The 144,179-nt window shown below is 35.9% G+C and overlaps 2 protein-coding genes and 2 non-coding genes across 5 annotated transcripts; 1 reads left to right on the plus strand and 3 right to left on the minus strand.

Moving 5' to 3' along the window:
- Positions 1-30,500: 30,500 nt before the first annotated feature.
- On the minus strand, positions 30,501-33,430 carry CER1 (cerberus 1, DAN family BMP antagonist). The gene is made up of 2 exons (XM_049769386.1): positions 32,927-33,430; positions 30,501-30,809 (listed from the first exon to the last, which is right to left on the minus strand). The coding sequence occupies exons 1-2, from the start codon at positions 33,428-33,430 to the stop codon at positions 30,501-30,503; spliced, it is 813 nt and encodes a 270-aa protein (XP_049625343.1).
- A 17,980-nt stretch (positions 33,431-51,410) lies between these two features.
- FREM1 (FRAS1 related extracellular matrix 1) lies at positions 51,411-96,182 on the minus strand. 2 transcript variants are annotated; one of them, XM_049769341.1, is made up of 13 exons: positions 95,718-96,182; positions 89,499-89,700; positions 88,420-88,564; positions 76,311-76,440; positions 72,945-73,017; positions 66,069-66,218; positions 64,374-64,612; positions 62,503-62,550; positions 62,096-62,260; positions 61,781-61,909; positions 61,127-61,242; positions 54,181-54,266; positions 51,411-51,610 (listed from the first exon to the last, which is right to left on the minus strand). In XM_049769341.1, exons 1-13 carry the CDS (start codon positions 96,180-96,182, stop codon positions 51,411-51,413), a joined length of 2,148 nt encoding a protein of 715 aa, XP_049625298.1. The 2 variants fall into 2 exon arrangements, with proteins under 2 accessions (XP_049625298.1, XP_049625302.1); XM_049769345.1 differs by lacking the exons at positions 61,127-61,242; positions 66,069-66,218 and having other exon boundaries at positions 51,507-51,610.
- LOC126025410 (U6 spliceosomal RNA) lies at positions 90,952-91,058 on the minus strand. Its single transcript, XR_007501421.1, has one exon. It is a non-coding gene; the product is annotated as a U6 spliceosomal RNA (small nuclear RNA).
- A 40,336-nt stretch (positions 96,183-136,518) lies between the features above and the next one.
- Positions 136,519-136,623, plus strand: LOC126026335 (U6 spliceosomal RNA). The gene has a single exon (XR_007501634.1). It is a non-coding gene; the product is annotated as a U6 spliceosomal RNA (small nuclear RNA).
- Positions 136,624-144,179: the final 7,556 nt, after the last annotated feature.

Consider the following 144,179-nt stretch of genomic DNA (forward strand, 5'->3'; position numbering starts at 1 on the left):
TCTGCCCGACCTGCACCCCGGCTCTTTGTGACAAGCTTCAGACCATAGACTGTTACTCCAGTTCCTCTTCTCTATTGTTTTTTGATATTAATACCACGCTAATTTTTATCTTCCACAAATGAGTGCGAACATTCTATGTCTATCCCTCTCCCTCTGACTCATGTGGAGGTGTACTAAAAGTAACATAAAGACAGTGGTAGAGGTCACTTTGGCACAGTAAATATACATCAAAGACCATAAAGGTTAAGACTACTATAAGCTTAACTACAATTTTTTAAAGGTCAATATCAAAGAAAGTCAAAAGATTGTCTATACATAATAGATAAGGAGCATGTAAAGGAAATACAGGCAATTCACATATTAAAAAAAAGAATCTGGGGCCGGAGAGATAGCATGGAGGTAAGGCGTTTGCCTCTCATGCAGGAGGTCATCGGTTCGAATCCCGGCGTCCCATATATGGTCCTCCCGTGCCTGCCAGGAGCAATTTCTGAGCCTGGAGCCAGGAATAACCCCTGAGCACTGCCGGGTGTGACCCAAAAACCACAAAAAAAAAAAAAAAAAAAAAAAAAAAAGAATCTAATGGCTTTCCATTTTTTATTGAGAATGTGAAATAATCACGTACATTCTTTATGCTCTGTATGGTGAATATTTTAGAAAGCTACATGATACCCTATGTTGATGAGATATAGAGAAAAGAACGCTTTATTACTTCACTGAGGTATATGTAAACTGACAGTAAATGCAAAACATCTTGACCCAAGGTTTATTTCTAGTAATAGATACAAAAGGATTCATAAGTGAACAGGTATGGTCTACAGAATACTTCTCACAAAAAAAAAACACACCTAATTATTTATATAAAAGGAGTGGAATGAGCAATAAGCTTCAATATATCTATAATATGGACTGTTTCCACACTACTACAATTTAAAAAAAAAAAAGGGTGGGGAGAATGGAGGCAGAGCGATTGCACAGCAGTAGGGCATTTGCCTTGCATGCGACTGCCCAGGACGAACCTAGGTTCGGTCCCCAATGTCCCATATGATCCCCCTAGCCAGCAGTGATTTCTGGGCATAGAGCCAGGAGTGAACCCTGTGCATCACTGGGTGTGGCCCAAAAACCAAAAAGAAAAAAAAAGAAAAGAAAAAAAGTATATCCAATCTACATGGCTACCATAACACACAAGGTGGGTGAATAAATCAAGCTAGAAAAGATTTATATGGGAAGGATGGAGGAAATGTATCAGTGGTCTCCTGTTGGTAAGAGAAAAGATATATAGACCAGAAAAGGGTATAAAGAACTTCACTATGATGCCGATAAAAAAATCTCAACCTTGACATGACTTTGAGATTGCCAGGTGAATAAAATTGTTAAAGCTCAACAAACATATATTAAGACTGGTGAATTCCATGACGTGTAAATATATGTTTAAAAGAAAACAGTAAATGAATATTGAACTCTACTTAATGATATGTATTCTGAATTTTATAGAGATGAGAAGGAAGTGTACTGATGTCTGCAACGTATACTTTGAAATGAATCTAAAAATATCAATAAAGTGAGTTGATGGACAGAGAGATGGATGATTATATGATATTTAAATATTAGCTGTAGAATCTAGGTGATGAGCAATTGTGTTACACTGAAATTTTTTACTCCAGTTTGAAATATTTCACAATTAAATGTGGAAAGAAAAAGGAAATCAGAGAAAGTCTGCATAACATGTTTCTGTCTCATTTAGAAGAAAGTACCTATGGGGGCAGGATGGATAGCACAGAGGTAAATTTGCCTTGCATAGATGGACCAACCCAGGTTCCAGCTCCAGCATCCTATCTAGACCCCTGAGCTTGCCAGGAGTAACTTCTGAGTGCAGAGCCAGGAGTAGCCCGTGAGCACTGCTGGGTGTGCCCCCAAAAACACAAAAAGAAAAAAAGAAGAAAGTACCTATGGACCAGTAATTTCTGTATATATTTCTACAGTAATAAAGGAAGAAAATACATCAAACTCCTGACACTGGCCATTAATAGAAAGAAATAGGAATGAATAAACAGGGCTTTTATATTATAGGTAAATTTTCGTGTGTTCTTACAAGTTTATTAATTTAGATTAAGTATTCTAAAAAATTTAACAGCTAAGATATATGCTCAGTGATCAAAATAAAGTCACAAGGTATTTTATTGGGGCCGGAGAGATAGCATGGAGGTAAGGCATTTGCCTTTCATGCAAAAGGTCATTGGCTCGAATCCCGGCATCCCATATGCTCCCCCAAGCCTGCCAGGAGCGATTTCTGAGTGTGGAGCCAGGAATAACCCCTGAGTGCTGCTGGGTGTGACTCAAAACAACAGAAAAAAAAGTATTTTATTCTGGTTTATCTATCACTGTTATAAACTTTAAATTTGTTTAAAATAAGTATTTTTAAATATGCAGCAAAGAAGTATCAGTTGTAAGATATTTAAATTCTATAATTCAGAAAAAAATGTTTCTGAAATTCATAACATAATTTTTCTCTGAAAATGTTCACATTTTATTATGAGCAATTTCAAGTAAGCATGAAGCAACTATAATGATTAAATGCATCTAAATGTAATATTCCAAGAATCTAAGGCATATAATTTAGAAATATATTCCCATATAAAATTAAACATACACTTACCACTTGAAAGTTCACTGAGATGTGTTGCAATCTTTCTGGTACTTGCATTTAAAGGTCTGACTTTGATTCATTCTTTTTTTTATTACTTCCCAAAAATATATATATTTCCTTAATAAAAGTTCTTCATGAGATCTATTAATAAATAAAAGAGTATCTCATACTCATACCATTGTAAATAATTACTTTAGCTCTAATGAATTTAAAACATTAAAATGGGTTTATAGAGATAATATAGCAGGAAAGGTGCTTGCCTTGCATATGGTCCATAAGGTTTCATTCCCAGCAATATATATGGCCCCTTGACCACCATCAGGGTAACCCCTAAGCACAGAATAAGGAGAAAGTCCTGAGCTCTGCCAAGGTTGGCCCAAAAACAAAAACAGTAAAAATAAGTTTAAAATATACTTAGACCCCAAAATTAAATAAACAAAGGATCTTTCATAATGATAAAATAACTTAAGGAACTAAGTATCCTAAATGTAAAATGTCAATCAGAATTTTTTTTAATTCATGCAGTGATCCTCAAACTATGGCCTGCAGGCCACATATTGTATTTGTATCTGTTTTGTTTCTTCATTGCAAAATAAGATATATGCAGTGTGCATAAGAATTCGTTCATACGTTTTGTTTTTACTATAGTCAGACCTTCCAATGGTCTGAGGGACAGTGAACTGGCCCCCTGTTTAAAAAGTTTGAGGACCCCTAGGATGGCCCAATTCCACCAGATACTATGCTTTTTTGTTGTTTGTTGTTTGTTTTGTTTAGGGCCCATTCCTGGCAATACTCAGGAATCAGTCCGGGTGGCATAAAGGAACTATAAGAGAAGCCGAGGACCAAACCCAGGTTGACTCCATGCAAGGCAAGCAGCTTATACACTGTACTATCTATGTCTCTGGCATCTGATTCTCTGCTTTCATAGCCTACCATTTCTCCAAAACATGCATTTGGTTGCCATTATACATGAACATTCTCTCTTAAAACCACCAGTTCTCATAAGCTGTTCAAATTAAATTTGAATTAAACATTTACATTTGTGATTCATCAAACTCCCTTGACCATACTTATGAAATGACAATATATTTTGATATCACTAAATGCAATATAATATTTATTAAGGCATGAAGCTCTACAACTATTTCATAACAATTAAGAACTTAAAGAAGAAACAATTTTTAAAAAAGAATATTTTACTTTAAAATGTCTCAAGAAAGAGGTTATCCTTTTATAATAAAAAATGAAGGTAATCAACCCAAAAATTTCCTACAATTTAATCATAAAAGCAATAAGATAAAAATCCAAGAAGATAGCACAAATGACTAGAAAACATGCTGTACATGTGGGAGCCCTAGATTCAATCTCCATAATCTGATAATCTCCCAACCACATCAGATGGGCCCCCAAATAACAACATTTTCAATATGGTAAAGAATTAAAGTATATATTTTCAGCATTTTAACATTTCCAATATGTCATTCACTTTATTCACATCTATCAACTATATACTATATTGTGGCACTGAACAGCAGAACAAAATATAGGCTTATTTATGCAGACAAACAATAAACAGACAAATACCAGATAAAATAAAAGAAAAGGTGGCATGGATGCAAGAATGTATCTTGTTTTGTCAAAGTGCCATTAATGAAACTTTTTAAGTAATGGTAAAACTTATGTGTATTAATTATCATTGCAAAATGTATTCATCACAGAAAAATGTCAACAGGAAAAGTCTTCTGGGAGAATAAAGTTGGAGTTAGTAAGATAATGTAATAGCATTTCTGAACAAGGAAACAGACTAAGACAAGATACAAAAGCAGGCAGAGAAAGCAATAATGGAAGAAACAGTCAGGAACAGTATTAATGCATATGGAAGAATAAGGTGAGAAGTGCCTACCCTTTTCACCACAATCAACTTTTAGAAATTTCAGAATGTTACCAACACAAATATTTCAAGACCATATAAAACTGGAAAAATTAATGCAATATTTATCCTTACTATATGTGTTGCTCTCTGATAGCTATTCAACTTGTATTGTAATATAACTATATCATGCTGATCACAGCCTCTTAACTGATAACATGAACAAGCAACATGATTATCAGAATGAGAAATATTGCTAAGCTATGCCATTCAGTCTTAACGTCACCTCATATGCAGTGTGGAAACCGTTCAAGTATTTTAAGCAGAAGAATGATATGTTCAAATCTACATTCAATGAAGAACAGCAACACTCCAAAGAACAGTCTTGGCAGTATAATGCTGAGACTGACTACACAACGAACGTAATGAATGAAATGAATATAGCTTACTGAAAAGGCAACATAGGAGGGAACAAGATAAGCATAAGTATGCCAAAAGTGACATTCCAAGGAGTGGGATGGGAATGACACTTGAGGAACACTTAATACAGGAGACGTGCTAGAAAAGTGAAGATTAATAACGGAATGAGTAACTTTATGATAATTTTCAGTAGGAAGTAAAGAGCAGATCCCAGGATGATTTCCAGTTTATGGCTTAGGAGCTAGATGTAGTGGTTTTCTCCAAGACTGGAATAAAAGGAAGACTCTATTTGCTGAGCATATTTCTTACCATAGCAACATAAACTATTACATAATGAGTATGTGAAAAATGCTTTAAAATCATAATCACTGTATTTCCATTCTCTTTTAGGATTATTTTAGACATCTATTTCCTAGCAGGGTCAAATTTTTTCTATGGTCTGTAATTGTAATACAGTCAGTTATAATTTGCTTCTACTAATTTTCTAATCATACTTAAAGTATTTTATCTGGCTGCACCTTTACATCTTGATACCAAACACGGAACGATCAAACAAAAAGGGTATCTATTCCAGTAGCAAATTGATGAATTCACCTTCAAGAAAAATAACTGAAGCATAATTAAATATACATAAATAAGTTTTTAAAATATGGCCAAGTGATATTGCTGAAAGCCTAACTTTACAATGACTTCTTAATGTTTCATCAAGACAATAATCTCTGTCAGTAACATTATTAGGCAATAGCCTAGGTCATCCGGTTATCCATGAGTCAAACTCCCATCAGTTGTTGGCTTAAATTCAAGGGGGGAAAAATCCTACTTTATTCATTGATGTTAAAGCTACAATACAACCACAGAATCCAAATGGCAATAGAAAAATTGGGATTAAAAGTAAGATAGACTAAGGCCAGAAATACAATAAAAATGTTAAAACTGCATACAATTGTCCTGGGTTCAATCCCAGCAACACATATAGTTCCCCTGAGCAACATCAGGAGGAATCCTTGAGCACTGATCCAAAAGAAATCCCTGGTACTACCAGGTATGGCCCAAAAAATAAAATAATAATAAAATAAAAGTAGAGTATATAGAAGGCAAAAGATAGATAACCTTTGTGTAGAAGAAATGGCATGAGGGAAAATCTATACATTGAGTAAAAAATACAAAGTAAAGAGCGTCTGGTACTTCTTGAATCAGACATGTTCTTCCAAGAGGGAAGAGAAGCAAGTTACTTATTTCTACTTCTGACTATACAAAGTCAGGCTGGAAAAAAATAGTCTTCCTTCATACCAGGCATTACCAAAGTGGGCATGATTTAAAAACACTAACTCTGAATGTAAAAAAATCCACCCAAAATCTACTGAGGCTGAAATGCAGAATGAAGTTTTTTTTTAATAGTCTCTCAGTAATTATAAATCAAAATACTTAAAAAATCATAGGTCTTGCTAAAATCACACTTGAGTTTGTAAACTCAGTGTTAAAATAAAATTAGTGAAGATTAAGATACTAATCTTTACCAAGCCTGGCCTTTTATGGAAGTCATAACAGTCTCTTAAATGGGGGAGTGAAGGTTGCGACAAGGAAAAAGAAGGCTTGAAAGATAAAAGACAGACAAAATATTAATGATCAAGAAAAACATTATCATCATACTAAGGAATTTCTCTTTAGCAAGCTACTGAGAAAGCAATTTCACCCTGCATTTATAAAAATGTGCTTTTTTAAGATAGACTGACTCAGTTTACCATACCAAGGATTGTTGAATCTTCAAATCACAATTCTGACAATAGGGATGGTTGTTGTTTTTCTCATTTATGTTTTATCTAAATATTTTTACTGAATCAATATAGTTCAAATAATATTTTGGCACTAGCTGTTCTACAGGATATTTAATTGCTACTTGTATCAATCATTTGTAAAGTTGAATCCGGGGCCTAATGGTTTACAAAAGTAACATAAAATACAATTGAGATTTGGAAACAACTTACAAGTTTCCTGGGCCACCCCTTTAAATGTGGTAGTTTTGAAACCACATTATAGTCTACTGCATAGAAAGAGATGTCACAGAAAAAAAGGGCCATGGCGACCTCCCTAGAGTTCTTGATTCCCTTCTTCACTAAACAATGGCACTATTTTATGTAGGTGGTTTAAACTAATTCTCAATCAGTTCCCATGAAGTACAGAGATCAGACAATGGTTTATGGTTTTGGTTTGGGGACCATACCTGGCAGTGCTCAAGGGCTAGTCCCAGATTTTTGCTCAGAGGTTCTGTGAATTGTGCAGTGCAGCGGGTGGGAAGAAAAGAATAGAACCCCATCACCTGGAATTGTGGTTAGCCCACTGAGCTCTCCCCACCTGATTGATGCTTGGGGTGTTTGGGGGATATTTTGGGTTGTTGTGGGTTTTTTGTTGTTGTTGTTGTTGTTGTTCATGTAGAGTGCACACCTAGCTTTGTGCTCAGAAGTTATTTCTGGTGGTACACAGGGGATAATTATATGGTGATTGGGGATAGAACTAAGTTCTGGCAGCTATGCACACATTTTGAATGATCAAAATTTTAATAAATAAAATGTTCTAGAATACAATGTGACACAGGCATCATCATTTTGTTTAAGATATATTAAGAAATATTTCAGGGGCTGGATAGCACAGCGGTAAGGTGTTTGACTTACACATGGCTGACCTGAGAAGGACCGGGTTCAATCCCTGGCATCTCATATGGTCCCCTGAGCCAGCCAGGAGCGACTTCTAAGAGCAGAGCCAGGAGTAACCCCTGAGAGCCACTGGGTGTGGCCCAAAAACCAACAAAAAAAAATCTGAAAATATTTAATCTGAATTCCTAATTGTAATGGGAGGAAAGCTTGACTTTCTTAATCCTCCACAAGTGCTTCACATCTAGTTTTTCTTTCTATGGTTTAAAACTTGTTTGGCTCTTTCTGAAATAAATTCTAATCTCTCTCTTTCTTTTTTACCTTTTTACCAATCAGAAAGCACAACGAACATTAATAACATCTCTCTGAATTTCATCTTTAAAATAAACTGCAGAGTTGGGGAGACTTAAAAATTATTCCAAAGTCTTTTACAGATATCAAAAGGGATAGCACAGATTAAGCAGTGGTGAGACAACTGCCATTATCATCACTACTACCAGTAGCTCTTTTTCCATACACGCTTCAGCCTAGGCCAAGAAACTGTCTGCTACACCTTTTAGCATTTAATCATCCTTAACCAAAATTATTTTTTAACCAAAATTCTAATTTTATGCAATGATTTATGACCAGCCCACAATGAGCCATAAAAAAATAAAAAAAATAAAAACTTTCCTCTGATACTTTTATGGATTGCTATATGACAGTATTTTCGTTGTATTAACTAAGCAACAGGGTCCACTTAGATACATGTCTAAGAGTCTGGGGCTACAGATATAACTCCCCTGACTCATGGTGGGGGATTTAAAAAATGGGACCCAAATATAACCTGAGAAAGATCCTAAGTTTCAATCCCTCTCCAGTTCAAATCCAGCGAGCTAGGGTAGCACATTGTAGCAAATGTCACTTCCACAAGTTCTTCACTCTAGGGGCTGGGGGTGAAAAGAAGATGAGGAGGACACACAGGGGGTCGGATCTACTACAATCAAGGTTAATCAGGGGAGCCACCCCTGAGCGCTGTGCCAGTCAGTTTTCCGCAGCCTCACACCAAGGAGCTGTAAATGAATGAGAGACCAGGAAAAACCCGGGTTCCTTGCAACCAACCCATCTCGAGGCAGTACGAGTGCAACTAGGAACATTGCAGCTCGTGGCCCAGGAAGACAGCCGGGGCGGGCGCCAGGAACAGCTTTGGCACCCCCAAATCCTGCAGATGGGGAGAACCCACCCGCCCCAGTGATGGGAGGGGCGGAGGGTGAGCAGCAAATCCAGCTCGAGATGCTGAGGAAGGCCTGAGCCCGGGCCAGCAGGCAGGAAGAGCGGGGTGCAGGAAGCAGGTGCCGAGGACGGGACGGGAGCGCGGGGCCTGCTTGCCTGCGGCCCGGGGAGGCCCCGGAGAAGCCTGGGCGGGAGGCCGAGAGGGCCGGGGCGGCCGCAGAGCCCCCGCGCCCACGCTCACTCACCGGCGCCGGCGGGCTGGCTGGCTTCTCGCCGCGGCTGCTTGCTGTCGCCGCCGCCACCGGTGGCTCTTCCCCTCCGCCTCCTCCGCCGCCTCCTGCCCTCCTCCGCGGCCGCCGCCAAGCCCCAGCCCGGGCCGCGCTCCCTTCCGCTTCCGGAGCCCGAAGGCCGTGGGGCGCGAGGTGGGTGCCCGGGTGCCAGTGGCGCGCCGGCGCCTGGTGCGAGTGTCGCCGCTTCGCGCCCCGCGGCTGCGATGGCAGCCGCCGAGGGCCGAAAGAGCCGGAAATCGCGCGGGGTTCCCCTACTTTAGCCTAGCGGCGTGGGGCACCAGACCACCCACCCACCCCGCCCCGACCCCCGATTACCTTGACTCGCTCCCGAGGGCCCCCCCCCCTATTCAGGCTGCTACACACACACACACACACACACACACACACACACACGCACACACACCACTAGACCTTCACATACACACACACACACACACACACACACACACACACACACACACACACACACACACACACACACACACACACACACACACCACCACCACCACCACCACCACCACCACCACCACCACCACCACCACCACCACCACCACTCTAGACCCTCACTTGCCTCACCTTGTTGCAAACAGGGTCAGGGGCCTTCATTTAAAATTTGAAATTTGCCTGGCTCTTTCTGCCTCCAGGAGAGATGGCCAACAAGCTTTCTGGAGGCCTATGGTGCCTAGTATCCAAGAGCACCAGAAAAAAGCAAAAACAAAACAAAACAAAAAAATACACACACACACACACACACACACACACACACACACACACACACACATTCTGTGACTAAGACCCAACTAGAACATTTCTGTAAATAAATAAATTATTATTAAAAATATAAAGTATCTTGTTTTTCTGGGGTGTTTTTTTTTGGGGGGGGGGCACACCTGGTGATGCTCAGGAGTTACTCCTGCCTCATAAATCGCTCATAAATCACTCCTGGCTTGGGAGACCATATGGGACGCTGAGGATCGAACCCAGGTCCATCCTGGGTCAGCTGCATGCATGGCAAATGCCCGGCTGCTGCGTTATTGCTTCAGCCCCCCAAAATATAAAGTATCTTAAGACGTATGAAAGATAGTAAAATGTATCAGCACCAGTTGGAAACTTGTAATAAATGCACCGATGTGACCTGCGGAGTCTGTTCTCTGCATTTTAAGAAAAGATCTGGTGATTCTTCCAAATGAACGTAGAGTTATGAAATGCACTATACTGGAATGCAACTGCTTTCCTGTTTTAGAGCCCTCATTCGGGCATAATCCAATTGCCCTGGCTATACAAGATTTTTTTCTCTCCCTGTCAACAACCTAAATGCATACCCAAACAGTTTTCAGGAGACATCAGAGTTACTGCTAATTCTCTGTAACCCAGAGAATAGATAGATAGATAGATAGATAGATAGATAGATAGATAGATAGATAGATAGATAGATAGATAGATAGATATAGATATATATAGATATATTGATATATTGATATATATATTGATATATTGATATATATAGACATATATATATTGATATATTGATATATATAGACATATATATATAGACATATATATATCAACTCACCTCAAGGTGTATGGTCTACCACCTATCCCCATGAACTGTATTTAGGGAAGGTTAGAACGGAACGATTGCAATAATGTGAAGCAAAAGATGTATTCCTGAACATCATGAGAGAAGATAATATGAGGATGAAGGAAACATCTTTGGTTAAATAAAATTGGAGCTCCTTATAGAGTAGTACTGAAAGTTCTCTAGTCACTGCTCCCTCTCTAGCTGTCAGCTTTAGCTAACTTTGACCCTTTTCCTGTCTCTCCTAGAAGCCCTTTGTCTTCAGTTATTTTAATTTTATCCAGCCTGGAAGCTAGTTCAAATGTTTCCACCAGAGTTCTTTCACCTTATGCACACAACTTATAACTTTGTGGGGTGGGGGGTCCTAATGTGACTTTGAATGAATATTTTTAAATGGTTTAGCATTCTGAATTAATTCCAAATATCTTCAGTGGTTATCAAAATAAGGTCCCTATACCAGAGGCATCAACGTCACCTGGGAATTGGCCAGAAATACTTATTATCTACCCCAAACATACCGTATTATAAACTTGGAGGGGAAAAAATATGTTTTGGCTAGCCCTCCAGATAATTCTAATGCATGGTTAAGTTTTTTAATTACTTGTCCAAAAATATTGTCTCTTTCCCACGAAGCAATTTGGTGGTTGGGATTTAACTATATTCAGGTTTTATTGCCTTTTTCATATCAAGAAATAAATTCCTCCATTCATGCATAACTAGGTCAGAAAGCTGTGTTAATTGTTTTTGGAAGAATTATCTTTGCTTTTCATAGTGCATTTGAAGTAGTACGATTTTTATGGATTGGTTTGTTTTGAACAAAGTGATTCAGAAAACTAACCAACTTGGAGGGAAAAAAATATATGTGGAGTCTTTCCTGCCCACACCTCTGCCAACACAAACATTTAGGTACATAAGTTGCAGCATATTTTGCAGTAAGTATTAATATACTCCTTTGGAGTTGGAATCATCTGTGGGAACTAATTTCCACAAACACCAAATTAGATTTGGTAGATGAGTACATGAATATAATGGGATAAATGAAAGTATCTGTATATTTTTTCATGCTTTTCCCTCCTTTTTTTTTTTTTTTTAGCAAATCTGTTTCATCAGGCAAATCAATTCCACAGAGAATTTTCTAAGGTAGGCATAGGAGGAAAGCTGTGGCAGAGAAAAGATTCTTTGAAAATAATGATTCTTTTTATTATAAGCAGGTAAGCATGATCAAAGGCCTATCAACCTTTCACTGAAGGCCAAGTCATTGATGTTAAACATTGGTGATATGGTGTTGCAACACGTGTATTTAGACAACTATCTCATAATGAGAGGTTAAGGAGATGTGGCACCATGTAATCATTTTAAGGAACTTTTTTTCCTTACTGTCAGAATAAAAAATAAATATGTCATGATTTTTTCATGAATTTTTTCCAGAATTCTTCATTGTAGCTGAGTAAAATGTAATTATTAATCAGTCTAATATTTATTTGGGAATAGAAATTAGTAGGCATAGACAAGCAGAATTGCTGGCCTTGCCAACTTAGCTCCTCAATAAAGCATAGTCAGGGCATTTATGTGGATAAACTCAGCCAAACACTGTGCTTCTATGCTGTGACAGGGGAGAACTGGATTTTACTGCAATTTCCAAAAGTCAATGCAAGTGCAGTCCAGAGTTTAATCAGTACTGGCTAATAGCCCTTGGCAGCATTGGGTAGATAGTGTTCTCCACCTGCCCAGCTGGGTACCATGCCCTAAGCACCCACATTTGATGCACACTCATGATTCTTGGTTGCTTATAGTCATCTCCCCCATCTGTTTGAGTGGCAGAGTGCCCATTCCACAACCATCTAATATTCGAATAGTTGTGCTTAGCCTCCTTTGGGTTTTACAGTTCTTTGAACATCAAATGAAAGTTCAAGACCCTTTTCCAAACCAAACAAAAAATAATATATGTGCATACCTACATGCTCTTACAACCTTATATGTAAACTTGCATAATTTATATATAAAGTTTCATAAGTTACTCACCTTTCCATACATCCAAGACCAGACAGAGGCTATGAATTACATCTTAAAACTATCTATGGGACATGTGGATAAAATATATTTTTTTCAAATAGCACAAACTCTAAAAATATTTATTGTTTACTTAGAGTGCAAAACAAAAATGTTGTTAAACATGGTTGTGAGAAAAATATGGCAAGAATGCTACCAAAGAAGCTAGTAGCTTCAATCCTGTGATTCATGGGTAGCTTTTTGAAAGGTTCATACATTGGCAAGTAAGAATAGGATTTTGATTGGGACAAAAGACTCCTCCAATATAAGGCAAAGTATAAATATAGGCATGGGGACATGAAAATAAAAGAGTTGATCTGATATGGTTCAAGTGTGAAGTAAATGGAAAGAGAGAGAGAGGGAAAGGAAAGATAGAAATCAAATATTGGTGCTCTTCAAATACAATGTTCAGTCCAGTGATGAGTCATTAAATTATCAAGTAGGATAAAGAGGCCTTCTAATCTCGAAAGATTTTATTCATGAAGGCAGTGACATCATAGCAAGACAGATTAGTGGGGCATTTGAAAAGGACTAAATAACCTGAAATTGGAACTCTGATGTATTTAGAATCAAGGATAATAAAAAAAGTTAAATCTGTTCAGAATTAAAAGACTTGTGGACTTAAAAAAGAAAGAGAACTACCATGATAAAATTCAGAGGTCAGCAATGGATCTAGATGTAATAGCAAACACGATTTTTGTCAAAATCATTTAGTAGTTATAAATTATGATAATGACCCCTGATTTCAGCAATTATTGTCCACTGGTGCCCCCCGCTTGTTATTTTAATTTATAGAGATACCTTATTGCTCAGCCCCCTTTACCTCATGGCCACACTCATGTCCTAATCTTAGCTCAAAAGAGCAAGCAGTACAAAACAAGACCTTCCAAGACCTTCCAAGACCTTCTCCAATAGGAGCCTAGTTTAGGAAAGCTGCCTCACTCCTCTTTCTTATCTAGTCTCAATTCTCTGCCTCCTTGTACTATATACATCAGATTGTATCAGGCTGCAGTCTTTTATCCTGGGAGTCTTTGGTGATAAATTGCAACATCTTCTTAAATAAGGAAATCACCTTTTGTCAGTACTCAAGGAGCAAATTTCTTCAGGAAACAGAACTCTCTTTGGATGACAATGTTCTTAGAAATAAGGTTCAACAGTGTCCCAGTTAGGTTTTTCCAAGATTACAGGAAGTGAGCAAGTCACCTGATCCTTGACCCCCTGGAAAAAATGTAAATTAATCTAGAAGGCAACATAAGAAAATGGTGTTTAAAACAAAATTATGGTACCAGAGGTCTCCCAGTGATCTGACCCACATGCCTAAAATTCATAGGGCCCCTTTTGATCCTCTGAAATGCATAACCCAAGTACGCTGTAGGGTGTAGTCCTGGAAACCACCAAACACTCTTGCAGTTTTCCTGGTGGTCCCCAGAACTACTCAGCTCAAGAAGTACTTTATCACTGGTTTCAAGCATTAAAATGTCCCATACCCTGTTTGTTGAGAATTGCCAGGGTGGAGGAAGGGATTGTATTAACAGAATTATAAAACAGAAGAACGAAGGTCTAAAAAAATGGTGAATAAGTTCTGCTCTGGATCAATATTAGCAGAATAATCAAAACAGGACAGTTTTTATGATGCCACTGAGGAGATCGACATTTTTCTTGAGCGATTTCATTATAAAGAAAATAGTGAAATGAATTTGGAAAACCTGGGTTTGGTTCATAAAATGAGACTAAGAAATACAGAGGAGAGAGAAATATGTTAGAATTGAAAATGTAAATACAATGTGATGCACTAAAAAGATCAAATATTCAAAGAGTAGTGTTATCTTTGCTAAGAAAGTCACTAAACTCAAAATCAAAAACAATAAAGAACCACATAGTCACCATATGGGAAATTTTAAATGAGCTGATGAAGGATTTTAAGAATTCAAACTAACTAGAAACAAAACCTAGACTTCTTCTAAGCAATAAGAAAAAGAAAGGAAAGAGAGATGGACACAGCATCAGAAAGGTAACAAAATGCTGAAGGAGATTCAGTTCATGAGAACTAATCTTGCTTTGGGAAGTAAGAAAGTCAGAGAAAACCCAAATAACAGAGGTAATGAAAATAATACTTCGTGAAGCAGAATAGTCTCACTCATCTATGGGTTTTAAGAAAAATAAAAGTCATTTTTGCAACAATCCTCAGAGACAATGAGAGGAGGGCTGGAACTTCCAGCTCACTTCATGAAGCTCACCACAAAGAGTGGTGAGTGCAGTTACAGAAATGGTAGTGCTGAGAACTACCATAATCATGTGAATGAATGAGGGAACTGGCAAACCTGTCTGGAGTACAGGTGGGGGTGGGGTGGGATGGAGGGAGATTTGGGACATTGGTGGTGGGAATGTTGCACTGGTGAAGGGGGGTGTTCTTTACATGACTAAAACCTAATCACAATCATATCTGTAATCAAGATGTTTAAATAAAAAAAAAAGAATACTTTCTTAAACTTTATATGTCCACAACACTGGAATGGGTTCTTATTACTTTCCTAATACTAATACAACAGAATTGCTTGGGCCTTATTATATCCACAACTAGAAGATACAGAAGTTTTGTCTATGTGATACTGTGCCTTTGACACCAGGAGTGGTATGGCAGGCAGCAACAGCATTCACTGGTAAAAAAAAAAAAATGGCATTGCCGTGGGCACAACAACAGTAAAAATGAATGACTGAGAAAATTTCAGAGGCAGTACATGCTCCAAGTATCATGATGGAGATCAGCACAAGGTGAATTAAGTAGAACTAATTATGAAACATGGATGGATAAGCCTGTTAAAATGCACTGGACTCATCAGTTTCACAAAATATATGTACTGCTTTGAATAACAGTACTTGCCAAATTCAAAACAATATACAAACTCAAAACAATACATATGTATTCACACACATACATACACACATAATTTCTGAGGCTATCTTCATTCTTTTCATGCTTTCTCAATAAGGGAGTGACTTTCAACTGAGTTTGTATTGGAATTTTATTTTATTTTATTTATTTAATATCTGTATTTAAACACCATGGTTACAAACATGTTTGTAGTTGGGTTTTAGTTATAAAAAAAAAGCACCCCTCTTTACCAGTGCAACATTTCTACCACCAATGCCCCGAACTCCATCCTCCATTATAGAATTTTTTTAAAAGTCATTTCCAAGAGCCAAAGAACAAGAAATCTCTTTGTTCAAGTCTTCTATTCCATAGTTGGCATTTGGGGGAAAAAAATACCCTACCCATAATTTAGGAGAGAATTGGGCTGATTTTAGGATTAGAAAATCCTGCTTCAGGAATGAGTCCCAAGCCTAAATTTGTAAGAAGCATCATTTTGAGACTGACACAATCTGATCACCACCGTTGTGCTATCTTCCCTAATTGCCACAGGAATCACCAGCTGTCATCATAAAGAAAACCAATTTTTAAAGCACACTGTAAATATTAAAAGAACATTTTAAAATTACACCATGTGCTGTAGCAGCTGATGCTGTTTTATGGAAACAATATTAGAGAGTATGCACAAGTGTCACACTACAACTCCCATGATCCCTATTTCTTACTGCTCTCCTAGAGAGTGATGCTGGGCTACCATTTTAACTCTTTCATCACAGAAGAGAATCATCCAGCTAATTATTTACACTTAAGCAAATCTTATTCCTGAAATTAGATAGGTATTTAGTAATATAGGTGAAATTTTATACATTTCCAAGACTACTTCCTATTGGAAAAATGAAAGCAGACATGTTTCCTTTGAAGACTTCTAGGGAAGTAAATATTTTATTTTCTGGTAGTTAACACCAATGTATAAAAGTGCATCCGGGAAGCTGTAGGACTTGTCTGGCTTCTGAGTTCTTTGTCAAGTGAAATGGACCTTCTGATGTGATGGTACTCTTGACCATTTTAATGTAAAAAATCTACCCAGAGAGATAATGCAAAAGCTGTTTTGTTTATTCATAATCTTGTTTGTGCCCCAACAGTCTCCTTCCCTAACCCAAAATAATGTCTGAAACTATTTCTAATAAAAAAAATAGATCCAGACTGTATCTGTTGAAAATATAAATAATTAGATGGTATTTTGAAAATACTTGTAATTTTCATTAGGTAATAAAATGCTTTATTTATTTATTTATTTATTTATTTATTTATTGCTATTTCGGATAGTTTCCTATTAAGAGTTGCCTGCTGGATACCTTAAATGTGAAGCATTATGATATATAAAATTTTCATTAAAGTGATTCAATAAAACAAATACAGTGATATTTATTTTTATACAAATTTGAGAAATAAAGCAAGTTTGGCAAAATGTTAACTGTTGAATAAAAGTGCAATTCATAGAAGTATTTCTGGTCTTTTTTTATTTTCAACTTTTCTATTTATTTGAAAATATTCATGGTAAATAAATAAAAACGTCAGTTTCTGAGAATGTAAATATAAAAGTTCATTTCCATTGTCACTCAAGGCCAAGCAAACAAGAGACATGTTGATTGATCAAAAGAATGCTTTATTAGAACAGGCCAGCAGTTTGAAAGACAGTAGACTCATGGCCCAATAGAAGATGGGATGGATTTTTATGGAGAAAGAGAACTGAGAAGCACATTTTTAGGAAGGGTGGTTTTTAGGTGGCAAGGTAATGAAAAAATTCACTCAAAGGCTGATCCCTTGAGGCACATTTCCAATTATGTGACTACAAACAAGGATTTCTAATTAAGGTTTTTGCCATCGCATTCTTTAGGAATAGATAAGGGGAACTTTCTCAATATTTTCAACCATCACTAACTAGACAGAATTTTTGGTTTCTAATATCAAATTTAGTCTCTAATTTCTTTGTGCTTTTATTTTTAAACACAGATGTGGAATCAAGCAAACACTGCTCTGAATATCTTTAATTTTAGACACACTGATATCTGGGAATTACTTAACAACGGTGCTAAATAAATACTGCAAAAGGAATAATGATGATAAACATGTGACAAAAGGAAAGGTTAAGGGCCAGAGCAATAGCACATTGGGTAGGACTTTTGCCTTACACTTGTCAGATCCAGGACCAACCCTGGTTCAATCCTCAGTACCCCCAGATGGTCCCCCAAGCCTGCCAGGAGCAATTTCTGAGCACAAACCCAGGAGTAACACCTGAGCGCCACCGGGTGTGGCCCCAAACAAAACTTATTTGGGGGAGAAAAATCAATTTAAACACCTCTATTTTCTAAAAGAAAATTTCTGAAATTTCTGAAAGAAAATAATATAGTTTTGTTAATTAGGCAGACATGGTGTTCCTTGCGCATATAGACATGAAATTTGAAGTTAGAAAATACTTCAGGATAAGAACAGGACAAAGATTAAGAGACTAGGAGAACAACATAAAGTTCTTTTTTTTTTTTTTTTTTTTTTTTTTGGTTTTTGGGTCACACCTGGCAGTGCTCAGGGGTTACTCCTGGCTGTCTGCTCAGAAATAGCTCCTGGTAGGCACAGGGGACCATATGGGACACCGGGATTCGAACCAACCACCTTTGGTCCTGGATTGGCTGCTTGCAAAGCAAACGCCGCTGTGCTATCTCTCTGGGCCCAACATAAAGTACTTACTGTAAAAGAATTCTGAACAATTGTGCACAATTTCTCTGATCACAGTATTCAATGACTCATCTAATTCTTCATTGTCTAGTTTAGTGACAAAATCAACTGTGGGACTTGAAAAATGTGTTTTCTGCTGTCCACTGTCCCAATCCTTACCTCTAAGCACTGAACCAGTATCCATATTTTAAAAGCTTATAATTAACTCCAAACACAACTGAGTTTAAGAAGCAGTCATTTGGGGGCCAGAGATACAGTACAGGGGTAAGATTCATGCCTAGACAGGCTTGGGTTTGATCTCATTTTTTGCATATAGTTCCAACATACACAATCAAGAATTGTTTCTGAGCACTATCAGGTGTGACTCAGATGTGACTACACACACACACACACACACACACACACACACACACACACACACACGCACACACACAGAAACCACTTGTACCTAAACTCTGACTTTCCAATAGCAGGAAGTTAGCCATCTTGAAAATCATAGCCATCTTGAAATCTCATAGACATCTTAAAATCTCAATGGGTAAGCACAATGCCTGACCCTTACAAGATTTTTAAATCAGAGGTTTCTAGACTTATTTACTCTACCTCTACCTTTTCAAAATAAAATAATAATTTAGCCCACACCAGCCACCATTAATTCTATCTTTTTACCACATCTGCCATGCTCAGAGGTTACTCCTGGGTTCTGTACTCAGAAATCACTTCTGTCAGCCTTGGAGACCATATGGGACTTTGAGGACCAACCTCTGCTGGCCATGTGCAAACGAACGTCCTGAGCAAACAAAAAATGCTCCATCCATCACTTATGCCCCTGGTTAGAAACACACATATCCTGGACTACTCCTATTGGCAAAAAATGTTTTAAATAGCTGTTTAAAACACACTGAAAGGTTAGATAGATGGATGGACTTGAATTTGAAGCCCTCTGAAATTACAGATAAATTGAATATCCTGGAAGTAATGTCAGGCAGAATAGGGAACTTGAAGGAGAGGATTATAGGTAGAAAGCAGTAAAAGTGGCCACCAAATTGAACCAGCAGCTTTGCAATGTTTCTGAAGATACCAGGACTCCTAATCTCTTTTGCAGAAAGGAAAACATTATGGGGACATATAGTCACTTGGAGACAATTGCACACTTGGGAGCCTGTTCATTAGGTTCACATTGTATTGTCATAATCCTCAAAATCTCCAATACAGCTATATATCCTTAATTATCATACTTGTGTCATACTTGTGCTGATAATCATGGTTGAAGTTGTCCATTGAATTTTTCACATATTTCTTGCCTAAATTTGGTCAGAGTGGAAGGTTACTTATAGTCTTAGAGCTGAGACTTAAAAAACAAACAAACAAACAAAAAAAAAACAACCAGAATTAAAAAAAAAATCAACTGGAACTACTTGTTCTTTGGACTTTGCACTAAATAGGTGCGTTTCCCTTTTCTGGTAGACAAGGAGGAAGTTGTGATAATTCTTTAAAAAATATTAACCAAATCCCCACCCAGTATGGGTCACCGGTGATTGTTCCTTTTAGATGATGGGAGGAGGAACAACCAGAATAAGAGGGAGGAGTGCAATAAAATAGAAGTCTGAGCTCTCTTCCAGAAATGTGGGTGGATAAGTGGGACCTAGGCTTGGAAAACCCGTCTTACAGGAAAAGCAGTTTCTTTGCTCAGGGTTTTATTACTCACTCATATGACCATTGCAAGCTCTTCCATGTGAACACTAGACTAAACACGGTAAAATGAATGCACGGGTGTGTATTTAAAATTTGTTGCCTGTTTCCAGAATAACGCTAGAAAGCATTTGTGCACATGATATTCAGGGCTCTCTTACTCCTCTGGCTTCCATGAATTCCAATTTATTGCCCTTTCCTCTGCTGTTATGATGGTCAGTTAGCTCATGAAAATGTTTTAAAAGATCAGACTTACTCCCTTGATAAATGTCTTGTGCACATTTTAGGGAGTTCATGAGCCCTACAGAATCTGCTATTTTAAGCCATCTTGCATCCTGATCTGCTTAAAAACTTTCAAAAACTCTCCATCACCTAGGAGATACTCTTTCTTTTTCTTTCTTTTTCTTTCTTTCTTTCTTTCTTTCTTTCTTTCTTTCTTTCTTTCTTTCTTTCTTTCTTTCTTTCTTTCTTTCTTTCTTTCTTTCTTTCTTTCTTTCTTTCTTTCTTTCTTTCTTTCTTTCTCTTTCTTTCTTTCTTTCTTTCTTTTTCTTTCTTCTTTTGTTTTTCTTTTTTTGCTCTTTCTTTCTTTTTTCTTTTTTCTTTCTTTCTTTTTCTTTCTTCTTTTTTCTTTATTTCTCTTTCTTTCTTTCTTCTTTCTTTCTGTTTCTTTCTTTCCTTTTTTCTTTCCTTTTTCTCTTTCTCTTCTTTTTTTTTCTTTCTCCTTTCTTTTTCTCTCTTACTCTCTTACTCTCTTACTCTCTTACTCTCTTTCTCTCTTTCTCTCTTTCTTTCTTTCTTTCTTTCTTTCTTTCTTTTTCTCTTTTTTCTTTTCTTTCTTTCTTTCTTTTTTCTTCTTTCTTCTTTCTTTCTTTCTTTCTTTCTTTCTTTCTTTCTTTTCTTTCTTTCTTTTCTTTCTTTCTTTCTTTCTTTCTTTCTTTCTTTCTTTCTCCGCTCTTGTAATGTCTTTCTTCCTTTCTTTAAGAGCACTGTCTGTTGGACTGAAGGTAGAAGGAAATAATAGATGGCACCAAGGATACACACCTCACTGCTTGAGGTAGGTGGGGGTACTATTGGCAATGGCCTCAGAATTATCTGAGTAATGACAGACATTGTTTAATTATCCTTAGTACTGTTAATTTTATTCAGCTCTTTAAAAGGAAACCAAGAGGGAGAATATCCTTTTTTTATGATGGACAAGTTGTGTAAACAGTGAGGCATGATGTGTGGAATCACAGCAGACATGTACGCTTGGTTTGTAAGGAACATACCGAGAGCCACTGTGCAAAAAGATGAAAGGAAACAAGTCTGCTGAAACATAAAACTTCTGACTCTTCCCACAAGGAAACCTGTTGCTTTTAGTCTTGCTCAAAGCATAAATCCATATTTATAATTTAATACATTATGAGTTGTGTTTTCTGGTATTTAAATCCAGGTTTAAGGATCCTCATTTAAGAATGAGCAAAGAAGGGATAGAAAGATAATATGGAATAAGGTACTTGCTTTACAAACAACCAACCCTGATTAGAACCTCAATATCACAGATGGCCCCCTGAGTACCACCAGGAGTAAGTAATTCCTGGTTTCACTGCTAGGAGAAAACCCTCATAAAGCTGAATGTAGAACAGACACCTCCAAAGAAGGCATGAAGAGATTGGAGAGATAGTTCAAAGGTTAGAGCATGTTTTGCATGCAGGAGCACACACAGGTTTGGCCCCTGCTACTGCATGGACCCAAAGTACCATCAAGAACGGACCCTCATTCTCCCTTAGCATAGCACCAGAAATAAAACCGTAGATTATTGCCTAAGAGGGCTCAATTTAAAAAAATGTGTGGATGATTTTTGGAACTCAGAGGAGGAATATACTAGTTAAAAATGAACTCTGATCACATATTTATATTACATGTATATATGTATAGTATTTACATATGCTTAATTATACACACATGTGTAAATATATATTGATATAGACATACATATCACTGGTATTTCAAGGTCATGTGATGTGATTAGAAAGATATGGAACTTATGGGTCATTAAAATTCTGTTAATCCTTAGCACTGATACTTTAGAAATGTTTAAGTTTATATGTGCCAAGAATCCTCAATTATAAAATGACACAGTATTCCGTGCCTCATAGGAAATAATTTTAAAGTAAAGGGTTCTATAAAATAATAGATATAAAGTTCTTGGCACAGCCCTGATGTAATATGATGTCAAATGATATCTCTTTTTTATGTGGACAAAATTTACTTATTGAATGAAAACATCATGTGCAGAACTGTGTCAGCATCTAGAAATTATAGTGAAAGAAGCCACAATATTTTTCATTTTAAATCATAACTTGTGATTTGATAATTATAGTGTAAACAAAGTTGTAATTACAAATTAAAATGAGTGCTATGAAGTTAAGGCTATAAAATCATCCCAGAGGTCGGAACCTGACCTATTTGAGTTAAGAGAGGCATCACTGGAAAATAGATAGTTAAGCTTGAGGTTGTGGGAATGGTCATGGGGATCATTATTTTCCTGTGTAGAAGCAAATACATTTAATTATTTGTTCTTCTTAAGGTCAGAAATCATATTAAGATAATCAGATATTTATGTATCAATATTATTTTTCATTTTTTAAATTTAGTCACTGTGGAATTACAAAATTATTTGTGATTGGGTTTTAGGCATACAATGTGTCAATACCAATTTCTTCACCAGGGTCTGTCTCCCTCTGTCAATGCCCCCTAACCTTCATTTGCCTCTCACTTGTCTTCTACAAGAGGCATTTAAATATAAATATATATATTTAACTTTTTGCACTGTGGTTTGTTATTGATAGGGTTTCATACATAACACTTAACATCTTTCTGCACTTCATCTCCTCCCTGTTGAATGCTTCTCCCACCATTGTATTGATCCTCCCTGTCTTTCTCCCCAACCCCCCTCAAGTGGTATGTCTCTTACTGATTATAAACTTATAAATATTAAAGTGACTCAATTTATCAGAGGTTAGGCTAATTACAAGCCCTTAAAAATAATTGTGGACAGAATAAATAAACTCCTGAATCTCACTTTCTCAAAACATTGCTATAAAATTTCTACTTGTAGAAGATGAACACACAGTGATGATTAAACCATTAGATATTATTATTACCATTGTTATTGTTTTATAACTTACATATATTTTCTATTGACTTGTATTAGAAGCTCTCTGATACTTGTCTACTTATCTTTAATATCAGCATTTTCAGCAGAATAAAAATGAAAGATTATACATTTTGAGATTATATTGACAAGTTAAACTAAATACATTGAACAAAAGAAGTTACCAAAAGTCATGGGACTGGAGCAATAGTGCAGCAGGTACGGTATACTTACCTTGCATACAGCTGACCTGACATACCAGGCATCCCATATGGTCCCCCAAGCATGAGTATTTCCTGCTCATAGAGCTAGACCATTCCTGAGCATCACTAGGTGTGCTTCTCAAACCAAAAATATATCATGATGATAATAATAATAAGTTATCAAAGTTAACTGCTCTTTTTAGGGAATACTTAAGATCATGTTTCTAGAATATATATATTTATATATATATATATATATATATATATATATATATATATATATATATTTGGTTTTTGGGCCACACCCAGCGGTGCTTAGTGGATACTCCTGACTGTTTGCTCAGAAATAGCTCCTGGCAGGCACGGGAGACCATATGGGACACCGGGATTCGAACCAATCACCTTAGGTCCAAGATAGGCTGCTTGCAAGGCAAACGCTGCTGTGCTATCTCTCCGGGCCCTCTAGAATATATTTTTTAAAATATTTTAACTCTCAGGGCCGGAGAGATAGCATGGAGGTAGGGCGTTTGCCTTGCATGTGGAATCCCAATGTCCCATATGGTCCCCGAGCCTGCCAGGAATGATTTCTGAGTGTAGAGCCAGGAGTAATCCCTGAGCACTGCTGGGTGTGACCCAAAAACAAAAAAATATTTTAATTCTCAAAATATTGCAAAATGAAACCAAAATTTTGTGTGGAAGAAAAAATGGCTATAGAATAATTTACATAGACTATTATACAACAACTCAGATTTAATGCCAGCCTTTCAAGAGTTCCTCAATCTAAAGCAAGTAACCTCTAGCACACTTCCCAATGTTAATTCTTTGTAAACTACTGAAGCCATCTGATAGTTTCAATTTTCAGATGATCGATAAATTGATTACTTTTCAAACTGCCTTTTCCTAACTAGAAGTTAAGGGGGTGTGGATGTTACTGAACATCCTCACTAGATGTGAGTTTTTGCAAAAGCACTATTTTGCTAACAGGTTATGCACAAATAAGTATGTCTTGAATAGCACAAATAATAGTAATAATAATCATTTATAAAATAAATAAAATAAAAACAATATTTTGGTACTGGAATGATAGCACAGCAGGTCAGACACTTGCCTTGCTCATGGCTAACCTGGGTTTGATTCCTGACATCCAAATGGTTCCACAATTATCCCCCTGAAGTAATTTCTGAGTACTGAACCAGGAGTAAACCTTGAGCACCAAAAGATGTGCCCCTCAAAATAATACTATTTATTAGTTATAATATGTATAAAACTTTGAAAACATTTGGAATTATATATAGAAATCCTGGTGAGAGGAATGTTGAGGGATTAAGTCTGGTGGTTAGACTCAGCAAGATATTTAAAAACCATAAATGAAATGGAATGTTTCTTTAAAACAATAGACAAGAATCAGAGAAAGCAAGGTGTTAGCTATGTTGGTGATAACACAGTGTATTTTATATATTGATAAACATGTATATGTGAATGTGTGTGTTTGTGTATGTATTTCTATATGTATTTCACTTCACTCTGTGTTTTAAATTTTTCAAAACAAATTTTAAAAGAATGTACTAATCGAGAAGAGTGAATTAACCCCTTGCATTTTTATAAAAACTAAAGTTCTCTAAAGTGTTGTTACTTACATTTGATCAGCACAATAACTTTATACATAATTACCATCATTTTAATTTTTATATGGGAGGGATATGAGGTCAAGGTGAAGAGTTTGAAAGTTAGAACAATCTTTGGCTGGAGCCCTAACATGTGGCCAATGTCCTTCAAATATGAGAAATGGATAAGAAGTGAACATAAATTAATTTTAAAATATATAGGCAAATGAGCTAGAACTTTACTTGATTAACAGTGAATGAGAAAATATTTTCATACAAATAAAAATAAGTTCCAGGAGTTAGAAAAATAATACAGCAGGAAGGCACTTACCTTGTAAGCAGCTAATTTGGGTCTAATCCCTGCCATTACCTATGGTCCCTCAAATACTTCTAGGAGTAATTTCTGAGTGCAGAGTCAAGAGAAACCCTTGACCATTATGGGTGTAGAAATAAGAAATCAGGAATGTTACTTAACCCATATCCTCTCTCTTGAGAATGTTTTAAAAATCACTCACAATTTTTATATAATATTATTATATAATTATATAATATTATTAATAATATATGATTAACATAATATAATAATATTATAAATGCATAATGTTATGTTTATGTTTTATATATTATTATGGTTATGTATTTTAATAAATTTAGTTAAATAAAATGCATCACATAGTTGACATAACTGATCATAATACATTTGTTTCAAGATTACCAAAAGCAAGTTTATTATTAAAAAAAAATAGAAAGAAAAACTAAAAAAGTATGGAAGAGAAAAAAGAGAAGGAAAAGTTCAGTAGCAAGTATATTTGTAAAGATTATTGTATCACCAATGAACTCATTAAAGCAATAGCAGAAGGTTTAGTAAGCTCTTCTTTTTTTTTTTAAGGATAAGAGTTAAAGAAATACAGTAAAAAAAAAAAAAAGGTGTTAGAGTGGCAATTGTTGCTTTTTGCATAGGCCTAGCAAAATATGGGGGAAATAGAAAAAAAGCCTTGGCCTAAATATAAGGAGACCTTACCCCTGAAGTATTCTGGCATCAGACCCACTCTGGGCTCCAGGTATACTAAGTTGTCCTAGCTCTGAGTCATTCTCTGTGGTCCCAGTAGAATTTTTTTTTTTTTTTTGCACAATTGCTGTTGTTGGTGTCAGGTTTCTGTAGTTAGAGATCCTAGTTTCTGTCATATCTACCTTGAAGTCAGGATGTGGAGCGTCCTCTAGTTTCACCTTGCCATTAAGGGGCAATGCGGAGAACCCTGCCCTGAAAGCAGGTTGTTGCTGTTGCTAAGTCGTCTGGGTGTTAAAACGACCCTCTTTAGAGTAAGTCGATGCCAGGGCAGCGTTAGGGTCTTCCCTGGTAGGGATTTGCTTCCTGATGATTTTATAGACAACTGTGGTTGTTTCTTAGATGGTATCCATAATTCAGGGGTGAATGGACAATGCCAGTTCTGAGGCCAAAGCCATGTCATTATGACATGCTTATGTATTTTTATGATTGATATATCTGACACAAAAAATGTTTGGAATTTGCATTTTCTTTGTTTCTAATGTTCCATGTATTATGTTGCACCATTAGAAATTGCTTTTGGGGGGCTGGTGAGGTGGCGCTAGAGGTAAGGTGTCTGCCTTGCAAGCGCTAGCCAAGGAAGGACCGTGGTTCGCTCCCCCGGTGTCCCATATGGTCCCCCCAAGCCAGGGGGCGATTTCTGAGCACTTAGCTAGGAGTAACCCCTGAATATCAAACGGGTGTGGCCGAAAAACCTCCCAAAAATTGCTTTTTGGGGGCCAAAGAGATAGCATGGAGGTAAGTCATTTGCCTTTCATGAAGAAGGACTGTGGTTCTAACCCGGTATCCCATATGGTCCCCCCGAGCCTGCCAGGAGAGATTTCTGAGCATAGAGACAGGAATAATCCCTGAGCGCTGCTGGGTGTGACCCAAAAACAAACAAAAAATTTGCATAAATAAAAAAAGAACCCATAAATTTTATAATACAGGGGATCCTCCCACCGTGAACATGTGTCATGGGAACTTGACTTAGACTCCAGGTGATCAGACAGCGACTGTCTATCCCTGAACCTCAGATCCCAACCCATACAAGAGACACAGTTCCCTACAATAGCACCAGAAACCAAACTCCCCAGGGGAGTTCCTAATACCTCTCTGTCACCAACTTGAGCCAGGTTTATACAAATCCTGACGACAAGGAAACAGCAACAACTTGACTTAAGAGCAGGTTGCCCTACCTCATTACCTAACAGTAAGATGAAATCAGATGACACTTCATCTTTTGATACGCGCATAAAGCAAGATCACTAATTACAGAAGACTGACTTTGACAACTGTGACTGGGCAGAAGTTTTCCTGGAAGCAATAAGAAAGACCCTAGCCTAGTCTTCAGCCTAGGATTTGAACAAAAACCAGTATCTCTAATTCCAGAGGTCTAACTTTGACAATTACGACTGAGCAAAACTTCTGGAACCATAAAGAAAGATTATATTCTAGGCTTCGTCCTAGGCTTTGTCCTAGGATCTGTGCAAAAACCAAGATCGCTAATTACAGAAGTTTGATTACAACAAACTTGATGGAGCAGAACTTCTACAATCATAAAGAAAGACTATATCCTAGGCTTCATCCTATGATCTGTGCAAATACCAAGATCTCTAATTACAGAGGAATGATTTTTGTCAGCCACAACTGAGCAGAACATTTCCTGGTACCATAGAAAAACCATGGGGTTCGATAATGAGCATGTCTGATGCCTGTAGTTGTTCCCATGACAGTATTCTTTAAAGGTGGAGACATCCTGTATCTCTTAGGCCAAGGGAATTCCCTTTCTAATTTTCCCAATAATAACTATGCCTATGCTAAAATAAATAAATAAATAAATAAATAAATAAATAAATAAATAAATAAATAAATAAAGTACAAAACCTTTCCACACCAGCTCTGCTTCCCTTTTTTTCTTTCATCCCTTTTTTCTTTTTTTTATTGCTATTGTTTAGTAGCTGTTTATTGTGACTGTTGTGTGTTTTGTCATTTTTGTCATTGCTTCTTTTTCCTCCCTTCTTTTAAATTGATATTAATAGCTTCTAGAGGGGATTCCTCCCAGCTTTTGTTTTCTCAACTGAACTACAGAACTTGAATCATCTTGTTGTGCCTCATAAATTGAGAAAGGAAAAAAAAGTGTATGGTAGCAGGAACAAACAGTCACATAAACATTGAGTGGAAATAAATAATGATCAGGCCTAAATATCAAACCCAAAGTCAATGACAACAGAACCAAGATCTACAAATTAAATACAAACAGGACCTGTTACACTAGAATCCAGAGGGCAAAGGGGGGAGTTATGGGCTGCATGCTGGGAACAGGGGCAGAGGGAGGACAATACTGGTGATGGGAATTTACTGTCACTATGTACCTTAAATATAATTGTGAAAAACTTGTAATTCACATGGTCACAATAAAATAAACACAAACACAAAAATAAAGCAATTGTTTTAAATATTTGCTGGTCTCATTGTATGCATATGAAATTGCTTTTTGTAATTGAATATAATTAAATATAGAACTTCCATGAGGTTTCTTATTATTCCATGAGTGTAAGTTTTGATAGCATGGTCAAATAGGGCAACTTGAATTTATATGTGAGTAGAAGGCAGACTATGAGTCTGAATAAAACTAATTGCTTGGGACTTGAGCTTGAGTTGTATATTTGCAAAGCTAGATATAGGGAATTTGAAAGTGCTTAAGGAGGGGTAGGGTAGTCCAATTGGCACATATAGGTTTACATAATCAAGGTTAGGCAATTGAAAACGAGACAGCTGCTCAATCGCTTTTGGCACAAAAAATGTATAGATCAACTGGGATATCACTAATGTTTAACAGTTTTATTCTTTTTTTTTTTTTTTTTGGTTTTTGGGCCACACCCGGGGTTGCTCAGGGGTGACTCCTGGCTGTCTGCTCAGAAATAGCTCCTGGCAGGCACAGGGGACCATATGGGACACCGGGATTCGAACCAACCACCTTTGGTCCTGGATCGGCTGCTTGCAAGGCAAACGCCACAGTGCTATCTCTCTGGGCCAAACAGTTTTATTCTTATGATCATATCTTGGCCAATTACATTATCTTTGACCACCTAGGGATATAATATATTCTGATGTCAATACCACATCTGTGTTGTTGTATACAGGTATATTCTGTTATATTGATGTGCTGTAGAGTTTATAATAAATACACACTAATTTTGCTTTTTAAAAGTCATTAATTGAGGGAACATTATTTGTGTATGTTTACTTAACAAAGAAGGCATCCAAATAATTCAAACAATTTATGATGAAAATTTAAGACATTTATAAATAAATGTGTCAAGGAAAATTATTTTCTGTGTAATATATGCATAAAATATAGAAGAAAACTCTCATCACTAAGAGACAGTGAGTGAAAGAACTTAACAAATTGTAGCAACTTGGGTCTGAGTCAGTAGACATAAAGCATTCCAGAAACACCTCTATTGATGTTATGTCTAGCTAGTGCTTTTAAATTATGGTACTAGGAGCATACAATAAAGCAAATAAGAACAAAATGCCGGGGCCGGAGAGATAGCATGGAGGTAAGGCGTTTGCCTCTCATGCAGGAGGTCATCGGTTCGAATCCCGGCGTCCCATATATGGTCCTCCCGTGCCTGCCAGGAGCAATTTCTGAGCCTGGAGCCAGGAATAACCCCTGAGCACTGCCGGGTGTGACCCAAAAACCACAAAAAAAAAAAAAAAAAAAAAAAAAAAAAAAAAAAGAACAAAATGCCAGACAACTGGCCACTCAAATATTTCCCAGAATGCTTCTTACACTAAAATTAAATATATTTAATAGTAAAAATGTTTTCAGAAATTGCAAGTGTAACACTTTCACAGTGAAATTTATAATATAGTTTTTTTACAGTTGCAAAAAACAGTCACCCAAACCCAGACCTCATACTTGCTATTCCATTTAAAAGGCATGTAGATACTAGATTTCTCCTAAAACTTGTTCCATTTTCAAATTCTTTCAATTTACTTAATTCAAAATTTAATAAATTCCTTCTTATACTCATTAAATTTTTAGATTAAACTTTAGACATATTGGTCATATATTTTCCTTTCACATATCATACATATTTTTGTCTGCTAGCGATTTTTTTCTTCTTCATATGAAAACCATAAGTAGCATCAATCTTTTTTGTCTTCAAAACCAAAGTGAGACAGGGCATTGAGTTTACATGTAGAGTACCATGAAATAGTAAAACATTGGTAAAAATCAGTAAAAATTAGACAGATAAGTTATTCATTTCAGCTATGATTCCTCAATCATCTGGTAGATACTAAATAAAACACTGAAAAGCAAAGATTTCTCTCTCCATTCTAAGGCTAGTGTCACAAAGAGTAGGGACACCAAATTGTTTGTTTTACAATCATTCTTTCTTTAAAAAGCATGTACCCACTTAACAGTTCCAGACTGAATTATCAGAAAATTTACTGCTGTGGTCTTATTTTTCAAAGTAATATTTACATTATATTTTAAGAGAAAAAACCTGGGATAAATGAATCCTGGGCATTAGCCTCTGATTCAGCTTGGAGGAAGTGCCCATGCTCATGTTCCATCTTCACCTTGCATTGGCAGTCCTCCACCACCATGACCACCTTGACCACAGGACCAATGTCAGTGCAATTCAGTTGCAAATTCATTGTAGTAAACTTGGCGGGTGAGCAGTGGAAACAGAAGGCCTGAGGATGCTGTGAAGTTCCAGGGAATTGGACAGACCCACATTTCCCAAAGCAAAGGTTGTTCTGTACAATTACTTTCTCACAGTCTTCATGGGTTATAGTCTAAAAAAAGCAAATACATCTCCACTAATTATGTATTCATTTGGTTAACATACATGATATAAATGCAAGAGACTAAATATAAGGATTATTAAGATAAAAAATTTCAAAGCTTTCTAATTTTGTATATACTTTGCAATATCAAATCTCTAAGAACATAGAGTTTCTCAACTAAATTTATTTTATTGAATACATTAAAAAATTAGCCTTTAGGGAATCTCTAAATTAATATGAAAATACTATGTTATATGGTATAAACCAACTTTGGAAAAATGTTGTCCAATTCAATGTTTCCATATGGGGAAAAATAATTTAACAGCTGGCTTTTATAAAAGTGGCATGCCTAGCTTTCTACTTCTTACTGAATTGTGCAAAATAGATTATCAAGACATCTTTCATTGGATTGTTCATATAACAGAATGCCATGGGTTTATCCTATTTTACAGAAACTATAAAATTCAAAACTTTAAATTTGCATGGAGCCAAGTTGCAACACATATGCCTACAATACATGGCCTTTACCCTCCTCTAATCCCATACACCTGTTTAATAAGCTTTGCAAAATATGAGTTTGTTAAATATCTTATTTTAATTAGGAATTGATGTCAAAATAATTTGATTGCCTTATTCTTAGCAGCAATTTTCTAATTGCACATAAACTAACAAAGTAGTCATTATTATTTAAAAATGGACTTGTCATTACTATATATCCTTACATTTGAAGTAGAGTACTTAATAGCTGTGCACAGTTAATTACTTATAGTACAAACTGCTTAATTGGCAAGCATTACTAGATGTATAATTTTACTCTATATTGCATTGCTTTTGATTTGGTATCTTCAAATTTAAAAATCTGATTTTTCAATTTTAATTTAACATTTGAAGTGTGGGGGTTTTCAGGACAGTCTGGAAGGAATAGATTGTAGAATGTCTTTCTCTTTAACATAATAGTATGGAATTAGTAAAGAATAACCAAAAATCAGCCAACACCTCATAGATTAGGAAGACAGGTGTTTCTAAAAGGAGGAATTGTGATTTCACACCCAGGTTATTTTTCAAAATTCTATAGTAATTTAGAAATGATATGGTAACTTCTGGCTGAAAAACTTAATGTAGTTGACAGATTTTTTGAATTGAGAGGCATAAGATACAGAGAAGCAGATAGCATAAATGAAAAAAAAGTGATTTCAGCTATATTGAAATCAAATATATCTACAATATGAACAATGAGTGACTCTTTTATCCATGATGTAATATTATATAGAAATACAGATAAAATTCATGATAGTTATTCTAAATTCTCAAGGTTGTCAATAAAGAAATTTCTAAAAGAAATATCTAGAAAATAAGCTTTTTTTTTTTTTGATCCAGGAACTCCACTTTGTAGAATATATCCCAATGGCCTCTTCAAATGAAGAGAAGACATTTGCCTCCCTATGTTTCTTACAGCTCTATCCACAATAGCCAGAATCTGGATACATCCCATGTTCAAAAATAGATGCTTGGATAAAGAAATAATTGCACATATACACAATGAATTATTAATTGGCCATGAGAAATCATAAAGTCATGCAATTTTCTGCTACATGGAGGGAGGTAGTGAAGTTAGTCAGCAGAGAAAAACTGACATCAAATGACCTCTTTCATATGCAGAATATAAAGAAAGATAATAGTAGAAATTCAAATATCCAAAGATAATTAAAATAAAGACAATTAGAACTACTATTCAATAGGAAACATAGGAATGCACCTATCTTTTCTCCATTTCTCAAGTTTATAACTATATAGTCTTTGTTATCTTTCTAGATAGACTACTGTCGACAATAAACAGAAATAAAATACCCAAAAGCAAACATTTGTAATAATAAGAATTATTACTAATATTGATAGTTCTAAAATGCTCTTCTCATAGCATTTCAGAATACCAAGAAGCAATAAAGATGCTTGAAGGAAATATAGGGAACATAATTATTTTTTACCAAATCTTAAGATGGATGTTCTAGAACCAAATCTGGGAGTTAGGCAAAATGAGCAGCTTTTTTGCCTCTATCCTAGCCATACACTATCTTCCGTAAAACCCAACTTCTACCCTCCACATCACAGAGAAAGAAAGCAAATACCTGACTGAAGGGCACTGTCCTACAGGTCTCCTGATGCACTTCATGGCTTTTGATAGGCAAGACGACCCCCTGAGAAACTTGACTCATCCTGAACATAAAGTGGTGCCAGAATTTCTTGGCTTCTTCCCGAAGGGGTGATTTCTCTATTTGCATCCCAGACAATGACTGAGTGAGGGTCTTCGTCCTGGGAGGAATGTGCTCACTAGCCAAGTCTGGAGGTGAATTCAGTTCTCTCTCAGGCTTCTTCCAGAATCTCCCTAACCTGGACAACAACTTTTCTCTCTTTTTCTGTCTTTCCCTGGAAGAACCAGCCCCTATCAAGTGGGGCATTGCAACAAACAAGTCAGGCTTCTCCTCAACTTCCTCTTGGTTGTCTCTAAGTAAGTCTCTGCGATTCCTTTGTAGAAGAAATTGATAATTGTGGCTCTGTTTACCATGTTTGTGCTCCACAGCCTTCCCAAGAGGTAGAAGAAGCACCAGCAACTGAAGTAGAAAGAATTGCATTCTGTCAGCAAGTTGTTTTAGCTTCACAAGATGTTGGAGGCTTTCAAAGAGAGGCAGGCTCTCTATAAGACTGTCAACAAGGAGATCCTCTATATAGATACCTGCATGTGGGAAGAGAGAGCAGGTGGTCAATTGTCAGCCAGAGTAAGCATATTTAGTGTTTGCTTGAGTGATGGGGTGCTAATGGTGTTTTGTCTTTACTTGGGTGTTGTGTATTTTAGGAGGTCACAATGAAAGCCTGGCATCCTGGGGGTCATTAGCTGACACTTGACTGCCTGACTTAAAAATTATTTAATTAAAGAACCATGATTTACAAAGTTATTGGAGTTGAGTTTTAGACATATTTCAACACCAATCCCACCACCAGTGTTAACTTCCCTTCTCTAGTGTTGCCGTATTTCATCCTTCCTCACCCTCATATTTCCCACCCAGCCAGCCACTTCAGTATCAACCAAACACCTCCTTTGCCCAGATTTCCCAGCACATTGTTAAAATAAAGAGTAGGGCTCACATTTGCTGTGCATCTGCTGGGCCAGAACAGACAAGATGTGTTTTGTGAGAGATGACTATCAAATGCAAATTAAGGTCTACATGGATTTAAATACTACATGTTTAAGACCTTCACTAATTATGCGCATTGACACACACAAACACAATAGTAACCAAAGAAAATATTTTTGAAGCATAAAAAAAAGGAAAAAATGTTTCATTTGTTTAGCAGAGGACTCACGCTCCTTTTAGATATGAATTACAGAGTAAATGGAATGAATTCTTATCCATACAAGGAAACTCACAGTTACAAAATTAATCCCTTCACTGTTAGAATGAAATACTCAGTGCTATGTTTCACAACTCACCAGATAAAATAATTTACAAATTTCTCAGGTAATTCCTGATAGCTCATCAGTCTTCAGTGAGGAGGAGAAATGTCTCTCTCAAGTCTATTGATCTTTTGTCTTTCTCTAAACAAAGAGCTAGACTTGAGAACGTGGATTCTAAGTAGATTTGGTAGCTCTGGGCATGAATCTAGCAGTTAATTTTCTTGCTATACTGAATCCACATCATCTCTTATTCTTGTGATTGTGGAACAGGTTTAAATAGAGGAGACAAATATCTGTTTTCAAATATCAAAGAAAAAATGTGTTAAGTAGTATTATTCAAAATGGTGACAAATCAGATAAGATTATAAGAAACAAAACTGAAATATCCAAATTTAATTAGCCCTTCAGATAATCTGAACATTATTGCTATCACGAATCAATTGTTAGCTGCTTATATATATTTGTGTGTGTATGTGTGTGTGTGTGTGTGTATATATATATATATATATATATATATACACATGATAAAACTTTAGGTAAATCTCTTCATCTACAATAGTAAATTATATTTAAAGGAAATCTCATTTGTTTTCAATTCTTTTGTTTTGTTTAGTTTGGTTTTTTTTTGGGGGGGGGGTCACACCCGATGACACTCAGAGGTTACTCCAGGCTTTGCACTCAGAAATTACTCCTGTTTCAAATGGACCATATGGGACACCAGGGATCCAACTCAGGTTCGTCCTGGCAAGGCAAATGCCCTGCCACTATGCTATGGCTCGGACCCATTTGTCTACAATTCTATTCAACCACTATATTTAAGCTGTATCAAATATCCATAGAACCATGACTATTAATTAGAGTTGACAAAAATGAAATGAGTATTAGTTTGTAATTTTTTCAAGTATTCTTTATTTTTTTATTTATTTATTTATTTTTTTTTTGGTTTTTGGGCCACACCCAGCGGTGCTCAGGGGTTACTCCTGGCTGTCTGCTCAGAAATAGCTCCTGGCAGGCACGAGGGACCATATGGGACACCGGGATTCGAACCAACCACCTTTGGTCCTGGATCAGCTGCTTGCAAGGCAAACGCCGCTGTGCTATCTCTCCGGGCCCTCAAGTATTCTTTAAAATGACATGCTGTTTTAATTTAATTCCCCTCAGCCATCTAATGCAGTAGGCTTTTTAAAGATGTCCACTCTGCTCTCTGATTATAAATATAGTATGGAAGCAAGCTGTGTTAGATTTCCTGATTGCTTTTAAGATTCATTTCTCAATGACTAAACTTTCATTGCCATTAGCCATGCAATCTAGCTTTTCCCCAAAGTGCAAAAAAGTAATGGATGTTTCAGGTTTCTAAACTCTAAACATATGATACAATTAAAACAATTTCTGTTGAATTCAAATTTTTAGGAGTATGAGGAATAAGCATCATGTTAAATACTGGAATATGATACAATTATTTAAACTTGTTCTATGCCCTCCAGCATAAGAAAAATCCTTTGTTATAAATTGTGCAACATTATTATAATTGCTATAGGAATATGAATTATCCATTCTTAAGCCTACATTTAGGTTTAAATCCTCCTTCTTATGATCCTAATTTTGGTTTAGAAACTACTCATAGAATATTTTTGTTGTTCTTCTGTCACTTTTGTAAGAAAATGTACCAACCCCTTAAGGGGTAAATCTGGCAAAGTAAAGCATTTGGTTATGAGGACAATAAATAGCCTGTCTCCATCTGCTGCCTTTTGTAGCAAAGGGAAGATAATGTTCACACCTGAGTGTCCTTTTTAGACTATTCTAAAGTGACATCTGATTCTTATTCAAGAATATATGGGGAAATTTGGTGGTTTTTAGAAAAATCAACACTGCTTCTGTGGGTCTTCAGATATACTAGTTCCTTCCAAATATAGATGAAGTTAAATGCAGATAGGGCTGGTATGATCTCCAGCATAGCAAGAAGCTGGAGTGTGAAGAGAGCAGCACAAATGGTTGGTGTACTTAGTGCCAAATGCCATGGTGAAAAGTAGGCCCTAGCTCACAAGAGGCAAACCCTCTGAAACTATTTTTGAATGCCTTCAAGCCTGCCTGAGAACCAGAGTAGCTAATCTAATTATTCATTCACTGTAGTTTACAACTCACAGTCACTATGACTTGAATTCTGATTTCAGCTTGCTTTCCTAGGCAGTCAAATGTACCCAGGACTGGTTTGTTCTCCCAGGGAACCTGTTAGAAGACAATAATAGCCCTGTATTTTTTTATCCTTCTTACAGAACCATGGAAAGGAACTAACATGCTGTCTAATACTCTTAGTGGGGGCAAGAAAAAGGCTAAGTGCTTTCCTGAAAACCCCAGACCTAAATCAACAAAAGGTGAGAGGCAGTGTGGGCAGGAGGTGGACATCTGTGTTAAACAGAACTGAGAACCAGAAAAAAGAAGTTGAGTTAATGGATTTGTAGATGAAATCTGTTTTGGGTGCAGATCATTGCTTCATATCTACCTTTTTAATTAGAGAATAATGAGAGCCCTGGGAGTTTAGATTCGGGAAGGCAGAATCTTCTTCTTCTTTTCCAAAGAAAGGAGAGGACAAATTCTAAGAAATACTTTATATTTAATCTAGAAAAGTATTCAAAACTCAAATTTCTGTGCCCAAACTGCCTTCCTTGTTACATTCTATGTTAAGGATAATATAGCAAGATTCTTGTTCCTCAAGCTAATCCACTCATAGGGATTGTTCAATCAAGATACATTTCAGTGTTAGCTTGTTTCTATATTAATACAGTGATGTGAGCATGATTTTTGTCTTGGCCTAATGGAACTTGAAAAACTACAAGAATTGCCCAGTTTATTGAAAATAAGCCATGCAAATAAACCTACACAGGCAACTTTTGTATTGATTGGGAACTTTTAGGCAGAAATAAAACTCAAAGAGGGGCCAGAGCAGTAAGGGGTCTGCCTTGCCTGAGCTAGCCTAGGACAGATTGTGGTTCAATCCCCCAGTGTCCCATATGGTCCCGCAAGCCAGGAGCAATTTCTGAGCACAAAGTTAGGAGTAAACCCTGAGCGTCACTGGGTGTGGCCCAAAAAGCAAAAACAAACAAACAAAAAAAAAACAAAATAAAACTCAATTTATTTATATTCAGTCTCCTTGTAATTTCTAGTTGTGGAGACCACACTGGACAGTGTCGAGCGAGGGGCAGGGTCACAGATGGTGTGCAAGGAAGTCAATGTAGTACTAGGGGCTTGAACTCCAGGCTTTTCACACATGCTTTACCACTTGAATCACATTCTTAACTTTAGCAAGATTTTTTTATTTGTTTGATTTTGGTCCACCACCCAAGTGGTGGTCAGGGATTACTCCTGGTTCTGTGTTCAAAAATTACTCCTGGCAGGCTCGGAGGACCATCTAGAATGCCGGGGATTGAACCTGGGTCCCATCCGGGTCTGCCGCATGCAAGGCAAACATCTTACCATTATATATTGCTCCAGTCCCCCAGCAAAAAATTTTTTGTCATTTATTGTGTACTGAATACAGTCTGCCGCATTTTTATACTGAGGTCTTAATCTCCATTATCTCAAAATATAACTGTATTTTTAGAGATAGAACTATTAAAAATGTAGATACCAATCCACTCAGAAAATAAGGCAAGGCAGAGAGAAGACATAAAGAGAAATGACTATTGATAAGCCAAGGATCTTTTACCTTGAACCTCGAGCTCCCACAGGCTTAAGAAGATAAATTCTTGCTATGTAAGTTACCCAGTCAATAGTCTGTTGTTATAGCAGTATGAGAACATAAGACATTGCACAAAATGATAAAAATGTATAGTTAATAAATAGGGACAAATATTAAGTGGTAGAGAGCACACCCCCAAAACTATGCATATCTACTTTTAGGCAATGTCTTGAAATTTGTTAGGTTTGTACTCATCTATCATTATCTCTCTACCTTTAAAACTCTCACAAAGAGCAGGATTTTATAACATTGAATTGTTTGTTTGCTTGTTGATTTTTGTAAGGATTATGTATTATTACTTTCACAAGTCATGGGTGAAAATTACATGTGACTAGTCTACTATTTACTAAGAATTTAAAGAAGGCTCCTGAAATCTGGTGATATCAGGTAGGCAATGGAAATATCCTCACCATATGCCCCATCTGCCGACCCTACTGCTAGATGGAGTCCATGACCTCTAACTACATACAACTCAGCCATGCTCCTTTTTTTTTTTATCATTTCTCAGGTTTCAGAAAGCTGACCTCAGAGAGAAATATGTGAGTGGAAGTGACTATGTATTTGAAACCAGAACATAGTAATTGTTCCCGGCTCTGTCTCACATCTACTCAACTATGAGATCTCAGATATGTAACTTCATTTTTCCAATTTTTTTCCTGTATTCCTCTGTTGGTTCATTGCTTTTCTTTTTACCCCAAGTAAAGTGACATTCCTGGATAACATAAATGTCAATATAGATCATATGACCAATTACCTGTCAATGATATTACATGATGGTCCAATGCCTGTCTGAAATCAGATGTCCCCTTCCCAAGCCAGCATGAACATTTCCCATTGCATTCTGATTCCTGTTATTGCCCAGAAACAAATCACTTCTGCACTGTGAATTTCACAATCTACAATCCACATTTTGTTCTTTCAGTTGTATGACTCAGTTGTTCCTATACCATCTCTTTTTTGCTTTATCCCTATCATAAGATTACCACAACTATAGTAAAATAATTATTTCTTTGGCCATGTGCTTAACATATATCTCCACTTTATATTTCAAAATACATTCATATAGGTATTATACTCTTTTTGGTCATCATTTTAGACAACAGACAATTATTTCCATGCATGAGCTATATTTTAAAAAGTAGTTTATGAAGAATGATTGAGTTAAACCAGAGAGCTAACATACCATATTACATACTAGCATGTGTGAGGTTCTGAATATAATCTCTGATGGTTCAAAGGTTCCAACACCACATTGACCCCTGGGTATAATAATGGTAGCCCTAATGATTAATAATTAATTAAAACAAGGTTTAAAACCATTAGAATAAATTAGGTTTATCATTACCTAGAACAACCTTATAGGGTAATAGCACTTAATAAAAATGTATTAGTGAGCCAGAGAGATAATTAATACAGGGGTTAAGTCATTTTCCTTGCATGTTTAATCCCTATCACTACCAGTAGTTCTTAGAGCATCATCAGTTGTGAGCCCTAAGCACAATTAAGTACACCCCCCCCAAAAAAATGAGTGAGTGAATAAATATCTAACTTTTCTGATCTTTCATTTCCACCCTTGTCTCACTTGACTCCAAAGTACAATATTCTCTACTCTCTTGCCCTGTTATCCTTCTTTGTACTCAAATTGATCAATGATCATTATCACTCTCTGCACCTATTTGCACTACCCTGCAAATTTGAAATGTTCACTTTTTCTGAGAAATAAAATGACAAAAATTGATTCTATACAAATGAACTTTTTCATCTTAACTGAATCCTCAACTAAGTTTAACAATCTGTTTAATTATCTTATGAACTCTCTTTTTTGCAATGAGATTGCATTTTTATCTTTTCTAAATATCTCAGACTTTGATGACCTTACAACTTTTAAAATTTTCAGTAAATGATCTCACCATTTTTCCACAAAAAACATAGATGCTATTTGACTATAAAATGCACCAACTGTTTCTCCTTTATACATTGATTGAGATCCCATCCTTTCCAGTTAACTTAATCAAATAAAGTTGAGTCATATATCAAATTTCCCTTAGTCTACTGTCTCCCATCAGCAATTTTGTTTAGAGTAATATTAAAATAGCTCCAATGAAGCCATGAGATGATGATTGTGACTAAAATATCTACTTTACAAGTGTGAAATGTTAGTTTGATTTCCAGTGCTATCTCATGCTTAAGCATGATTCTGGTAATTCTGGTTTTTGTAGCAGGCAGTTCTACTGTCTGTGATCTCTGGTACAATAAAAGATTTCTAGCTGTATCATAGATAGTTGTAAGCAACCCATAAATAAAAGAGTGTAACCCCTAATAAGCATTATGATAGCCTGCTATAACAATAGAAGGAAAGAAGGGAAGAAAAAGAAATGAAATGAAATACAGTCTCAAAATTTCACAAAATATTTCAGTTTGTGCACTTCAACACTGTCTTTTGCATTTGCTGGCTGGCAGATTTGTGGGGAAAAGACTCAACTTTCACCTCTACTCTTTCACATTTTCTTATACATCAACCTATAGGAGTAAAGCTTTGTTCCAATTCTTTTAAACATGCATTCCCAGACTCAGCTATGTTTTCTTACATGGGTGATCAACTAGAGAGCTCAGGAGGCAGTATTGAATTCATTTCAAAATGAATTTGGTCCAAAATAAAATAGCAAGAGAAAGACTAGTGTAAGCAAAGAACTGTAATGTAATTAAGATATTTTAAACTATAAAAACAGACCTGCTTATCAGCCAACAGCTGGATAGTAAAGACTACCAATGGCACCATCTCATCAACACCCTGGGGGCCCCAAAAGAGGTTTTTAATTTTTTTTTTTTTTGCATTTACCGATTCTTCAAAGTTAACTTGATTTGGGTGCAGAATATCTTTCTCAACAGTGAGAGAAGTTTCCAGGCGGCAGAGTCTGTGTTTGCTGGAAACTGAATTATTAACAGCTTTGAAAAGGATTTTGTTCAGTATCTTTTTCTGCTTATTTTCTGTTCCTGGCTTTTAATCTATACTTAGAAGTTACTGAATTTTTGCTTCATCATACCAAATTTCATAAACTTCTGACACAGATCTTCATGGCTTTTTTCTCTCTCAGTGATAGCTCTTTGTCCTGGAGAAATAGCCTTAATAATTGATGGTTAGGCTCTATTTAAAAATTACATTTTTATTGAATCTGGGAGGATTCAAAAACTTTTCTAGGCTGGAGCAGTAGTACAGAAGGTAGGTCACTCGTCATATCTATGGCTAACCAGGATTCAATCCCTGGCAACTCATATGGTCACCAGCTTACTGCTAGGATTGATTCCTGAAGCACAGAGCCATGACTAAGCCCTGAGCATCACAGGGTGTGGACTAAAAACCAATAAATAAATAAATAAATAGATAGATAGATAGATAGATAGATAGATAGATAGATAGATAAAACTAATCTTTATTTTTTAACCTGGCCACTGTCTCAGAGTAGGTCTCTGACCTTTATCCCCTCTGCCAATTTCCTGGCTAGTCTCTCCTGAAAGATAATTACATTACTATAAAAGAAACGTGTGCCAACAATCTGTTTGTGTGTTAGGTAACTTTATTCATCTTGTAAACGGTTTTCTTCCAGTTGGAATGGGTGGTGTGTCACCAATAGACACGCATGTTGAGGGCATCTGCCTTAAAACCATTTCCCTACTGGCCACCTTGCCAGCTTTTGCTTATACAGTACAGGCAGCTTGGGAGAACCATATTGTCCCTATAAGCTCATAACACATGGACAAATGATTAAAAACACATGGAAAACAGTACCAGAGCTAAGTTAAAATTCAGCTGGGAATGGAAAATCATCTTGCAAAGTTTTCAACTGATTCAGGGCCAAATGTAGGACAGAATGCAAGAAGAAGTTGCCAAAAAGAGTGGGAAGCTGGAGAAATTAAACAACATGGTGGCTAGAAAGCCTAAAACAATGATACCTTGTATGGACAACTCTCAGAAGCTCTCAAAACGGGAGGCTGTAAAACCAGCCTGGAAGTCTGGAAATATTAAGACCTTTATTTCAGACAAGGTTTTAGACAGATTTATATTTTCTGCCCTCTATAAATAAAGGTTGGCTTGATAATCTTGGCAACACCTCTGCAGATGCATAATGTTAAGTATTTGTAAAATAAATATTAAAATATTACACATTTTCCCCTTGGAGTTTTGGGGATTAAGTCACAAGGTGCATGAAACAAAGTGTAAAAATAGCATGACAATTAAATGTGAACTCAAAACGGAACCTTATAGCCAGACTTACCTTGGTGTTGGTAACTGCTTTTGGATGCAGTAAGTTATGCAGACATTTCTTACTTTTGCAAAAGTTAAACTCAACTCAAATCTGAAACTATAAGCCTTTTATTTGTGGCTAGTCACTGACTTCACCCAAGGATTCTAACAGTAGGAGATCCGTAGACATGAAAGTTTTTACTGCAAGTCTCTTCTGTAAGCCCCAAACTACCTCTTTGTCCATTTAGCACCATTTAAGTATGCATGCTCATTTGGGGGCATGAAGATTTCTAAATATATATAAATTTTTTTCAGAAATATTAAATGCAAAAAATTTTGAAAATATGACTCCATAAAAAGTTATTCCTAGAAAATAACCATCATTCAAGTTCAATCTATTAACAAAGCAAACAACCCTCTCATGTGAAAAACAATTCTTTAGTTTTGTTTGTTTTTTGTTGTTGTTTTTTCTTTTTTGGCAACAAGGTTGCAATGTGTATGCTAGATCATATTTTAAAGGCAAAATATATGAGGGTTTTAAAAAGGCTTTCTTGGTCATCTGGATTTCTAAAAAAAATGATCTACAAGTATATCTATGCTCAACACAAATGTCCTAATATTTGGGAAAGTTCTCACTTGTAACATGAAACTTTCAAGTCCTTAATCTCCCACTTCCAGTTACTTCTTAGCTTGTCCTGGTGAAGACAAGAACTGTTTGAAGTTTTCAACCTCTTCCATGTACATTACATTATACATATGCACTCAAGTGGGTATGCACAAATACACACATGCATACTTGGATGGACTTCCCTATTAAAGTTTCAGCTATATTTACTACAATTTCACATTTAATTTTGGTAGTAATTTTTCCAAAGTGTTACTGTTATTTCTATTTTATAGATGATGTATTTATAAAAATATATTTTATAGATAAGTTTAAGGAATTTAAAACATATACCTGGAAGTGTTTTAAGATACAAATTCAAATAAAGCTATATTTTTATTCCTAGTTTCCCTACTGCAAATAACTATTAAAGTGTTACATACATTGTTTTTATTTTGCTATTTTAAATCAACTATGTGATAATTATTTCATAGGGAAAGTATAATATTCAATTAAGTATTTTTCTGACATTGGGCATTAAAAATTTTTAATTTGCAAGTTTATTGCAATGAACTAGAGATCTTCATGCATAGTTTTCCTTTTCTATCAAAAATGTCTCATCATGGGGCTACAGCAGTGATGCAAGCAGCAGGACGTTTGTCTTGCCTGCGCTAACCTAAGACCTAAGACAATCCCCCGGCGTCCCATATGGTACCCCAAGCCTGGAGTGATTTCTGAGCACATAGCCAGAATTACCTCTGAGCATCACCAGGTGTTGCCCAAAAAAGAAAAAAAGTTTCATCATAATATGGAAATAAGTTGATCACTTCTCTTTCTCTAAATAGCTTTATTGGCGTAACAAACATTTAATGTGTCCAATTTGAAAAATTCTGACATATTTATGTGTTACTATAATCAAGTTAATGGCTATAACTTGGAATATCACTCCCAAGATTTACTTATGTCCCCTTGCAAGGAAATTCATTATCCTTTTCTCTCACTATCAGGCAATGTCTGATTTATTTTTTTGCCATTCTAGATTTATTTATATTTTTTGTTTGTTTTTTGAGTCACACCTGCAGCGCTCAGGGGTTTCTTCCGGCTCTATGCTCAAAATTGCTCCTGGTAGGCCCCGGGGGACCATATGGGATGCTGGGATTTGAACCACCAACCTTCTGCTGCAAGGCGAATGCCTTTTCTCCATGCTATCTCTCCAGCCCCTCATTTATATTTTCTATAATACTATGTTTTCTATAATGGAGTATAGATACACATTGGAGTTGGTAAAATTTATATCACTGAACGCAATTATTTTGAGAATCAGCTTGATTTGTCAACAACATTTCTTTTTATAAGCTAAAAACCTAGGGTGTTTTATTATAAACCTAAAGAATATTTTTATTTGTAAGAAACTGTCATGATAGCAAAGTGTAAATAGTGTAATAGTTTGGACCATTGTCTGCAAGGCAACTATGAAAATTCTTTTGGTTGTTAACCTACTTTTCTTTTTTTAAAAAAAATTTGGGAGTCACATTTCAGGTATTCAGGATTCATTCCTAACTCAATGCTCAAGAACTCTGGTGGGTTTGGGGACAGTATGCAGTACAAGGATCAAATGAGTTTGTCACAAGCAAGGCAAATGCCAAATCCCTTACCTCCTGTACTATCTCTCTAACTCATGATTAGATAGTTAAAAAAAAAAAAAAGTGGGGGTTAGGACAACAGTACAACAGGTAGGCATGAGGCCTACCCAGGTTTGATCCACTGCACCACTTCCAACCCTGCCAGGAACATCCCTGAGCACAGAGCTAGGAGTAAAGCCATGAGCAAAGTCAGGTGATCCCCTAAAAAGCCACCAAATTAATTTTCAAAATGTTTGTATCGTTTTCTATTTCTAACATTTGTATATGAAAGTTTCTCCGTATTTTCACGCACATTTGGAAAGATTAATCTCTTTCATTTTAGCCATTCTAGTAGATACATCATATTATTTCATTGTGACTTATAATATATGTCATGGAATGATTTAATATTTCTTCCTCTTGGTTAAGCTTTCTGAGCTTCATATCTTTGTACAACACTTTGAACTATACATTTAATTTCTATAATAGTTATAGGTTTATTCCAGTTGGGTTTTTTTCTCCTTAATTAAGCTTTTGGTTGTTTTGTATTTCATGGCCACACCTGGCTATGCTCAGGGCTTACTCCTGGTTCTATGCTCAGGGATCACTGCTAGTGAGTGGGGGACCATCTTGGGCTCTGAGGATAGAACTTGAAATGGATTCATGCAAGGCAAGCATCTTATCTGCTGGTAGTTTGGAAGTTTGTTTTTCAAGAAATGTGTCTATAAGCTTTATATTGCAACAAGTTACAATATTTATTCTATTTTTAACAGCTATACAACATATAGTGATGTTACCTTTCATTCTTTATATTTTCTGTATCCTTTTACTTTCTGATGATTAATCATTAGATATTTACCAAACTTAGTAATTCTCGAAGAACAATTTTTTGTTTCATTGATTTTCTCTGTTTCTTTGTCCTTTATTTCATTGATTTATGCTATAATATTTTTGTCTGCTTGGTTCTTTTCTGGTTTTTAAAGTAATAGTTCTGCTTAAGTTTTCAATGTAGTAGCCATTAATGGTATAAGTTTTCCTTTAAGTTCTGCTTTACTAGCAGCCCACAAATACTGATAGGGTATATCTTCGTTTTAATTCAACATGTTTTATTTCCGGTTTTATTTCTTCCTTTATCCCTGAGTTAAAGAAGTCTCTAATTAGTTTAAAAGCATTTAAGGATTCTATAATTGATTTACAATTTAAACCCCTTATAGTCAGAGAACGTATTTTGTATGACATGAATCATTTTAAATTTGAGATTCATTTTGTGTTCCAGAAAACGATCTGCTGGTATGTTTCATGTGCACTTGAAGAAAAAGTGCATTCTACCAGTATTGAGTGGACATTCTTCAACTGTCAATCGGAATACTTTGTTAACAGTGTTAACACTTATCCACTTGTTAATTTACTGCCTACATGTTTCATCACTGATTGTGATTGCTGACCATAATTACAGGTCTATTTCTCTTCGCAATTCTATCAGATTTGTCTTCATTACTTTCTATTAGAAGCAAAAAAAATGTTTAGGATTATATGTTCTTAATATATTCATGTTTAAATTCATGTTGCTATAAAAATACTACTCAGACAATCTAATATTATTTACTTTTTGGTAACAAAAGAGTAAAGAATGTAAAAGATAAAAATACAGTTTAAAGGTTGCAATTATCTTTTTCCATTCTTTTATTATAATTACGTACTACTTAAAATGTATTTGTATGCAGCATACAAATAAAGCATATTTCTTATCTGGATAGGATTAGCTTGCTCTTGTAAAGTAAACTATATATACAGATGGGGACAAAAATGTGAATTCATACTTTATTGCTTAGAACTATTTCAGATTATCATGAAGACCTTTTATGAAAGTGTTGGCTTATTTTTGTTTCTTTCTGCCTTAAGATAAATTAAACTTGGGCCCGAAGAAATAGCACAGCGGTGTTTGCCTTGCAAGCAGCTGATCCAGGACCTAAGGTGGTTGGTTCGAATCCCGGTGTCCTATATGGTCCCCTGTGCCTGCCGGGAGCTATTTCTGAGCAGACAGCCAGGAGTAATCTCTGAGCAACGCCGGGTGTGGCCCAAAAACCAAAAAAAAAAAAAAAAAAAAAAAAAAAAAAGATAAACTAAACTTTATTGCCTAGCAGAAAATAAATTATAAATGCTGTCCAAAATACTCAAAACTGCCTCCTAGAAAACTCCAGTGGATGTTGTCTTTACCAGTTTGCCTATTCTGGACAGCTATATGTGCGACTTTTGATAATAGCATATTCATTTCCTGTATAATCCTGTTCAAAAGACCTATATAAGTAATTTTAAGAAAATGATGGCATTCAGAAAATTATAGATATTCAGACACTGCCACCAGTAAGAACTTGCCCATGATTAATGAAAAAGGAAGATTAATAAAATAGTACTGTAAATTAAAAACATGTCAAATCAGATTATCCTTTCCATTAGGCAACAATATAAACAACCAAAAACGTGGCTATGGCAGGACAAAGACAGGAAAAAAGTATTGTGGATGAGACAGATCAACACAACAAATGAATCAATTTATTTTGGAGTTTTCCAAAATGAACTTTTACATGGTTATTTTTAATAGCACTTTTACTGGAATATCTTCCTTCACATAAAATCCATCATTGAAAAGTGGTTTTTAGTATAAACAATATTGTTGTTAAATTATAACCAGTATCTAATTACAGAACATTGTTATCCATAAAAAGAAATTCTATTAGTAGCCTATTCTTCCTTCTACCTCCTGGCAACTTGTAATGTATGTATTTATAGATTTAATGTATGGATTTGCTTATTCAAACATTACATACAAAAAAGTCTTATCATCTGTAATCCTTTTTATCCATCTTCTTTCGATTGCAATTCTGTTTTAAAGTGTATGGTGAATTTTGAAGGGGTGAATTTGGGCCACACCCAGAATCTGCACTCAGAAATCTCTCCTGGCAAGTTCTGGGGACCATATGGGACGCCAAGAGTCAAAACCCAGGTTGTCTGTGTGCACGGCAAACTCCCTACTGCTGTACTATGGCTCCAGCCCTTGTGTATGGTAAATTTTAGCATACTTAACATTCAAAATCTTGGGGGCTGGGACACAAACAGTGGTTCTGGTGACTACTCTCAGCGCTGTACCTGAGAGTTGTTCCTAAGGGAGCTCAAGTGACATTAGGATTCAAAGTTGAAACAGGATCATGCATACAAAACATATACTCTACTCCATTAAGTCATCTTCCTGGAACTCATTAAAAGATAACTTTATGGGCAGGAGAGAGCACAGCGGTAGGGCATTTGCCTTGCAAGCGGCCGACCTAGAGCCAACAGTGGTTCGAATCCAAACAGCCCATATGGTCCCCCGTGCCAGTCAGGAGCGATTTCTGAACAGAGAGCCAGAAGTAACCCCTGAGCGCCGCCAGATGTGACCCCCCCCAAAAAAGATATTTTTATTTAACTGTAGTCATTTGTTCAGGAGTATTAGGTACATAAATATGAGATTTGTTTAGAATTTGGAAGAACCTAATATTAATTAGTCTTACTTTAATTTGAGGTAGTCCATAAGGGTATTGGATTTTATTATATCAAAATTATATTATGTTGTAAAACCAAGTTACAGTACATTAGAATATAAAATGATACATTCTCTTACTTATTCTTTCTACGTCAGGAATTTCCAACTCATACTTTTGGTCTTTTTGTAAAACAATTATTGCAAAAAAATTAGCTAGATTGGAAAATATTAGTTCCTAGTTTTATTATGGTAACAGGAAATTTGGGACAACTGTTATCGACACTTTGACCTGATTATCAATTCAACAATTTCACACCAGTGTCTAAATTAGGAGAGAAATATGACAAAAGATAGCTTGAGCTGTTTGTTAGTCATTTCTTTTCATTTCTGAAAATAAATTATATAATCAATGGTTTTCTTTGTGATTTCCTCACTAATAAAAATATAGATAATATAATCAATGGTTTCCTTTGTGATTTCCTCACTAATAAAATATTATGCTTAAACATCAATTAGAACATAGCATATGTGCACTATGTTTTTAAAAATATCCTATTTTGTTTACTACGATATATTCAGTGCATGGTTTGACACTAGCCATTTAATGTTTAACAAATTTCATATTCATTAAATAATTAGTGGATGGGTAGCAGCAGCATAGAAACCATATAACTAAAGGCTAAAATCGAAATAGTAAGGATGTACTGATGTTTTGAATATGTTTCTTTACCCCCTTTTAAAATTGGTAGAAAGAAAAAAAAGAAACCTTTTTATGCTTTTGAGATCCTTATTTAGACACAATATGTATTTTTATATGTTATGAGATCTGAAAATATTTGTAAAATAAAGATGTATGTGAGATTATACTCTGTTTTACCCAAAACAAAAAATAAAATAAATTGGTAGATTATGAAATACTAAAAACTAAAGAAACAGTAGCTCAGAACTAGAAATAAGTTTATTAATTGATATAACACTAGATATAATACATTTAATATGATGCTTTTTTGTAAACATTAATCAGCACCAGTCTATGATTTTAATTATACAGAACATTGGTGTTAACAAAATATGCAAATATTCCTTTTTGCGTACTAAAATTAAAAAGATATGTGTAAATAAAGCCTACCATGTTCATCCTACTATTTCTTGGAAGGTGATAAAAAATAGAAGTTTGTCATGAGTTCATTATATAACTGAGATGATTAGGCAGCATTCTAGCCCTTCTCTTGAAAGTCCTTAGATACTATCTTCTTCCCTTCACTAATCAACTCTTCTCTGTTATTCCTTTCTTCCTCTATACTATTACTTGTTTCCTCCCTGTTCCCACCAGTACCTAAATGGTGGCTATAACTAATCAAAACATAAATAATCATTACAATGAATTATTTCTTTACCCCAAGTACAATTTAGAAAAAAATTAATGTTATAGGGAATTAATAAAGCATCAAAACTTACCTAATATGTCATTTTTACCTTTTTTGTGATTAGTTATATCTTGCAAGACCAATATTTTAATATTTTAAAATACTTTCCTATGGTTTATAGTTGCTATAAAAATCAATACTCTTTGGCAAACATTTGCAATTACAGAAATGCATAAGATTTGCCATACTCAATAGTCCCCAAATTGCCATTTCTGACTTTTAGTTTCAAATTATTAATATACTTTTACAATTATAGTAAGGAGAAAAGATCTTTCAATTCCACATACCTTGATCTTTTACTTTCCCTCTAGGGTCCAACCCTTAAAGTAAACAATGTTTTGTTTTGTTTTCTCTTTTTTCAGGCATATAACCTTCACACACCAAAGCCAAGAGATAAGAAAGGTTTAGAGGTGGTATGGAAGGTAGACGTTGCATATTAAAGTTAAGCACCAGAATTGCTTGTAGCAGACAGGAGACATGTATATTATATAAGCCAAGAGCCTATCTGTCACATCTTAGGGAATTAGGCTTCTGACTACACAGTTATGTTTTAATGTAAGTAAGAGGTAGGACGTCTAAATCTTTTTTGTTTGTGGTGCGTGGCATCACACTCAGAACCTCATCACTCTGAAAGATATTTGTGGTATTACACATATACCTAGGCATATATCTAGCTTTTAGAATGTCATAACTTATTGCAATTACTCATGCATTTTTCTGTTAATCAACCTAGATAAATGAGCAAAAAATAAAATAAGTTCATTATATTTTATATTCAGAAATGGGACTGAATTTGTTTTTTACAATGGTGTTCACAAAGCAAATTGCATTTGGCACAACATATTTTTCAGGGATTACTAAAAGTGAAAATCAAAATAAATGTTTCAGAAAGAAATTTCTAATTTCCTGTCATTAAACCTTGATTTAGAAGTGAGGTCTGAGAATAGAGCCTCAAGCTCTGAAAACTACTTCACTCAAATGAGATAAATAAAGTTACATTTATATTAAAGAATCTCAAATTATCATCACATTTCTGCAAATATTAAAGATATAAGAGATTACAACATAAATGCCTTTATGAGAATATGGACTTTCAGAGGTTTTGTTTCCAGCATCATTTTTATGGTCATCAGTCAAGTTCATTAGGACATTTCTGAGGAAGACATGTTTTTCTATCACGTATTAACCCTCATTCATATATAGATATATGTACATAAATATATATATAGTATCAGAAATGTCCTTGAGAAATGCTCATCAGCAAAATAAGCACAGATGAGGAGAGATGCTCATGTTTCTACAAATTTCTCCTGACTATGTAAAACAAGGGAAACCCAATCTTTAGCTCTTTTCCATTTACTTGGAAGGAGATTTGCTTCCACTACAGTGAGAGTTTGACTATGAAGAGTTCTTACCTGAAAATTACAGCTCTGCAATACAATTACTACAACTGAACTTCCATCTACAAGAGACTTCCATCCATAGTCCTTTTCATCCAGAGAATCTTTCTTTTTTATCTATTGTCTCTTGTCTTGGCATCCATATCAAACAATCCTTTCCAGTTCAAATTCAACTTAACAAATAAGTAGGGTGACCTTCATTCACATTAAGAGTAAAAGTACCTATACTATAGATTTCACACAGAACTCGTCTGAGGAATAGGACAACTGAATAAAAACAAAACCCCTACTACCATAAAATTACTGCAGACTAGAGTGGGGCTAGGATGACGTTTTTAGCAATAAATCTTGCACCTTATAACATTTTGGACATTTATATTAAAAGGTATTAAATTCAAGAACCGTATCTTTTACTTTAAAAAATAATTATCCATCAGTTCTTCCTGGAATTATTTTTTCTTATTTTTTAAGTGAATAGAATTTGACACACAATAATATAAAAATGTCTCAAGTCAGTTATGACACTTATTTTCTAGTGAGAAATATGCACAAATCCTATAAATAAATAGGTGAAATTTTAAGTGGGCCTCTTTAAGGCCAGTTACATTTAGAGTTTTCTGAAGCACATGTAATTGTGAGGTCTGCCTTTTCTACAGTCCTTTGTTTGCCATTTCCCTTGTCTTTGAACCAAAACACAGTTCTTGCCAGGCTTTGAACGTTGAGGGGATCCTCTCTTCCAGTTGGTGAAGGTGACAGGTTGGCCAGCCACCCACTCCCAGTGGCCAGCTTGCCCTTGGTCACTCAAACCTAAGGTGAACCAAAAGAATGTTTCAATTTTATTACATTCACACTTGCATATTATATTAATCCATTTTTCTAAACTATTTGGTTACTTGGATAACTATTTGGTTACCTGGGATAGAACCTGAGAGTCCTACAAAACAGAACTGAAACAACAGGCTTATCTTAATTCAAATTCAAACTCTACAACTTGATGTTAATCTTTGGGCAGATTAGTCAATCTAAATTTTGTTTCTTTATCTAAGAAATGGGTCTAAAAAGGGCTGGAGCAATAATATAGCAATAATATAGTGGGTACATACATACTTACATACAGCCAAACCAGGTTTTTATATTAGATATGGTCTCCCAAGCACGCCATGAGTAATTTCTGAGTTCAAGAAACAGGAACACCTGAGCATACTTAGGAGTGGCCAAAAATAAAGGATTCTATACCAAGTATATCTTGGGATGTTTTGTGGATTACATGAGATCATACATAACATAAAGATAAAGTCCAAGGCATATGTGTGTGTATTAAATGGTAGCTATTATTTATTTTCTCCTACAGGCAGAAACCAGAACAATCATAGAGAAACAGATAAACTTTGTCTCTGTTCTCCTCATTAGTTAAATGCCTTAATTTTAATATTTGAAAGTAGTTTACTATGCATTATTTTTAGTCTGGAGCTTAAGATTTTTGCAATCTGTTACAATTTCAATAAAAAGCAGATTTTCTTTCCTTGCCTCTCTACTCCCACCAGCAATTTTTGCAAATTACCCCTTTATGTTATAAAGGTTATACAATTTTACTTAAAGCATTGCTCCTTCTCATTCTTTCATAACTGAAGTAAGAGAATACAATGGGAAAAGCTCCTGCAGTCTCATGATCTGATATTTCCAGAACCAAGTTTGACCACTAATGTAGTTTTATTTTATTTTGTTTTCCTGGCCACATTCTGGTTGGGTGAAGGGCCATGTTCCTGATTCAGTGCTTGAAAGCAGCTCCCATTAGCAGGGTTCTCCAAAGAATAAATGTAAGTACATTTGTCAGCATGTACTCCAATATTTGGAGCTATCTTTTGGACCAACAAAAAAAGACCTTTAGATAAGTAGAAGATGAACTTTATTTTTTTAATAATAATTTTTTTATTTAAGTACCATGGTTACAAACATGTCCATAGTTGGGTTTCAGTCATAAAATGAACACACTCCTTCCCCAGTGCAGCATTCTTTTAATTTTTTTTCTTTCTTTGAACTTTCTTTCAAGAGATTTCCATTAATATTTTGGGTGAATAGAAAAAATAATATTTTCTTGTATTGGATTGGATTGATTCATCACTTCTGGGATGTTTCCTCAAAGTACTGATTGGGTGAATACTGAAACATATTGATAAGTAGCTGGTAAGGTTTTCTACCAGACTTGATTTAATACTCAAAAAGTTTCAGAATTTTGAGATTTACTGCAAACTGTAAACACTTCGAAAAGCTGGATTCATTATAGTTCCCTTTAAGAGAAGTAGTGAGAACAATAATCCTTTCTCTAATTTTTAATATTAGTAGCCTTAATTTAAAAGCTTACAATACAGTCAATGATAGGATTTCATGAGCACATTTCCAGCACCCTAGTATACTAGAGTATCTGCTTCCTCTACCATTTGTCCAGGGATGGGGAGCCCCACTTTCAATTTCCCTTCCCACCAAAACATTGATTTTTCTTGTGTTTCAAGAATTCTATTTCTAATTTGTCTTGAAAATACATACATCATTGTTAAAATAATGGAAAGTATTGAAACCATAAAACCAGAAATAAGGTTAAGATCACCTCTAATCCTTCTTGGGAGGTGAAACATTTCCAATCTTTGGCATAGTTCCTTTTACATAGATATAAATACATATGGACACATATGTATAATATGCTTATAAATTAATGTTTTAGTCTTAATTACTTCATGGTTGTTTTTTTTTTTGTTTTTGGGTCACACCCGGCAGTGCTCAGGGGTTACTCCTGGCTGTCTGCTCAGAAATAGCTCCTGGCAGGCACGGGGGACCATATGGGACACCGGGATTTGAACCAACCACCTTTGGTCCTGGATCGGCTGCTTGCAAGGCAAATGCCGCTGTGCTATCTCTCCGGGCCCCTTACTTCATGTTTTTGATTGCCGTGATTGTTGCTTTCTTAGCACCTTATCAAAATATAGTATTACTTATTTTATGTGTGATATTGATATAACATACATTTATTGAATGTATTAATAATAAACATAAGGCACTGGTATGTCTAATATTTAACAACTTAATATATAATTTCTTTTATATATGGTTATGCATATTTTATTTAGACATCAACATCCACCATTTAGACCAATTTCTTATGTTTTATTTTTAGAAAAATCATTTGTTAAATTCGTTTACCTAAACATCTAGCACTTACTGCTTGAGAGAAATGTCTAAAAAAAAAAGGCATGTGCCTAAATGTTTAAGGGGAATTCTAAAAGTTAGACTCTAACCAGCTAATCATCCCTTGCTGTTGTATACCACAATCATTTGGTCTGGAAAAGGAGAAATTCTTTTCTTGGTCAAGCACAAATACTTACCTATCCAAAAAGGCTTCTTCCCACTGATGTCCCAAAGCCACTGCATGTGCTGCTTGGAAAGGACAGTTACAAGGCTGCCAAGATGACTACAAAAAATAAGAAAAGTGACAAGGACATCAACTTTGCTGCAGCAATAGAGTTTAAGAGCAGATGGCCATAGGTGAGATATGTACTTTGAAAGAACAGTGTCTAAGATGTTAACACTCTAGTTATGTACCTGAAGGAGAATTTTCAGAGTAGTAGTAAATGACCAAAATTAATATCTAGTCTCAAAGCAGATTATTCAACAGATTTTAGACACCAATTTTTGAACCAGTTATTATGTACTTGTAATGTTACTCCTATGATGGCATATTTATTTTTAAATGCCATAAGTTTGTCAACTGTCCAGCCTGCTAAATCAGCAAGGTAACTGAAACCAGTCATATAAAAATCTTTGAGATCTGCTTTTTGAACTGGTCAAAAAGCATGATTCAATAACCTCAATAATTGATGTATTCTTTATAGACGAAGAAGCAAACATACTGAATAGAAGTTAAAGCATCATTTCTCAGAAACATATATAATGACTTTCCCAAAATACTATTTTTTATTATTTTTAGTGAGTTGAATTATTACTATAAAGAACTTTTTATTGTTTTGGGGCCATTGCTAGCAATGCTCCTGGCTCTGTGCTCAGGAATCATTACTGGCTGTGCTGAGAGGACCATATAGGTTGCCTAAGATGGAACCCAGGTCAATTGATTGCTTGCAATTCATGCTTGCAAGTGCCCTACCCACTTGTACTAATCACCTATCTATCCTGTACTATTTCTCTAGCCCTGATAATATAAGGAATATTTAATTGGATCTAATTACCCATTAATGCTTATTTAAAAGCTTGTTTCAAATAATTTCAAAAAATGTTAATGGAAAGTTGTATCTTTTTTGTTTCTCTTTTTTTCTTCTTTTTAAAAGGAAAAAATAAAGAACAAATGTCAGAAATTGAACTTGGAGTGTCACTCATGCAAAGCTCTGAACAGAGAGCCATATCCTAGGTCTCTCTTCTTTTTATTATATAGAAATTTTCTAACCAAAAAAATGAATACATTCAACCGATCTTTTCTATTTGGTATCCATTAGTCAAAATAGTAGGAAACAAAATTAGTAATACTCCTATAAGTATAGGCAGCAGTTGAATTGCATTCATTCTGCCTAGATTTTTACAAATTTTGTACGAATTTCTCTGTTTTTTTTTCTAGGTTAGTTAACAGTGAGCATCATTTATCTATTTCTTAATATCTGTTGTTCACAAATTCCAGTAATTTACCACTCTTTAAAGCAAACAACAATGACTTCTTAACCTTTTGTCATAGGTAATAATCTTTACCATTAGGTCGATGGATATGGGTTTAAAGAATTATGGGGCCGGAGATATAGCACAGCAACGTTTGCTTTGCAAGCAGCAATCCTACAGTTACACCAAATAGAATAGCCTATCTTTTTACCTCTTCATCTTCAATAAGGTCATTCTAATGTACTATATTGAAAAGCAGAATATCAAATTTTTCTTAAATATAGGTGGGAAGGGAGCAAGAGAATGATGTAGGCTGAGGGACTTTCCTTTATAAATGGAATTTCACAGCCTCAACTTTTAATAAGGATGCTAAATAGATATCACAAAATATTAGACTTTTACTCTCTTTTTTTTTATTTTCGGGCCACACCCTTTGATGCTCAGGGTTTACCCCTGGTTATGCACTCCTGGCTTGGGGGGACCATATGGGACACTGGGGATCGAACCAAGGTCTGTCTTAGGCTAGCACTTGTAAGGCAGAAGCCTTACCTATAGAGCCACCATTCTGGCCCTTTCCTCTTTTTAAGATTCTTGAAATGTCATTCAAGAATATGTTTTCAGATGCTTAAGTAGAAATCTTATTTTTCTTTTTGAACTCTGAGATGCAAGAAAATTCCCCAAAAAAAAGAGATAGGGAAAAGTTGGTTTAGAATAAGAAAGAAAGCATCAGTATTTACAAAAAATATATTTAAACACATGTCAGTTGATAACTTAGTAAAATCATGAGTATTGATTATTGTAATCCCATCCATATAAATAAATTCATTGGATATTACCTATATATGTATATATGTATGTATATATAAATATAACATTTAAATAGGAATATTTATTATTAAAACAGATCTCAGTTTTTCTAGTTATAGAAATAAATATTTATCCTTTTAGACTTTTTGATTAAAGCAAAGCTATGTGCTTCAGAGATATCAGAGAATTTTCACGCTCACCACTTCTATCATTTCTATTCATTATAGTACTACATGCCATAGCATTTTGGAAAAAAAAAAAGGATACTAAGGCTTAGGAAAGGAAAGAAAGAAGTCATTTCTCACTATCAACATAATGTTGCATTAAGCCCTTTGGATGGGCTTGGATGGAGGTGGATGGTGATGGAGGCCTTTCTCCTCCAGCCCAGGACCACGTTGCTCCAACTCCTCAAACTGGCAGATATCTGGGTTCAGGAAAGTGACAGGTAGAAAACTCATCCACAGACAGGCTTCAGGAAATATTTATTAGCCATGGCCAACATGTGTGGCCTATAATCTTAAACCTATTTAAGCATGGTCTTGTCAGCTTGCCCTGCGTCTAGCTTCTTTCAGCCATCTCTCCTCCAACCTCCATCTATGCAAATTCCCCCCAGCCCCTGAGGTCAAACCTTTTGAAACCTCCCCAAAACCCCTCCCAGAAATAGGAGGGTCTTTCTTGTAGGTAATGTTACAGGAAGAATGGGGGTGGGGTAACATTTGCCCCTTTCTTTTTAAATAAAAACAAAAGAGCAACCCCCATTTTTCCTGTAACATTACAAAAGGTTACAAAAAGTTTTGCCTGACGGGCAAAAGAAAGATTTTTGCCTGGATGGAGAATGGAGAAGTAGCAGGAGGAGAGATGGCTGAAAGACAAGTTAGAATGCAGGGCTCAATAAAGTTCCAGCGTAAATGGTTATGGAAGGCCACACATGTTGGCCAGGGCTGAATAAAGATGATCTCTCTGGAAGCCTGACTGCATGTGAGTTTTTTACCTGCCTCTCTCCTGAACCCAGATACCCACTGGTTGAAGGGGTTTGGAGCCACATGGCCTGGGACTGCAGAGAAAGGCCTCCATCACCATCCACCACCACCCAAGCCTTTCCAAAGGGCATTTTTATTATTTCATTCTACAATATAATACTATGTTTAGAAGATCTTAAAAACTACATAAAAAGCTTTTAGAAAAAAATATTTTTAAAAAGCACAGGCTACAAAACTAATGTGCAAAAATCCAAGGACTTTTTATATACAAATAATAAAAGAGAAGAAATATATTTTAAAAATCCTGTTCACAACTTTGCCTCAGAAAATCAAGTACTTTGGAACCAATGAAAGGTGGTGAAAGGTCTATACAAAATAATAATTAAAAAAAAATAAAACACAATATACTGCTTCAGGAAATAAATGACACAAGTAAATACATTCCTTTGGGGGGGGGCACACCCAGTGACACTCAGGGGTTACTCTTGACTACACACTCAAAAATCGCTCCTGGCTTGGGAGACAATCAGGGATGCTGGGGGATCGAACCGCTTTCTGTTTCAGGCTAGCATGGGTAAGGCTTACTATTTGTGCCACCACTCTGGCCCCATAAATACATTCCTTGCTCAAGTATTGAGAGATTAATACCATTAAAATGTCATATTCCCCAAAGTATTGTACAGATTCAATGCAGTTCATAAGGATATCCAGAACATTTTTTCAAATAAATAGATCAAAAACTCCCAAAATTCATAAAACAATAAGCCTCCATGAATATTTAATTGGAAAAAAGCAGATGGGAGACATCACTTTTTACAACTCCAAACTGTACTTTAAAATGATAATAATTAAAACAACATGGTACTGGAATCAAAAGAAACCCTCTGATTAATAAAATGATTTGACTATCCTGAGAAATAATGGTCAAAAAGATACTAATGAAGGGTTATCAACATTAAGATCAAGAATATCACGATATTTTTCTATTATTTCCTAAAAATTATTTTGACTCAAAATGTTAGAAGATAATATTAAAATGAGAAAGCTTTTGAGAAAATGTATTTGTTGAACAAAGATTATCAGTGACCAGATGAATAGATATGTTTCATATTCTTATTTTTCTCATAATAGTAAGAGCTAATAGAAGTTTCATTATAGGCAAGCGCTGTCATTAAATAACTACTTCTGGTGTAGAAATGGGCTGCTTTCATGTGGAGGGTTTAGGAGCTCTGTTGTGTTCACCTATAAAAACCTACATTGGAACCAGAGAAATAATACAGTGGTTTCATTGCTTTTCTGGCATCTGCTGATACAAATTTGGCCCTGTTCACCCCCCAAATAAAAACAGTAATAACAATTTGACCTTATTGGCCTTTCCTTAGGAATCAGTGCACTTTTGCATTTGCACTCATATTTGTGAGTAGAAAAATCCTATTTTCCTTTTACAGAATGCTATGATCTTCTTGTTAATCAGAGTTATCTGACTCTACATCAAAGCTCTTTCCTTGAGGAGGAAAAATAATCGATATTCTTATTCCTACTTGAGTTTTCAATGTACAAAGTCAGAGCAGGATCTGCTTATTTGCTTAGTTGTTCTTTACGATATAGTATAAGCAGAATACACACACACATACACAAAATGATTACTTATAAGATTACTTATAAGTACTCTATTGCTATCACACAAACTTGAATGTTACAATTCAACTTCATGATGTACTTCGACTTAGGGATATGAAAAATACCAATGAAGAAAAAGATGGTTAATTTGACAGTTTAGAAAATGACTAGCTTTAAAATAATTTTTTTTTTAAAAAAGCTAAGTATAACTTCATACAATAAATTGTATTGACTCTTAATACAAATTATATATTTGATTTAATACATTTTAAATATGCAATTCTTTTTATTTAAAACAATATATACATGCTACCCAGAGAAAGACTTAAAGCACAGTTCTATCACTCTAGAACTTTACCTCAGTCTACTCCCTATTCACCCAACAATTCCTGCCAGAAATAACTTTTTATTCTAATATCATCTCGTGGATCAGTTTTTCTGCTCATATAAATGAAACCATGCAGCATGCTTTTTTTTCATATCGGTCTCCTTCCTCTTTGCAGAGTGAATTGGGAATTTATTAAGGTTGTTGGAGGTTCAGTACTATATTTCATTTCATTGTTTATAAATATTTATCAAAAATCAGAAAACCTTTCTCTTCTTAACTGAGAAAATATAAAAAGCTCATGCAAATAAGAACAAAAAGACAAATGATTAAACTATTATTGTTATGACAAATATTTATAAAATTTATGTAAATGTCCTTTTTAAAACATATTTTTACTTCTCTTAGTTAGACACCTAGAATAAAACTACTAGGTCATAATAAGGTCATGCTTGAAATTATAAAGCCTGCCAGATAGTTATACAGAATATTTATATTATGTTCACCAATAGTCTATAAAAATACCCATTTATGGGCCCGGAGAGATAGCATAGCAGCGTTTGCCTTGCAAGCAGCAGATCCAGGACCAAAGGTGGTTGGTTTGAATCCCGGTGTCCCATATGGTCCCCCATGCCTGCCAGGAGCTATTTCTGAGCAGACAGCCAGAAGTAACCCGTAAGCACTGCCGGGTGTATCCCCCCCCCCCCAAATAAAAAAAGCCAAAAAAAAATACCCATTTACTCTACCACAGTTGAAATTGTTAATCTCTGTTATTTAATTACTCTTAAGGGTATAAAGTAATATTTAGCATAGTTTTTCTTTGCCTGATGTTTAATAGTGAGGACACACTTTCATATGCTTATTCAGCAATTGTATTTTTTTTTTCATGAAGGCTCTAAGTCACTTGCCATTTTTTAAAATGGGTAGGTATTTTTTGCTAGTAGCATTCAGAAGTGGTTTGTATTTTCTCAATTTGAGACTTTCTTTTTTTTGGAGGGGGTCACACCCAGCAGCACTCAGGGGTTACTCCTGACTCTACACTCAGAAATCGCTCCTGGCAGGCTCAGGGGACCATGTGGGATGCCAGGATTCGAACCACCAGCCTTCTGCATGCAAGGCAAATGCACTACCTCCAGGCTATCTGTCTGGCCCCTCAATTTGAGATTTTCATCAAAATATTATTTGAACTTTGTTTTTCTTTTTTTTACTACTTTGCCATTTTTTATTCATTTTATTTTATTTTATTTTTAATATAAATCTTTATTTAAACATCATTATTACAAGCATGTTTGTAGTTGGGTCTCAGTTATATACAGAATACCCCCCCTTATGAAATTTGCTTTTTTTAAATGTAATTTTTTTCTTACATCTTCTCAATACTGTTTTTAGGTGAGCATAGCTTTCCATGTTGGTTAAGTGCAAATGTCATGTTTTTATTAAATATTTCTCTAATCTCAATTTGTGCCATGAATGCTCATGAAAGCTAATTTACCATTTTGATATATTTAACTAATATCAGTTAGTCAAAAAGGAGGTTCTGAGATAGGTATTTTTAGCTATCACTCTCACCCTTAGTCACTGGTGTATTTGTTCAACTTTTCTGTATTTCACATATGTCTGGTGCCTTAAAACTTTTCATTGTTACCTATTTTCATATCTATGAACTGAAATTTATACTTAACAAACAATGATAGAACCTGCAATATGGTTGATTTAGAAACTCTTTCCAAAAGAATGAAAGAAAAGGCTACAAGTTAAAATGTTGTCAAGGGCACAGTTTTAACTTAAAAATTCAAAAGTTCTTTATATCAAGGTTCCTAAAACAAAGCTAGATAGATATTAGATATTCAACACTTAAATGAATGAAGCACCCCTACAGTTTCATGAGAAAATAGTAAGGAAAAACACATTAATCAAATGTGAAAAAGGATGTCTTACTGTCGCCTGCAAGCTTGGACAGCTGTGTCCCAGGTGCCTTTCTGCTCTGTGATCAAGGAGTGGCAGAAGCCTGAATGATGGTGCCACCCAGCAGGGCAGGATTTGTCTTCTGCCTCCTAAAAAACAGTTATCTAAGATTAGACCATCATATTGGCTTTTACAATCTAGTATCTGATGGAGACTAGCATAAAGAGTCCTTACTTATGGTCTTTTTTATTGTTTTTGTTTTTGAACTTTGATCCATACCTGGTGGTACTCAGGACCCTATTCCAGGCTCAGTGATACGAACCACTCCTAGTGGTGTTTAGGAGACCCTATGCAGTGCCTTACTTGAATAAGGTTATGTTCTCTGAAAGGAAATCAGACTAAATCCCTGTTTTTCACTTTAAGAAATACAACAGCTAGTCACATAAAATGCAATGTCAGCAAGATTTCAACTTTACACCTTTGATAAAAATAAATAAACATCTTATATTAGATTGATTTAAATAATACATACAATGGTTTAGCAAACATCTCTTAGGCAAATTTTTCCTGTTCACCTTCAAAGTGTTGCAAGGTCAGTTACAAGAAGTGACAGATCATTCCCTCTTTTAGTCATCATAGGGTACACTGTAAGAGACTGACTGGTTCATCAGCATAAATATGTCTCACCTTGGTTTGGGGAGACCAATATTTCCAGGCAATCCCATTGCATTTATACAGTTTTTTGAGGCTCTCTTCAAAATGGAAGAGTCCCTTTAAATCCACAGTACAGTTCTTTGGAAATGTTGGCAATGAATCCTAGGGGGTAAAAAAGGACAATTTAGATGTCACTCAATCTGAGGTGACCACATACTTCCTTTGGTTCTTCATTCATTGTGTAACATTTGTATAGAACAAACAGTTCCCAAACTGGAAGGCTATTTTATAGCTCAGCTTGTAGCTTGTCGTAGAGTGAATAGGAACAAACAAAAAAGGTTTTCATACCCAGCTGTGGACCTGTGAGTCAGTTGTGGATTCCACCTTGTCTGCTTGAGGCTGTTCTGACTCTTTAAAGGTCCGCTGTGGCCTACTAAACATGGATACTTTGGTCTTCGTTCTGTGAGTTGGGGAACTGTCATCTTCCAGCTTAAGAGCTATCACTCCATGATACTTTAGAACATCAACAAACAACAGAAAAGAAAATCAAAACAAGATACCATAAAATTTTTTTCAATAAAAATTAGTAATTAAAAAATGGATCAATTGAAATGAATATTTTTCATCTGATCACCCAGAGGCTTTAAACGGAATTTCAAATAAAAATATATATGCATAAAAGATACAGAACAATAGTTATCCTAAATATTTTGCACTTATAAATACAGTTTGCAATTCTCCAAAACCATGCTTACATTATAGATGTTATCTGTTTCATTTCTATAAACAGAAGATGGATGAACCTGAAAACAACATAGAACAGAATATAATCAAAATCGGTTTAAGTATTAATTAGCAGTCGGTTAAAAAAAACGTTTCCAGTAAAATATTGTTAATGTCTGGAAAAACTAAAATATGTTTTTAAATACATATTTTATTCTCAAATCATGGGAATTTCAAAAATCATTTTTAGAAAAGAATTACAACTTAACATTACAAATCAGCATTAAAAAATTATAGTCTGGGGGCCGGAGAGATAGCATGGAGGTAAGGCGTTTGCCTTTCATGCAGGAGGTCATCAGTTCGAATCCCGGCGCCCCATATGGTCCTCTGTGCCTGCCAGGAGCAATTTCTGAGCGTGGAGCCAGAAATAACCCCTGAGCACTGCCGGGTGTGACCCAAAAACCACAAAAAAAAAAAAAAAAAAAAAAAAAAAAATTATAGTCTGCTGGAAAGACAACTAAAGGCTTAGAATAGATGTTCTGCACATAGGGGCCACTGTTGCAATTCTAGCACCACTAGGAGTTTTTCCTCGCACTGAGCCAGAAATAGGGCCCTGAGCAGGACTCAAAGTTCAAAAACCAAACACCAAAAACAATAAAACAATTCATAAAAATCTCAAAAAATTCATAATCCTGGGGGCTGGAAAGATAGTACAATAGGTAGGGTGTCTGCCTTGAAAGTAATTGACCCACGATTTGATTCCTGGAATCCCACAAAGTTCCCTCAGAACTGCTAGAAGTAATTAACCATTGAGTGTTGTTAGTTAGGAAGAAAGATATCCATTTTATTGGTATATCTATAATACCACACACGAAAATAAGGGCCTTTTATGGCTAACAAAACGGAAACATTGGTAAGTTTTGAAGACTTTTCCCAAAGGAAAAGGTGGTTCTGGAAAGCAGGAAATGGGGAGCAACCTCTGTGCTGACAAGGAAGATCAGTGACCCACAGGGGGTGACAATTTGGTAATTGTTAGGTACATTTGTGAAAAATATGGAAAAATCATAGAATCTATGGAAAAATGAAAGTCTGGAACGTGACTAAATAAAGTGCCATACAATAGACCAGAAAGAAATAAAGGAAAAGGGCAAATTGAGTTGAATGACCAACATGGTCATTTCAAGGTGCAGTATATGCTTTGCCTGTGAATGAACTAGATTTACTAGTTTATTCACTCAATCCTGTCATTCAGTCTGTGTGTACAGACCCTCCTATTAAGATAAAATTTGGATATTATATTATTATGGATAAAGGGAGAAGATAAAATCATTTCAAATACTTAAAAACTAAATAAATGCCTACACACTTACAAGTGTATAGTAAGAATACTATGCTAGAAAACTAAAGCTATGATTTCACAGCCAAGAAAAAAAATTCCAACAATCCCAGAGTCACTGGGTCATTCCTGTTTATCTTGAATACAAAACAAAAACAAAAGCAAATAGCATACCACGGGGAGACTGAAGCTATAGAACAGTGGAAAGTTTCCACATGACTAAGCCACGTTCAATTCCTGACACCCCACATAGCCGCAAAGGACTGCTAGGCGTAAACCTTGATCACAGAACCAAGATCACTGAGGACAACTGGATGTGATCCAAAAAAAAAAACAAAAAATTATTACAATGATTATTTCTCCACTTAGTCTAATAAAGTGGATTGGCCTTATAATATTTGTGAATAAAAGATACTGCTGCACTCTTCAAAGAACCAAAGATTGTGCAAAGAATCAGCCACTCTAAGAATCAAAACACCTTCTCCAGTTCTTCCCAAACACATCAAGATCTTTTTCTTTGATTGATCTCTATTCTACACACCATATCCAGAAGGTTCCCCTTCTTACTGTTTTGCCATTCCCTCTGGTTCTAAGCCTCAGTTGAGAAATATCTGTAGACTCAGTGCCCCGCAGGCTGTCTCCCCTGGTGATGGCTAGCTGCTTAGAAGATTGATGGGGTCTTCTCTCCAGATGAGAGGAACCAGAAGTGGTGGGTGAGGAAGACCCAGAGGACAAGGACTGCCAAATGTCCTTCTCCCAGGAGTTGTGCTTGTTTGGTGTAAAGGAATATGAAGGATGACACCGTCCTGGAAGCAGACAAAATGGCAGGTCAGTTCAATTTATACTAATAGATAAGTGATCACATCAACACAGTTCCTCAAGCAGCTTGTTGTTAAACTTAGATGGATGGTTTTCCCACCAGATGTTGCATTTCTGCCATTTGCCAGAAACTACTCAAATCTTCATCAGTTTCCATCCAGGAAAGCTGTGCCCTTATGGAGAACATCTTTAGGGTGATTATAAAGTCATAACATTGATATCATAAGCCTCAAACAAAATCATTGTCAGGATTTTATAATCATACCCTATGCTTGCAAAAGTTTCACTTCTCTTCACATTTTTATACTTCTTACTATATCAGGCTTTTGTAGTTATCATTCCCAAAACATTAAAATATTCATTCTTTTTCCCAGTGTTCTAGAGGTTAAATATTGAATTAGTTAAAAGATATCAGTAAAATCAAATAACACCTATAAACACCAGCAGTAACAGATACTGAAACTGTTAAAGAACAAAGATTCAGTCTATTTTAACCAGTGGCTTCTGTTGGCAACCTACCCAATGAGTATTTCATGGAAGACATGGGGAAAAAAAGAAACTAAACCCATCTGGGTGGTGTGTGCTTCCTGTGTTTTTGTGTACTTCTGTGACCATAAAATGGTACTGAATACAAAAGAAAATTGGCATGGAAAGGTGATGAGGAGAAATGTTGTAGGAAAATAAGTATTAAGGAAAAATATAATGGTATCTGTTTTTATTGATGTATGATAAAGAGAAGGAGAGATAATAGATTTCAGGTAAGAACAACACATGGATAGAAGGCAGGACAGGTGTAAAAACAGAACACTGTCAAATGCAAACTAGACAAATAAGTAGACAGTATTTGACAGGGAAAAACATCAGAGAGCACTAAAGACTTTGGTTGGTCTTTATTTTATTCAGTTTCCAGGTTGTTCTTCAGAATACACTATCCAGGACCTATTTGGCTCTGCAACCAAGGTTATTCATTAATATTCTCCAGCTGCTCCTGAATCCCCAAACCAGCTGCATCTATTTTTCTCCAATTCCTCCCTCTCTTAGAATTTTCCTGGTCACACTACAGTGGGGGCTCACATTTTAGGCATTAAGAGCTCTCTTTAACAGAGGAGGATAATTACAGCCCTCCAAACTCTGGGGGAAAATAATTGTCGATAGATTCTCACCAACATTGTTTCCCCCTTGGTGAGAACAACAAACGGGGAGGAAAAAAAAAACAACTATGGCACTGACTTGTTGCTTTTCTCAAGCATAGTTCTTAGCAGGAGGAAAACCACATGAAGCAGAAAGCAGAATAAAGGACCGACATCACAACTGAGATGGCTTTCTTGATAAGAAATTAAGCATTTTGATTTGAAGACCTTATCAAGCATGTTTGGCTGTTGAAAGCAAGCAGCCATGGTGCCAGGACCGCTCCTGATTTCAAGATGAGGATCAAAAGAATACCTCCTTTTGAGTCCAAAATTTTCACTGCAGCTTTTGTCTTTGTGCCAAGAACTGCATTCACAGGGGAGTTCAGAATTACTTCAAAGACCTCATCATCTTCCTCTAATCCGTCATAGGTAATTGCTATATTCCACATCTTAGTTGACATTCCTACAAGAAGTAAACATTTTAATTACTCTTTAATTGCTATTTCAATCACCTAGGTGTCAGAGAAATATATTAATTAACATGTCTACAGTTAGACTGCAGTAGCCTGAGTGAGCTATTGTGCTGCTCCCAACTCACTATGTCGTGCTGTTCTCCCAAATAATATTAAAAGACCACATTTGTTCCCGGACAATGTTGATTCCGTTTAAATGCAAACACTGCAACAAAAAAAGTAAGTGGCATTATGCAAGGGATGAACAACAACAAAGAAATAAGCTACTAGATATGATCCAAGTAATTTTTCCCAACTGGTTCTATATCTTAAGGAAAAACAAGTACCCCAATCTTAAACTCCAAAAATTTTAAGATGTTTATGCAAACAGAAGTGATTATTGGATGGTACTTTATACTAGTCACAGAACCCTTGACATGATTGATTTCCAAAGACAGCTGCCTTCATCGACTACCCCCATTTCCTGAGATCTTTCTTGCCTGAAATTTTTCTGATGATGTAACATTCAATAGTTTATCTCCTCCTAGAAAGAATTTATGGGCTGGGGTTTCTAGAAATAGAAAGAGCAAAGTTTTCGCTCCCCCTCTGTCTGCTTCTGTTCCTGAAATTATAATGAAGTTTGGTTCAGAATAACTTTGAAAACTTAATATGAAACAATTTAATATTATAAATATATCACAGTTTTGATGTTAGATATATATCCACCCAGTGTTGTCACTGCTAAGATGAAAAGCAAAGCAATCATAAAAAATCCTTAACATAGAAGCTGGAAGAAATATCTCCAGAGGTTGTCTAACACTAATTGGTCTGTACAAATTCTAATTATAAAATATCTCTGAGTTAATGTGAAACAAAAAGTTGGCAGAAAGAAAAGAAAATACTCTTTAACAAAGAAAGAATATCAAATTTAATGAGGAAAAAGATCACAAAATTTTGCTTTGATCTTCTAAGGCAATGTTTTGAAAACATAACTGTTTGTCATTTTTTCATTGATTACTTAAATATTTTATTATCATAAGCTCCTCTATACAGTACAAGGAAGTAAACACTCATCTAGCCTACTCTTCTAAATATCTGGATTCCTTTATTTTTACAGATTATTTGCTACAGATTTATGCCTCTTCTTTATGTCTTTTATAAGGGGACTCATCAACTCTCAGTTATATCCAACAAAAAGATGGGGCTGTTGGATAGAGTTTGATGGGCTCCAAGGCAAGCTTTAAATGCAGGAGGATATTTGATTCCCGCATGGCCAAGAGCAACTTTGAGGACAGAGCCACTTAGGAATAATATCTAATAGCTCTGGTAATATCCACAAATCCAAAGGAGAAAAAGAGAAGATGAAGTTGTTCAGTTATCTACTTTTGGCTATACATAAGAGAAAATACTAAATATATTTAGAATAATTTTATTTTTCAAAAAAAGGTGCTAACTAATTTAGCATTAGTTAATTTTTTTTCTGGCCACACCTGGTGACGCTCAGGAGTTACTCCTGGCTATTCGCTCAGAAATCACTCCTGGCTTTGGAGACCATATGGGATTCCGGGGGATCTAACCACAGTCTGTCCTAGGCTAGTGCGGGCAAGGCAAAGGCCTTATGGCTTGCGTCACTGCTCTGGCCCTGAATTTTTAAACAATTATCTTCAAAGACATTTATTCAAAAGGACATATGCACACAATTATTCATTGTTGCCCCTAGTACAATAGCCAAGATATGGAATCAGCAACAGATGAATGTATTATAAAGATGTGGTACATATACACAAAGGAATAAAATGCAGCTACAAAGAATGATAAAATTTGCTGCAATCCAGTTGGAATTAGAAGATATGTTAAGAGAAGTCAGCTAGAAGAAGAAAGACAAACACAGATGAGCTCTTTTATCATAGAAGAACAAAGAAAAAAAATCAAGTAGGAAGGAAAAAAATGAGAAAGAAAAGTAATGGGGAAACAGAAACTGGGATTTGAGGCTATAATGATGATATGGGAGAATCATATAGCTATAAATCTAGAAAGCACAGACTCAACAACACTGAAAATATGATATATAAGCTGCAACCACCAAACTTTTAATCTGCCTGCATAGGTGGCCGGCAGGGGGTTGGTATGGGGCGCTGACTGAGTATGGTAACACCTTGACTGTTGTGAAATTAATGTTAAATTATATGTCTAAAACTCAACTAACAATCACTTTTTAAACAATTGTTCTTTAACTAAATAAAAAAATTAATCTTTTTTCACTTTTTTTTTCAAAAACAAACATTGGGGCATCTAATATGAAATGAAAGATCGTTCCCTCCTCATGGATAAATAAATTCACAAAAACGTATGTCTTATTATGAACTTATGTTTAGACTTTATGCAAGACAACAGAGATATGATACTGAGCCAAATACTGATGTAAAGACTTAAAATTTTTGAAACAACAAAACGCTAATACCAAAAAGTCCAATTATTCATGGAAATGTATGGTTATATACCAAAGGATAACAAATAGATTACAAATACTACATGTGTGTTGGCTCTGAGTTGGATGAATTTAAGACAGGGGTCTCAAACTCGCAGCCAGCGGGCCGTTTGTGGCCCTCCATACAACATTTTGTGGCCCGTGGCAGGCCTTCAAATATCGATTATTCCCTTACCAAATAATCGCAATAAAAATTGCATTAGTAAGAAAAACATCGCATTAAACATTCGGATACCCCAGCATTTCCATTCGGGGTATACAAATGTTTAATGCGATGTTTTATTGCGAATATTCGGTAAGCAAAATCCCTTATGCGGTCCTATCTCACCCCAACTTTGCCTCCTGTGGTCCCCAGCTAAACTGAGTTTGAGACCCCTGATTTAAGAGGAAGAAGTGGGAAAATTATAGAAGTGAAGGCAGAATACTAGAGAGACGGAGATTCTTAATTAGGGATGTTTGAACCTCAGATCCTGGGGCCTCCAGATTCAGACTTTCAACCATAGGCCAGGACAGACTTCTGGAATACTGTGTTAGAATAATCAGAGTACTACACAGGCAGAATTAGGCATCCATAGATCAGTGCTGCTCAATTATTTTCTGTCATGCCCGCCTAGGAAGAAGAAAACTTTTTTTCGCACCCCCCCCCCCGCGCGATTGTAAATAGTATCTTTATTAAAATAATTTTTTAAGCTGCAAAACAAAAATATATAAAATAATTTGAGCTGATTTTTTAATCAGAGGTGATGTCTGGATTAATGGCTACAATGAGCACGTTTTGCAATGCGTAGCTTTTCGAAGAGGGGTTTGAAGCAGGAAACTGTAACTCTCAGCTTCAGAGACATACAGAGACATAAACACTGGGCTTAGCTTGTTATGACAGTGTTTGCCGAGTCAAACACGCTCCCCTTTATGGATAATAAAGCTGACATAAAATGATTTTGAATCTGAACAATAGGGGCCAGAGAGATAGCATGGAGGTAGGGCGTTTGCTTTGTATGCTGAAGGACGGTGGTTCGAATCCTGGTATCCCATATGGTTCAGAGCCTACCAGGAGCAATTTCTGAGCATAGAGCCAGGAGCAACCCCTGAGCGCTGCTAGGTGTGATCCAAATCAGCCGCCCCAAAAGAATCGGAACAATAAAGAACACAATAATTAAGAATATTTTACATATTTAGAGAACTGTTTCTCAAAATTCATGCATTAAACATTCAAATGAAAACTGAATACAATCAGTATTTCCAAGCTCTAGCCAATTGATTCTCTCTGAAGAATATAAATACTTTCCCCTCTTCCTATATGCCAAAAAAATTAAATGTTATTTACAAGGCCTTATGGAGTTGAACCAGATGGTTTGAGAAAAGACATTCCAGGTTTCATTCAAGTGCTTCTGATTTGTTTGCCTGTATTTCAACTTTGTTTCTATGCCTACCAGGTGTTGACATTGAATCAACATTTTTAGTTTAATTAGATTAAAAGTATTTTCTTGGTGTCTCGTTTTCCTTCCCATCTCACTTCCAAGGAGCAAAATATGTTTTAGGTCATTGAGATTATAAGCAATTTCAGAAGGCCTCAACTGGCCTCCTAAGTCCTACAAATGAAAGATACTAAAGAGGAGCCAGAAGCTGCTATTTTTAAGCAGACATATCCCACTTTTGAGAGGAGGTCCATTCCTGGAAATTTTCCTGCAAAGCAGATTTCTTTATTGAAAGACATTTTCTTAATGTTTTTTAGTAAATGCCACATTAGAAATCTGTCCTTTCTGAAAACATTTTGACTCTTAGTAATGATGACATTCCCAATTAAGAATCAGCAAACCTTTTAAGAACATATATTTTAAAGGAAAACAATCATTTTTAAAAAAAAGAATATTTAGTCTTCAACAAGATTAGTGATAGTGGTAGAAAACAAACACTTTAGGCAGGTAGAACCTTACCTTGCACACAGTTGACCTGCGTTCAATCCCAGTATCCCATACTACCTCCTGAGTACACTAGGAATGATCCCTGATTATAGAGCCAGGAGTAAGCTTTGAGTTGTTAGGTGTGGTCCAAAACAAACAAACAAACAAAAATCAATAAAATAAACAAAAAAGAAAAAAAAGAAAAGACTTTATAATAAGTACATCAGGTAAACTCAAGGCTAGAGAGTATAAGAGTTATGATACATGCCTTACAAATGACCAGTCCTGATCCCCAGCACCACATGGTCCTCTAAGCATCACGAATATGGCCCTGGAGGATCCCCAAACATTACAAGGTAGAGTATTTAATTCTGGACACCACAGGGATGGGGTAGTATCACATTCTCAGGTTCTCACATTATTTTGTTTTGTTTTGTTTCAGGATTACAGGGATTATTATAGGATCTCTGCACAGGAATCACACCTGGTGATATGCATGGGACCATATGTGGTGCTAGGGATTGAATCTAGGTAAGCCCTTTTCATCTGAGGGTTGATAAAATCATTAGGAACAGTAACAACTACATATGCAGTGGGCATAGCTCTTCATGTACCAATGATGAGCCTGAGGGAAAAAATTATGCAAGTCAGAAGCTAGAATGTGACAGGAAGGAGACAAAAATAAAGTTGCACATAAAAAAATGTTTGAATGTATTGCTCAAATATCCATAAGCTAAAGTTCTAACACCCGGTACCTTAAAATATGACTTTATTTAGAAGCAAAGTCAAAACATTTTTGATCAGGATGGAGCTATAATCTATGCTAAGTGTTATCCTTGTGGAAATGGAAAAGTTGACAGTCATGCACATAGGGAGAATAACACAGAGAGACAAAGGTAGAGGTAGGCCTGATGCAGCAAAAACAAAGGAGTACCAGAATCTAACAAACCAGAGCATGTTGAGAAACAGAACAAATTCTTACCCACAGCTCCTTCCTCTCACAGAAGGAATCAACCCTGCACCTTCTGTGGGGTGAAGGAGTTTGGGCCACACCTGGCTGTACTCAGGGCTCACTCCAATCTCTGTTCTCACAGATCACTTCCAGCAGTGTTTTGGGACCAGATGTGGTGCTATGGATCAAAATAGTGTTTTCCATGAGCAAGGCAAGTACTTTACCTTTAATACTTTCTCTCCAGACCCCCGATGGACCATTAATCTTTAATGTCTGGACTCTAAAATATTGAGAAAATAGCTTTCATTTTATAAAACAACTTGTTTGAGGATACTTGGTTAAGGCAACCCTGGAAAATGAATGCTATCTTCAAACACATAATACCTACAGCAAGTTGTAGAAAGGTATTTCCTCTCTATGTCTGATATTATGAGTTTCAGTTTTAAAGTGGTGTTTGTATTTAAGTCATTTTTTGTCTTTCTTTTTGCCTTTGCCTTAAATATCAACTGTCAGTGACGGGCAATTATAAGAGTTTCATTTGGTGGAATATTCTCACAGCACAGAATATCTCCTCTACAAGAGAGCATGAAACACAAACTCTGGTTACTCTTGGACTTACTCCACTTGTATCTGGACAGAAGACTAGACAGAAAGAAAGAGAGAAAACCATTCAATGTAGCAAAGAAGTGAGAACTGTCTGCACCCACTACAGAAATCAGGATTAAAAAGCATAGCTTAGAATTTAAGCTCAATTTCCACTAAAACCTTAAAGTCACCTTCTTATAATTTTTCTTTGGGTTCCAATAGGCTATTTCTATGCCTGCATTTCTCACACAATGAAACATTCTGGAAAATGGATACCATACCTAACACCTGTCAAAAATTTTTTCCTAGCAAAATTTTCTTCCATATTTAAAACTACATGTGATAAATAATACTTTCTAGTGCAAATTCTTCTTAGATCAGTCTCTTTTCAAAGCTTTACTTAAAGATATCATTTAGAAATATTCATGTATATTACATTTGGCAAACTTTAATAAAAACATGAAACAATCAAATGATCATATGTTATGTCAGTCTTTAAAATAATTTTGGAAATCAATTTTTCTCCTAGAACTCTTCATGGCTTTGATGTTTCATGTAAGTCATTTGTTATGGTCTTTCTTCTAATTTTGAATAAATATTCACTTGATTTATATATGTATAGATATATAAGCATTCACTTTATATGTGTGTATATATGCTAACCCTCAAGTCCAAACTAACCTTTCTTGGAATGGAATGATATAGTTCCCTAAAGAGTTTCTAGTTGCTGAACTTGCATAATATTTTGCCTTTCTTACAATCTCCAGGTTTTCTTACAAAAACATTAAAACCAACTGTAGCCAATACGTACCTGGGTCAAACTGAATTAGTTTAGCTGGAGTCAGGGTAAAATCTTTTCCAACTGTAGCTGACACTTGGTTAACCTTAGGAGGGAAAAAAATGTCATTTATAACAAAAATAAATATTGTATAATAGAGAAACATCTAGGCCAGTTTCATACTAAACTCATTCTCTTAAATATGTTTTTAACACAGTAATTGTAAAAGTATGCTATAAACCTTTTTGTAATAAATAATTTTAGGTCTAGGCTACAGAGTTAGTTTTTTTCTAGATTAATATCAGTGTCAGTAAAAGTAAAGCTTTTTTTCTCTGTTATTGGAGAAGTAACAAGAGTTTTAAACAATATTTTTCTTTGTTATGAGAAACATTTTATTTCACTCTCTTTCCACAATCTCAACCTAGTTTTAAAATAGTGCCTCAGAGAGGATTGTCGAAGAGATAAGGAAGAATAGGCAGGTATCCTGACAACCTATGTGACAATGTATTCTGCAAACTCCTAGATAAGTCTTAAAATTAGATGAACTAAAACTAGTCTGGTCTGTTTCTTTCCTGTCCAAATAAAATCATCCCTCTTTACAGATATGAATGAGAGCGAGTGGAATTACAAATCTGGTGAACAGTCACTTTAGCAAAATCCACACCTAGAACTAAAAGGTTTGGAGGCTTCATCAGGTCAGTTACCTTAAAAAAAAAAAAATTCTGCTCCAGACAGACTATTGAGTGATTCCCTTTATCTCACCTCTAGAGCTAAAAACCAGAGATGATTTTAAGTTCGGTAAACATGGATTTGTACTTCCCCAGAAATCCTAAATATATGTTAAGAATATGAGGCTAGAGTGGTAGCACAGTGGATAGGGTGTTTGCCTTGCAGACGGCCAACCAAGGTTCAATCCCCAGCACCCGATATGGTCTCCCCAGCCTACCAGGAGCAACTTCTGAGTGCAGAGCCAGGAGTAACACCTGAGCGCCACCAGATGTGGCCCAACAAAACAAAATAAAGGAATGTAGTCCCCTAATGCCACCAGGACAGATTCCTGAGTCAGAAGTAAGCCCAGAGTATAGATAAAAAAACTCCTACCCTCACCCCCAAAAAGAAAAAGCTGTGTCTGTGGCTAGTTTGAAAAGGTCATTGAGTGAGAAGTTATGTACAATTGGCATGTTACTTTTGCATTTTTAAAGATGTTTCAGTGTTCAGGGCATCACAATACTTCATTTTCTGACAAAGGAAGAAAATACACAATTAGCATAAAAATGATATTTCTGATGCCTTGGATCATAACTTATTTCAATCAAAAGTTCTAATATCTGCTAAGAGAGCTGCAGTAGAAACATTACCCAGAAGAGGGTGTAAGTTTCCATTTGTTCTTTATCTACACTGCAAAAGCTCTCCTGAACAAATATTCATTGTGCAAAGGCAACCCATTGTAAACCTGTTTCCACCATATGCTGGAAGTTACATTTCCCAGCATGGCTCTTGCATATGTAATTACCTAGTATTTACCACCACTGTGCTTACAGCATCCTAGGTGGGAGAAAGGAAGTTGTCAGGTAAGGTGAATATAGAAATCATTCTAGTTCAAACCAGAATGAATAACAAAGGTTAAAAGCTCCCTCTTCCCTGCTCCTAGTCAAGTATCTAGTAAATTCTATATTGTGTTTGGGAGTACTCTAGATAAAATTTCTGAATTTTAACAAGATTGGGTTTGATGAAGGCCAGCATATTCTGCTGCAGATTCACAGTATGCACAAGTTAAAGCAGACAAAAGGTTCCATGTATACTGCGTATGTTCTTTCTGGCAAGGTGCATGGAGTATGGCCCAAAATTCCCAACTAGAGCATATGGCGCTTTCTATGGAGGACCAGAGAACTATTAGAAACCATTCAGACAGATTCTTTTCTTTTTCTGCAAACCATCTGCTGGAAAATTACAGGACACACCAAGTTGTTTGTTGTTTTAGCAACAATAAAGCACCCACAGATTTGAGGAAGAGAGCCTGTGTCCACTGGAAGTAGAAACTGAGTCTGAAATGGGTGGAATTTAGGTATATCAGGTTATACAGGTAATGTGAATGTATGATTAAAATTAAGACTCAATTAGAATGAGACATTATTTCCCCCAGAAGTTAAAGATCAGTTCCCTATTCTTAGCCTGAGGGAGTTTTTTGGACTCACTCACCACTATTCTTCTGTACATTCTTTTACATTCTCTATGCCTATTAATGTCAGAGTAATTCCTAATAACTCCTGAAGTTATGAGTCGTAGGTTATTCTACATTCTAAGACAAAGTAAAGAAACAGCTAGTTGATTGATCCAAAAGTGATTGTTGAAAATCCCTAACATTTTATGGTGCCTGTATTGATTTATGCTCTCCTACATTTGAGTAGCTTAGGTATCTCTTAAGATAGTCAATGCTGATTAATTTTTTCCACAGAGACAAAAGAAAGGCACCCATGTCTACTAGAAAAATTCTATGGGGCTTAAAATTTGTTGTCGATATCCCCCAAAAGTGTCTAGCATACAACTTTTCTGTTCAAAGTGAAGTTTTGACCAAGGTGATTAAGGTGAATATATCTCCTTAGTAAAATAAACTTAAGGACTATATTTATAATCTATCATTCATAATAAACTTAAAGACTATATTTATAATCTAAAAGTATGTTTAAAAATATATGTAAGATAAATGATCACAATTATTTGTGGGTAGTATGTTAAAAAATAATAGAGACAAGGGCCAGGAGATCAGGTCCATGGTAGGAAGCTTGAACAAAGAGCAGGGGAATACAGTTAGGGCAGAGAAGGACGGACCACTATGACATGAGATTTGGAGCTGATCATCTAGGAACTGAAAGGACTGGATACTGAAAGGACTTAAAGTAGTAAGTGATATACATGATACCTCTTCAGTAACAATATTGCAAACCACAATGCCTAAAAGGAAAAAAAATAGGAAAGAAAGAGAGAATAAACAGAGTGAAAGGGAAAAGAAAAATGCCTACCATAGATACAAGTAGGGATAGGTTGGGGAAAAGGAAAGGTAGGAGGGAAATTGGTGTGTGGGGGGGTAACATTGGTGGTGGGAAATATGCACTGGTGAAGGGTTAGCTGTTGAACATTATATGACTGAGACCTATCGTGAACAATTTTGTGACTATGTATCTCATGGTAATTCAATAAAATTTGTATTACAATTATACGTAAGAAATCATAAACATAGAACGGGGGTCAAGGAGGTACTTAGATCCATGCAAAATAGTGTGGTACCCATGCACTTAAAATTTTCTTGATTATTTTGAATTTTTATAGGAAAATAGTTTGAATAAAACACCAATGTTTCTATACATAAGTTTTCGCTTGGTAGTTATATTTTGGAGTTACCTTCAAACTCACAAAGGCTGAGTCCATGGAATGTCCCCTTCTGACAACTTCCAAGGATAATATACCCACATCCTCACACACCTCATATTTAGCCTGTGACCATTCAATATGAGACCACTTCAGTTCCAAACTGCACAAAAAAAAAAGATGAAAAATAAACTCAGGAGAGGTGTCTGTAGCGATCCCTTGTAGGAGGTCCCTTGTAGGAGAGAAGATTCATATTTGTTAAGAGAATATTTTAATCAGCCTTCACCAAAGCTAAAAGTTCTTTCCATTTGAATGTCCCATTTGAATTCATAGAGAACTTTAAACATGATTTCACTTATGCTTATAGTAACTCTGTACAGAGCAGCACATATTAAAATTTCATTTTAGGACTGGTGAGAAGATATAGGAGTTAAGGGACTTGCCTTGCATGCACCCAGTCAACCCCAATTTGATTCCAGGACCACATGTGGTTCTCTGATCAGTTAAGAGTGGTCACTGAGCACAGAACCAGGAGTACTCCCTGAGACTACCATGTGTGACCCAATCCTTCATCCCAATATAAAATAACATCATATAATACAGAAACTAAGATGAAAAAATTTAGAGGTACTACAGTTAATAGTGACAGAAGACACTTAAAATTGAGTATTCTAAAGGAAAAAGGATCATTAGTTAGTTGTTAGTCTCAAAAGCATCCATTTCTTTGGGGGAAAGAACACTACTATGAGCTGTTTTGTTGTTTTGGTGTGGTTCGGTTTTGGTTTTGGGGTCACACCCGACAGCGCTCAGGGGTCACTACGCTCAGAAATCGCTCTTGGCAAGCTCAGGGGACCTTATGGGATGCCGGGATTGGAACCACCACCCTTCTTCATGCAAGGCAGACGCCCTACCTCCTTGCTATCTTTCAGGCCTACTATGAGCTCTTCTAGATTATCTGTGGCTTCCTTCAAAATTATATCAAGAAATGTTGCTGACACAGTTTGTTTCTGAACTTGGGTTCACATTAATAACATGCCATTTTTGAGGATAAACTTAGGAATAAAATATACAGATTTTTTTGAACCATTATCTGTTCCTTCTTAGGTAGACATTAAAGGACTGCTAATATATAGCTTGAATGCAGCTGTACAACTGAAACCCAATAGAAAAGTAGAGTTTTTTGTCCCCACAATGTACTCATAAGTTAATATTTAATGAATTTACATTTAACAAGAGTTAATACGAAAACTATCTTCTTTAAGTCTCAGAATAATCAAAGAATGTAGGTTTTCAGAGAAGAATATTGAGCCTAATAGAAATTAAGTAACTTGTTCAAAGGCAAAAAAAAAAAAATAGAGGCAAAAACAAACAAAAACCCCAAAGTTATTAGAGGGCACAGATGAAATTCCCAGCATAAACCTGTTGCCAGATCTTTTCCTTCTCTATCATTCCTTTTTCTCAAACAAAGTTCTACATGACATTGGCTATTTCAATTAATGCAGAGAGGAATGCATTTTTCCCGTGAAATACTTCCCCTTATGAGGTGAAAGAAAATGAGGAGTTTCACCTAAGCATTTCTTTTTTTTTTCCACCTAAGCATTTCTTTTCCAATATATTTTGACATTATAAAAGACACATACAGTCATTACTATCTTAGTCAATATACTTGTACTGCTTCCACTTTAATCATTTCTCATTCACTCTACATTTATAAAATTTCCAGTGATTACCTGAAAGTACTTCTCCAACTTCGTACTAGATTCCCCCTAGTGTCGTTTCTCCAGGTTAGAGATTCTTTAAAACTTGTTGTGTCTAACTTGAAGGGTCTAAACTTGAAGGGCCTAAATTTGAAGGGTCTAACATACCCTTCCCAAAACCCTCTCCTTCCCACTGATACATCATTCAGAGCTTATTTAAGAAGGTAGGACAGCTACCTTCTTAAGTGAACAAATAGCAAAGGCCTCCAGTTGCACCCAATTGTACTCCTTTCCCAAATGGCTCCAGTATTCTCTCAGATTGTTCAATATCCATTTTGAGAAGCACTGCTTTAGGCTATTTATCTTTTTTTTTTTTTGACATTTTTCCACATCCAGGAATTTTGAGCTCCATGTGGAACATGCAATTCATAAATCTCTTAGGGTTCTCTAGGCTATCCCAGCCAATTTATTCTCCAATAACCTATGTCACTGAATGAATTATGTATTACAGTCATAGCTTATAGACAAGTTCATTTGCCAAATAAACTCAGCAGAACATAGTCCTATTCCAAGAACCTGCTGGTTGGGAACAGGAAACTACAACAGAACTTCATGAAGCTACGTAATCATAGTATTTGTATAGATTCACTCACTACTCTATTTTATTTTAAATTACAATATAACAAATATAAATTATTTATACATTTATGTATTCAGTCAATAGGTATAAAAGTTGTAATTGGCATGCAAGATTTAAACATTGTTGACATGTACAATAGATCCTCCTATTAAAAATGATAAATAACTATAAGAATTTTTGTTGCAACTGAATTAAAATTGTGCATGAGCAAAATATGAAAATAACCCAGGATTCAAGAACAGGTGAGTGAATAAAGAAATGTGGTATTTGTATACATTAAGCGATTACCAAAAATCATGCAATTTGCTGCTACATAGATCTATGTGGAGAGTATCATGTGAGTGAAGTGAATCAGAAGAAAAGGAACAGATTCTGAGTAAGCTCTCTTTTGGGATTATCAAGAATCATTGTAAGGAAATTACAAAAGATCAAAGGCAACATATTTTGTAAGCTAATCTACAAAGATGAACTTACTGGATAGGGGTGAGGTAAACTGAAGGGGGACATTGGTAGAGGCTGTGGCGTTAGAACATTATATGCATGAAACCCTATCATTAAAAACTGTGTAATGCTATCTAATTGTGCAACAATTTTTAAACTATATCTAAATAAAACAGACATGAACTATATCAATAAATGAAGTTAGTGGCAATATTTAAAGAATCACAAGATAACAACCCAAAGGGATGTGTAGATACCAATAGAAGAAACTACCTACAAAGAATTTCTAAGTGTTTCAGGCAAATAAGAAAAAGGGGAAAATAGACTAGAAGAAAAAAAGTTAAAAACAGGTGAACTGGGATAGAAAGTAAAGCTAAAGGAGTAACGTTAATAAATACAAATATTTTCAGCTAAATCAAAGCAAGGTTCAGCATTTCAATTGACCCTCTTATTTTTACTTACTTATTTATTTATTTATTTATTTATTATTTATTTTTGGTATTTTTTTGCTTGGAGCTATACTCTTTACTGCTTACCAGGTGCTGCTTACTACATCAGGCTTACTTTTGGCGTTATGCTTAAGGATCACTCTTTGCACTGCTGAGGGACCATATATGGTTCCAGAGATTGAACTCCTGTTGGTTGCATGCAAGTCAAGCATCTTGCCTTATACACTATATCTCTAGGTCTTCAATGTCCAAGATCTTAAGAATCTATATATTATGGGGCCAGAGAGATAGCATGGAGGTAGGGTGTTTGCCTTGCATGCAGAAGGACAGTGATTCGAATCCCGACATCCCATATGGTCCCCCAAGGCTGCCAGGAGTGATTTCTGAGCGTAGAGCCAGGAGTGACCCCTGAGCGCTGCAGGGTGTGACCCAAAAACCAAAATAATAATAATAATAATAACAATAATAATAAACAATAATCAATATATTATTCATGATAACTATGTAATCAAAAATTAAATAGTATTCCTCTGCATATCAGATGACCCTGAGGACTTATGATACTTACTATTTGTTTGCAGATCGAGATCCACAGAAATCATGCTGCTTAGTTTAAAATATAAAATATCTTGATATTGTGGTAAAGATCGTATTTCCCTGAAGCACCATTAGAATGCTACCTAATGCTTGGAAGTTGAGGTTGTCATTACACTATGTTCTATCTTTCCTTAGAACTGCTCACAGAAAATAATAAATATCAATTGAAAAATCATGATATTTAAGCCAATCTTCATATTTTTTCAGGAACAAAAATTAAGTCTCAATACACTTGCCTATCTCCAGAATAGGCAAGTTCAATACATGTTTTAGATGTGCTCTTTTGCTTACTCCAGTGCTGATTTGAGAAGATCTTTTTATGCTGAGACTTTGTTTGCTTAAATGCTACACAAATACCCAGAAAAAAAATGATGATGTAGATGTAGTCAGTCATTTGGGAAATCTACCTACAAGAAAATAGCTACACAGCTGTCTGTATGGAATTCTGAAGATGCTAAATACAAGAACCTAGGACCAAAGCCTGGAAAGTTCTGGGAATGTGTACATGTTATGTAGATAAGATTGGCTTAAATCATCATACATTTCAATGATGCCATTCTTCTATTACCATTGAAGTCAGGTGAAGTTGTTAAACTCTGGAGGCAATCAATGCAAATAGTTTTGCCCGAGGTGTCAGATCCTTAAGACCCTTGGGGAAAGTATTTCCACTTTAACCCTATGACATTTGGGATCATTCTTTGGAAGGGAAGACTATCTTAAATTTAGTAGATGTTTAACAACAGCTGGCTTCTACACGTTGGACATTAGTAGCATCACTACCTCCAGTTCCAATAATCAAAACTGTTTCCAGACATTAGCAATTGTGCCTTGATCATTTCCAGTGGGCAACCATTTTCCTGTGTGATTTCAGAAGTTCTCAATTACCATGACTAAATGTATTCTATGTGGCGGAGTAGTGAAAATGAAACTGTTATAAGATTTTCCCCTTATAAAATCAGGAGCAAGAAAATCTCTTTGATGTGATTCATCCCTAATACCTGTGATCCTCCTATTCTCATCAACTTCTTAATTTTCCAAAGCACAAATCATGTATATTATTTAGTTTATTTAGATATTGCATATGCTAAAATAAACAAGTCTTTGCTTAGTTTATAAATTATAAAGATCCTTTACAGACTGACCAGGACACAGTAATTTCTTAATACATTTTGGTGAAATGAATGAATAAATCCTATTTAACACACTTTCTCAAGCTTACTAGACCACTGAAACTTTTTCTTTCCACAAATTTATTGGTATCACAGACATTGCACTTTGAAAAGGCTAGGCTAACTGAGGTTTTGTTTGGTTGGTTTTTCTATATAAGTCACATTTGACAGCTTAGGGACTTCTCCCACCTCAGCCATTCAGGAGTTTCTCCATGGACCATGCAGTGCCAGAAATTGAGCCCAGGGCTTCTGCATGTAAAACATGTGCTCAATCCATTGAGCAATTAATTGCTCTAGCACAGGCTGAATGATACTCACGTGCTCATTCTAGCCTTAACTCTGAATTATTTGGACAGTATTGGACTTTATTAGAACACAAAGAAAAATGTATAGTGACAAAGCGAATTCTACCATAAAGCTTGATTTCTTAGTAAACACATAGACAATTTCCTATGATTTGGCAGTAGCTAGAAACAGCTTTAATGATCAGAACTGGAAAAAAAGATAATAATGGCATTCAGTGGACAGAGACTAGGGTATTCTGCAAACACAGAGCTCCCAGCCTACTTCACAATCCCCACTTCATGACCAAGAGTGATTTATCCCCAAATGCCAACATATATTAACAAAAATATATATTATTGGTATTTCACTTTGTGACTACTTAATTTGTACATGAGTTGTCTTAGCATATCATTTCATAATATTTGTAACTTCTTTAGTTCTATTCATTTTTGGGAACTGAAAGAAATGCTTAAGATTAAAACACCAGTTTGGAATTTGGGACATTAATCCAGGTTAACAAGAGTGTGTGAAAAGGCACTTAGCTATTCAATGCTTCGTTTTTCCTTACAACCAATATATAATAATAATGAGTCTCTACTTCAAAGGAGTTCAATAAACTTAATAAGTGCTCATTAAGTAAATTGAGATGTGTAAAGTTTTGTAGATACTCAAATTGTGGTTATTCTTACAACTATAGAACTTCATTTAGAATCAAGTAGCATAAGATTTAAAAATATTTAAAATGTTAAGAAAAGTTTAAGTATTCCATTCAAGGCTTATCAACTAAAAGATGATGTTATTGAGTTCTACACTGTAATGCTTGGAACACCTGTGTTTGTCCCCTGTGTTCTGTCCCTTTTTGGGTGATAATGGAGACGTGTGTTCAGCCAGAAGGCAGCATCCTGAAAACCCACAACAAGCTCTTTGGAGTCAGACACATTTTGCAACTACTTATCAGTGTTGATTAGTGTCAGTTACTCAGTCTAGCACGGCCTGGGCTTTCATTATCTTTAAAATGAGGAGAATCCTATGCATGTCAAATGATGAAAATTAAGATTAGTTAATATGTATAAGGCACCTGTACACAGTGGGTGCTTAATAAGTACTATTTCCCTCATTTCCTTTGTGTTTTCCTAGCTCTTGTCTAGAAAAAATGTGCTACTTCTGGCATGCAGAAATCTGTAGACAACTTCTACACCTATAAGGAGTTACTCAAAGGTTGCTTAAAAAAAAAAACACCAACATTATGAAGTTCACTTGTAGAAATCTCTTTCCTTTGTTATGTTCTTTGCCCTTCTCCTTCAAGGAGGTGCAGGCAGATTAGAATAATTGAAGGAGGGAAGCCAGAGGGAGGAGAGGAGTTGGAATTCAGAATCAGCTAGAGAAGCAGCCACACACAGTTGTGGGGAACTTTAGTGAGAATTGGATTCTAAGTTCATTTTACCCATGATGTGCACAAGGAACAGGTGAACTTAAAAGGCATATTAGGAAACTGTCTTGATCTGAAGTGCGCTACATCCCAGAATCCACATAGGCTTTTTTGGATAAACTTTGTGAATTGTGTCACTTACTTTGGAAGCTCTGATCAAGAATTTAAATTTGAACCTGAGAGCAAATAGAAACTTGAGAGTGAATCACACCAAGACACTCATCTGCTCAGTGACTTCAGATAAATCAGTAAAAGTCTTGGGGCCGGAGAGATAGCATGGAGGTAAGGCGTTTGCCTTTCATGCAGGAGGTCATCGGTTCGAATCCCGGCGCCCCATATGGTCCCCCGTGCCTGCCAGGAGCAATTTCTGAGCCTGGAGCCAGGAAAAACCCCTGAGCGCTGCCGGGTGTGACCCAAAGAATCCAAAAAAAAAAAAAAGTCTTGAAGTTTGTTCCCCTCCCTTATCAAACCAATGATTTTCTTTGGAAAACTAAATTAGACAAAGCATACATGTAAGCACCTAGTCTGGTGCCTAAAATGTGGAACTTTGGAAACTAAACCTTGATGCAAATGTACAGTGTAATAATTTGTCTTCTCAAAAAAATTTGTCTCCCAAATTTATCCGATATAAATTTGTATATATGAGTTATTTGAGGATGGGGAACTAATGGGGGCAGTTATTTATTCTAGTTAAATGAAATTGAGAAAAGTGTGTCCAATATTGCCCTCTCAATGACACATAAAGCATCTCCATGATGCTGAGAGGTAATGCAACCAAAAAACAAGAAAGCCAATGTGCTAGTAATCACTTAGTGAAATAAACCAATATTTTCTAACCATCTTTTTTTATAATGGAGCATCTACTGAACTTGCAGTACTAACAGGTCATAGTAATGTTGCAGTAGTAAAACTTACTAGCCCTGAACTATTCTCATTCTTCAACATCAACCTCCTCTATTACATATGTCAGTCCCTTAAGATATATTACTAGAGCTTTTTACCCCTTCAAACGTGCAGAGTATTAAGCTATTAATCTTTTTCAAGCCAAACAAGAACACTTAGTTCCTCAGCATTTAGCTCATTTGTTAATAAACACATTGTTCACATCGTGAATCATCCCAAAAATGATTTATAATTAGAGATAGGTTTTAATTGGCAATAAAATGTCTCCAGGACATTTCTTCAGTCAATTGTGGTACAAATCCACATGGGTGAGTAATATTGTAATTGCCACAAGGTACATTTGTTAAAAACTTTAAATATACAAAATGCCTATGTCATTGGATTTTTTTACACAAATTGAGGAATGATCCCCATTTTACATATGAGATCATTAAGGCTTCAGTAATCATTTTGGTCACTATCAGAGATTAAAACTCAAACTCTGAAGTTTGGCTCCACATCTAGTGGCTATTGATTATTATTTATATCACAATTTTCTATCTAGTAGTCATAGAGCACACACTAATAACTGAAAGTTGCATTTGAAGATGAAAACCTCAGGGTTATTACAGATCTGTACTTTCCATTCATCTGGTAGTCAATATCTTCAAAAAAAGTAGAGAGCTATTTGCTGTCTTTCCCTTTGCAAGTTTTTCATTAAGAGTGTACACCTTTTACAATCAAGTAAGCAAGATTCTTGAGTGTAGTGATGAAAATCACAGATGCTAAGCCAAAATTTCTAGGCCTAAATTCAAGCTAAACAAAGTAAATTCTGTGTTTGTTTGGAAAAGCAACATCCGACTGCTATGCTCCAGTTTTTCATATGACTATTTTGGATGGTATATAACTCAAAGTTTGTTATAATTATGAAACAAAATCAAATAAAAAAGAAAAAGAAATAATTATGTTAAAATGCCTGTAATTTGTATTATACATGTAACTAGATTCTTAGTGACTCTTGAGAAGATAAACTACTATTTACAGTATTGTTTCTTAATGGATAAATATACTTTGTGTTCCAAAAAAGCATTTGTTTATAAATAAGTTGAAATACCTGCTCCATTCAGAAATTAATAATATGTCAAATTTTAAAACTTAAGAAATTTGGGTATATATTTTGCAGTGCTTTGGGGTTACTCCTGGCTCTACACTCAGGAATTACTTGTATATGAGATGCCACATGCAAGCAAATACCTCATCTACTAAGCTATCAATCACTCTGGCCCCAACCAAATATTTTATTTTTTACTCTTCCTGCCTACTCTAAACAGACAAACAAACAAACAAACTTAAGGGGTCAGAGAAAGACAGATAGATAGAACTCAATCAATTGAGAGCACATGCTTGACATGTGTTAGGCCCTGATTCTGTTCTTGGCCACCACATTGTCCCTTGAACACTGCTGGAAATGACCCCCAAATATAGAGTTGGTGGGAGATCCCAAGCACTGTCTAGTATGAGCCAAAACATATATTTAAAAAAAAAAGGGCAAGGGGACCTGGAGAGATAGCACAGAGGCGTTTGCCTTGCAAGCGGCCGATCCAGGACCAAAGGTGGTTGGTTTGAATCCCGGTGTCCCATATGGTCCCCTGTGCCTGCCAGGAGCTATTTCTGAGCAGACAGCCAGGAGTAACCCCTGAGCACTGTCGCGTGTGGCCCAAAAAAACAAAAAAAAAAGAAAAGAAAAAAAAGGGCAAGGGAGGGGTATATGGGATGCATGCTGGGAACAAGGGTGGAGGGAGGACAACATTGGTGGTGAGAATGTCCCTGATTCAATGTCACTATGTACCTAAAATATTACTGTGAAAGATTTGTAATCCACTGTGGTCAAAATAAAAATTATTAAAAAAAAGAAAAAGAAAAAGAAACCAAGAAAGAAAGAAAGAAAGAAAGAAAGAAAAGAAAAAGAAAGAAAAAGAAAGAAAAGAGAAGAAGAAAGAAAGAAGAAAAAGAAAAAGAAAGAAAGAAAGAAAGAAAGAAAGAAAGAAGAAAGAAAGAAAGAAAGAAAGAAAGAAAGAAAGAAAGAAAGAAAGAAGAAAGAAAGAAAGAAAAGAAAGAAGAAAGAAAGAAAAGAAAGAAAGAAAGAAGAAAGAAAGAAAGAAAAGAAAGAAAGAAAGAAGAAAGAAAGAAAAAGAAAGAAGAAAAAAAGAAAGATAAAAATTATCTTCAAAAGCAATTCCCTTTGTAATAGTGAAAGTGTCAGGATATAATAAGGCAGTATTTAGCACTGTTTGTGTGTGTGGGGGGGGGAGGAATTCTCGTTAAGCCACCCTGTGCTTTGCACAGTCAGCATTAGTTGTATTCTTTTGGGGGAGGTTTGGGGTCACACCAGCAGCGCTCAGGGGTTACTCCTGACTCTATGCTCAGAAATCGCTCCTGACAGGCTCGGGGGACCACATGGGATGCCAGGATTCGAACCACCATCCTTTGCATGAAGGACAAATGCCTTACCTCCAATGCTCTCTCTCTGGCCCAGCATTAGTAGTATTCTTATGCTGAGTATAGTACATTTATTTTAAGTTGATCTATTAAAAAATAAATGAAGGTATATTTATTTTGTATTTGCAGCTGGATTAATATTTTGAAAATTAAAATATATTTGTCTCAAAATAGTAAATATATTTTCTATAGATGTTGTCATATTAGGGAATCAATTCTTTAAGGCTAGAGATGTTTTAATGGATGGTCGCTGTCTATATTTGTGTAATCTCACAACTATATTTTAATGTCCAGGGCTTATATCTTTATTACAAACACCTATTTTTTAGATTATAGTACTATCCACATAGATATACTATCCATCCGCCTTCCAAAAAAATCTGTTGCAAAAAATAAATCTGGACCACATACTATTTACCTTTTATCGGGATTAAGGAGGTAGAAGTTAGAGAAGGAATTTTTGAGGTTGCATTTTTCATTACAGAGTCTACAGAGACCTCTTCTGGCCAAAGTTTGGAATACAATTCAAGGCTCAAAAGCCAAATCAATAATAGAGAAAAATTTGCTTTGTCCACATTTTGTGTGAGGAGAGGAACGAGAGAGACAGAGACACAGAGAGACACAGAGAGAGATGAGAAGAGAGAGAGAAAGAGAGAGAGGGAGAGAGAGAGAGGAGGGAGAGAGAGCAGGAGTGAGGGCAGGAGGGAAACTGGAGTGGAGACAATGGTGATATGAAATATGCTCTGGTGAAGGGTGTTGTACATTGTACAGTGAAACTCAATAATGAGCAACCTGTAACTGTGAGAAAAAGACTCTTATTGTGAATAATCTTATAAACACAGTGTTTAAATAAAGTAATAAAAGAAAGACTAATGAGATAACTATTCACTTAGGAAGTTTAGTTTTAATAGGATGTTATAAAAGCTAAAATTAGGGTAAATTCATGACATTTTTAGTTGGTCAGTAAGTGCATCAAACATTAAAAAAAATACAGCCCAAGGAAATGAACCATGACAAACCTTTATGTAATTATTTGCTGGATGTTTAATTATTTTATGTCTATATTCCAGAAGTCTAATAGAGACCCAGTGAATAGAACCAATATGACCTGTTGTTAATTTTCTAAATTTTAAGGATTTGTTACTTCAGTTATTTTGAGTATCTATTCATTATAATATTCTGAAGTGTTACCTAAAACTGTTTTTCTCTGTGTAGACTTCATCTTCTTTATGCTAGTATTAATTTCTTTTAAAGGCAATAATAATAGTCTTTGGGAGGAGTGGGTCATAATCGGCAGCTCTCAGAAAGCGCTCCTTGGCAGGCTCGGGGGACCGTATGGGGATGCTGAGAATTGAACACTGTCCTTCTGCATGCAAGGCAAATGCCCTACCTCCATGCTATCTCTTCAGCCCATAATAGTCTACTTTTTGTTTTTGATATTTTGAGGGGCCACACCCAACAATGCAATAGATTACTTCTGACTCTGAGCTCAGGAATTACTCCTGGTGTTATTTGGGAATATTATGGGATGCTAGGGAGCCAACTGGGGACAGCCATGTACAAGGCAAGTGCCCTACCTGCTGTACTTTCTCCCTAATCCATGGTCTTGATTTTTCTGAGGAAAGAAATGGTTTGAAAACTGTTCCTGTCTACCTCAATCTTTCTGCTAAGATATTTTTTGGAGACTCTTGCTGCTAATGCAGTCCTAGAGTGACCTCTTGCTGCATAATTTGTACATGAGTCTGCAAGTCTATTCTTAGATGTTAGTGAATTTCACATATTTCTTCATGCTTGAAAGTGCATGCATTTATGTGCATAAAAGGAATGACCCATCACGACACAACTTATCTGTTTTAATTTTGTCATACTCATTAAAGCCTCCCATAATCAAGCAGTGATAGATATCAATATTCCTCTTAAAAATTAATTCTGTGAGCTTAGGAAATGGTCTATTTAATCTGTTAAATTTGGTTTGCAAAAGAACATTTCATATTCCTAGTCAGAAACACCCTGGACATTATCATCAGAACTACTGAATAAGTAAAGCAATTTACATTTGAGGGGTGGCAGAGTTTCCTGAAGGGTCCATGATTTGAAATTCCACGATATCTGAATTTACTTCCAAAGATGGATTTATAATGTAAAGAATAGTCTTACTGTTTAAGTCCTTTTGCATAAACTTCTCATGGATAACTTCACCTACCAAAAAAAATAAACAATATATTAAATAAACAAAATTTTCTGTCTATCTTATTTTACAGTTTTTATATCTTAAAAATAAATTAACATTTGGGGTAATAGCAATAGTACAGAGGGAAGGACATTTGCTTTGCCTGTGGCAGGGTCTGGTTAGATTCCAAATCCCGTGTTTCCCTGAAAACTACCAGGACTAATTCCTGTATGAAGAACCAGAGTAACCCCTAAACACTGTTAGGTGTGGCCGCCAAACCAAATATAAATGTTATGAGCTTAAATATGGTTAAGCTTTTTATTTGGCCTTAATAATATTGTACCTGAAAGAAATAGAGAGAGAACAGGAAGGTAAATAATTAAAAATGTTATGCCATCCTGTCTAGTGCTATTGATCATTGTCATCAAATATAATAGTGACAAAGGTGAAATGTTATCAGAGACAAAAAATATACAATTTACAGAAACCATTACACCAACAAAAATAAATCATTCTAATTTTCTTTAATGAACTGTTATTTAAAATTCATGACAGAAAAGTAGAACTAGTCACAAATATGAATCTTGTCCTGGCACTATATATTCCTCTGACTATATTTCAATCTGGCTCTTGAAAAAAGTTGTAAACAATAAACAGATGTGTATCAGCATTTGGTTCTCCCACTCAAGATTTATTTATTTTTTTTAACTTTTATTGAGACCAATGTGAATTACAAGTCTTTCACAAGTGTATTTCAGGCACATAGTGATAGTGGGAAGTTTTATTTTTAAAAACTCAGTTTCAAATTTTCTTTAGCACCAATATTGATTTATAAACTGCATCATCAGTAAGCCCTTGATGGCATTTATCAAATAGACTTCCACTTAGTTAAATTACTATATAGCATTGACAGTCAATGGGTATTTTAAAAAAAATAATTACAAGAATTAAGGTAGCCATTACCTGTTGTTGTGTTTTCCAGATGTCCATAGAGGGGACCTCGTAAAATCTTAAAGATGATCTGATCATCATTGGTGTCAGGGTCTGATGCCTTCAAAACATGGGAATTGATGTACATACCATAACAGCCATTCTTCAATAACCCCACTTGAGAAGGATTATGCAAATGTGTGATGTGAGGGGCTGTTTTGTCCAACTGGTCTACCTGAATCAACAGTAATTACATAATTGTTATACAAAAGCTAATCCCCTCTTGTCATTGCCACCATGTCCATAACTTTAAAGTTTCAAAACTTCAGCAATGAGAATATAGAGTTTCAATAGCGACAAAACCTTAAGAATTTCAGGTTCCCAATCCTCCTCATTTGTTGATTTCTGTTAAATATTGTCTTATAATACTCTCAGAAAATATCAGTATATGGAAAAAAGTTGAAATTTCCATGATAAACTTTGGCTCAAATTTATTTATATAGCCATTTTCTGACTCCTCTCATATAAATATATATCCATAACAACATATACCAGGACTATTTCCCCCTCCTCAACTTTCTTAATCCTGGAACAATGCCTAAACTATAATACAAACTGAAGAAATATTTGTTGAATAAAAATATTAAAATTGGCCTAGGAGTTTGAACAGTATCAAACACATATAAGCATTTCCAAAATTCCAAGGCTTTAGTGGAATGCAGAAATGAAATTAAAATTGGTTTTATCAATTAGAATTTTTTGGGTATATTTTTTTCAAATAGCAAAAAAAAAATGTTGACTAAAGTACCTCAGTGGAAAAAATAGGAAAGGTGATTATTTATAGGTATATGTTTTAGTGACTATTAGAACCATGTAACTAAATAAGTGGGCTCAGTTTGTAAAATAGCAAGTGGGTTACCAAGGAGTAATAAGAACAGGCTCAAACACTATATATAAAGGGCCTCTTTAAGTAAGATAATCATTGAGGTTCTGTAGGGAGATCAATTTTGAATTACAAAGTACTGTTGTTTGTTAGAAAAGGAGCAGAATTATTGAGATTCACTACAAACACAGGTGTCAGAAACACCTCTATCTTTACTTCCCTCCACTTTTACTCTTTTTTTTTCTTAATAATTTAGCTAGCATCGTTACCTAAACAATTTATCATTTTATGTACAAACTTTCTGGACTCCACCACCATCAAAGTGCCCATAATCCTCCATCATTGCCTTATGTCATCTCATCTGGATTTTATTATCTCAGCCTCAAACTCTCCCTTTACTCATTAGTAATTAGTTTTATAATCTAAAGATATGAATTTGTCCTTGTTTGATACTGTATTCCAGTGTTTTGTTATATACAATAGATAAGTAAGATGATCTGGTTTTTATCTTTTTTCCCTCTGATCTATTTTGCTTAACATTATATCCTCCAGTTCCATCCACATTGCAGCAAACTATAAGATTTTATCTTTTCTTTTTTTTTTTTAAATATGGAACGCTTCACAAATTTGCGTGTCATCCTTGTGCAGGGGCCATGCTCATCTTTTCTGTATCGTTCCAATTTTAGTATATGTGCTGCCAAAGCGAGCACAAAATTTTATCTTTTCTTATGGCTAGAGTATTTCATTATATGTATCACAACTTATTTATCCACTTCCTTTCATTCTTTTTTTTTGTTTGTTTTGTTTTTGGGTCACACCCGGTGGTGCTCAGAGGTTACTCCTGGCTATCTGCTCAGAAATAGCATAGCTCCTGGCAGGCACGGGGGACCATATGAGACACCGGGATTCAAACCAACCACCTTAGGTTCTGGATCGGCTGCTTGCAAGGCAAGCACCGTTGTGCTATCTCTCCGGGCCCTTCCTTTCATTCTTTTATCCTGCTTTTTAAAATCAGTTCTTAACTGCTTTACTCAAAAATGATATGATTATACATCTTAGTTCACACTAGCAAAATAAAATATTAATGTCAATCATTAAATCATATCCATTAAGACCATATGTGTATATATTTGTATTTAATATGTAATAAACCACCGTACAACAGTTTAAAAGAATGAAAGATTAAATTAGCCCATAATAAAATTTTGCCACAACTTAGTGTTAACTTGTTTTAAAAATACCAAGTTTCAGAGTAGAAGACTATAATGCTACTGATTTTGTTCAAAACAAATGCATATGTATGTTCTCACAGACACAGACAAAAATATGGGAGCATTTGTTCAAAGCTGTTCATTTGTCTTGAGGTAGAGAAAATTACCACTACCCCTCTGTATTTCTATATGGAATTTTGTAACAACCAAATATGTTTTCCTTGCAAGTTGGCAGGGTTTACTGTTATTAACAAAAGTAATCATATCTCATGCTGGCAAATGTTTGGAGAAACAGACATTTTTATATTTTGCTAGTAGAGTACAAATTAGTGAAAATTTTCTGTAGAGAAGTTTGTCATATCTGCATATTTAAACATGTGCACATAATTTGATCCAAAATCTTAATAAGAGAAGAAGCAAATATTCACAATAGCACATGGACTATCCCACTTTTAATTCACAGAATAAAAGAACAGCGGGAAGCTACCAACAGTTATCTTTTAGTGGTGACTATAAAAGAATCTTTCCTTGTCCTTTTCGTTACTTACTACTTCTTTATCATTTTATAAGCTGAAAAAGCAACTTTTCAGAAGTTTCAAAAGTAAACTTGCTCTCCTAAAAATTATAGACTGAAACCAGAAAGCTGTGTGAAAGCCAGGAAGTGGATAATTCTAGTTTTCAAGTCTTTTATGGGGAGAAACTCCTATGACCACTGACCATAAGAGGGACAATCAGCAGCCAAAAAAGGAAGAATCAAAATAGCTGACTTCTTGTAAGAAACATTAAAGCTGATAAACAATTGGATATGGGTGTTTTAATGTTATGTTTTTTTTAAATGTAAATGTTGATACCTGGTATAGGGCTCAAATGGTAGATATGTCTTGCATATTCCAACTCCAAAACCATAAGCTCCAACATCCTACTCCAAGGAGCACTGGGTGTGGTTCTGGCGACCAGTCTGAGTGGTACTGTGCCCTGGGTATGGCCATATATTTTTATTTTCAGTGATTTTTATTGTGATAATTTGTTTTAAAAACTTAACGACCAAACTGGCTACAAGTCCTATTTTGTGGCTTTGGTCATATTTGTACCTAAGTTTCTTCAAAAGTGGGTCAAAATGCCAGAAACATTTGAAAAGATTGAAGAGTCAAGCATCTTTTAGAAGAAAAGGTTGTATCTTGAGCACTGCTGAGTGTGATCTGTTGGTCCCAAGCCTTACTGTGGTGCACCTCGGTGGGGGGGGTCTTCATTCTGAGATGACCAGAAAAGTTCGATTCCTTCAGGCCCTAGCATTTAGCAATCTAGAGTTGTCTGGGTTTGGCCCCAAGTCCTCTGTACATTCATTGGAGCCAACACACACACACACACACACACACACACACACACACACATAAAAAATAATTTCATTAATAAATAAATCAAAGTAAGCAGAAATGTTGACCTTTTCTCTTGCACCCCAGTACTTTTCCTCCTTAAAGGAAGATCCTGGGAATCATTTGAACAGGATGGCATATGCTGGTCAAACACACAATTTACTACAAAATGTTTTATTTGTGCCTCACAGTATCAGGAAGGTCCACCAAGTGCTGCATCTGTTAAGGGACCAACTTTGCCCTTAATTTTTCAAGCTGGTAGTAAAATAAACTCATCCACACAGGGTAGGCTTATTTGGGCAAACCTTTATCTGAGCCATGGTCCACACATATGACCTTGCCAATAAAAACTCATAGAGGTACAGGAACGAGGGACTCCAATATCCTGCACTACTTCTGGAGGTGAGGCACTTCCTAAACTTCTTGGCCTCTCTAAATGAGAGAAACAAGAAGTTGGGAAAATTATGAGAGGAAAGTGGTGAGCCTTTACCTCATAAGCCTTGTATGCCTAAGAGGTTTGGTGTTTGAGTTAACCTTATGGACCTTTATAACGTATCTCATCCAACATTTGCAATCTGTAAATCCTGCAACTTCTAAGAGAGAACTCTTTAAGGCAAATATTTGTCTTGAGGGATACTTAATTTGGGGACTTTCCCCCTTTTCCTCTGTGTTTTGGAATATGGGAAGGAACTCTTGTGCCTACACTCAAGGTATAGTGTGCCTGCAAATATTTAGAAAAATAAAACCCAAAGTTTATCCTTGGTGGGATAAAACAGCTTCATTTGCCTACCTAGCCTGGGAAATCAATATAAAAAAAAACAGTATTAATAGATTGGAAAGTGTGATGGGACTATTAACAGTGAAAAGCCATAATAACATATTAAAATGGCTATGTACAAAGTACTTCCTACATACTGTGTTAATAAAACACATACCTTCTCACTTTTACCAGTATATCATAATTATATATTCTGGACATCCCCACTGCCATAGATGTACTCACTCTAGTTATCACAACTTCTTCACCTTTATATTCAGAAATCAATTTAGATAGAGTGGGAAGGTTAAGTTTGAATCTACCCAACTATTGTTCAAACAACAGACTAGTGTTGCAATAAATGCATTTTTGATATACAAAGAACATTTCAGTAAGAAATATTGTAGATCACTATACTCCTAAGCCAAATCACAGGTGGGTCTTGTCCACGAAGCTGAAGATGGTAAGAAATAAAACTATGGTTCCCTGAAGAACAAATTCTGTCTCAAGGCTGCCTTTGAACTCAAGATTTCAACATCCATTTAAACTGGAAGTTCCAGGATGCTGGCCTGCAGATTTTAGATGTGTCAGACCCCACAATGGCATGAGCCAAATCCTGAAAATAAATCTTCCTTCATGTTTGTGTATGTGTGTGATATGTGTGTACTGGTTTTATATGCCTGTATAACATGTATGTATATAAAATAAAGAAAAATAGAGAGAAAGATAGAGATGTATGTATTAATACTGTTTCTCTGGAAAACTGTAACTAATACATAGACTAAAAACAAGGAAAAGTATGATTATTTTCCATAATCAGCAGATATTCTGAAAAGAGAGACAGATTTGTGTATTTTTTGCTGCTAGTACAAGTATGTAGAACAGAACAAGCTACATCCAAGGAAAGTGGATTCAGGGTTTGAAGCCAGAACAGACTTGATGTGTTTTGACTAAAAAAAAGAAAAATACATTCTGCCCTGCAAGAATTGGCACAATAGTCAACACAAATGAGACCATTGGTGTCTTAAAGGGACACTAAATTTGGAATCAGAGAGGATTAAAGGTTATGTGCTATTTAATTAGATTTTTAACTTTTGAACTTTAAAACACCTATAAAATGGAGATACTAAAACTCATTTTGTAGGAGTTATGAGATTTAAAGAGTTTTTTTCAACACTGAATCAAACCTTAAAAGAACCCATCAAAAATTCTAGCCACTACCATGTTTTTTAATGGTGTTATATGTATAACACAAATGGTGCTTTTCCAATTTTCCTTTTTTCATTGAAAAAAAAATTAAAATACAAGTAGAAATATTCCAGAGATGCCCTGTGGTGCAGCATCTGCCTTGCAAACATGAGGGCTCTGAGCTGCTTGTTCAGTCCTTGATATCATCCCATATGATCAAGATGATTTCACTAGCCTTGCATTTTGGGGTCCCTAATGCCACAGCAAAAGTGTGAAATATCTGATGTACTGCAAGCAAATAATGGTGATGATCCTTGGCATCACAGAAATGACATGGAGAAAAATAAAAGGAAAAATAGATGGGTAAACTGAGATAGATATTTAGATGAATGGATTAGATAGATGCCATTATATGGCATGAACCAATAAAAATGATCATAATAGTAAATCTGGGTGTTGTAGTAGTAGCTTGAGAAAAAAAAGAAAAAATTGATTGGTTGTGCCGGGCTCCAGCAAAATGCCTTAATATTAATTTTATTCTCATCACAATGCTGTCAGGTACATTTTTGAAGAGTAAGAAGTAGAACTGGAAGAATAAAAAAAACTCTTTTGGGGATCATTCTATGTTATTTGCCCCTTTCTGTACCATCACTGACTCTCAGAGAGTCAGTCATTAGACAAGGACCACATCATATTTGCTCATATTCATAGGCTTAACACCTTGATCAGGCTGAAGATGTACAGAATCTATTTGAATGAAGGAATAAAACAGCTCTTTAAGCCATATTTTCCAGTCTCTACCAATAGAGTACTACCAAATAGAGTACTTTTCATACTTGCCTGGATGGTGAATGAAACAGGTTCTTGCCAAACTCTCCCATCCACAATAAAGCCTGGGTTTGTCTTATCTGAGGCCACAAAAGTAAAGTGGTCCATCTGAGAATTCCCTCCTGTGTGTCTGTAGGCCACATTCCTGTTGTCCACATCTTGCTGGGTGAAATTGGCTTGGAGGAGCACTGTCCCCCACAGGTAGAGTTGGCCGTGTTGTGGGAGCTGGACCACAAGAAAGGTAAGATTCTCTACTGGCGTGTCCGGGTCAGTTAGCTGAAGAAGATCTGGGGAAAGCACACCTGTGGCCCCTTCAGCCAGTCTCAAGCCTTTGTTTCTGATCAATACAGGCAAAGCTCTGTCCACGGACTCCAGCTTGATCTCAAATATCCCATGCTTGGTCTGTAGTCCATTGCTGACGATGAATCTAGCAAAGAGAGGCAAGGCAGCCTTCAGCATGAATTCGTGTGTCACCATCGACTGTAATGAAATGATAACAATACACACCTTTACTAAGGACAGATTGTGTTGGGACTCCAGTGAAAACTCAGGGGCAGATCTTTTAGATGGACACTTTTGTATCCCTTCAAGCAGTCCCTATTAGTACACAAAAGGATTATTCTAACCCCCAAATTCTAATTCTTTTTTGAACAAAACTGCAGGCAGATGCCTGGATGACAAGCTAATTCTGCCAATGACATTTCTAAGACTTCTTGGTGCTTCATAGGGTTCCTTACCCCAAGTGGGAATTTCACATGCAATTGAACCCACCACATGAGTTTGAAGAATATACTCATTTCTGCAACTGCATTTTCTTTGTGGGCACTTAATGAGCTAAACTTTTAAAAGACTGTTAATTGGAGAGCAGTCTAAGGAAAGGCTGTTTACAACAAATTGGACTAATTTACTGTGCTGATGTATTTTAATGGTAAATTTTTAAAGCAAAATAAAAATGCTTGGCCATGATATTTTGTGTATCACATCCACGCCTCATTTCCATACTTCTGCAAAGGGAGAGTTGACAAGCTAAGTCCTATTCAACTCTAAACTTTGTGATACTCTAGTTCTTTACATTTTTCTTATGTTTTTTTTTAATTTTCAATCTATAGGGGAGTTATGTTAGGCAAGAATAGCTTCCTAATTTATAAAGAATAAATAACTAGAGCAGAAAATTTAAGAAATTTGGTGGGTCCTCATTTTAAAGCAGGTAGGAGACAGAGTCAGGATTTGAACTCAGGTCTGGGAATTTCATTTAATTATTTTTTCTATTTTGGCAAAGTTTTAAAATGAATTATGAATTAGTATGTCACTGAAAAAGAGCTACAGTGCATAAGCACTTCTGCAGAACTAGAAAAATGATACAAATCAAAAATCTCTTACAGTTGTAGGTTTGAGAACATAATATGCTCCTGATTATATTTAATTATTAAATGACTTCCACATACCAATGATCTTTAGAACATTCTGACGTATAATTTTTACTTCAAGAAAAATTGAGATCATAAAATAAAGCAAAAACTGCACTATTAATACACTTCACAAACTTAGGAAATCACTATTGTACTTTCAAACAGAATTAACAAATTCCCCATAGATTAGAGAAATGTATTTGGAATTAGTTATGGACAGCTTCTCTTTGTTTTCATTTATGTTTTTGTAGTTGCCAGAGGTATTCAAGAAGGAGATACTCATTTTCCATAAATATAAAAGTCTGTAAAAATAATAGTTAGTGAAATATAATATTCAACTATATAGGAGCCTTTAGAGTTTACTTTAATAAGTAAAAAAATACTTTAAATAGAATCTTTAGATTTACTTTACCTATCTAACATATTTGACAAAAAATTTGTTTTAAATCTTTGTAAAACATATCCTGTTCCTTGAAATTTGAGAGTTGATACTTTTAACCACAAAGAAACTTAAAACCAAATTGTAGAGGATATTGAATTAACTAGCCTGCTTGTGATACAGGACTCAGGAAGAAGACAGCAGAAGAGGAACAAAAGGAGGGGAAAAAACAAACAAATGAAAGGAGAGATGAGTTTGGATGAACATTTTAAAGGCATTTTAAAGGCAAATTTTTAAGTCTTTCTAATTATCTCATTGATAAGATTGCTTACAAGGAAAAAATGGTATGCATAAGGCACACAAAAATGGGGAAATCTTATATATGGAAAGAAGTTCTTATCTAATAAGGTTAAGAACCCATGAATTCTATAATGCAGGGGTGTTTTCCACCCTGAACAATCGCCGTGGGAACTTGACTTAGACCTCATGTGATCAGACATAGACCATCTAACCCCAAACACCAATCCCAACCTTAGAACTGGCACAATTCCCTGCACCAGCACCAGGAATCAATATCCCTTTCCCCGGGTAAGCCCTAATACTGCGCTAGCACCAACTTGTGTCAGGGTAGATTCATATGACATCCTGATGATGACGAGGAAGCAGCAACAACTTGATCTATGGGCAGGTTGTACTACCTCACCACCTAAATCTGAGGTGAAATCAGAAAACCCTCTGTCCTAGTATATGGGCAAAACCCAAGATCTCTAATTAAAGAAGACTGACTTTGACATCCGCAACTGAGCAGAACTTTTCCTGGGACCATAAATAAAGACTTTGGGGTTTGACAACGAACATGCCTGAAGCCTGCAGTCTGTTTCATGACAGTATGCTTCAAGGGTTAAGACACCTGTATCTCTTCTGCCAAGGGAATTTCCTTTCTAGTTCCCCCCAATGTTTACTGTGCCCGTGCAAAAAAAAAATTGACACATCTGCCCCATTTTTTTCTTTTTTCTTTTCTTTTTCCTTCTTTTAATTTTATTTATATTTATAGCTTCTAGATAGGAGCTCCTGCCTTTTTTTTTTTTATAGAATCATAAAACATGGAATCAACTTGTTCTGCCTCATATTTATATGTCTTCCTACAAACTAAGAAAAGGGGAAAAAAGGTGATGGGGCCCAGGGGCCAAGTGGTCTCAGGAGGACTAAGTGTAAGTAAAATATGGTCAGCCCTAAATACCCAAACCAATGTCAACAACAGTACAATCAAGAGACCCAAACTATAACAAGCTATACACAAAATGGACCTGTTACACTAGCAGTCTTGGGGGGCTAAGGGTGGAGGTACAGGATGCATGCTGAAAACTATGGACAGGGAGGTCAATACTAGTGGTGAGAATAGCCTAAATGGTGACAGTGGTCACTATGTAACTGAAATACACCTGTGAAAGACTTGTAATTCATATTGGTCTCAATAAAAAATGTTTAAATATTATGCATAAAAAGCAGAATCAATGTCTAAAAGTTTTAAACTGTTAAGTAAAATAAAATCAAGACGGCATACTTTGACATTCCCATATACCTAGACTTGCGAAGTATCAACAGAATTAACAAAATCATACAATTTCCTTTTAAAAGAACAGGTTTTCTTTTGTAAAACTGAATTTGAGTGTGGGTGGTGGTGGAAGTTTCTCCATGTGCTGGCTTACTTATAGCTCTATACTAAGGATAAATTCTGGTAGTGGTTAAGGGACCATATGTGGTACAAGAAAACTAAGGCTGACAGCATGCAAGACAGTGCCCAACCTCTGTATTATCTCTCCATCCCTGAATTTTTAATAGAGGATATATACACTCCTTGATGCTTGGAGACACACTTAGGGGGCACAGGTTCTAAGGGCCGCAGATACATGTGAGGCACATGTTCTACCACTTTAATCATATTCCCAGCCCAAAGTTGAACTTTCATATAGCATCGGTGAATAGGATGATTTTACTCCTGTAACTGTTTACAAAATTATTTTTCTAAAAAAAAAGCATATTAAGAAAGCTATGACTACTCATTAACTCTTACTAATCATCCTGACATTTTCAAAGGTCAAGTGTTATATCTGTTTTCAAATATGAAAATCATAGTGGCTTTCTCGAGAAAGCTCTTCATGGAATTATGCCTTCATTATATTTTAATTTCCCGCTCTCCTTCCTAGACACTCACTTTTGATTCAAGCTGAAATTAATAGTCTAGAAGAGTCTAGACCATCTCTCAGGGACTATGTTTTCTTTTTTTTTCTAAGTTATAGTTCCAGAAAACTATTTTAGACCTCACTGTGTACATGCTTTGACAAAGAATCTTTCTATTCTCTAATAGATGCCCAGTATCAAAATGCTCTTGGACATTTTTAAACCAGTCCACATGGTTCAGTGAGAGCTCCAGCAGGTGCTCAGGAAAAGACAGACATTTTGAGAATCTGATTTTAACTTTCATCTCCTGATAACTCATCTCTAAAACTGCTTAACCAAGTCCTCTGCTCAGTCTCTGGACATCCACATTTACCTATGACTTCTTATCTAAGGTCATTGCAGTTGTCTTGTGGGTCTGTCCATGTCATACTCATTACTGCCTGATTATAGAGCTCAGACCACGTTGGAAACCGGCAGCCTGCCATTAGACAGATGGGTACAAGGGCAAGCAGGCCAGGGATCATATAAGAGTAAGAAATATGTTTACCGAGGCCAGCATTCCCAGCTGGGACATAGAGGCAGCTGTCTGTGCTGACCTAAAGCTAATAAGCCAGTAGTGAAAAGGATGCAATTTTTCAGTGTAACTGGATCGAACACCTCATTGTGTTTTCACAATTAGCAATGCAGATAACTCACAAGCACAGAATTATTTCAGAGTGACAGAGTGAACAGTCAGGGTTGACTTTTCAGTCTAAATAAGCCTAGTAGAACAAGAGCAACAAATGTCATTGCTTTTCCTGTCTGAAAAGGTTGACCAGATGATCTTCCAAATGTTCCCTCTTCCCCACAAAGTAAACCTACAATTATCCTCTAGGGTTCTAAAATGACGGGATCATTACGACCATTGCATCTATTCCCAAAGTTAAGTAGCTGGTGGTCTTGAGGTATTAGCGCCTTCTGTGGATCCATTTTGTTTAATTTCCTTTATTCTGCAATACTGTCTCTCTTCTCAGATGAATCCCAGGCAAGATGACCACTGTTCTCTCGAAATTTGGGAAAAGACTCAAATCTGTTTGGGGTGTCTTCTTGGTCTGATTTTACCATTACTGTGGTGCTTTCAGGCTTTCTGCATTTCCTGGCAATAGAGTTGGCTGAAGAATCTGCCATCTGTCATGGCATTTAAAAGATAAAAATGGAATCATAAATAGAGCCAGTTCCTCAGGAAAAAAAAAAAAGTCCAGCCGGCATGTCAAAATGGAGGACATTAGCATGTTCTTTTAGTACCCGGCTGCCAGCAGCTGAAGTCAGCTTGCTAATCACTTGGTGTCATCTGTCCTAGAATGTGCTGCCAAATCTTTCTTCCAGGCCAGCAGCACCAAACAATGCAGGAGAAATTTATGATTCACAAAATATTTTTGCAGAAGGTAAAAATCTGACCATTAAACTCCTGTGTTTAATTAATGCTGCCATATCTTACATTAAAAAGGGAAGAAGGGGTGGGAATCTACTACCACCGAATTTATCTCTGCCACCCAGCCAAATTCCTTGCCAGATTTAACAGCAAGCAACATAAATTTAGGTGATTAAATTGGGTGCATCTATTTAATTTTTAAAAAGCACATGATCACACTTTCATTAAAACAGGCTTTTGCTTTGGTTTAGCGCCACTTGACAAACACAACCATTTGTGACTGGGTTAGTCAAGTGACAAGATTAAAACAAGGGTGCTGGACAGATGAGAGACTCTTCCATTATAAATATGTAAAACTGCTGGCCCAGCATCAGGCTGACAGACACATGGAGGGGGTTCCTTCACACAACATTGTTTCCACCAATTTGTGGTACAATTATGTACAATAGTGAAAAAAGTCTTTCGGAAACGGTCTCTCAGCCCATGCTTAACTCTTGTACTCAGTAATGTCCATTGAAGGAACTTGAATTTGCTTTTTTGTTGTTGCTCTGTTTTGTTTTGTTTTGTTTTGTTTTGCCTCTTGGAGACAATTTTATGATAAATAGAATGAGAACAAACAATATTTCTGCGGGTACTCGTATAAGGTTTTTAAGGGAAATTATAATAAAAATGGGCCCAGCACAATAGTCTTACAAGTAAGTGTCTAAGCAACACTAAATTTCCTATAAGTAAATGAAAAATATCCAACTAAAACAGGAATCTCAAAAACCTATAGACTTAATTTCCTAATTTTGAATCATTCAAATAGTATTCAATTTAATTTTTACACAAACTTATATTGTTTTAATATTCTTAGAAACTGTGCACACTTGTTTAGTATTTTGCTTTGTAACGAACATTTTATTTAAATAACTATATTAAAAGGGATCTCATTAATTTGTAAAAGCTGAACGAACTTGACCACTAAAACTACTACAAACATATATACAAAATAATGCCCTCTTATATTCTAACTATATATTATTCCAAGACTCAAGATCCTTTGTTAAAAAAGAAAAAGCAGTAAATATTGAAGGACTTCCTAGCACCATCCTGCAACTTCTCTCTTGAAACCATTAGATTCAAAAAACTCTTTTTAACTCCTGGTTCTCTGTTATTTAGTACTTTCCTTTACTATCCTAAATACTCTATAATCTTTCTATCATAGTGATGTACAGTAGAAAAGAATTGGATACAGATAAACAAAATATCTGATAGAGTGGTATCTGAATACAGTGGATTTATATATGTAATAGCTTGTGGAAACTCACTGATATAAAAATCTACTACTTAATTGTTCTTTTAAAACACTCTTGAATATTACACTCTGCCCTAGTGATAATTATTTACAATCCTTTGTAGGTGATAGATAAATCAACTCTCTCAAGACCTTCTTAATTGGGAAAACTCAGGGCTGACTAGTACAATAATTCTTTTCTAACACAAGATGGTCTGATTTTAATCCTAAATCTAGTTATCTGTATTCTTGGCAAGGTATTTGAATCAGTCAATTTAGAGAAATCCTAGATGAGAAATCCTAAAGTAAAATTTTCTCTTACATTTTTGTGAATTGAACCACATTTTAATATTTTAAATGAATATGGACGCTTAGTAATTTTATATATTTGCCTTTTTACCAGATTGTTATTCATTCCAAGGATTTGATACAGAATCCTTGAACAGGTGCAGAGTTACCAATTATAACACTGTTTCTATGGGGAAATATGATCCACTTTATGACAACATGATTTATGATAGAGTTACCAGAACACATTGCATCAAAAGGCAGTGCCTGCTTGTGCCAAATGTTTACTAGTAAACACATTTTCCTTACATATAAAAACATACATTAAAAAGGCAATAAATTACTTTTCTATGTCTCTCCTTAGAAATCCTCAGGTCTTCACATTCTTCCCATAGAACAGCTTGCATTTGCTTCTTGTCTTTTTGTTTTGTTTTGTTTGGGTGTCACTCCTGGAAATGGTCAGCGGTTACTCCTGGCTCTGAGATCAAGGGTCATTCCTGGTGATGCTTGGGGGGCCATATGGAATGCCAGGGATCAAACCTAGTCGATTGTGTGCAAGGTAAATGCCTTACCCACTGTTATATCTCTTCAGACTTACAGCTTGTATTTAGATCTACTCTTATTTATTTAAAAACAACAAGAGCTATCTTCTTGTCTTGCTGCTGTCTTCTAATTGTGTGCTTTCATCTTTCTTACTATTTACCATCAATGAAGCAATACCAGACCTGGAAAAGGACCCATCTATATTCACTCACTTTTGTCTTGCTAAGCAGTAACCCTGGGAAGCATCATAAAAAGTTTATTTCAGTCTCACCTGAATGAGTCCCTGGGAACAGCTAGCTTGCTCTTATGAATATAACAAACTGTATGTCCTGCTATGTCCATTTGGCTGAAGGTAGTAATGGGGACTCCAGGATAGCGGGCATATTCAACCTGCCCATATCTTGGAGAGGAAGTGATAACATAGAGCAGTTCTTCAGGCTTATCTGTTCCATCCACAGCTAAAAGGTTGAAGGTTGTCAGGAAACTCCTGTCACCTTTAGGCACCACAAGTGGCTTTGCAAGAATGGCAATGTCACCTGAAGAACAAAAGAGATTGTGGTCAAATACAAAAACCCTTTAAGCATTTAATGTAAAGGTAAAAGACAAAGAAAACTGAGTAAAAATCAAACTAATGGGATATAGAATGTCTTAAACAACTAATTAATAAAGTAATTAGGTAAAAGATATGAATAGGTATTGCACAGAAGATCTTGGTAGCTAATGAAGAACAAAAAGTTGGTTGGTAATTATGGAAATGTACATTCAGATCACAATGTCTCAGTCTTCTAGCTAAATATTTGACTGGCAGAAATGAAATATCTGGGCATCCAGTGATGTTTAGGTAGCAAAAACACCTGCCAAGTAAGTCTGAAGCTGCAAGTTCAAGTTCTCTCTTATACCTCCCACTTGAGGCAAGTGTAGTCATGGCAACAGCAATTTGGGAACCTCAGGACTACATTAAAATATATGATTTCTGAAACATTGCAGCCAGTTGTATATAAGCACTGAAACTAAGTGTGTGTTGGTTGCATATAAACTAATCCAAGCACGCATGAATGGAAGCTCTTTAACTAACAGAGTTCAACCTCCAGTTCAAACATCACAACTAAATGTGAGAGCACCACAAACAAGTGTGTGTACAACTCTTGGTGATTGTAACAACAGCAAAAACAAAAGGAAGGGAAGAAAGAAAATATTCATATCAGGTGGTAATAAGAATACAGATTGAGATACAAAGTCCAGTGTTTCCAGCTGTACTGTGAGTGTGGTCCTGCCCCTCCATATCTTGGAGAGATAAGGGATGCTTCTAGATGAAGACCTGTGCACTCAGGTGACATGCTGAGTGCAGCTCAGCCCATTCAACTGGATACAGTGAGATAGAAACTGGCACAACAAAAAGAGTGTGGCCACTCCACATTACAGTCACACATTGCTTGTCAATGAACCCCAGAACAAGACATAAAAAACACCTACTATAATGGAGAAATAATGCAGAACTCCACCACTCTTAGAGAACAAAGATGGTAGTTCTGAAGATTCAATAAGTACTGGCCACCAATATAGCCTCTCTGATAAGGACTTTAGAGAAAAAATGTGAAGTATGTTCAAAGGACTCAAATAAAGCGTGGAACAAACCAAACAAACCACAATTAAGACTCAAGAAGATATGAAAGTAGAAATGAGAAAACTTAAATTGAAATAACAGAACTGAAAAACTTGGTAGGCAAAATAAAAAACTACAGGACGGCCTCAGCAGCAAAAAAGCAGCTGCTGAGGACAGAAATAGTGAGATGAAAATGAACTGCATAATACCTCCATACAACAGAAGAGTCTAGAAAATATCCTTAAAATAAATAAAATAAAGATGGCAAAAAACCTCAAAGAAAGCAAACAGATGACAATAGAACTTTAGCATAAACTTCGTAGAAACAACATAAAAATCATAGCATCCCAGAGACTCAGGAAGAAAACCCCATGAAGAATCAACAGTCAAAGACATCATTGCTGAAAAGTTCCCAGAGCTAAAGAGTGCATGCAACCACATTCTTTTTTTTTTTTTTTTTTTTTTTTGGATTTTGGGTCACACCCGGCAGTGCTCAGGGGTTACTCCTGGCTGTCTGCTCAGAAATAGCTCCTGGCAGGCAGGCACGGGGGACCATATGGGACACCGGGATTCGAACCAACCACCTTTGGTCCTGGATCGGCTGCTTGCAAGGCAAACGCCGCTGTGCTGTCTCTCCGGGCCCGCAACCACATTCTTGATGCCCAGCAATAACTAGCTAAAAGAGATCCAAAGAGAAACACCCCAAGGGACATCCTAGTCACAATGAAGAAAACCACAAATAGGGAAATAATACCGAAAGCAGCAAGATCAGAGAGGGAAATTACATACATAAAAGCATCCTTGAGATTGATAATAGATTTATCAAAAGAAACCATCAAAGCCTGAAGGCAGTGATGGGATATAGTGGCAAAATTCAATTAAATGAATACTTTGCCAAGAAGCCAGACTTCCATTCAGGTTTGAAGGAAGGGTACACAGCTTCATGGATAAACAACAGCTCGGAAACTTTATAGACTTAAAACCAACCTTATAAGAAGAACTGAAGAGTCAACTTTAAGGCAAGGCAAACCCAAAAAACACAGCAAACTCCTACAAAAAGATGACAATCCTATGACAAACATTTCTCTCAACATCAGTAGAATAAATGGACTAGCTAAAAAACACAGGCAAAATTCATCGAAAAATTCAATCCAATATTTTGCTGAATTCAAGAAACACAAGAAACTACATAACCATAGCAAACTTGGACTCAAAACTAAAGGTTGGAGGATCATCATTGAAGCAATCAACTTCCTTAAAAAGGCTAGGGTGGGGCCAGAGCGGTGCACACGGAGGGAATCAAACCGAGGTCCATCCTAGGTTAGTGTGTACATCTTCACAAGTAATGTGGGTTCTGTTCATGTTTTTAGGTTAAAAATGAGTACACTGGGGCCGGAGCAGTGGTGCCGCGGTAGGGCATTTGCCTTGCACGCATCTGACCTAATAGAGACTGAGGTTTGATATTCCAGCATCCCATATGGTCCCCCAAGCCAGGAGCGATTTCTGAGTGTATAGCCAGGAGTAGCCCCTGAGCATCACTAGGTGTGACCCCCAAAAAAAGAGTACACTCGGAGTCGGAAAGATAGCAAAGCAGTAGGGCATTTGCCTTACACACAGCCGACCCAAGGACGGATGGTGGTTTGATTCCTAGCATTCCATATGGTCCCCTGAGTCTTCCAGGGGCTGGTGTGACCCCCCCCTCCAAAAAAAAGATGAGTATGCTAATGTGTAGAAATGCTAACTTGCTAATGATTTCACAAATAGAATTAGGAACCAAGTCACCTGAGTTAAGAATAAAATTGAAACACTTATCCTTTGCTTCCTTTAATATTTATGGATATATATACTTAAAAGTCAGCAATAAAATGATGAATATCCAAAAGGAAATGCTTATGCAAGAAAGTATACAACAACAAAGAATTAATCTCTCCCAAGGCCATTATTTTCAAGTTTAAAAAAATTCTTAAATGATCAAGTTGTTTGTTCTGATTTGGTTGACTTTGGTTTGTTTGTTTTAGTACTTCATGCTTTCAACTCATAAAGCTCTACATCGTAGGAAAGAAAGCATTAGCTTGTCTTATATGCTGACTTGGGTTCTCTCCCCATTACTAAATTGGACCTCATGAGCCCTGCCAGATGTGATCCTGAGCATAAAAAATGGAGTAAACATTGAGAACCACCAAGTGTAGTCTAAAATCCTGCTGCACTATCAAAGGCAATACAAAGTAAGTTCTATGTAAAAATCAAAAACCATCCTAACTTTCAGTCAAAAATCAAAACCTCAAATGCCACAAAGGGAGATGAGATGGATGTGCTGACAAAGTAAATAGAGTATAGAAGTCTGGAAAAATAAAAATCACACAAAAGGGGTTTTTCCAGAAGCAAAGGAGAGTCATCTGGGTTTTGTGCCCATAAAATTCTGCCAAACTCTGATGGCAAAGAATAAATTTGGGTCAAAAATAGACAATGTCTTTCTTAATGTCCCTCAAATATTCCCATAGCACTGTTGCTACTGTGCAAATTTGATGTTATAGCAGAGTCAGAAAGTATAATGTGGAACGAGAACCATATTACATGCCAATACACATGAGACTCTTGCCTTGGTATGACTCTTGACTTGCTACAGTCATTCAGTGCAGTTAATTTGGAGATACGTTTTTTGTTGTAAAGTTATATAGCAACCTAATAAAATCTATACTGAGCAGAAAAAATACAATATAGATATATACCATGATACAAAAGAAGAGAAATTCAGAACTTTATATATGTTCAAGTGTGCACAAATCCTCTTTGAAAAGAATAGCATGTTAGTTGTAGAAGAAATTGGATGTAGAAGTTATAGAAAAAAAACTGGAGAAACTAGCCTCAGTTTCTTCTTCCTATGTGCACAGCAAAAGTTTCTATTTTCAAATATCTGAGTGTGCTGTCTCACTATTTAGCCATTTGGATGTGTAGGAGATAGATACCTTACCTTCAAGTCCAGCTCAGGAAACCAGCACATACAGGAGTGTGTCAGGAGTAATTCTGGGCAAATCGGCATCAAGGCCTTTAGAAAGGATCCTCTAGCAAAGTTTCTTTACCGTAGGTGGCTATGTGGAATTGAGCTACTACTATTTCCAGGTGCTGTACTTAGCAACTGATAAGAGAGTTTAAACATTTCTTGAATAGACATCTGTGCTCCTATGCTCATTACAGCATTATTCACAATGCCAAGATCTGTTAATAATACAGGTGACCAAGAACAGATGATTGGATAAAGGAATTGATTTATACACAATGGAATACTGTTATTCTATAAATAAAGATGAAATTAGGCAATATACTGCTGCATGGAAGGAATTAGAAGGTATCATGTAGATGAAGTCAGTAAAAGGAGAATATAGAATATATTCTATGTATTCATATAAAATGAATTCATTTATGTAGATATATATAGAATAGAATTCCGTATGTGGGATATAAAATACATTAAGAGAGCAACAAATGGTTGATCTGAAGAGCTGAGCTTATGCGGGGAGGGCAGAGAAGAGGAGAGTTGGAAGAGATCCTTGGGACATTGCTAAAAGTTTGAAGAGGTCATTGGGACACTGATAGAAGAAAGCAGGAATTCTGGTTGTGAGTGTGGTGTTGAAACAATATATGCATGTAACTATTATTAAGTGTATTTTAAGTCACAATGCCTCAATAACAAGAGAAAAGTGCCTCCTGGTGCTTACCACTGGCAGTGTTCTTTATACTGACTGTATAGAAAAAAAGGTACAGTAAGCCCACTTTAAATACACTGCAGCAGTGCTTTTCTATCTGCACTAATATAGTGTTTGTATTGTTTTGTCTGCATATGATTACACTAAATGTAATTTTTAGGCAAAAATCAATGTGTACTGTAACATATGGCTTATGAGAGTCACTTAATACATTTTGGGGGAATTATATTTACTAATAAAAATGTCAATATATGTTATTATACTAACTTAAACATTTCAAAATCATTCAGCTAATTAAGAACTTTAAAACTCAAAACAACTAAAATTCTACCACACAGAGCATTAGCTACACTTACGCAATCCATTTAGTTCTGGGTCTCTTATAAGTTAGTGAAAAGAAAAAAAAAAAAAAGAAGAAGAAGCACTTTGTCATTCAAGCATTTACTAAGAATTAAGGCCAGTCATGCTCCTATGAATGTATAGCTCTTGGACTGTGAAGCTACGTTCTTTATCTTTCCCACATAAGCTCTGACAAAGTTAGGAAGTAATGACATTGGGCTATACGGAGTTATTATGTACTTCCTTACTGAACTTTCTTTCCAATATTTTTTACTCTCCTTTTTCTACCATTAATCTGCTGTTGAGTCCTATTTAAATGAGATTACTCAATTAATACAAGGAGAGCTGATTTCCTTACAGTGTTTACATTTATTGCTAAAATAGAACTATTATATATAGCCGTATAAAGATAGTCCCTGAAACTTCTGTAATATTGTTAATCAATGACAAATAATTTAAAAAGCAGGTCTCAGCATTTCCAAATAAAAATACACCAAGCTTTTCAGTGTCAAAATTTCTTCTGACTTCTTAAAATTTGGCCCTATTCTCAAGAGTGTCCCTGGAAGTGCTCAGTAAACAATATGTGGTACCAGGGACTTGAACCAGGTTTAGTGAGATGCAAGGCAAACTCTCTATTGTCTATATTTCTCTCCAGCCCCATTTTGAATTTTAAATGTTTTTTTTCTATAATATTGGATATATGTTTTCCTTTGTAATTACATTTTGGAGTTTTTTGGGGAGGATACACCGGGCGGTACTCAGGGTTTATCCTGGCTCTGTACTCAGAAATTGCTCCTGGCAGACTCGGGGGATCATATGGGATGCCAGGAATCGAACCCAGGTCTGTCCTGGGTCAGCGCTTGCAAGGCAAACGTCTTACTGCTGTGCAATCTCTCCAGCCTCATAATTGTCTCTTTTTTTTCTGTTCCTTATTGTGGGTTTCTTGGGGTCACACCTGGCAGTACTCAGCATCATTTCAAGTTATATGCTCAAAGATTTCTCCTAGCAGAACTTTTAGGCCATGCATTGCTAAGGATCGTATTTGCTCCTCCCATATGCAAACATGTGCTCCAGTTGGTTGAAATACCTCTCCAGCCCTGTATTTCTATTTTATAGTAATAATTTACTTCCTGAAGATAAAATGAGGTTAAATTATTTGGTAAAATTGTGCTTAAAAATTTAATGGAGTAATCCATGCTATTTTGAGCAAGATTATATTTTCCATAGGCTCTCTGAAATACTGACAATATATTTTTGACAATTTATGTTCTGTTATCACAAATTTGATAGATTCCAGGAAAATAGAATTAGGAACCAAAGTATTAAATTAAAAACTGTGAAATTTCAGTTATAAAGGATAAAATAAGAAGAGGAAATAATGGAAAGGTGAAAAGGAAAGGAGGAAGGGAAGGAGGAAGAAACGGAGACAAGAGGGAGGGTGAGAAGGAGGGAGGGAGGGAAGAAGGGCTTCTTTTATCTCACTTCTGGCTTTAAAATTGATCCCTATAGACTTAGGTATAAAATATTCTTACCTTTTTTCATGTCCTTGATAGTGATGTGACAGTCAAATACAGGCGACCTGTTGGTGCCATCCCAAAGATAGAAGGTGAAGTTGTCTTGGTTCTGGGAATCCATTGGTCCAGTGTGAGTATATCTCAGCAAGTTCAAGTCCACATCCTCTTGAGTGAATTTCATGCCAGGGTGGAGAGGGACCCAGTCCCTCCCTATCTGATAGGTACTAGAATTAGTCAACTGCCCAGATTTGGCCCACATCCAGCTGTGTCCAGGCTCTATTCCTGGCACTGTGCTCAGCAGTGACCCCTCATGGTGCTCAGGGGACTATATGTGTTGTCAAAAATTAGTACCCAAGATTGATAGGATGATGGCAAATACCTTAACCACTGTACAATGTCTCCAATCACCCATTTTGGTTTTAATGTCAAACTGTGTTAATGAACACTTTTTATAAACCTTGAAACTACCAATGTAAGTGACATTTTGGGGAAAATCCCAGTCTTAACCTTTTGACATATATATTTTTTCCTTTCATAATTATATTGAAATAATTTAAGTAATTTAGAGAAAATTAACTTCAATAAAAAGATTTGAGAGTCATGTGGCAATTCAACAATAATAATACTTCCAAGGTATTTATCAAAAGCAATCATAGCTGATTAAACATTATAATTAATGAAAGCAGGTGGGTAATCGGGCTGCTCAAATAGGTTCTTTAAAAATTAAATGTGTTTCATTTGCGATTTTGTTTTTTTTTTCATATTATTGTACTAATAATAGTGCCTATTTTAAAAACCTGGTTTGCCATTGGATTTATCTGACCCAAGAGAACAAAAACAGAATGGATAGATGAATTGCTCTCTCCTGCAATGTCCATATTTATTAATATCCAAAGATAATTATCAAATTTTCTGTAACTCCCAACGCTTATAACCTGGATCAGAAAAACATAAATATTATACATTAGTTTTTAGAATCTTTTAAAAAACAAGTCAATAGGCCCTGCCTTTGTTCACTCTGAGGACTTCGGGGAAAACTCCTATCTCTGTCTGCCTGAAACTGTGCTTCTGAACTTCCGAAGGTTTCCTCAGGGGCCTAGGGAGCGCACCCCCAAAAACACTGCATTCTGAAGCTGGTGAGTGCCTGCATTGTGGGGCCGCGGAATCGCTTTGCCCTGCCCTGCCTTTGTTTACTCTGAGGACTTCGGGGAAAACTCCTATCTTTGTCTGCCTGAAACTGTGCTTCTGAACTTCCGAAGGTTTCCTCAGGGGCCTAGGGAGCGCACCCCCAAAAACACTGCATTTTGAAGCTGGTGAGTGCGTGCATTCTGGGGCCGCGGAATCGCTTTGCCCTGCCCTGCCTTTGTTCACTCTGAGGACTTCGGGGAAAACTCCTATCTCTGTCTGCCTGAAACTGTGCTTCTGAACTTCCGAAGGTTTCCTCAGGGGCCTAGGGAGCGCACCCCCAAAAACACTGCATTCTGAAGCTGGTGAGTGCCTGCATTGTGGGGCCGCGGAATCGCTTTGCCCTGCCCTGCCTTTGTTTACTCTGAGGACTTCGGGGAAAACTCCTATCTCTGTCTGCCTGAAACTGTGCTTCTGAACTTCCGAAGGTTTCCTCAGGGGCCTAGGGAGCGCACCCCCAAAAACACTGCATTTTGAAGCTGGTGAGTGCCTGCATTGTGGGGCCGCGGAATCGCTTTGCCCTGCCCTGCCTTTGTTCACTCTGAGGACTTCGGGGAAAACTCCTATCTCTGTCTGCCTGAAACTGTGCTTCTGAACTTCCAAAGGTTTCCTCAGGGGCCTAGGGAGCGCACCCCCAAAAACACTGCATTCTGAAGCTGGTGAGTGCCTGCATTGTGGGGCCGCGGAATCGCTTTGCCCTGCCCTGCCTTTGTTTACTCTGAGGACTTCGGGGAAAACTCCTATCTCTGTCTGCCTGAAACTGTGCTTCTGAACTTCCGAAGGTTTCCTCAGGGGCCTAGGGAGTGCACCCCTAAAAAACTGCATTTTGAAGCTGGTGAGCAGCTGCATTCTGGGGCTGCGGGATCGCTCTACCTTGCCCTGCCTTTGTTCACTCTGAGGACTTGCAACTAGAGGCAACAGAAGCGCTCAGCCGCTTCGCTTCCCTTTGCAGCCGCGAACACAACACGCAGGAAAAACCACACTACAAGCGTGACAATGGGGAAAACTCGCAGGCAAACACCATCCATAGAGAATGAAGACGAAAGCTCGGTTGATCTAATAAATTACAACCACCTGATTAACCTTTCAGATAAGGAGTTTAGAGTAGAAATATGGAATATGTTTGTAGACCTCAAAAAGAGCATAGATCGATCTGAAGAGAACACAAAAACAGAAATCAGAAAACTCCAAACTGAAATAACAGATCTGAAAAATACGGTTGCTCAACTGAAAACCACAATGGATAGCCTCGCCAACAGGGTATCAGCAGCTGAGGAGAGAATCGGAGTACTGGAAGATGAGATGCAGAAAAGCTCAACACAACAGAAGAAATTGGAAAAGAACATTAAGACAAACGAACAGGCAATGGAAAATGTACTCAAGGCATGCGAAGAGATGAAAATAGAAGTCTTTGATAAACTCAACAGAAACAACATAAGAATCATTGGAGTCCCAGAAACCCAGGAAGGAGATCTCCAAGAAGAATCAACTGTCAAAGACATCATCAAAGAGATACTCCCAGAGTTAAAGCCTACATGCAATCAAATACTGCATGCCCGAAGAATACCAGCTAAAAGAGACCCAAAGAAAAACACCCCAAGACACATCCTCGTTACAATGACAAATCCCATAGATAGGGATAGAATACTGAAAGCAGCAAGATCAAAAAGGGAAATTACATTCAAAGGAGCATCCCTAAGACTTACAGCAGACATGTCACAAGAAACTCTCAAGGCCAGAAGACAGTGGTTGGATATTGTGACAAGATTGAATGAAATGAATGCCTCCCCAAGAATACTGCACCCAGCCCGACTCACATTCAGGTTTGGAGGAAGAATACACAGCTTCACGGATAAACAACAGCTCAGAAACTTCACAGAAGATAAACCAGCCTTAAAGGAAAAACTGACAGGTCTACTCTAAGACAAGAGAGACCAACAAACACAGCAAACTTATCTACAAAGATGACATTAAATCCTATGACAATCATCTCCCTCAATGTCAATGGACTAAATTCACCAATTAAAAGACACAGAGTGGCAAAATGGGTCAAAAAGATGAATCCAACCTTCTGCTGCCTACAAGAAACACATCTGAATAGTCAGAACAAACATAGACTCAAAATCAAAGGTTGGAAGAAAATTATCCAAGCAAATAACACCCTGAAAAAAGCTGGGGTGGCCATATTAATATCAGATGACACCAACTTTATACTCAGAAAAGTGGTAAGGGACAAAGATGGACACTATGTACTAATCAAGGGATATGTGCAACAGGAAGAAATCAGACTATTAAACATATATGCACCCAATGAGAGACCAGCAAATTATCTAATACAATTACTGACAAATCTGAAAGAAGAAATCAATAATAACACAATCATTGTGGGAGACTTCAACACAGCCCTATCAACACTTGATAGGTCAACCAGACTGAAACCCAACAAAAACATACTAGCCCTGAAAAGTGTTATGGAAGAAAGAGGACTAGTAGATATATACAGGACACTCCATCCCAAAAAACCTGGATACACATTCTTTTCCAATGTACATGGGTCATTCTCCAGAATAGACTACATGCTGACACATAAAACATACCTCCATAAAATCAAGAGGATAGAAATCTTGCAGGCTACCTTTGCTGACCACAAGGCTCTGAAATTAGATGTGAACTACAAAGCCACACAGAAGAAAAACTTTAACAATTGGAAATTAAACACCCTGCTACTGAACAACCAGTGGGTCCGAGATGAAATCAAAAAGGAAATCAAAACTTTCCTGGAAACAAATGATAATGAAGACACAAACTGCCAGAATCTATGGGACACAGCAAAAGCAGTCCTGAGAGGAAAATTTATAGCTCTACAAGCACACATCAGGAAGGAAGAAGGAGCATACCTGAATAACTTAATGGCGCAGCTTAAACAATTAGAAAATGACCAACAGAATGAACCAAAAATAGGGAGACAGAAGGAAATAATAAAGCTGAAAGCGGAACTCAATGAAGTGGAAAACCAAAAAGCAATCCGAAAGATCAACGAAAGCAGAAGCTGGTTCTTTGAAAAAATAAACAAGATTGATAGACCATTGGCAAAACTCACAAAGAAAGAGAGAGAGAGAAATCTGATAACCCGTATTAGAAATGAAAAGGGGGAGATCACAACAGAAATTGCAGAGATCCAAAGGATAATCAGAGGCTACTTTGAGAAACTTTATGCTACAAAACATGAGAACCTAGAAGAAATGGAAAAATTCTTGGACACTTATAACCTTCCACATTTAAGTAAGGAGGATGTAGCATATCTAAACACCCCCATCACTACTGAGGAAATTGAAACTGTAATCAAACATCTACCAAAAAAGAAAAGCCCAGGCCCAGATGGTTTTCCTAATGAATTTTTTCAAATCTTTCAAGAGGAGCTACTACCAATCCTAGCCAGACTCTTCCATGAAATTGAAAAAAAGGGAACTCTCCCAAACAGCTTTTATGAAGCCAACATTACCTTGATACCAAAACCAGACAGAGATGCTGCCAAAAAAGAAAATTACAGACCAATATCCCTGATGAATGCTGATGCAAAGATCTTCAACAAAATCCTGGCAAATAGGATCCAATGCATCATCAAGAAGATCATACACTACGACCAAGTAGGCTTCATCCCAGGAATGCAAGGATGGTTTAACATCCGTAAATCTATTAACATCATACACAACATCAACAACAAGAAAAATAAAAATCACATGATCATATCAATAGATGCAGAGAAAGCATTTGATAAGGTCCAACACCCATTCTTGATCAAAACTCTCAGCAAGATGGGAATGGAAGGAACCTTTCTCAATCTAGTTGAAGCCATCTACCACAAGCCAATGGCAAATATTATCCTCAATGGAGAAAAACTAAAAGCCTTTCCTCTAAATTCGGGTACAAGACAAGGCTGTCCTCTCTCACCACTCCTCTTCAACATAGTACTGGAAGTTCTTGCTATAGCGATCAGGCAAGAAAAAGATATCAAGGAAATTCAGATAGGAAAGGAAGAAGTCAAACTCTCATTGTTTGCAGATGATATGATACTCTACTTAGAAAACCCTAAAGACTCTACCAAAAAGCTTCTAGAAATAATAGATTCATATAGCAAGGTGGCAGGCTACAAAATCAACCTACAGAAATCAATGGCCTTTTTATACACCAATAATAATAGGGAGGAGATGGAAGTCAGGAAAGCAATCCCATTCACAATAGTGCCACACAAACTCAAATATCTTGGAGTCAACTTGACCAAAGACGTGAAGGACCTATACAAAGAAAACTATAAAGCCCTGCTCCAAGAAATAAGAGAGGACACACGGAAATGGAAACACTTACCCTGCTCATGGCTTGGCAGGATTAACATCATTAAAATGGCAATACTCCCCAAAGCATTATACAGATTTAATGCGATCCCCTTAAAAATACCCATGACATTCTTCAAAGAAGTGGATCAAACACTTATGAAGTTCATCTGGAACAATAAACATCCTCGAATAGCTAAAGCACTCCTAGGGAAAAGGAAAATGGGAGGCATTACTTTCCCCAACTTTAAACTGTACTACAAAGCAATAGTTATTAAAACAGCATGGTATTGGAATAAAGACAGACCCTCAGATCAGTGGAATAGGCTTGAGTTCTCAGAGAACATTCCCCAGGCATACAATTACCTAATTTTTGACAAAGGAGCAAGAAATCCTAAGTGGAGCAGAGAAAATCTCTTCAACAAGTGGTGCTGGCAGAACTGGTTAGCGACTTGCAAAAAAGCGAACATAGACCCCCAGTTAACATCATGTACGAAGGTAAAATCCAAATGGATTAAAGACCTTGATATCAGACCAGATACCATAAGGTATATAGAACAACATGTCGGTAAAACACTCCATGACATTGAGACTAAAGGTATCTTCAAGGAGGAAACTGCACTTTCCAAACAAGTGGAAGCAGAGATTAACAGATGGGAATACATTAAACTGAAAAGCTTCTGCACCTCAAAAGAAATAGTGCCCAGGATACAAGAGTCACCCACTGAGTGGGAGAAACTATTCACCCAACATCCTTCAGATAAGGGGCTAATATCCAAAATATACAGGGCAGTGACAGAACTTTACAAAAAAAAAAAAACATCTAATCCCATCAAAAAATGGGGAGAAGAAATGAACAGACACTTTGATAAAAAAGAAATACAAATGGCCAAAAGACACATGAAAAAATGCTCCTCGTCACTAATCATCAGAGAGATGCAAATCAAAACAACGATGAGATACCACCTCACACCACAGAGATTGGCGCACATCACAAAGAATGAGAACAATCAGTGCTGGCGGGGATGTGGAGAGAAAGGAACTCTTATCCACTGCTGGTGGGAATGCCGTCTAGTACAGCCTCTATGGAAAGCGATATGGAGGTTTCTTCAAAAACTGGAAATTGAGCTCCCATTCGACCCAGCTATTCCACTCCTAGGGATATACCCTAGGAGCACAAGAATACAATACAAAAACCCCTTCCTCACACCTATATTTATTGCAGCACTATTCACAATAGCCAGGCTCTGGAGACAACCAAGATGCCCTTCAACAGACGAATGGCTAAAGAAATTGTGGTACATATACACAATGGAATATTATGCAGCCGTCAGGAGAGATGAAGTCATGAAATTTTCCTATACATGGATGTACATGGAATCTATCATGCTCAGTGAAATAAGTCAGAGGGAGAGAGAGAGACGCAGAATAGTCTCACTCATCTATGGGTCTTAAGAAAAATAAAAGTCATTTTTGTAACAATCCTCAGAGACAATTAGAGGAGAGCTGGAACACCAGCTCACTTCATGAAGCTCACCACAAGAGTGGTGAGCACAGTTATAGAAATAACTACACTGAGAACTACCATAATCAAGTGAATGAATGAGGGAACTGGAAAGCCTGTCTGGAGTACAGGTGGGGGTGGGGTGGGATGGAGGGAGATTTGGGACTTTGGTGGCGGGAATGTTGCACTGGTGAAGAGGGGTGATCTTTATAGGACTGAAACCTTATCACAATCATTTATGTAATCAAGATATCCAAATAAAGAGGAAAAAAAATAGGCATACAAAAAAAAAAAAAAAAAACAAGTCAATAGTTTTTTAACATTAATTCAGTATTGAGCTCAGTGGCATTTTTCATTCAGAGTCTTATGTTGGGAAATAAAGGTATAAACTGACAACTTTTGAGTAAAAGAGATTCTCATGGGGTTGGAATAATAATAGCACAGTAGACACTTGCTTTTTAATCAGCCAAGCACGTCATTCCTGGCATCCAATAGGGCCCATTTCCTTCATCCCCCAGTCCCTCCAAGAGTGATCCCTGTGAGCAAAGCCAGGAATTAGTCCTGAATATTAATAGGTATGAATACAAAAACAAAATATAAATAAAATAAAATAAGCAAAGTTCTTATGTTGGGAGTGGAGTATAAACAACTGACATTAGAAATAGTAATAAATCTGAATATAAGTAATCATTTAGTCAGTTTTTAAGGTACATAACTTTCTCTAAGAATAACTTACCACCATAATTCAAGAAATATATTGTCTTAGTTTATTATATTCTATTTCCCTGTGCTCTTCTGGTATGGCTTAAGAAACTAAAACAGAAATCATTTTTATTTTATTTCTCTTAGTATAATATTCTATAAATTCTCATTTCATTTTTTATAAATATATATTTTTTATTTTGGTCATAGTGGTTTACATAACTTTCCCATAGACTCTCAATTCTTCAAAATACCTGCCCTCCTTTCTCTTCATTGTATTAGCACTTCTTTTTTGTCATTCTTCTTGGTATAATTCCCTCTGCTTTGATATTTTGTCTCTATAATGTTTTTACACAATTATATACTGCTCCAATGCTCACTGGATGAAATCTAATTATATGGTAATAACTACTCTTGTTTGCTTTCATAATATTATATATTTGCCAATTTAATTTTTAGAAATTAATCTTTAAGTTCTAAAATTAAATGTTTTCTAGTCAATTAGACTTTTATTCTTTTGCAAAGTTTTCCCAGAAAGTAAATACAAATGATAACTTTTGTTCTCATCTCCATCTAATTCCCCACTTGCATTCCCAAATGCAAGATTTGTATTGATGAAATTATTTGCAAGCTCCAATAGAAAAGAATAGCAAGGTTCGAGGTAGATAAAATTGAGGAAGGTCAACAAGGAAATGAGAATCCCTTGAGAAAGTCAAGGAGACCTGGAGTACTTGTCCCTGTTCATGGAGACATTTAAAACCCCTGGGGAGAGGGATGTGGTATGTGGTACCATACTGGGAACCTGGACCCATCTGGATTTTCACATATCCAAAACACTTCAGTTCCCAAGCCACCCAAATGTGTGAGCTCTCACTGAATTTCTGCTTCATTACTCTTTGAAATGAAATAAGGACACAGCTGTACCTCAATTTAAATCAGTGATTGCTCTTCACTCTGATTCTCTATGGTGCCTACAATTGAAGACAATCAAGCTGTTCTTCACAGAATGAATCCTTGATGTTTTTCTAGGACTGTGTCTACATTAGATTAAAAGTTAAACATTCAGACAAATAATCACATTGGGGATGGCTGATGGTTGTTGTTGCTAGCCTTAATTCACCTTTCAAATAAACGTTTTGATGGATTACTCAAGTGACCTTTTCAAGTGACTGCTCTATAATTTGTGCTGGATAATCCCTTGCTGTCGTGCAAATAGTCAGAATCAGTCTGACATTTTGCAATTCTCAGATGGAAGAGGAGCAAGGATCTGTTGTTATTAGACTACAGAGCCAGCTGCTGGAAGAGGTAGTAGTAAAATCCAGGTAATTGCACTCTCAGACTCCCTTAATATTCCCACATATTTTGCCTTTATATTTCTAACAAACATAAGGATCCAGGAATTTCCATGTAGTATGCCAAGAAGTTCAATAGAATTATATATGGCAGATACTAACAACTGACAGAGGGGGTTGGAAAGATAGTACAGGAGGTAATCACATATCTTGCAAAAGTCTCTGGAGGCCAGGATTGAGTCCTCGGGACACTGGGACCACATGATTCCTTTAGCTTCATCAGGGGTAACTTTTGAACAATGCCATGTGTGGTTTCCAAAACAAACAAACTTTGACAGAGATTAGAATCATGGGATAATATCATGACATATCCCCCAAACTCCCTTTTTATTAAAGGCTTTGCCTGTCCATACCGAACAGGGAGATTTCTAGAGATGGAGAATAAGTTATTTCACATAAAATATCAAAAAGTATGGAATACTTTAAGTGAGTTATTCTCCTGGGACAAAGTTAGGACTTTTCTTTAACTGGGAGAAAAATGAGAATGAAGAGAGAAACAAGAAGTTGCATGTTGCTGGGAATGATTGAGAAATCAGAGTACTATATTTCACATCATGTTTGAAATCTAAATAACGGTGGCTTTTGGGGGAGGAGGGTTATGGCCGTCTAATAGAAGCTACTGACTATGAGGGAACCAGTGCTTCTGTGAGGACTCCATACTTTATGGTCAATTTTTCATGAACGTAAACTGCTTTTAAAAAGATCTTGCCTAAGAAACTAAAATATGGTGCTAAACAAAGATATTTCAGAGAAAATCCAATTTTCAATAAACATTATATATCCCCCTTTACTCCAGACTATTTTTCATTCCTAACCCTATGCCAAAATAGATAAAATACTGAGATGAGGAGAAATAAATAAACTTAATATTGGTTCATTTACCTTGAAGAAAACTTATACCACAGTAGGTACACTCTAAACAAGAAACAATAATGATTTTTTTACGTTGGGGGCAAAAAAATGTGTCTCTTAGGAAATCACTTCTACTGTAGAAATGTGTATCTATTGTTATTTATTATTATAAAGAAGTATTTTATATTATGTTATGGAATTCTACTATAGAAATGTGTGCACAGAACACATTTTAAAAAAAAGTAAAATTATCACTAACCTTAAACTGAAGTTGCCCATATTGTGGAAACCTTTCAAATAAATAATAAATCTTCTCCTTAGGTGAGTCTTCATCTACAGCTGAAAGAACAGCATTAGAAATGATACGTGTTTCACCCATGCTCATTGTAAGTTCAGCCTTCCTGTAAAAGGAACATATCTGTGTTGATATGAAAATGGAAGATATGCCTTTAGCAGAAAACACAGATAAAGACTATTACAGTTTTAAATTTTAAACAACTAAGAATGGATGTTTAATATTGCAAAGTACTGAAAATTATGAGTTCTACATGCTTTCATTACACATTTCAATGTATTATGAAAACCTTAAAAGACAATTAGTCGATAATAGTGAATACTGTACAGGATAATTATAAACTTCTAATTAATGACATTTATGTCATTTATTTCATAGAATAATTTTGTTTCTAATATTTCATTTAATACAGCAAAAATTTCATGAAAAAATTGAATTAGGAATTATTGATTCAACTTTATATACAGAAACATATTTAGAGATTAAATGACATACTGTGACTACTTTGGTGATAACTCAATGCAAGCTTTGACACACACACCCCCATGTGGCTTTCATTTCTTTCTAGATAAGTAGTGTTCAGATTAACAATTATTCTCTTTATAGAAATTGTTCTTTTTTTGGGGGGGCCACAACGGCAGTATTCAGGATTTACTTCTGGTTCTGCACTCAGAACTCACTCCTGGCAGGTTCGGGGGACCAAATGGGATGAAGAGGATTGAACCTGGGTTGGCCACGTGCAAGAGAAATGCCCTACCCACTGTACTATCACTCCAGCCCTGAAATTCTTCTTTTCTAAGTGCTAAAAAGTCAGATAAGTTCTTAGCTTCTTGGACAGAGGATTGACGCAGTAAGCACCTGCAGTTTCTATCACACACATTATGTGACTCATGTAGACTTGATCTAGAGCTGCTGCTTTTCCAGAGAATAAGGTCATTTACCTTCATATTACCAGGATGAAGAGTTTCTTGCCAGCTGTGTTTCTTTCTAGCCTGTAGTTGTAGTCATCACATGTGACCTCACTCTGTCTAACCTGACAACATTTTTTTCTCAGAAAAACTGGGAAATTACCTTGGAATTCAAATGAAGGACTTTGAAGGGCACCAACTAGTCTCCATAGCCAAGCCAGTCTTGACAAGCCACCCTCAGGTCAAACCTCTAACTCAGGGTCAGTTTTCTACCTACTCAATACTACTATCTTCCTTGGTAGTGGGAGATATATTTTCCTCTCTCTTTATTGTAAAATAATTAATGTAGTTTTTTTAAAAGGTGAATTAATTCCTTGGTTGAGGGTTTATGGCAATACTGGTACCATTGATATAGAGATTAACCCAAACAGAAAGGAAATATGCTGAAAGAGAAAGTAATTTTGTTATAAGGAAAATATCTGAATAAAATGTCCAAGAGGCACAGAGAATAAAGTATGTCATAGTCTGTCTGGACTATACTGAAATATATCATTGTTAGATAGGTCATTTGTTTGGGAAGTGATCCTGGGCAGCAGGGCAAGAGATGAGCATTGAATGAAAAAAAGGAAGAAGCTACTGCCAACAAAAGTATTTTACTGGGATGAGAAATTGGATAATCATCTTTCTGGGGATTCCTTGAAGCACCATGAAGATAGATGATACCTCAAATAATGCTTCTGAAGGACATATAGTCAGAACATTTTCTTTATCCACTAGTTTTCAGAGACATAAAAGCTATCCTCAGTGTTTTCTGTTATGCCTGAACATGGACTAAAGAAGCTACTAGTGCTTCAGATAAATCCTTGAAGCAGAAAGGTGAATGATGCCTGGTGGGTCCATGAATTGGGCATGCATTGTGTGGCTACTATTTTTACTGCAACCACAGAAGCTTGAAGAAAATGTGGTGATTATGGATGAAGTGAACTAAGAAGTATATCAGGAAAATAGTAAGAAACATAAAATCAGATCAAGTTGTTTGTCCTTTTAAGTTATTTTCATTACCTGGTTCTAGCTTATGAATAAGAGTACCTAGATCATATGAATATAGTACATAGATCATATGTATTATATACATAGATCCCACGTTTTTATGAGTATTGAATGGAACAATCTATGTAAAAGGGTCCTGTGGGAAAGAATTCAGTATATGTGTACACATAGTAACTAAAATAATTTTAAACTATTTAATATTTTAATAATTTCTTCATTTAATCACTGTGCATAAAATTGTTCATGAGTTTTAGTCATAGAATTTCTCACCACCTATGTCCCCAGAACCCCTTTCATCCACAGCTCCGCCCCACCCTTGTCTTTGGGCCAGGCATTTTGCTTCTCTGTCTCTGTCTCTCTATCTCTCTTTTTCCTTTTTGACACTGGTATGTACTATCATTGATGTGTGCCACTTTATCCCCTTTCAGCAGCCAGTTCCTGTCCAGAGTGATAAGTTCCAACTATCATTGTTATAGTGGACCTTTCTTTACTCTAACTGCACTCTCTGCTCTTTGTGGCAAGCTTCCTACTCTGAATTGGTCCCCTGTCCCTCAACTCTATTGTCTCTGGAAACAATCCAAGTGCCCAAGAACAGATGATTGACTAAAAAAACTGTGGCACATTTACACAATGGAATACTATACACCCATTAGGAAAAATAAAGTCATAAAATTTGCTTATACATGGATAGATATGGAAATTATTATGCTGAGTAAAATGAGGGAGAGGGAGAGAGGTTGACATAGAATAACCTCACTCACTTGTAGAATATAAATAACTATTTAATATATTTAGTTGTTTCCTCCCCCTTAGATAAAATGAAGTAATTGAAAATGACATTTCATAATACTGCAGTACTTACCATATTTTAATTTTGATAAATCAATATTATACTAGCAACATGTCCGCTAGATAAACTTTTTGTTGAATAAACTTAAAAATTGTTTCAATGGCAACTATCTCAAATTTCTTAACTATTGTCCATAAGAAACAATAAGATAATTGGCAGGATAAGTAAGGAAATTGTTTAAGAACACTTTTTGCAAAGTGTAAGCAACTGGTATGCTTATATACATACTTTTAGGAAGTATGTATATATAAATATATAAATGAAAAATAGAAATTACTAGATATCTAAATAGTATCTCTCACTGCTGCATCTCTAAATACAGAGAAGTGTTTAGAGACAAATCAAGATCAAATCACACCAAGCACAAGAAAAGAGCTGGGCTTTAAAAAGTTCTACCTTTGTACATCTCTAAACAGGGGCCAATAACTGAAAGCTATTGGAGTTATATGGAATTATTGACAAAATCTCTGTGCCTAATATTCAAATGAGAGTTATGTAGGAAAAAAATTTGAGAAAGTTTTTCATTAATATCATCTGATATCAAGTGGCAAAGGGATATTTTTCCATGGGAAAAATAGTGAAGGTTTTGTAGATAATGAAATAACCAAAGAAGTGATATTATGTTTTCCTTCTTCATGAGTACCAAGTTTCCTCAGTTATCAGTTTCCACAATGAGGGCTACCTACAGTTTTCACTCTTTTTTTTGTTTGTTTCAGTTTTCACTCTTTAAATGAATGAATATATTAATTGTATGCTGGCATGTCTGTATTAATAAGGCATATGCATATGTTCAAATATTTACTATTCTGATGACTCTTTTCTGTATCTTCAGTCATTTTAATTACTTATAATTAAGTGAAACATTGAAAAAAGGATAATTAAAGAGCTATTACATAACTGTTAAAGAGAGTTATATTAACTTTAACACTGAACATTCTGTGTGCCTGAGTAGTAGAAATATGTGATACTTAAGAACTGTCAAAGACTAATTTTTTTTCTGGTATACTTCATTTGCACCCAGCATTCCAGACTTCATGGGATTTTTACAGAGAATCTTAAGAGGATTCCTTTTAGTGACTTACTTATTTAGCATAGGTTTCTCATCATTAACTGGGGTAACCACTACTGAAATTGTTTTAAGGAGTTTATGTTTTCCATCTGATAACTGGATTGTGAATTGATCAGCCAGGTTCTCTGAGTCATCATGCACATACATCAGCCTCATTCCTGAAAAAGGAAAAACAAAAAAGAATTAATTTTCTTAAGACCCCACTACTCTAAAGCATAGGTCATCTGTCTTCATCTCTCAGGCATTAGCATTAAAAAGTTTGTTATTTGGGGAATGGGTGAGTGAAACTTGTTTTAAAAGTAAGACTACCATATTTTAATTTTTGATAAAGGTCAATTGTATATTAAATATAAATTAAACTTTTAGGGGTAAATTTCATGTAGCATCTACATGCTGATATATATTTGGATTTTGGGTCACACCCAGTGACGCTTAGGGGTTACTCCTGGCTATGTGCTCAGAAATCGCTCCTGGCTTAGGGACCATATGGAATGCTGGGGGAAACCGCCGGTCTGTCCTGGGTCATCACGTGCAAGGAAAATGCCCTACCACTGTGCCATCGCTCTAGCCCCTACATGCTGATTTTTAAATAAAACATAACTGAAATTTGTACATGGTTACATACATTATTTTAATTTAAATTAAAATCAATTAAGAAAGGACATGTTATTAATAGACTATATAAGTATAATAAATCTAGTTAAGTAATTTGAATAAAACAAAAATTAATTATTTGAGAAAAAGTATATATAAATTTTCTGACTCAAGCAAATAACTATAATAATTTTACATGAATAAAACTTAAACATACACAAAAAATTAAAAACTACTAATGTCCACATGAAAATTCTAGAGATCCAGGGCCAGTGAGGTGGTGCTAGAGGTAAGGTGTCTGCCTTGCAAGCGCTAGCCAAGGAAGGACCGCGGTTCAATCCCCTAGCGTCCCATATGGTCCCCCCAAGCCAGGGGCAATTTCTGAGCGCTTAGCCAGGAGTAATCCCTGAGCATCAAACGGGTGTGCCTCCCCCCCCAAAAAAAAAAAAACAAAAAAAGAAAATTCTAGAGATCCAGAAATGTCAAAAAATAGTCTTTAAAAGTAAAAGTCTAGTTGAAAGTTGCAGATTTTACATTTTCCAAATTTACTACAAAACTATAGTAATCACGGGGACAAGAGCTAGCACAGCAGTAGGGTATTTGCTTTGCATGCAATGATCCATGATGGACCTTGGTTCGATCCCCTGTGTCCCATATGGTCCCCGGCACCAGGAGTGATTTCTGAGTGCATAGCCAAGAGTAACTCCTAAGCGTCACTGGATGTGGCCCAAAATTTTTAAAAAATTAAAATAGAACTATAGTGGGGCTGGAGCAGTGGCACAAGTGGTGAGGCATCTGCCTTGTGAGCACTAACCTAGAATGGACCACGGTTTAATCCCCTAGCATCCCATATGGCATCCCAAGATAGGAGCAATTTCTGAGTGCATAGCCAGGAATAAATCCTGAGTATCACCAGGTGCAGCCCAAACACACACACACACACACACACACACACACACACACACACACACACAACCCTATAGTAATCAAGATAGTGTGGTACTAGTACAGAATAGACATGAAAATTAATCTAGTGGCAGTCTAGAAATAAACTCATAATTTATGACTAATTGATTTTCATCAAAAGAATCAATACTATACAAAGGAGGGAAATATTCTTTATAAATGGTGATGGAACAACTTGATATCTAAGGTCAAAAGAATGAAGTTATGGGGCTGTAAAGATAGCATGGAGTTAAGGCATTTGCTTTGCATGCAGAAGGACAGTGGTTCAAATCCTGGCATCCCATATGGTCCCCTGAGCCTGCCAGGAGCGATTTCTGAGTGTAGAGTCAGGAGTAATCCCTGAGCACTGCTGATGTGACCCAAAAACAAACAAATAAAAAAAAGAACGAAGTTGGGCCCTTACCATACACCATACTTAAAATAAATTTAGTCAAAATATCTCATAAGCCTAAATGTAAGAAATAAACAAGAAAACTTATTTGAAAAGAAGACTTATTGAAAAGAAGGAGTAAATCTTTGTTACTTTAAGTTTGACTATGGTTTCTTTAATAAGATGCCAAATGACCAATACAAAAGCAAAAACAAACCATTTAGACTTCATCAACATTAAAAACTTTTGTAGTATATAATTCAATAAAAAAACATAACTGACAGTATTAAAAATGTATGTGCGAAGAAATACACATACATATATCACCTTCACAACTCAATAACAAAATCAACCCAATCAAAATATAGGCAAAAAATTTGGGAGGACTCTTTTTCAAAAAATTAATAACACATACAAATGTCTAATAATTTGATAAAAAAATCAATACCACTGTTTTACTAAGGAAATGGAAATTAAAACTATAAATGAACCTCAGAGATAGTATAACATGTAAAATGCTTGCCTTGCATGCGACCAACCCAGCACCACATATGGTGCCAAGTCTTACCACATCCTGCTTTTATGGTCAGGTATCTCTCTTAATAGTACATATAGGACTCATATGGTACCCAAGATTCAAACGGAGCAAAGCAAGTACCCTTACCTCCTGCACTATATGGCCTTAACTCACTTAAAAATCTTATAAAAATGTACAACAATGAAATATAGAAGGCTAAAAGTTCAGTGGTTAAGATGAAAGGGGCACACCTTGCCAGGGGGGATGCCTAGGATTTTTTCCCTGGCAGCACACAGAGTCCCTTGAGCACCACCAGGAGTGATTCCTGAACAGAGCCAGGAATAAACCTGAGTATTTCCAGGTGTGTCCCTAAACACACACACACACACACACACACACCCCAAGATGTGTGTGGGTGGGGCATTTGCCTTGTGTGGGTGGGGCATTTGCCTTGCAATTGATCGACGAGGGTCTAATTCTTGGCATCCCATATGGTCCCCCAAACCTGCCAGGAGTGAAATTTGATTACAGAGTAACTCCTGAGAGCTACTGAGTGTCCCAAAAACAAAAACAAACAAACTATATATCAATATGTTTATTGAAATTTTACTTATATCAAAAAAATGAGGGGGCCGGAGCGATGGCGCAATGGTAGGACGTTTGCCTTGCACGCGGCTGACCCAGGACAGAACTCGAATCGATCCTTGGTGTCCCATATGGTCCCCTAAAGCCAGGAACTATTTCTGAGTGCATAGCCAAGAGTAACCCCTGAGCATCACTGGGTGTGGCCCAAAATTCAAATACAAAAGGAAATTTATCTATATATGAAAATGAGAATGAGAAATAGTTGTTGAAAATCATAGTGTGATAGTCACACAATAAAAAAATTGGGGTTATTAGATAATATGGTAGCAGGTTTACATTTTTGGGTAGAGGATTGTGTGTAAAGGTACACTGAAATTTATAGAAAATTTACCTCTAAATTAATCAAAAATGAAATAGAAGTGAAAAATCTGATTTTGGAGAATATCACCAAAATAGTTAACAATACAATAATTACTTTGAAAACTCTTTCTAAAGTTTAGATTTTCTTTATACAGTAAATATAAAAGTTATAGAACCTATTAATAACTAATAAATGGTATTTTTTTAAAAATATCTTTGGAATAGAAAACAGCTTAAGAGACTGGAATCTGATTCCTAGTACCTCATGATCTCCCCAGAACCCCAGTACTGAGCACTGAAGCATCCATCTGACCCACACAACTGGGATCTGCACAAGTGGCCTCTGACTCCCTGAGCCAGCAAGCCTTCCCTCTCACCTTCCCACCCTCCCTTCTTTCTTTTGTCGTTTAATTCCTTCCTTCCTTGACTTATCCCTAGCTCTGAGTTCAATGATCACCTCTAGCAGGGCTGGGAGATGATATGCAATGCCAAGGAATGAACACAGGTTGGCTGCAAGTACTTGATCCTCTGTATTAGTTTTCCAGCCCCAAATGAACTTTTCTTGAGTATAACATTTAATTCTCCTTTCTACTTTTTCTTAAAGTTGAGAAATTTTAAAAAACAATGTATTACTTATTACATTTGATAACATCATTATCAGGTTTCACAATGACTTTCTTTACAAATGATCAAAATTAAGCATTTTCTTTGTTTTCCCAATTGAAATAGAGTTGACATTATATAACAGTTACAAAATAAACTTTGGAGGAGAGACATTACATGAGCTGGAAATAATTAGAAGGCTGGAGGCTTGGGAGAACGTTGACCAAGGGAACAAGAGCTCAGTAGAAGCAAGAAAACAGAAGGAAAGGTGTTAAAAATCATGGTGAGCTTCAAGGAGTGCCAAATAATCATGTTTGGAGACACAGTATTGTTTAGCCTAATGAAGGAGGGGGAACAATCTCCCAGGCTGTGGGAATAATGCATGCAGGCAGGAGAAGAAGAGCAAAAAAGCAACACAAGAAAACTATGTTATGTACTTAGATTGCAGTTTTTAAAAATATTTTTGTAATGGAAAATGGGAAAGATTGATTTTTAAGAGTAATTAAAAATCAGGCAGCTATTCCACTGTGTCATTTCCTTAGAGAAATAATTATGTGCTCAGAGAATAATGACTTATATGTGGTTCTATATTTGTCTCAAATGTGGAAATTTTGGCAGTCAATTTCTTTAAGTTTAGTTCCATGATCTCAACAGCTTTCAAAGGTATTTTTTAAATGTCTTTGAAAGCTGAAGCTAAAATACCAAAAATTACAAATAGCATCTTATTCAAAGTTGAAAAACGAAGCAAAACTATTTTATTTTTATTTTTCCAGCATCTTTACATTGCCAACATTATTCCTGAAACTAAAGAAAACATTTAAAGAATAAATTATTTAAGATATAAATTAATTTATAACTGTAACTCAATCATGAACAACTTTATCGGTGTAGTATAAACTACCTTTAACTGTGTTGTTTAAATAAACAATAAAAAAGAGATAAATAAAATAAATCAATAATAGTTTTTTACTCACTCTTTCTGTGATTTGTTATTACTTTTTCTAAGTTAAAAATAAGTAGACACAAATAGAAGTGAAACATGCCATACCATTGTTGAGAAGTTCCATGGAAAAGTTATGGACAAGTTCTTGTTTCTGGTTTGGGATGATTGGTTTCTTATACTGAAGAAAGTCTTTGCTAAATATTCCATCGACAAGGATGCCATGACGTGGTTTATGAGTGATACTAAACAGCAAGGGGTCCTTGGGAACATCCCGGTCAGCAGCATAAATAATGGAAGTATCCAACTCTTTCATCTGGCCCTCATACACCTAAGAAAGCCAGACACATCAACTGCATGAGAAAAAAAAAACTTGTCTCTTGGCAAGTTGATCAAGATAAATCCTTTCAATATATCCTATTTCTATTTTTCTAAAAAATTTGCATGGAATGAGTTCTATATAGAAATTGCTTTTTTACATGAAATTAGAATAGAACAAATTAGTAGATCAACTTTGGTAGACATTTCAGATAGCCAGGTCTTCCTTCTGAATATCTGAAAACATGTTCATTTCCACCAATGGCATAGATGTATCATTTTAATTAGGTACTTTCAATCAATTCAAGTATGTTGGTTTTGGGAATTTGGGGGGTTTGTTTGTATGCTTTGTTTTTGGGCTGCACCCGGTGGTGCTCAGAGGTTCCTCCTGGCTCTGCACTCTAAATTCGCTTCTGGCAGGCTCAGGGGACCATATGGGATAGTGGGAATCGAACCCAGGCTTTTCCTGGGTTAGCATCATGCAAGGCAAATGCCCTATTACTGTGTTATCAGTCCGGCCCCATTCATGTATGTTGGAATGGGGAGATAAATGAAAAGATACTGATTTCTAGAGTCATAGATGCATTCAGAGGAAAAAGACACTCCTTTATATTCCAATCTGTTATCTTAACCTCCAGAACTTTTTCTTTCATATTTCTATTTATATATATGGCACAAAATACACAGAGCATTTGACATTTTATTTTTAATACAGGACTGTATTATCTAATGTTGCAGATATGCAATTAATGTAAATTGAATTATATGCTCTTGTTATTATTATTGAAATCTTGTTATCTTGTCATATTTATAACATGAAGCAGACTTCTTCGTACTCTTTGTGAAAGAATATGAAGATATCAAAGCACTATGTCATGTTTCAAGTGATGAGCACCTATAGTAGAACAAAACCTTGTAGTTTCCTTTGTTCTTAAAGGTTTATGATACCAGGAAGAGATTTGGGGATGGGAGTACACAGTTCAGAAAAATTAAAAATGTGAGGACTGGGAAGAGATGAGGGACCTAGAATTAAAATATACCCTTATCTATCCTGAAGCAGCTTTCTCAATTGCTATCAGCTATTAAAATAAAAATGTTTTTAGTCCAGTACACAGAGCTTACTCACAATGGGTTGACTAGGGGTTACTTCTGATGATGCTCAGGGATCCCATGCAATATTGGAAATGAACCCAGGGCTCTCACAAGTAAGTATTGCACTCCAGCCTCTTAAACCATCTTCCTAGCCCTAAGGTCAGTTTTCTCCTATCTAGTCCTAGTTTTTAAAAACTAAGTTGGCATCATATATTATTCCATAGTGATACAACTGTAAAATTATCCTTGAAGATAATTTGTCCTTTTTTCTAAAAGCTTTTATGAAGTAATCTTAGACTATGATTTTATTTTTCTATACAGCACTTGGAACTTTCAGATTCACTGCTGGGCAACCTTTCTCATTTAAGAAATGATAAAAGAGGAGACATGATGACTTGGTAATTTTATGGAGGGGATATATAGACATTTTTCTTGCACATTTAAGTATGCATTTAAATTACACAATATAAAATCTAAGTCAACATACAAAAATATTCACTTGTAAAAATGTTTAAAATGAATTATAACCATTTAAAGATTTAAATATGTTATAAGTTGATAAAGTACAAATACATATAAAATAAATATACTTTGTTTTTACAGGAAAGCAGAAAAAATATGGCTTTTTAAAAATCATTTGAAGTTTAAAATCAACTCTGCCAATAAACAGAGAGGTTCTATATTTGGTACTGTTCAATATTGCCTCCTTATGAAATGAACAGGTCAAAAGCAACATTACTTTCAGTGAAAAGCAAGGGACAATTTCCCTGGAGCCCAATTATTTCAGAAGCCCCAACCCTTGAGAGTTAAGACAATAGAGATAAGTCTATAGAAGCTATTATTTGTAGGTTATGTTCGCTCTCATAATTACTGAAGAATTCTCCAGAGAAACCCACACACAAGTGAAGATGAAAGGGAGAAGACAGCTTTTAAATCTTATCTTGAGATAGTATTTATAAAGCCTTTTAACATTTCAAATGTGATAATTTTTAAGAAAAGTTAAGATAAAATTGTGATTGCAAAACAAATGAAAGTTTGGTCAAATCAGAAATATAAATAAAACAAAACTAATAATTATACAAATGGCACCTATTTATTGAGATCAATTATGATCATATTTATCCCCATCCCTATAGTTTAAGGCAGATTCAATATACATATCACAAATTAAAAGGCAAAAATATAGAAGGCAATTAATTGCCCAAAACTTTCAACTAGTAAATAGTAGCATCAAAGTCTCTCTGGTTCCAAAGCTTATGCTCAACCATTTAATTAGGATTTGCTATATTTATGTTTATATTAAATAGTCATGCATTTAAAATAGGAACTTTTTAAGTAATTATATGCTAAAATGGAATGATTTATAAAATAATAAAGTTTTTAGTAGAAGAGAAGATCTAATACAATCTGATTTTTAAGTAATAATATGGACAAAACTGCATGCTTAAATATCGTATTTTCTGGCATATAAAACAAGTGGGCATAAAAGATGGCCCTCTACTTTTCCTATTAACATATAAGGTTTGGGCTATATTTGCCATATAAGACTACCTCTCTTTTAATGCACACCAAATGGAAATTAAAAATCATAAGCAAAAAAAGAGTAGAACCCTCAAAAGTTAACAGTACATGTTTAATAATGCTAGACTTTGGAGTGCTAACAATCATTTTACATTTGTCATTTGTAATGAGTGATTGTGATTTTTAAATTGTGATCTACACTGAGAACAGGGAGAGGGGCCTCCTCCAAGAACAGCTAGCTGGGGTGCAGTGATTAATAGGACAGCTAGAGGGAGACAGAGCGCCTCCTCTGTGTCTCAAAGCTGAACAGAAGACTGAGCACCGGAAAACTGCATACCAGCGATGACACCCGCCAGCTGGATGGGATGCAGCGCTAGGCAACTCAGCTCCTCTGTGTTCCCTGAACGATGAATCAGGACAAGCAGAGGACTGAGTGATGACTCCTGGCAGCTGGTTGGGATGTTGCTGTAAGAGGGGAGTGGATAACTAGGCCCAGAAGCTGGGGTGAATTTCAGCATGCCATATAAGACGACCCCCAACTTTTAAGAAGTTTTTCGTGTGTTAAAAAGTCGTTTTATAAACTAGAAAATAAGGTATATATCACTGACATGAAGAAATAATCTTTTTGAATAAATTACTAAAGTTTCTAACGTGTGCTTTGGGTACAGGGCTGCTAAAAAGGAAAAATTGAGTTTTTCAAATATAATAGCATTTAAATTAATAAAAAGAATGGTCAGTAATGTTTTTATTTCACATTTTAAAAGTTTTTCATATCATTATACATTGTTAAGTGAAAGGATATCTATAAGTTGTAAGACAAAAAGTCTTGTCATTAAAGCATTATTTTCAAGGTCATACAATGGACTGAGATCACCTAGTAATTAACCCTTATGTGCTACCTGTTATGTGCTAACTTCTGTGAGTTTGAAATCACTGAACTAGTGACATAATGCATCTTTACGTCTCACTTTTCAGATACTATGTAGCAATAATATTATCACCTCAAACGCCTACCATAAGATTTACCATAAATTCATTTAAGGGCTATAAGCAAGCAAGTGTTCCATCCATGTGCTTGATTTATGAAATTGCTATATTTGAAATTATTATTATATCACTGTTCTTATATTAATGTGCATAACAATCCACCATACTCCCTGATTCTCATCAATATTTTATGTGTATCTTTGCCAACATAAGTAGAGTTTGGTAAAATGATAAGCATAAAATGATCATAGAAATGGGAAGTTTTGGTAAGTTTCTTACAGTAATATTCTGCACTTCAAAGTCAGGAACTTCATCATTTGTGGGTTTGATCACAATGTAAAAGGGTATTTCCAAGGAGCGCTGTTTCCCATCTGTGACACACACCATGAACTGGTCAGCAGTTGGTTCCATCCTCACATGCCTTGACTGCACATAGTTAATATGCAAAGCCTTCATGTCTTTCCACTGAAATGAAGCTGAGAGACACCAAAATTGAGCAGGAAAATAAGAAAACCACTTCTCTGAAGCTACTTATTCTAAATCTTCAAAATAAATAGTCTATCAGCTAAACAAATGAAATATACTCATAATTTACCCATGAATCAATTATGAGAGATTGGTTACAAGTACAATTATAAACATGAAAACAGATTTCCTAAATCATAAGAACTAAAATGTTCATCAAGGATAGATGGAAAATAATAAGCACTAAGCAGTATGTGTAAGGACTTCACCATTTTTCTTAGGCTCATAATGATGTCAGAGAGACCATCCCTTAATTAAAATCACTGCTTCTGTATAATCTGTCTTTCCCAGGCTTTGATGAAAGGTCATCTCTTTTATATAAAGGCAAAATTAAAACTGATCAGCCATTTTTCTAGAAAACCTAGTGGAATTAAATTAATTTTTAATTCGAGTAGAATTAACTGGTTTACTGTTTGGATATTTTGACCTTGCCTTAAATCAAAAGAATAAAATCTCTATATAGTTCAATGAGTCAAGGTGGATAACACAAGTTTTAGTAACTTATTTTTCCCTAGATTTATAGAAATATTATAGACATATAAAACTGTTTAAGTTTAAGGTCTATTCATGTACTGATTTGATCAACATTTACATTGAGAAATGTTTCTCACAGTAAAGATAGTTAATATAACTAAATTCAACTCAAATAATTACCCTTTGTTGTTATTGTAGAAAATTAAACCTCTACCAATCCCAAAAATGTTCAAGTTTAAAAAAATGAGTATTACTTCGTAGAGTAGATTAATGCCAGAATGCAAGCATAGTACATGTAAAACCCCAAATATGACACTAGTGTGACTCCTCCCAAAAGCAATGGCACCATTAACAATAATTAGAATGCTATACCTTAAATCTCCATAGATGAATCTTTTATTACTAAATATATGTATCTTTTGACCGACATCTCCACATCTCCTCAACTACTTGGTCCCTGGTAACTCTCTTCTAATCACTGTTTCTATGAGTTCCAAGTTTTTAGATTCCAAATATGGGAAGATAATGTAGTTTTTGTCTTTCTTGGTTTATTCCACCCAGTAGGATTCCCTTAGGTGTATTTATTTTATTATAAACAGCAGGATTTTATTTGTCAATGGACAGTTTCTTTCCATATGTAGACTGCTATTTTTTAAATACTGCAATGAAAAGTGGGTGCTGATGATTTTATCTGTGATATGATATTTTATTTTCTTTAGATCTATACCTAGAGATTGGATTGCTGGATTATTTGATAGTTCTTTTTAACATGTTTTGAGAAATTTCTACACTGACTTGGTGACACAGCCAATTTACATTTTCACCAACACTGCACATACTCACAAATATTTGTTTTTGTCTTTTTGCATTTTGTTGTTGTTTTGTTTTGCCTTTAGACCACTCCTGATGGTACTCAGGGCTTACTCCTGGCTCTGCACTCTAAAGTCTTTCCTGATGAACTCAAGGGGATTATATGGAATGGTATGAATTGAATTAGAGTCAACTGTAAGCAAGGCAAATGCCTACCTACTGTATTATCACCTGAGTTCCTTTCTTGTCTTTTTGAAAATAGCCATCCTAACAGGTGTAAAGTTTCATTATTACTACCACAATCTAATGAATGTTTTGTCAAAAGGCCTTTCCTTAGTGTGGATGGATGGTGAACATTTCTGATAAGTGAGGGTAATATTTCTCATATTTAGTAACAAATATTTATTTTGCCTAAATATGAACCACTCTAATCTCATCAGTAGGCCCACTGAGAAGCCTTTCCTCAGTGTGGCTGACTGAGCAAGATTTCTAATAATAAAGGTGAAAGAGAGATCTCATCAGAAGGCCCACTGAGTTTTCCCTCAGTATGGATAGCTGATCAAGATTTCTATTAGTGTTGACCAAAATAAAAATAAAAAAAAGTCAAAGAAAAAGAAAGATTTCTGTTAGTGAAGCTGACATTCTGCATGCTTAGTAATAACTATTTAATTGTAATATAAATATTTAATATTTAATATGACTCTCCCTTCTGCTGTATTAAGTGTGTATATAGTTGACCCTTTTACTTACTAACATAAGGATTTTTAAGGGTAAATATAGCCTTGATTAATTTCCCTTTACCTGGAAAACTTATCACCAAAAAGACACTTAACTTCTTTCTTCTTTATCTTTAAAATGCCCTTGCAGTTCTGCTTTTAGGACATCTCTAATAGACTTTGAGTCCTTTAACTAATTTTTTACCTCAGAATTAACATCAAAAAGGTTTGACAAGGATGTAACATTGGGCTGTTGAACTTTTACCAGGTACAAAATCTGCATCCCTTTTAGATATAGCTTGTCTCCTTCATTTGCCCCTTATCCAAGAACCCTCTCCAATTAGAAATATGTAGCCTATGGGGGCCGGAGAGATAGCATGGAGGTAGGGCATTTTCCTTACATGCAGAAGGACAGTGGTTCGAATCCCGACATCCCATATGGTCCCCCGAGCCTGCCAGGAACGATTTCTGAGCATAGAGCCAGGAGTAACCCATGAGCACTGCCGGGTGTGGCCCAAAACCAAAACCAAAACAAAACAAAACAAAACAAAAAATAGGTAGTCTGATAGGGTAACTCAACCCCTTGCTAAATCCCCTAATTTACATCTAAGACATATAATTTTACATCTTAAAATCGCCTCATTTATCTAGACAGGAACTGCTTTGAGATATTAAAATTAACCTTTTCTTGTGCTCACTTCGGCAGCACATATACTAAAATTGGAATGATACAGAAGATTAGCATGGCCCCTGCACAAGGATGACACACAAATTTGTGAAGCGTTCCATATTTAAAAAAAATTAATCTTTTCTTTTTTAACTCTGGACACTTACTTGAAATATATCTATTCATCAAGGTTTGTGCACCACCCTTAGCCAGGTGAATTGTTTGTATATCAAACAATGTATACTCATAAAATTTCTGTTAACTATAAAGATTGTTTTGTTTTGTTTTGGGTTCACACCTGGGTTTCTCCTGGTTCTGCTCTCAGAAGTCACTCCTAGCAGGCTCGGGGGACCATCGGGGATGCCAAGATTTGAATCGGGGTCTGTCCTGTGTTGGCTGTGTGCAAGGCAAAGGCCTTGCCTTACCACTGTGCTATCACTCTGAACCCTAGAAAGATATCTGTGCTTTGCAAATGTGAGCATTCTTTTAATATCATAGGAAAAAAACTGACTGGAAAAATACCCCATTTATATCCCTAGTTCTTCATTAAAGATCAGAATACCTTGTTCTCCCACATAGCCACTGTGTGATCTCTAATTTCTTCATATTTCATCATCTGTGCATCCACTCTCCTTGAGGGAACTCAAAGAAGTTCTCTATCACAACTGGACCAAAGCTAGCCCCAGCATTATATCTCATAATAATTTGAATTTCTCTACTGATTTGTGATAGTTAGCATTTTTTCATGTACTGGTTGACCATTGAATGTCTTTGGAAATAGAATAGGTTTATTTATGTTTTCTATTTTTAATTGAATTTTTGTTGCTTTGTTATTGGAAAGGATTATTGATAAGAGTTATTGGTAAGAGTTATTTATATATAGTAGATATACTAACTCCTTATCAACTTTTGCATATGTTCCCTTTGACTCCCTGACTTTTAATTCTGTTGATTTCCTTTGTTGAATAAAGCAATAAGTTTGATATAGGTTCACTTGATGGCTTTTGCTTTATTTGCACATTTTGGATGTGATATGCAAAAAAAATCATTGTGAACATCAATGTGAGGGAAATTTTCCACTGTCTTCCAGGACCGTTATGGTTTCAGATCTTATATTTAAGTACTTAGGTCACTTGGAGTTCTTTTTTTTCTTACCAGTACAAGAAAAGTTTCAATTTCATTCATGTGCATATAATCTATTCTTTCCCCATTGAGTATACTTAACAACATATGAGAAAGATCACTTTGTAACCATCTTTCTCTTTCTGACTGACTTCACACAGCATAATGCTCTCTCAACTAATGTAGGTAACAGTCAATTAAACTTTTTCAATTCTATATTTTATCTTTGACCCAACAGTTGTTCCACTGCATCTTGTCAATTTTCATAGATTTGTACTTGCCTCTTCTGTTAATTTATAATTTTATACCATCATAGTCAGAAAAGGTATATGGTATTTTTCCATCTTACTAAATTAAATTGGCTGAGGTCCATTTGTAGCCTGTAACATGATTTATATCCTAGGTTATATTCCATATGCTATTCAGGAAAAAAATGTGTCTTTGCTGCAATTGGATAGAATGTTCTGACAAGACCGTTATGTATATTTGGTTCAAGTTTGATATTTTTTTAATAAACTTTGCCTGGAAAATTTATCCACTGGAAGTTCCCAGTTTTTGTTTTGCTGTCTATGATGTCCTTCATATTTGGGGCTTTTTGCTTAATATTTATGTGTTCCAGTGGTATATGACTATAAATTTACAGTTCTTATAAATCTTGATGAATTGGCCCATTTATATTTTATAACAAACTTCTTTGTATCTTGTTACAGTTTTGAGTTTAAAAGCCTGTTTTGCCTACTAAAGACAAAGCTATTTTTATTTGTTTTAATTTGCACAAGATATCATTTTTCCATTCTTTCATTTTGCTTGTATGTTTCCTTGAAGCTCAAGTAACTTTCCTGTAGACAGCATTTAATTGGGCTTTATTTTCTTCTATTATTTAGCCACATGCAATTAATCAATCTAGCTTATCTCATATTTAAAATGATAAAGAGGTATAGCTCAAAGGGGCAGAGGGCTTGCTTTACATCTGAGTGTCCCTGGTTTAATTCCCAGCAGCACATGGTACCCTGAATACTATTGGAATGACTCCCAAGTACCAACCAGGAGTAACTTCCAGGGAGACACACTGCGTCCAGCTTCCTTCCCCAAAACAAAAACGGATATGCCACAAAAGATACTTGAAGCTCAGGGGCTGGTTCAGTGTTCAAAAACACTCTACAAATGTGAGGCCAAGAGTTAAATCCTCATTATCGACACATATGCTGAGCATCATCCCAAGTACTTTGCTACCTGGGATTCCTGGGGCTACAACAATGTTCAGTCTCTAGAGTATCAAGTCAGGTTTGTGCAACTTCACACAAAAAATGCAGCCTAAAGTTTGAGATCTGGAAAGCAGCAAAATCAAGTGTGTATTTGGTCCAACTAAAACAAATGAAAAAGGAAGGGAATGGAGAGGAAGAGAAACATACTTAGAGAGTAGTTAATTCATTTTCTTCTAAAATGCTGTCTTGGGATGATTTTGTTTTGGGTCTCTTTTTTGGTTTGGTTTTACATTGTTGTTTTGTTTTGCTGTATTTATAAGAGCTATTTAAGTCTGGAACACATTTTGGTTTAAAATTAATGTCATCTGTTCCAGGATGTCAATATTTTTTCTTTTATTCCCATGAAATATTCCTATCTTTCCTACAATATCTATCAAAAGTGATATAAGATTTTGTAACAGAACGAAACCTATAAGTTCTCACCAGATTTATTCTATTTCTGTGTCTTTGTATTCTGTGTTGCTGTGATGACATTCTTAAGCATTATTTATTTAGGAATAACTGTTATAGTTTTTATATTTAAATTTTCCATTTTAAGTAAACCTTGCATGTGCAGATGTGTGTTTGATTCCCAGCATTTCACATGATCTCCTGAAACACACCAGAAGTGATCTTTATATGCAGAGCCAGGAATAAGCCCTGAGCTCAGTTGGGTGTAGCCCAGAAACAAAAATTTAATGAATAAATATTAAAATTTAAAATGTAAGCTATAATACAATCATTCTTTAAATTTATATAGTACTTTGAAAAGGAAACATAATCTAAGACTTCGGACCATAAGCATGTATGAGTTATCACTGAGCGTAGGACCGTGACTTACCTATACTTATGCCCATATTGCTTTTTTCAAACCCTGCAGAGGGAAGTATGTTTTCAAGGTAGCCAAACCGAGGAGGAGAAACCACAACAAATTCCAAGTCATCTGCTGCTGTGTCAGGGTCAGTGGCAAACAAATGGTTAATAGTAAGGGCTGCTGAGAAACCCTCATCTACCATGAACATAGTACCTGCATACAGATAATGACACAATTATGACAGTGTGAAATCCTCTAATCAGAATGGCGAGGACAAAAGGGAGCAATTGAAGTTCCAATTCAGAGGAGCCTCCCATATGCAAATATACTTCCATGGGAAATGTTTCTTTAGTATAATTCTCCTTACAGTGAAAATATTCAAGGGTAATGGGTGGAATTTAATTTGACTTGCAAAATTGTATTTTTTTTCCATGTACAAGCAAGTCAGAGACAATAATGGATAGACAGAAGAAATACTAACAGCTACAGAGCCCTTTAGGTATTCTCAAGGAACTCTGATTTCCCTTATGATCCAATAGAAGTGACAAATGAAAATAAGAATTGCCAAACTGTTTTAATAATAAGCCACTAAATGTAGTTTATGTACTTTTCAAGATCAGTTGTTAGCTCTGTTTGTCAGAGCAGTAATTGCCTGCAAGCTATTATGAATTGTTCATAACAAACATTTTTTTCATGCCTTGGTGCTTAATTGTTCTGCAGGGATAATGCCTCCTTTCCAGAACATTGCTTGGGAGATAGTTTGCAAATTACAATAACGTTCATACATATGCGTGCATTTTTTTTCTGAGAGACAGAAGTTATATATTACGCCTATGAAAAGATGACTTTTTAAAAAGCAAATAAGGTTAAATGTATGTAAATGGTCTCTCTGCTATACTCAGGCTGTTCTAATAGAAACTGTTATGGATAAAATAAATTATTCTCTCTCCAGCAGGCAAATAATATGTTCCCATTTGAAATAAAACCAGAATAGTTGGGGTCTCCAATGTTGTACACACACTCTTCCTTTATCTTTCTCTCTCTTTCAAACACATTTTCTCTTCATATAGAAATATTTGACTTTTTTAAACAATACAACTTTTACTGTTGCCATTTATAAATTTGGGAGACAATTTTCTCTGTGAAATAATTATTGGAGGCTATTTTATAGGATGAATTTCTATGTTTATTATAAATTAAAGGGCATCACTTTACTGAGCCCCTGAAACGCACTAGTTAACATTAAAAGCAAATAAAAATATTGCACCTATTGTGATGGAAGGTGGTTTGTTGTCCACTGGATATATGGTGATGTTGAGATTATATACAGGGAAGGATTCGTGAAGAGGAGCAGATGGAAAGGGTTCGTTGTAGCAACAGCCATTCACAAAAGGGCCAGCTTCTCTATCCGAAACCACCAACATAATAGTGTCAAAACAAGGCAAAAGGCCAATCTCACCACCTGGAAAACACAACTATAGTTGAGATCTGACTTTTTAAAAAATATATAATACCACAATGCAATTTACTCACACCTCTTTTGTAATCATAGAATGGCAAGAAAAGAAACTCATGTGGCTGGAATGTGAAACCCTATTTTATCACTAGGAAATGAAAGACAGTCATGAAAAGAATGTAAAAATGCCTGCCCATCTGTTGCCTCTGGTGAAATCCCTGCCAGCCATCTATCACCATATGGAGGGGCGACACAGGTCTAACAAGGGTCTGACAGTTCACAAATGAACAAGAGAGACACAAAACTTGACTAGTGACGTTTTCATTCTTCCCTCATAATTGTTTAGTGTTAGGACCAACCTCAGGGAGAGCAGAAGGTACCCTCACCCCTTTGGTAATTGTCTTCCCATTTGCATTTACCACTTTAAATGAATAACCATCAACCACAAAGCACTTATGAGAAACAAATGAAGCTGGATAAGTGGAATAAAAAAAGCAAACCCCGTTTCTGTCATTTGATTCAATATTTTCCTCACTCTGTAGTAGCCAAGATATTAACAAAAGAGCAACAGCCCCTGGGGAAAAAAGAATTCTATTCTTATCTTCACTTTCTTTTTACTTTTTAGAAGTCATATATCTGGGATTTAAAATAATATAGTGAGAAGAGAAGGAAAGAAACTAAATATCAGAATTAGATAGTTTATTGGCAAATAAGCTTCTGGGTTACAAACTAACAGAATGAATGTGTGAGTTTTGCTATCCAAGAACCAAAAATTCTTCAGATTACTTTTGATAATTCTCATGCACCATTTTCAAAATTACAAAAGAGAAGCAATAATAGATGAGGTTCTGATATTATTAAACTACAATAATCAAAGTATAAATAATCAAAGTAGGGCCCGGGGAGAGATAGCACAGCGGTGTTTGCCTTGCAAGCAGCCGATCCAGGACCTAAGGTGGTTGGTTTGAATCCCGGTGTCCCATATGGTCCCCCGTGCCTGCCAGGAGCTATTTCTGAGCAGACAGCCAGGAGTAACCCCTGAGCACTGCCGGTGTGGCCCCCTCCCAAAAATAATAATAAAGTAGTCACAGATATAACTTTAAGAGTAGACATATATGATTTAATACAAGAATACCAGATCCAATCTTTAGGACCACATGTTCTCTTGAACGCTTAAGAAGTAAGCCCCACACATCAAGCTTGGAGCAATCCATGGATACTAAAAGGCCCAAACCCCAACTCTATGTATCCCCTCAAAATATCAGACGTATCATCTCTTTTCACAACACACACTGATCAAATTTAGATAATATTGTTCTTAGCATTACTGTCACTGTTTAAAAGTATGACAAATTAACTATAAAGAAGACCTTGTTGAGTAACTGACTGAAGAATAAAAAACAGCATGCAGGGAAAAATAAAATTCAAGGTGAGAGATTCCATCTCCAACTTTAGAAAAAAGTTAAAAAGAATAAATATTTCAGAGATTTATTAAAATTTCTGGATAAAGCTTACTTCATTTCAATGAATAATATATACTCATTACTCCATATGTCTGTTATACTATTAATAGTATTTTGGTGCTCCAACAGAGACGACATCTCAAAAGGATTGAGGTAAAGTAGGTAAGGTACTTATTTTGCACCTGATCTACATGGACTTGGTTTCAGGTACCACTTATGGTACCAAGCCCACCAAGAATGATTCCCTAAGCTCAGAGCCAGAAGTAAGTTGTGAGCACCGCTGAGTGTGGCCCCATGTCTGCCCTCCCACCCTGCCAAAAAAAAGACCTAGTCTATGTTACTCACAAATACCATCTAATAGAGGGCAAAAAATGCATTTTGACTAGAATATCAGTTATATGACTGTGGAATCATTTGAAATTACCATGAGAAACCACATTTTGTGAATTAAGCAGCAATATCATTTTTTCTCAATCTGATCATGTACAAAGGTAGGTTATGGTGAAAAATAATTAGTTTTGGCTGACAGTTTCTGGTGTCAGGACACACATGCCACAGGAAGTTAGACCAGCTTTCCAGGTGATTTAATTGGCTTTGACTTCAGCCTCATTAAAGGATAAGACATTCACAAGACAGAAAAGGCAGAGAATAGGAAGTAAGAGAGAGGAAGGAAAAGAAAGTCATCAACAGAAATGAGAAAAGAGTTCTTTTTAAGTGCACATGGAACATTGTCAATAATATATTACTATATCTTTGGAGGGTAAATCCTCTGGTAATTTAGTATGATGAAATTTCAGGAAGCTTGTTTTCAAGTGACAATTGCATAAAGTTGGAGACCAACTGCCAGAAGAAAGCTGGGAAAAAACACATACATGGAACAATAACAGGCTATTAAAGAAATGTATTTTATTTTTTTTATTTAAACACCTTGATTACATACATGATTGTGTTTGGGTTTCAGTCATAAAAGGAACACCACCCATCACCAGTGCAACATTCCCATCACCCACGTCCCAAATCTCCCTCCTCCCCACCCAACCCCCGCCTGTACTCTAAACAGGCTCTACATTTCCCTAGAAATGTATTTTAGAATTTCAAAGATAAAGGAGAGTGACACATAATAGCACAATACAACAAAGGAAATGATAAGAGTGCTTATAGCAGGCCCGGAGAGATAGCACAGTGGTGTTTGCCTTGCAAGCAGCCGATCCAGGACCAAAGATGGTTGGTTCGAATCCCGGTGTCCCATATGGTCCCCCGTGCCTGCCAGGAGCTATTTCTGAGCAGACAGACAGGAGTTACCCCTGAGCACCGCCGGGTGTGGCCCCAAAACAAAAACAAAAAAAACAAAAAACAAAACAAAAAAAAAAAGAGTACTTATAGCAATCACAATCTTAACAACAAAAGAAAGGGCCAGAGTGATAGCACAGTGTCAGGGCATTTGCCTTGTACACTGATGACTTGTGAAGGTCCTGAGTTCAATCCCCGGCATCCCATATGGTCCCCTGAGCCTGCCCGGAGCTATTTCTGAGCACAGTCAGGAATAACTCCTGAGCACCCCCGGGCATGACCCCAAAACCAAAAA

This window comes from Suncus etruscus, chromosome 1 (genome assembly GCF_024139225.1).
Source record: "Suncus etruscus isolate mSunEtr1 chromosome 1, mSunEtr1.pri.cur, whole genome shotgun sequence".
NCBI classification, from domain to species: domain Eukaryota; kingdom Metazoa; phylum Chordata; class Mammalia; order Eulipotyphla; family Soricidae; genus Suncus; species Suncus etruscus.

Bases quoted from the DNA above. Each gene is read 5' to 3' on its own strand.
- CER1 (XM_049769386.1), bottom strand. From the start codon at position 33,430: ATGCAATTCTTTCTACTTCAGTTGCTGGTGCTTCTTCTACCTCTTGGG. The intron at 30,810-32,926 runs GTATTTGCTTTC...TGCTTTTTTTAG, and splicing joins GGACAGTGCCCTTCAGTCAG to ACTATAACCCATGAAGACTG.
- FREM1 (XM_049769341.1), bottom strand. From the start codon at position 96,182: ATGGTGACACACGAATTCATGCTGAAGGCTGCCTTGCCTCTCTTTGCT. The intron at 89,701-95,717 runs GCAAGTATGAAA...CTGTTGATTCAG, and splicing joins CTGTTTCATTCACCATCCAG to GTAGACCAGTTGGACAAAAC. The intron at 88,565-89,498 runs GTAATGGCTACC...TTTTTTTGGTAG, and splicing joins TCTGGAAAACACAACAACAG to GTGAAGTTATCCATGAGAAG.